Source organism: Capricornis sumatraensis, chromosome 7 (assembly GCF_032405125.1).
Source record: "Capricornis sumatraensis isolate serow.1 chromosome 7, serow.2, whole genome shotgun sequence".
Taxonomy (NCBI): Eukaryota; Metazoa; Chordata; class Mammalia; order Artiodactyla; family Bovidae; genus Capricornis; species Capricornis sumatraensis.
The window spans coordinates 28,188,258-28,332,436 of record NC_091075.1 but is presented as its reverse complement, the minus strand read 5'-3'; the positions used below and the strand labels follow the sequence as shown (position 1 = coordinate 28,332,436).

At 40.2% G+C, this 144,179-nt stretch overlaps 3 protein-coding genes and 1 non-coding gene across 4 annotated transcripts; 2 read left to right on the top strand and 2 right to left on the bottom strand.

Annotated features, from left to right (window-relative positions):
* The first annotated feature begins 7,415 nt into the window (after positions 1-7,415).
* On the top strand, positions 7,416-7,691 carry LOC138081785 (small ribosomal subunit protein eS27-like). The gene has a single exon (XM_068974935.1). It carries the CDS (start codon positions 7,416-7,418, stop codon positions 7,689-7,691), a length of 276 nt encoding a protein of 91 aa, XP_068831036.1.
* A 36,940-nt stretch (positions 7,692-44,631) lies between these two features.
* On the top strand, positions 44,632-99,595 carry METAP1 (methionyl aminopeptidase 1). The gene is made up of 11 exons (XM_068975089.1): positions 44,632-44,745; positions 67,661-67,712; positions 73,622-73,734; positions 74,681-74,741; positions 79,838-79,929; positions 80,659-80,742; positions 83,848-83,986; positions 85,488-85,619; positions 88,455-88,598; positions 93,619-93,684; positions 96,383-99,595. The coding sequence occupies exons 1-11, from the start codon at positions 44,632-44,634 to the stop codon at positions 96,544-96,546; spliced, it is 1,161 nt and encodes a 386-aa protein (XP_068831190.1). The 3' UTR covers positions 96,547-99,595.
* A 7,920-nt stretch (positions 99,596-107,515) lies between these two features.
* LOC138081741 (alcohol dehydrogenase class-3) lies at positions 107,516-123,611 on the bottom strand. The gene is made up of 9 exons (XM_068974823.1): positions 123,532-123,611; positions 120,890-120,991; positions 119,162-119,303; positions 118,562-118,649; positions 111,416-111,635; positions 111,005-111,265; positions 110,121-110,256; positions 108,088-108,226; positions 107,516-107,951 (listed from the first exon to the last, which is right to left on the bottom strand). Exons 1-9 carry the CDS (start codon positions 123,541-123,543, stop codon positions 107,927-107,929), a joined length of 1,125 nt encoding a protein of 374 aa, XP_068830924.1. The 5' UTR covers positions 123,544-123,611; the 3' UTR covers positions 107,516-107,926.
* An 18,820-nt stretch (positions 123,612-142,431) lies between these two features.
* Positions 142,432-142,504, bottom strand: TRNAS-GGA (transfer RNA serine (anticodon GGA)). Its single transcript has one exon. It is a non-coding gene; the product is annotated as a tRNA-Ser (tRNA).
* Positions 142,505-144,179: the final 1,675 nt, after the last annotated feature.

Here is a 144,179-nt window from a genome sequence, read left to right as displayed (position 1 = left end):
AAGGCAAGCCGAGCCTAAAACAGCACTTAATCTCCCTTGTCCCTCACCACACATGTTTCTTTTCCTGAATTTTCTATTCTGGTTAATAGTAAAATCACTTTCCAGTTAGTCTTTTCTATAAATCTTAACATCCCTCCAATGACAGTCTCTCTCCCGTTTTCTACATCTAGAAAGCCATCAGGTATTCCCAATTCCTTTAAAAAAAATTTATTTCTTTATTTATTTTTGGCTACATTGGGTCTTCATTGCTGCTCTGACTTTTTGTCAATTGTGGTGAGCAGGAGCCACTCTCTAGCTGCTGAGTGTGGGATTCTCATTGCAATGGCTTCTCTTGCTGTGGAGCAGACACAGACATACACCCATATACGTGTATATATACAGAGAAGATATACTGTCAGAAGGTATCTGCACTCCTATGTGTGTATATAGTTAGATGCAAGAAATATACATATATGCACACACATAAGGATACACACACACACACACACACAAATAGAGGTGCGGGGGTGCAGATATCTTCCGACAGTATATCCTCCATATATATATATATATATATATATATATATATATATATGTATGTTGTTTTTCAGTCACAAAGTTGTGTCCAACTCTTTTGACCCCATGGACTGAAGTGCACCAGGCTCTTCTGTCCTCTTCTATATATAGTGGAATACTATTTAGTCACAAAAAGAAGAAAAAGAAGGAAATCTTGCCATTTACGACCACATATATGGGTCTATCTCTGTCAGAAGATATATACACAGATAAGGGGGTGCAGATATCTTCCAAAAGACATGGTGATTTCTTTTCCTTTGGACATATATTCAAAACTGGAATTGCTGGACCTATTTTTAATTTTTTGAGGTGACTTCATACTGTTTTCCACAGTGACTGCATCAATCTACATTCCCACCAACAGTGCACAAGCACTGGGGTCACGTAATTTTTGGTCATGGTGGACTGTTCGAGTGTGTTCTAGGACGTTTAGCAGTGTCGTTTGCTTCTACCCTAAAGATGTGAGTAGCACCCTTTCTCCAGGTGCGACTAGAATATCTCCAGATATTGCTGAATGCCCCCTGGAAGGCAAAATTACCCTGGGTTGAGAAACAGGGGTGGTGCGTGTGCGCTCAGTCATGTCCAACTCTGTGTGACCCCATGGACTGTAGCTCGCTAGGCTCCTCTGTCCACAGAACGCTTCAAGCAAGCATACTGGAATGGCTTGCCATTTCTAACTCCTGGGGATCTTCCCAACCCAGAGATCAAACCTTTGTCTCCTGCGTCTCCTGCACTGGCAGGTGGATTCTTCACTGCTGAGCCACCTGGGAAGCCTGAGAACCACTGGTCTAAGCTATTCATTTTCCAGTGTTAGGTTTTAGACTGGGAAGGTTTTCCAAACTTGGTCAATGTAACATTAAGGCTTGTCCACTAGAGGGCTTCTAGGAATATTTCCTCCCTCCTAGGAAAGTGGAGACAGAGAAGGCAATGGCACCCCACTCCAGTACTCTTGCCTGGAAAATCCCATGGACAGAGAAGCCTGGTGGGCTGCAGTCCATGGGGTCGCTAAGAGTCGGACACGACTGAGTGACTTCACTCTCACTTTTCACTTTTCACTTTCATGCATTGGAGAAGGAAATGGCAACCCACTCCAGTGTTCTTGCCTTCAGAATCCCAGGGACGGGGGAGCCTGGTGGGCTGCCGTCTATGGGGTCGCACAGAGTCGGACATTACTGAAGCGATTTAGCAGCAGCAGCAGCAGCAGGAAAGCGGAGAAGGCGATGGCACCCCACTCCAGTACTCTTGCCTGGAAAATCCCATGGACAGAGGAGCCTGGTAGGCTGCAGTCCATGGAGTTGCTAAGAGTTGGACACTACTGAGCGACTTCACTTTCACTTTTCACTTTTATGCGCTGGAGAAGGAAATGGCAACCCACTCCAGTGTTCTTGCCTGGAGAATCCCAGGGACGGGGGAGCCTGGTGGGCTGTCTATGGAGTCGCACAGAGTCGGACATGACTGAAGCGACTCAGCAGCAGCAGGAAAGTGGTGGCTCAGATGGTAAAGGCTCCGCCTGCAATACAGGAGACCTGGGTTTGATCGCTGGGTTGGGAAGATCCCCTGGAGGAGGGCATAGCAACCCACTCCACTGTTCTTGCCTGGAGAATCCCATGGACAAAGGAGCCTGGTGGGCTACAGTTCATGGGGTCGCAAAGAGTTGGACACAACTGAGCGACTAAGCACAATACAGCACAGGAAAGTGAACCCAAAAAAAGACATTCTTGCTGGAAGTTGTGTCTTCATGTAAACACTTAAATGGTTGCAGCCATCTCGTGACCATAAGGGAATGAGTTTTAGGAGGATAAAGCCAATTTGGAGGGAGAAATGTAGGAATGTAGAGAACTGCAAGAAATGTGCACCCTTTAGTATTGAGCGGATGATTTCCCTGCATGCACCTACAGCCATCTTTAAAAAAAAATTATTTTATTTAATTGGAGGATAATTACAATATTGTGATGGTTTTTGCCACACATCAACATGAATCAGCCATGGATATACATGTGTCCCCCTTTCCTGAACCCCTCTTCCACTTCCCTTCCCACCCTATCCCTCCAAGTTGTCCCAGAGTACTGGCTTAGGGTACCCTGCTTCATGCATCAAATTTGCTGTGGTCATCTATTTTACATATGGTAATATACATGTTTCAATGTTATTCTCTCAGATCATCTCACCCTTGCCTTCTCCTAGAGTCCAAAAGTCTGTTCTTTACATCTGTGTATCTTTTGCTGCCCTGCAGGTAGGATTGTCACTACCATGTTTTAGAATCCCATATATATCCATTAATATACAGTATTCGTGTTTCTCTTTCTAACTTACTTCAGTCTGTATAATAGGCTCCAGTTTCACCCACCTCATTAGAATTGACTCAAATGCATCCCTTTTTAGAGCTGAGTAATATTCCATTGTGTATACGTACCATAACTTCCTTACCCATTCATCTGCTGATGGACACCTAGTTTGCTTCCATGTGCTAGCTATTGTAAAATAGTGCTGCAATGAACACTGGGGTACATGTATCTCTTTCAGTTCCACCTACCACAATCTTATCTCTGGGCTGCCAGTTATTTTTAAGTATATTTAGGTATGTGTATATATTTTGAATATATCTAATAAACAGCAGCATATATATAATACACCAATTTACTCTCACTTGGGTTTGTGTATTTTTTCACATACTATTTGTAGGAGATGCCTCCATATAAAAATATACTGTATATAGAACAGTTTCATTCTTTCCATTGACTGAAAATTATTCCATCTTATAGATAAAATAAAACTTACTTAACCAGTATCCCAGAGGCTTTTGCTTGTTTTTTTGAAAAACATTTTTCTAATGTAAAGAATGGTTCAATAAACTTCCTCATACATAAGTCATTTCACATGTAAGTATGCATATGGGATAGATTACAGAAAATTCCAGAAGACAAAACTTGAATTTGCCCCATGGCTGAATGCCTGTAACTATTTACATAGTGTTTACATTGTATTAAATACTTTAAGCGATCTAGAGATGATTTAAAGTATACAAGAGGAGGGCTTCCCTGGTGACTCAGTGGTAGAGAATCCACCTGCTCATGCAGGAGACATGGGTTGCATCCCTGGTTGGGGAAGATCCCACATGCCGCGTAACAACTAAGCCTGTGCCCCACAGCTGCTGAGCCTGCGCTCTAGAGCCTGTGAGTGCCAGATACTGAGCCCATGTGCCGCACCTGCCAAAGCCTGAGTGCCGCAGTCTGTGCACTACAACAGTGAGAAGCCTGCTCGGTGAGACTAGAGGGCAGCCCCCGCTCACGGAAACTAGAGGAAAAGCCTAGCAGCAATGAAGACCTGACACATCAAAATAAAGTTATATAAAAGAGGGTATGCACAGATATAGAATATGCAAAATCTATGCCTTATATATAAAGAACTTGAACATAATTAGATTTTGGTATCTGTGAAGGGTCCTGGAACCAACTCCCTGTGGATATTGAGGGATGGCTACTTTAATTTTTGTGTGTGTGTGTTTTAATTTTTTAATGTGGAAAATCCCAAACATACACAAAAGTAGTAAGAATAATAAATCTCATTTGCCTATAACCCAGCTTCAACTGTTATCAATTTATGGCTTTCAAAATTCTTGGTATGAACCTTTCCCTGGTTTCCACACAAATGAGAATATTGTTCTAGCAAGGGAGAAAACTATTAGGAAAGGGAGGATCCATGGGTCTGTACATATCTTTTTAGATTTTCTGAAAGTCTTAAATCCAAAACTTGTGCTATTCTGATTTAACTGCTTTTTCCTGCAACAATAACAGCCTGGCTGTCACATCTGTCCCATTTTTTTTTTCACTCTAATTACTCTACTTTGGGCCATCATAACTTTTTTCCCCTAAATTATTGCAATGGCAGCCCAATTGGTCTTCCCATATTCAAACATCTATTTTCAGTCCACCCTTCATATTGTTCAAAGATCATTTTTATATCATAAGCCTAATACGACAGTCTGTTTAGAAGCCCAAGAACTGCCCTCATTTGCCTACAGAATAAAATTCAAGCTGTCTTTTTTTCCACAAGAATCTGAAGTGGACCTTTTTAGCCTTACCTAAGAATATGTCAGGCAATACACTATACTACAAAACAATATATACAATATACTATACTATAGAACAATATACTATAGTTCTTCCATCCTAAGATACCACTGATTTTATGACACATCATTGATGTAATACAGCTTTGGGGTACGAGTCTCCAGGTGGCAAGGTGGCCCCTATACATCATGGATAAGATATAATGATTTCACAATTATCACAGATACCATATCAAGACAACAGCAAAAACTGGATGGCATCCACGTTTATTCAACATAGTTTTGAAAGTCCCAGACATATCAATCACAGAAGAAAAAGAACTGAAATGAATCTAAATTGGAAAGGAAAAATTAAAACTGTTGCTGTTTGCATATGAAATGATAGTTCAGTTCAGTCGCTCAGTCGTGTCCGACTCTTTGCGACCCCATGAATTGCAGCACGCCAGGCCTCCCTGTCCATCACCAACTCCCAGAGTTCACTCAGACTCATGTCCATCGAGTTGGTGGTGCCATCAAACCATCTCATCTTCTGTCGTCCCCTTCTCCTCCTGCCCCCAATCCCTCCCAGCATCAGGGTCTTTTCCAATGAGTCAACTCTTCGCATGAGGTGGCCAGAGTATTGGAGTTTCAGCTTCAGCATCAGTCCTTCCAAAGAAATCCCAGGACTGATCTTCTTTAGGATGGACTGGTTGAATCTTCTTGCAGTCCAAGGGACTCTCAAGAGTCTTCTCCAACATCACAGTTCAAAAGCATCAATTCTTCGGCTCTCAGCTTTCTTCACAGTCCAACTCTCACATCCACACATGACCACTGGAAAAACCATAGCCTTGACTAGATAGACCTTTGTTGGCAAAGTAATGTCTCTGCTTTTGAATACGCTATCTAAGTTGGTCATAACTTTCCTTCCAAGGAGTAAGTGTCTTTTAATTTCACGGCAGCAATCACCATCTGCAGTGATTTTGGGGCCCAAAAAAGTAGAATCTGACACTGTTTCCACTGTTTCCCCATCTATTTCTCATGAAGTGATGGGACCAGATGTCATGATCTTCATTTTCTGAACGTTGAGCTTTAAGCCAACTTTTTCACTCTCCTCTTTCACTTTCATCAAGAGGCTTTTTAGTTCCTCTTCACTTTCTGCCATAAGGGTGGTGTCATCTCCATATCTGAGGTTATTGATATTTCTCCCAGCAACCTTGATTCTAGCTTGTGCTTCTTCCAGCCCAGCATTTCTCATTTCTCCCGGCAACCTTGATTCCAGCTTGTGTTTCTTCCAGCCCAGCGTTTCTCATAATGTACTCTGCATATAACTTAAATAAGCAGTTCTAACTGTTGCTTCCTGACCTGCATATAGGTTTCTCAAGAGGCATGATACTACACAATAGAAAATCCTAAAGATGTTATCAGATAACTACTAGAGTTCATCAATGAATTCAGTAAAGTGGTAGGACACAAAATTAATATACAGAAATTTGTTGCATTTCTATATACTAATAACAAACTATCAGAAAAAGAAATTAATGAAATAGTTCCCTTTATCATCACATCAAAAAGAATAAAATACCTAGAAATAAATCTACCTAAGTAGGGAAAAGACCTGTACTCAGAAAAATATAAGATACTGATGAAAGCAACTGAAGACACAAATAGATGGAAAGATCTACACATTTCTCAGTTGGAAGAATCAATAGTGCTAAAATAACCATACTACCCAAGTCAATCTACAGATTCAATTTAATCCCTATCAAAATACCAATGGTATTTTTCACAGAACTAGAAAAAATAATTTTAAAATTTGCATAGAAACACAAAAGACCTCAGATGGCCAAAACAATCTTGAGAAAGAACAGAGCTTGAAGAATCATGCACCTTGATGTCAGACTATACTACAAAGCTATGGTAATCAAAGCAGTATGATAATGGCAGAAAAACAGATCAACAAATCAGTGAAATAGGATAGAAGGCCCAGTATTAAGCTGGATTCTAAATAAGAGCTGTGCCTTCAGTAGAGGAAGCAAGCCATGGAGACATGGCAGGGAGGGGTCAGGGAACAGATATTTCTACTTCAGTCTTCCCTCACTCTCATATTTTCAAATTAGCTGAACCCATCTGGAAGCCAGAGGGAAAGCAAGTCTACCAGTGCAGGTAAACTTCCCCAGGCATAAGGACTCTTCTCAAGAGCACGAATATTTAAAGTGGAGCACAGTGAAGAAGGGACTGAAAAGAGCAAATACAAGTTATCTGATACACCTTCCATCCCATCTACTTTAACTCTTAAATTACAGATTATATCTCCATACATCTGTAGATTTGCATATTTAGCTGTCATCTAATCTTCAAGTCCAGATTAATTTTCTTTTCCATGAAGCCTTCTTTGCTTCTTTAGTCAATTTGTTTTCCTATATGTGCTCATAAAATTCCCTTTAAAAGATTTAATTTTTATACCTTAAGCATGGTCCATATATTTATCTTCTCTGATATAAACATTTTGATGGTAAGGGAAAGTTTTTAATCATTTTGTCTTATGCCTTCCACTGAAAATGCACAAACCCACCCATCACACTGTCTTCTACCTAGAATCAAATATGTCAGAGCTAGAACAAAAAAACTCCTAGAAACAACTCATCCGTCTACTTTATCAGTGAAGAAACTGGATCTCAAATCAGTATTGGAAGGAGCACAATAAAAGCTAGTTGAAGTGAAAGTGAAGATTCAGCCAAAAAAGTCAATGATGCCTTCAAGAGCACTTTCAAAACAAGTGTCTTTCTGGTGGTGATGACCTCCTCATGAGAACATGCCTCTTGCAAAGGATCTTCTTCATCCCTCTCCAGAAGAGAGAAAGAGGAAACACAAGAAGAAGCGCCTGGTGCAGAGCCCCAGTTCCTATTTCATGGATGTAAAATGCCCAGGATGCTATAAAATCACCACTGTCTTTAGCCATGCACAAACAGTAGTTTTGTGTGTTGGCTGCTCTACCATCCTCTGTCAGCCTACAGGAGGAAAAGCAAGGCTTACAGAAGGATGCTCCTTCAGATGGAAGCAGCACCAAAAGTACCCTGTATCAAGATGAATGGGAAACCATCCCAATAAACACATTTTGGATACAAAAACAAACAAACAAAAAAATAAGTGGGGGAAAAAAACTACCTTTTTGTGGAAAATCTATAGTAACTTGTCAGCTGGAAAACAGTTGATGAACTGGGTTTTCCCTCAAGTCTCTCTGCTTTTCTAAGAAGAATGAATTAAGTTCATGCATATAGAGTCTTAGCAGAGAACCAGCCCATGGTAAACAAAGAAAAGTGGGCATTTGCTCTAGGGACATGATGGTGAAGTAACTTTCAAGAAATTTCAAAGTAAGATGTTCCTCTGATATTTTAACATGAAAGTTTTAAACAAATAGGGAAATCCCTTGTGAATTCCAGTGGTAGGACTTGGTACTTTCATTGACGTGGCCCAGATTCAATCCCTAGAAGAGGAACTAAGATCCTGCAAGATGTGCAGCATAACCAAAGCAGGTAAAATTAAAAACAATAAATTGTGGGACATTTCATACAAGGTAACAATATATATCTGCTAAAATGATGGCTAAAATGATGACCACCAGCTCTGGGAGTTGGTGATGGACAGAGAAGCCTGGTGTGCTGCAGTCCATGGGTTCACATAGAGTCAGACATGACTAAGTGACTGAACTGAACTGAAAATGATGACAAACATTTATAGTTATTGATGTGGAAAAATGTCTATAGTATATTGTAGAGTAAAAAAGTAGGTTATAAAAAGGCATGTATAATATACTTTTTTCATTTTAATTGAGGGTGATCTGGAAGGATGTTTACCAAAATGTCAACAATGGCTTTAACTGGTTAGCAGTTCCTCTGGTCAATTTCACATTCTTTAAGCTGTTCTGGAGTATTTAATTGCTTTGTAACCTTGCTTGTATTATTTTTAAAATCAGAAAATAAACGTTATTTTTCATACCAAAAGCAAAAACCAATAATAGGTAAAGTCACCTTAAATAGAGTGGCTTCCAGATCAACCTAAGTGGACAATGTGTGTGTTAGTTACTCAGTTGTGTCCAACTCTTTGCGACCCCACAGACTGTAGGTCACCAGGCTCCTCTGTCCACAGGATGATCCAGGCAGGAATACTGGAGTGGGTTGCCATTCCCTTCTCCAGGGGATCTTCCCAACCTAGGAAATGAACCCAGGTCTCCTGCATTGCAGGCAGATTCTTTACTACTGAGCCACTAGGGAAGTCTTTAACATATCTAAAGAAAGAATGTGTAGGAGAGCAGAAGTCTGGTCAGTTATTGAAGTGCTGAATGAGAAGAATCAGAGAAACAAATTTAGGCAGTACCCATCCAAACTCTGTCCAAGAGAGGGAGAATCATGGCCAGTGGAGAGGCTTTATTGACAAGACCATTCCTGTTGGGTAGATGGGTATCTCAAGAACTCAAATGCAGCCGATGACCTTAAATTATAACAAAAGAGAGAAAAAACAAATACCTATATTAGAAATGAGAAAGGGAATGTAACCAAAAATCTGGAAGAGATTTTTTAAAAATTACATGAACATGTTATATACAACTTACTGCCAAAAAAAAAAATCAAAGAATTTAGCTAAGAAGAGCCATAGCTAAACACAATAGCAACAACAGAACTTGAGAAGATGGGCAAAGTACTGTGTGCATGAGTGCGTGCTCAGTCATGTCTCTTTGCAGCCCATGGACTGCAAACTGCTAGGTTCCTCTATTGATGTGATTTTCCAGGCAAGAATATTGGAGTGGGTTGCCATTTCTTACTCCAGGGGATCTTCCTGACCCATCGACTGAATTCGTGTCTCCTGCATTGACCCAACTATGTGGGTAGTTGCCAGATGAGCAAGTGCCTGATTTTCAGGCATGATGCTCAGGGAGGAGCAGAAAAACATATACATAAGATGAGCTGGAGATGGGACTGTGTTAGTCTGAGTCTTAACTTGCATATCATGGTGAACCCCATCTGTGGAACGAATCAGAGGTGGGTCTCAAGGATGTGACTGATCATAGGTATCTGTAAACACTGGTCATATATGAAATAGGAGAAATCATTCCTTAGGTAAGAAATTCCTCAAAGATTGAGCTGAAATCTTTTAAGGTCACGTTCACATGGTGACCAGACCTGTGGTATGTCTACTGGCAATATTTGTTTTGGTTTTCTTTAGTCCCCTTGTGATTTGGGACCTTTCGCCTCTGCTTCTGATTTGCCGTAAGTAGTATCTCTTGCACCAGGATTTCCCCCTAAACCTCTGAATTCTCTTACTTCATGGGCGCATCTCCTGGGTATCTTCTTCCTCTTTGGCAAGCATGACATTTTATAACCTGCAAAATTATTTTATTTTTTTTGGCCATGCAATGTGGCATGTGGGATCTTAGTTTCCTGACCAGGGATTGAACCTGTGCCCATTACACTGGAAGCATGGAGTCTTAACCACTGGACCATGGTGGAAGTCCCCGCAAAGTTCTTAAGGTTTAGTAGTCACTTTATCTAAAACTAGTTATAGTTTTGAAATTTCAAAATTCTTTAGTTTCTTTTTTACTTAAAATGGAGTATTCACATGTAAGTTGGGAGAATAATGATGGAAATCAATTATGCTTTATCATGTGTCACACATTGTTCCAAGGACTTACACATGAAATTGCATCTAATCCTCATCACATTCTCTGAGATGGGCACTATTATTATTCCCATTTTCAAATGAGGAAACTGAGGCAGAGATGTTAAGTGCATTTCCAGGTTCACCGTGGTAACAGATGCAGAGTCAGAACCAGAATCCAAACTATTTGGCTCTGGTGTGGGTCCTAGTCGCTTTGACATGATGCTGCAAGAAGGCAGCCCAGAATATTTGAGGGAAATAGTCCTTTTTTTATACATGACAGTCATTCATTTGCTTCTTCATTTATCATACTATTTGGAGAACATACTATGGAAAAAAGAAAATGGTCTTCTGGGAATGGTATAGACATTAAAAACCAAACAAATAATCAACCACTGGGACTTACCTGGTGGTTTAGAGGTTAAGACTCCACATTCCTAATGCAGGGGACCCAGGTTTAATTCCTGATCAAGGAACTAGATCCTGCATGCTGCAACTAAAACCCAGCACAGGCAAAAGAAACCCCAAATAAACAAACCCAACAAGTGCTATCAAAATAGAAAAATGTTTAAACTAAGGATGAAATAGTTTAATAAATTATGTTAGTGATTTATTATAATCAGATTTGTAATTAACTTTTGAGTTTATGGTAAATTGTTCTTGAATCTGTAATGAATGCTTTTGACATTTCTCAACAAAACTAGCTCAAAATTACATTTTTTTATTTTATTCTGTTTAATTTACATAAAAATTTGCTCTAAGCAAAGCTAAAACAGGTTAGCAAGATAGATTCAAGTCTTTATTGTCTTTGTTCTTCAGTCCCATGAATTACTGACAGCTTTCTTAATGATTCTGAGATTCTGGATTTCAATGATTTATTATTTATGCAATAATTTCTGCAAAGTTGCTGAAAGCTGGCAAGTCTATAATTAGTTACATATATTAGCCTAAGCAGTTGGCTCTGACATGAAGTGGGTTTGTTTTTCTCATCTCTACAGTATTTTCTGTCACTGTGTTAGCACTTGCTAATGTCTATAGAGCTGCTTTGGTTTTCTTTTAGAGGTGGAAAGAGCATACGTATTTATGCACAATTACTTGAGATTTCATTTTAATCTGGCAGATAGAATTTGGCGAGAAAGTTGTAATTAGGTGAATTTCAGGCAAGAGCAGGAGTGTCTGGCAAACTGGTAAAGTGGGCCCACACGGAACCATTTGGATGAGGACAAAGTTGCCTATTGGGAGAAATCATCTTGAAGAAAGTCAAGTCAGAAACAATGGACTTGAGTTTTAAGAAAATAGTGATCTTGGCAGCCTGGTGGCTATCATTAAGCACATTCTCATTTACAAGTCTCCTGAGTGGGTGTCTGAGACCTGGGAAGAAGAAGGGTGCTAAGTAAAAATTGAAAGTGCTGTTTCACCAAAATCTGTTGAGACCCGGACACTGCTGGTTTGGATTCCCCCAATGAGAAGAGACAGGGGAGGAGCATTTTTCTTTAGTGCCTTTGGGTGGTACTTGGTCAGAGACACTGCCAGGCAGAGCAAGAATGGCCATGCACGCTGGAGCAAAGCAGAAGCTGAGATGCCTGTGGAACCATCGCAGTGTCCGCAGGGAACTTGGTACCTATAGTGCTCATCACGTGATTCAGAGGCATTCCTGAACACCAGCAAAACCCGGCAGGAATTACCATGCCGGCAGAGCAGGGCCAAATCCTGCCAGGGAAACATGTTTTCGGTGGAAGAGCTCCAGGTTCCAGCAAGTGAATGTGGTACCTGGTGGGGTGGGTTTGTGAGCATATGTGAGACACCTAGTGAAGATGCTTAAAACACTTCAAGAAAGTGAGATTTCAAACGGAGACTGAAGTCCTGCATTATGTAGGTGATGACGTCAGTTGATCACTAGTTGATTATTTCTCTTAACATGACTTTATTTGCATCTACAAGCTAGTGGAATCTGGACAAATGAATATATATAAGTCATCTTCCCTGGTGGCTCAGAGGTTAAAGCGTCTGTCTGCAATGCAGGAGACTCGGTTCGATCCCTGGGTTGGGAAGATCCCCTGGAGAAGTGAACGGCTACCCACTCCGGTACTCTGGAGAATTTCATGGACTGTATAGTCCATGGGGTCGCAAAGAGTAGGACACAATTGAGTGACTTTCACTTCCACTAGAAAGTTTAATCCCATTTTGTAGTCACAGGCTACCACGTTGCTTAAGGTGTTACTTCAGATCTGATAACCCAGACTATGGCAAATGTACAAATCTGGACTCTGGTCACTGTATCGAAAAGGTCATGGAACCAAACAATGTCTGAATGGGTCAGGGTGGGGTTTTATCCTCAAAAGTGAAAGGAAAGTGAAGTCTCTCAGTTGTGTCCGACTCTTTGTGACCCCATGGACTGTAGCCTACCAGGCTCCTCTGTCTATGGGATTTTCCTGGCAGGGGTACTGGAGTGGGTTGCCATTTCCTTCTCCAGGGGATCTTCCCAACCCAGGGATTAAACCTGGGTCTCCCACATTGCAGGCAGACACTTTACCATCTGAGCCACCAGGGAAGCCTCAAAGGGGAAGGATATATTTATATTCTGAGAGCAATATTTGTTTTATTTACCCTATCTTTAATTAATGGTAATATTGAACAAGCTAAGCTTTAGGATACCTGTTTGCCCACAGTGCCTTCTAAGACGTTCTTCCCTGTTATCCTCTTCTCGAGTTTTACTTCTGCATGCAATTCTCTTGTATGAAAGGACTCTGACACCATATTCATTGTCACAAATAAAGGCAGTTACCAGATCCAAGAAAAGTCAATAACCCATTTAGTCAAAGACATATGAGTTGAGGCACTTTTTTGGAGTTTCCATGTGGGAGAACTGGTTTCTACATGGGTTCCTCAGGCCACCATGCTGGGCCCCAAGCTCCTCGAGGACAGATGCTCTTTTGTTTGGGACCTTGCCCTATATATCTCTTCATCTGGCTGTTGATTTATATCCTTTAATATCATTTTAAAACAAATCAGTAGTCTAGTGAGAAAAAAATGAACCTATAAGTTGATCTATCAGGAAAACTCAATTGGGAATAATTGCAGTTAATTATTCTGATGAATATTATCTTTCTTTGGGAGGTGTCCAAAAGGTAGCAAAAGCAAAAACTGAAAGACAAAGATTGAAAAAAAGTAACTAGTAAAAGCCTGTAAGTAGGAGAAGTCAAGAATAAGGAGAAGCTAAAATAAACAGATGCCATTATGATGAAAGAAAGATGGTCAGTTTACTGGTGGGACCTAGAGCAGGACAATCAGAAACACAGTAACTGAGTCTCTGCTATGGCTGAGCATACAACAGAGGTCAATGGAAGCTCAGAGTCACTAGAACTGCTGGACATCAGGACAGATCTTCCAGTTCTGAGTCCTGACGAGTATGTCTCCATTGGTAAACCCCAGCTATCCTCCACACTGCTACAATAATTTTTTTAAAAAATCAATATGGATTTGAATAGGTAGGAAAATGTATTTGTTTACAAGGTATACCAAATAAAGTTAATAAAATGAAAATGACAACCTGAAATCAGAAAAAAAGGAAAGGAAAAAAAAAACTTGTAAATATCCTCATTCCAAGGGTCTGTAATTGTACTGAGCATAAAGTTTGAACCTGAGCTTCCAGGTATCTATAGCAAAAAGAAAAAAAAAAGAACAAAAAGTATTTTGGAATGTTTAACTTTTTTTTTTTTTTTTTCAGCTGTGCTGAGTGGCTTGAAGAATCGTAGTTCCCATTTAGTTCCCTAAAGTGGAAGCATGGAGTTAGCACAGAGTCCTAACCACTGGACTGCTAGTGAATTCCCAAAAATATCTAACCTTTTTCTCTTTATTTTCCCCTTTCCTTTTCTCTCATATATGTAGGTGGGAAGGTCTTTGCTTTTTTCATCAAGATGAAGTGTGTGTAGTAAGGATGGGCATGGAAGTCAGCTGGAAAACTTTCTGGTTTGTACTTCAAAAGTTTAAACCTCAGCAGAAGAGAGAAAGTACAGGTAGGGACAAAATGACTTGGAAAAGTTGAAGTAAAAGAGCTTCTCTCTGTTAATAATAATGTTAAAAAGACTCTTTAGGTTCAATGAGGGCCAGAGGTGTGGGTTTGGACATGGGAACCTGGACCATACTTTTGGGTAGTATTGCAAGGTAGGGAGCAAGATAGACCCCAGAAAGGCACAATCACACGGTGCTTGAGACCCCAGGGTGCACGGAGTTCACAGCCTTGGTAAAAATATCCATGCATCGAACCTGATGCAAAAGCAGCTCAGAGCTGCTGGACTTGAGGGGATGCTGTGGACAGAGCATGGTCAGGGCTGTGAAGAGATGACCAACAACCCGTGGGCTGTATTCCACCTGCTGGATGCTGTGGCACTACATAAGATTCCAGAACTGTGAACCATCCTGGGTATGTTGGGGTCAAGCTCCAAGTATGAACAAGGTTAAATTTCAACACACTGGAGGAAGGGTGCTGGTGGTGCTCAGAATCAGGAAGTCCCTTGTTGTAGAATATTTCTTTTACACCTGTATCTGTGAACTGAAATCACAGCCACTATGGGCTGGAAGAAGCACAAGCTGGAATCAAGATTGCCGGGAGACATATCAATAACCTCAGATATGCAGATGACACCACCCTTATGGCAGAAAGTGAAGAGGAGCTAAAAAGCCTCTTGATGAAAGTGAAAGAGGAGAGTGAAAAAGTGGGTTTAAAGCTCAACATTCAGAAAACAAAGATCATGGCATCTGGTCCCATCACTTCATGGGAAATAGCTGGGGACACAGAGGAAACAGTGTCAGACTTTATTTTTTGGGGCTCCAAAATCACTGCAGATGGTGACTGCAGCCATGAAATCAAAAGACGCTTACTCCTTGGAAGGAAAGTTATGATCAACCTAGATAGTATATTCAAAAGCAGAGACATTACTTTGCCAACAAAGGTCCGTCTAGTCAAGGCTATGGTTTTTCCAGTGGTCATGTGTGGATGTGAGAGTTGGACTGTGAAGAAAGCTGAGCGCTGAAGAATTGATGCTTTTGAAGTGTGGTGTTGGAGAAGACTCTTGAGAGTCCCTTGGACTGCAAGGAGATCCAACCAGTCCATTCTGAAGGAGATCAGCCCTGGGATTTCTTTGGAAGGAATGATGCTAAAGCTGAAACTCCAGTACTTTGGCCACCTCATGCGAAGAGCTGACTCATTGGAAAAGACCCTGATGCTGGGAGGGATTGGGGGCAGGAGGAAAAGGGGATGACAGAGGATGAGATGGCTGGATGGCATCACCGACTTGAAGGACGTGAGTTTGAGGGAACTCCAGGAATTGGTGATGGACAGGGAGGCCTGGCGTGCTGCAATTCATGGGGTCACAGAGTCAGAAACGACTGAGCGACTGAACTGAACTGATATTCATATTATCAGAAGAAAGTACCAAGATCACTTATAAGTTTCAAGTTAATCACAGTGGCTATGATGACAGGCTCTTTCAAATCACAAGCCAAAATGACAAGGTAGGAAATCTTAAGTGATGTGGCTTTAAAGTAAGGAAGACAAGTATCTGTTTTACAGTCAGACCCTCCTCCCACTGGAATGAAGCAGGAAGGTCATTTGGGATGTTAGCCATTTGTGTCATTGTGTTCTCATGATGCCATGGGTCCCTATTGCAGTCCTATACCATTCTGGCGACTCAGCTACTTTTTGCAGCCCCCTATTCCTGCTATTCCATTCTCCCCATTGTCTTTCTTAGCTTTTCCCATTCATGGTGTCTGACAACTCTTGGCATTTATTGTCTCATGGCTTCTGATCATTGTCTTTTCTCTGGGTGTTTGTTTGGTTTTGTTCTTTTCATTTTTTGAATTCTACCCTGGTAATAAACTGCTGACTTACCTTGTGTGTTAAACACTCAGCTGTTACATGAGAGAATACTGGTCCATTCATTCAGTCATAGCCACTTTTGTTGGGCAAAGTTCTCCCACTTGGGTCATCTTTACTGCACTGAGGGCTATGGGTTCTTGAAACTTTTACAGCCTACTTCACAAGGAGTGTGGTGGGGACATACTCATGAGAATAATGATAATAGCTAACATTTACTGAGTGTTGACCGTGGGCTAGGCAATATTTCAAATGCTTTACAGTAGTCTGTTCAAACCTCTGAATAAAATTCCTATTTTATAAATGAGAAAGCTGAGGTAGAGGTGAGCAGTATTTCCAAGGTCACACAGCCAATAAACAGCAGAGACAGGGTTCTAGCTGGGCAGTTTGGCTTTTAGTCACTTAATTTTCAGTGCAACTGTATTTAAAGAAACCTATGCTGGAGTTGCTGTACATAGCAGAGGGGGCCAGCTGACCACCAAAGATTCAAGTTCTGTGTTCACAGTGGAGAGCTATTACTGAAAAGCAGCTGTCCAGCCAAGGACTATGTTTTCTAGTCTCTCTGAAACTAAGGACTGGTTCTAGCCAACATGAACAGAAGTGATGTTCTTTCGCATTTGGGTCACAGAAGTAAACATCTGGAGTGCCTTCTGCATGTTCTATTTCCCTTCCAGAAAACCCTGGAACCTACCTATTTAAGATGGTAGTGCTATTAGATGGAAAGAGCCTAGTTCTCTGAGCAACCACTTGGAGAAAAATTGCCTACGAGAGCTACATGATCAGGAATATTGACTAGACTTTATAGAAAGTAGAAATAAACCTTAGAGTGCTGAGATGTGGGGTTTATTTATTACAGCAGTGAGACTGCTCTGATAAATGCATCATGTAAACACCCACTTCTTGAATAAAACTTGCAAATTTATTGATACGTATGTGGTTGAGATGTTCTAACCAAACAAATGTCTTGGAAACTGATATTAAGTGAGATGATGTAAACAATTTTGACAAAGGCTCTGGGAAGAAAGGGCTTCTCTGATAGCTCAGTTGGTAAAGAATCCACCTGCAATGCAGGAGACCCCAGTTCAACTCCTGGGTCGGGATGATTCCCTGGAGAAGGGATAGACTACCTACTCCAGTATTCTTGGGCTTCCCTTGTGGCTCAGCTGGTAAAGGCTCCGCCTGCAATGCAGGAGACCTGGGTTCGATTCCTGGGTTTGGAAATTCCCCTGGAGAAGGGAAAAGCCTACCCACTCCAGTATTCTGGCCTAGAGAATTCCATGGACTGTATAGTCCATGGGGTTGCAAAGAGTCTCAAGGGGAAAGAGGTAGAGATAAATTGGGAGATTGGGATTGATGTATACATACTACTATATATAGAATAGGTAACTAATATGGACCTACTATATAGCACAGGAAATTCTACTCAGTACTCTGTAATGACCTATATGGGAAGAGAATCTTAGAAAGAGTGGATATATGTATAGGTATGACTGATTCATTTGGCTTCACTTACTTCAGTAAGTTCACATGCTGCAACTAAGACCTGGCACAGTCAAATAAATAAATAAATATTTTAAAAACTATACTCCAATAGAGGTTAACTTAAAAAAACCCCCAACAGGAGCACAAGGAACTCTGCTCAATGTTATGTGGCAGCCTTGATGGGAGAGTAGTTTGGGGGAGAATGGATACATGTATATGTATCGCTGAATCCCTTTATTGGCCACTGGAAACTATCAAAACATCATCAATCAGCTATTGTTGTTATTTAGTTGCTTAGTTGTGTCTGACTTTTTTGCAACTCCGTGAACTGTAGCCTGCCCAGCTCCTCTGTCTGTGAGATCTCCCAGGCAAGAATACTGGAGTGGGTTGCCATTTCCTTCTCTAGGGAATCTTCCTGACCCAGGGATTGAGCCCACATCTCTTGCACTAGCAGGTGGATTCTTTACCACTGAGTCACGTGGAAAGCCCTAATCAGCTATACTCCAATATAAAACAAAAAGTTTCTAAAAAATTAATTTAAAAACCCATAACAAGGCCTTCTCTGGTGGCTCAGTGGTGGAGAATCCACCTGCCACCGCGGGAGCTGTGGGTCCTATCCCTGGTCCCGGAGGATCCCACATGCATCAGAGCAAATAAGCCCCTGCACCACGGTTATCGAGCCCGTGCTCTAGAGCCCAGGAAGCGCAACCTGCCGAGCCCATACACTGCAACTACTGAAGCCCGAAGGCCCTAGAGCCCGTGCTCCACAAAAGATGTAACTGCAGCCCAGCTACACAGTAGCCCCCGCTTGCCACAAATGGAGAGCAGCCCATGCATCAGTGAAGACCCGGCATAGCCAAAAATAAACGTCAATAAAATTATAGATATATAAACCAGTAACAGCAGTAACTGACTTCTATTCTGAATGTGTGACAATATGTGCAAATATTGTTGTAAGCTCAGGCATCTTCTCCTGGATCTTCTAGCGTTACCATGCGAATAATCAAGATCCTATATTGGGAAATACTGCGAACTACTTCCACGTTTCCTGGATCTATATTGAGAGATCCAGGATAGCATATTTCCCAATATGATGGAGTGAACTGTGTCCCCCTCAAATTCATTTATTGAAATTTGAACCCCCAGCACCTCAGAATGTGACTGTATTTGGAGACAGGGCCTTTAAAGAGGTAATTAAGATGAAATGGGCTTCCCAGGTAGCGATAGTGGTAAAGAACCTGCCTGCCAGTGCAGGAGCCATAAGAGACCCAGGATCAATCCCTGGGTCTGGAAGATCCCCTGGAGGAGGGCCTGGCAACCCACTCCAGTATCCTTGCCTGGAGAATCCCATGGACAGAGGAGTCTGGTGGGCTGCAGTCCACAGGGTCACAAAGAGTCAGGCATGAATGAAGCAACTTCGCAGGCAATAAAATGAGACCATGCTGGATGGGCCCTAATCCAATATGACATGGTATCTTCATAAGAGATTAGGACACAGACAACGCAGGCCATGGGATGATCATGTGTGGATACAGCAAGAATTTGGACATCTACAAGCCAAGGAGAGTGGATGCAAAAGAAACCAAATACGTCAACAACTTGATCGTGGGCTTCTAGTCTCCAAAACCGTGAGAAAATAAACTGTTGTTTAAGCCACCGAGTTCATGGTATTTTGTTATCTCAGTAAGCAAATAAAGCAAATAAATACATCCCCAAAGGCCCTATGACCTCAGAATCAGCATTCTGCTTCTTCAAATCTCCTAAGTCATGGCAAGTATAATCTTTTACAGTGTGGGCAGGATTCTTTATACATGAGTCAATCTCTAAATTTGTACAACAAATATTATTACTTTACTAATCCCATAGGCAAGAGTTCTATTCTTGCATCCTATGAAACCCTTGTATATTAGAAGCTGATATTTTATTTTCTGAGTCGAGACAAACAATCCAACTCGTCAAATAAGTAGGAATATCCCCACTAAGCTGTTGGTTGCATTTCAATCTTTGAATATAACTAGAAGTGTTAGAAACATTCTTTTGACAATCTCATGAGTTCATCAAAGGCTTTCATTCTAAGTGAAACCGAAGAGAGAGATCTTATGGCAAATAGTTTCTTTCAATACTTGAGACTCTCAGGAATATAACATGATTTTGTAGGTGATCTCTATTTTTAGAAGCCTTAAAAGTGCAGGTTCACTAATATCAGACTTTTCAGAGAACCCTCCAAAAGTACCTTACAGTTCAATTCAGTTCATCTGCTCGGTCATGTTTGACTATTTGTGACCCCATGAACTGCAGCACACCAGGCTTCCCTGTCCATCACCAATGCCCAGAGCTTACTCAAACTCATGTCCATTGAGTCGTGATGCCATCCAACCATCTCATCCTCTGTCAGCCCCTTCTCTTCCTGCCTTCAATCTTTCTTAGCATGAGGGTCTTTTCTAATGAGTCAGTTTTTTGCATCTTATGGTCATGCCTTAATTCAGTTTTTATACATTATAGAATCAAGTACTTATATATCATATCAATGCTTTAAATAAGAAGAGATGACATGAGACATTGAAAACATATCCTCTTCATCTCTGTAAAATATATCAGAATACATAGATAAAACAGTTATGATTACAAAATTACTTGAGATACCTTCGTTCAATTCAGTTCAGTCGCTCAGTCATGTCCGACTCTTTGTGACCCCATGAATTGCAGCACGCCAGGCCTCCCTGTCCATCACCAACTCCCAGAATTCAAGTCCATCGAGTCAGTGATGCCATCCAGCCATCTCATCCTGTCGTCCCCTTCTCCTCCTGCCCCCAATCCCTCCCAGCATCAGAGTCTTTTCCAATGAGTCAACTCTTCGCATGAGGTGGCCAAAGTACTGGAGTTTCAGCTTTAGCGTCATTCCTTCCAAAGAAATCCCAGGGCTGATCTCCTTCAGAATGGACTGGTTGGATCTCCTTGCAGTCCAAGGGACTCTCAAGAGTCTTCTCCAACACCACAGTTCAAAAGCATCAATTCTTCAGTGCTCAGCTTTCTTGACAGTCCAATTCTCACATCCATACATGACTACTGGAAAAACCATAGCCTGACTAGACGGACCTTAGTCAGCAAAGTAATGTCTCTGCTTTTGAATATGCTATCTAGGTTGGTCATAACTTTTCTTGCAAGGAGTAATCGTCTTTTGATTTCATGGCTGCAATCACCATCTGCAGTGATTTTGGAGCCCCAGAAAATAAAGTCTGACACTGTTTCCACTGTTTCCCCATCTATTTCCCATGAAGTGATGGGACCAGATGTCTTGATCTTCCTTTTCTGAATGTTGAGCTTTAAGCCCACATTTTCACTTTCCACTTTCACTTTCATCAAGAGGCTTTTTAGTTCCTTTTTAGTTCACTTTCTGCCATAAGGGTGGTGTCATCTGCATATCTGAGGTTATTGATATGTCTCCCGGCAATCTTGATTCCAGCTTGTGCTTCTTTCAGCCCCGCGTTTCTCATGATGTACTCTGCATAGAAGTTAAATAAGCAGGGTGACAATATACAGCTTTGATGTACCCCTTTTCCTATTTGGAACCAGTCTGTTGTTCCATATCCAGTTCTAACTGCTGCTTCCTGACCTGCATACAAATTTCTCAAGAGGCAGGTCAGGTGGTTTAGTATTCCCATTTCTTTCAGAAATTTCCACAGTTTATCGTGATCCACACAGTCAAAGGCTTTGGCATAGTCAATAAAGCAGAAATAGATGTTTTTCTGGAACTCTCTTGCTTTTTCCATGATCCAGCAGATGTTGGCAATTTGATCTCTGGTTCCTCTGCCTTTTCGAAAACCAGCTTGAACATCTGGAAGTTCACAGTTCACGTATTGCTGAAGCCTGGCTTGGAGAATTTTGAGCATTACTTTACCAGCATGTGAGATGAGTGCAATTGTGTGGTAGTTTGAGCATTCTTTTGCATTGCCTTTCTTTGGGATAGGAATGAAAACTGACCTTTTCCAGTCCTGTGGCCACTGCTGAGTTTTCCAAATTTGCTGGCATATTGAGTGCAGCACTTTCACAGCATCATCTTTCAGGATTTGAAACAGCTCAGCTGGAATTCCATCACCTCCACTAGCTTTGTTCGTAGTGATGCTTTCTAAGGCCCACTTGACTTCACATTCCAGGATGTCTGGCTCAAGGTGAGTGATCACACCATCGTGATTATCTTGGTCTTGAAGATCTTTTTTGTACAGTTCTTCTGTGTATTCTTGCCACCTCTTCTTAATATCTTCTGCTTCTGTTAGGTCCATACCATTTCTGTCCTTTATCAAGCCCATCTTTGCATGAAATGGTCCCTTAGTATCTCTAATTTTCTTGAAGAAATTTCTAGTCTTTCCCATTCTGTTGTTTTCCTCTATTTCTTTGCATTGATTGCTGAAGAAGGCTTTCTTATTTCTTCCTGCTATTCTTTGGAACTCTGCATTCAGATGCTATATCTTTCCTTTTCTCCTTTGCTTTTCGCTTCTCTTCTTTTCACAGCTATTTGTAAGGCCTCCCCAGACAGCCATTTTGCTTTTTTGCATTTCTTTTCCATGGGGATGGTCTTGATCCCTGTCTCCTGTACAATGTCACGAACTTCAGTCCATAGTTCATCGGGCACTCTATCTATCAGATCTAGTCCCTTAAATCTATTTCTGACTTCTACAGTATAATCATAAGGGATTTGATTTAGGTCATACCTGAATGGTCTAGTGGTTTTCCCTACTTTCTTCAATTTAAGTCTGAATTTGGCAATAAGGAGTTCATGATCTGAGCCACAGTCAGCTCCTGGTTTTGTTTTTGTTGACTGTATAGAGCTTCTCCATCTTTGGCTGCAAAGAATATAATCAATCTGATTTCGGTGCTGACCATCTGGTGATGTCCATGTGTAGAGTCTTCTCATGTTGTTGGAAGAGGGTGTTTACTATTAGAGAACTAATATTCTTGCTGTAAAAACTATTATTGAAAAAAAATTTGCCAAAATATACCAAGTATTTGAGAAGACATATGGCTTAACAGTAAGATAAGAAATGAGTGAACTGCATTATTCAGTTGCATTATTCATTTCGATGCTGATGACACTGGGAAAAGCAAAGTAGACAGATTATGCAATCCAGGTTGCATATTGACACTTCTTAAATTATCAGGAGACAAGTATTACAGTATCACACAGTTACACTGATTATTCTCATAAGAGCTGCTGAACTCACAGCTAGATGAAGTAGCTTTCTCACAAAGACATTCTGACCTTGGTAGCCCATCTGACCTCTCCTTTGAGGTTTCTCTGCTAGCCCCTGTAGAATCTCACTTCTTTCACTGCTTTCAGACATGCCCAGAACAGAGCTGAAATGGGAGTCCTGCCATAAATCAAGCTCTATGAATGGATACTATAAATTCCCTAATTTATATGCTACATGGTGTGTGTTCCTTTGAGAGTCATGAAGCTATGCAAACAGGGTAACTTGGAAAGCACTGATAGGAAAGGACCTTTTTGCTAAGAAAGGAAGCAACAGAAATCTGTAAGCTCATATCATGTGAATGAGTTTCCCACTGAGCACTGCAAAATAGCAGATGTAGAGGGCCTCCCAATAAGCTTGGGTGAGCTATCAGAGAAGAAGCTGATATAAATCTGTAAAACAAATAGATGCTTGTCTTTCATTTCCAAACTGGCTTGGTGTAGTAGTTGTCTTTCCAGCCATCTACTGGAAGGCAGAATAAACCATTCTGTGTAATTTGAGCCCAAATGGAAAGACATTAAGAATTATACTTTGCTTCTTTTCTGGGCTTCTCTCTTTGCTAAGAGGGTTGCTGTGAACATAAACAGAATACAAAAGGCTCTTTTCTTGCCTATAAATGTTATGTTCCTTGGTAATGAAGTTTCCATCTTTTAGATCCTGCTAGCCTGTAGATGATGCATTATTTTCATAGTTCAAATGAGAAATTAAGTTCAGAATCTGCAATGCGGCGTTTGTGTTAATGTATATTTCAAATGTTCCACAACTTATGGATAGTTGTCTAATTCTATTTTCTTAAACACTTTTTATTTTGTATTGGGGTATAGCCAGTTGACAATGTGGTAGTTGTCTAATTCTAATTACTCAAAGATTTCGCTTCTTTTAGATTTATCTCAAGCACTCAAAACAGAAAACCAGAATAATGCTTATTTTACACCACATTTCTAAATCCACTTTAAAAAAATCACTTCTGGTTCAACTTGTATAAATCAATCTTAGAACAGTCTTGCAACACATTGTAGAATATGTCAGCAGAGATAAACTCAAGCAACTCTTCAGTATCTCTTGCTGCCTCAAAGGGTTAGCAGATGATGCCATTTGCCATTTTAATTTGTTAAACAGTATTGAGGGAGATCAGATGGTAACGTGGAATACGTATTTCAAATTAAACTCTGTAGTGCTTGGTTGATATTTATCTAAGGCACTGCATTTTAGAGTTGTAGTAGCACAGAAATTGAATCAATTAATTTTGAGGCTGAATTGTAAGTGAAACATGTTTTCTATGAAATGTAGAGAATATGATCTAAGGGTTTGTTAGGTTTGTGAGTCCAGAATTCTTTCTCAAACATTATTTTTAAGAAATGCATGTTGAAAACTCTCCATCTTTATAACTGAACTTAAACCAGGACTTGTAATGAATTAAAAAGAAATATGATATTTTGAACAAATAATGTGGGCTTCATATTATTAATATTATAAATAGCATCATGTGTAAATTTAAGAAATAATATTTCTTCTTTTAAAAATGGTGTTTCCCCTATCTTCACTATTGTAAGAAAGTACACATTCATTAGGCATAATGGAAAACATAGAAAAGTATATATATATTAAAAAAAAAAAAACCCATTTGTCACTGTTCCACCATCCTAAGGTAAGTATTGTTCTTATCCATATTTGGATAAGTTACTTCCATACTGAAACATACTTTTATATGCTTCTGTTTTGAGTTGTGTTTGTTTCCAGAAAATTTTTAAAAATTGTGTCCTTTTCAGTTAACATAATGTAATAGCATTTATCTATGTTAATACATATCTTGACAAACAATTTTTAAGGGCTGTACAATTTTCTATTAGATGTAGGCTCTAAAATTTATTTATCTATTATCAAATCATTAGGTATTTAGGTTAATCTGAACTTTAAGTATGCTACTGTGAATATCCTTCTGAATAGAAACCATTCTTTTTTTTAAAAAAAAATTATTTATTTGGCTGAATTAGGTCTTAGTTGCTGCACATGTGCTCTTTAGTTGCAGCATGTGGGATCTAGTTCCCTGACCAGGGACTGAATCCCAGGCCCCCTGCATTTGGAGTGTGGAGTCTTAGGCACTGGACTACCAGGGAGGTCCCTAGAAAATATTCTAAATTTTGAATCTTAGATTATTTATTTAGGCTTTCTTCTCAGAAGAGAAATCAGATTTAAAGATCTTTTATAAAAAGGCCACCACCATCAGAAATCTATGAGAATGCTGTTTCATGACACTCTTCAGTTCAGTTCAGTTCAGTTGCTCAGTCGTGTCCGACTCTTTGCGACCCCATGAATCGCAGCACACCAGGCCTCCCTGTCCATCACCAACTCCCGGAGTTCACTCAGACTCACGTTTGTCAAGTCACTGATGCCATTCAGCCATGTCATCCTCTGTTGTCCCCTTCTCCTCCTGCCCCCAATCCCTCCCAGCATCAGAGTCTTTTCCAATGAGTCAACTCTTCGCATGAGGTGGCCAAAGTACTGGAGTTTCAGCTTTAGCATCATTCCTTCCAAAGAAATCCCAGGGCTGATCTCCTTCAGAATGGACTGGTTGGATCTCCTTGCAGTCCAAGGGACTCTCAAGGGTCTTCTCCAACACAACAGTTCAAAAGCATCAATTCTTAGGTGCTCAGCTTTCTTCACAGTCCAACTCTCACATCCATACATGACCACAGGAAAAGCCATAGCCTTGACTAGACGGACCTTTGTTGGCAAAGTAATGTTTCTGCTTTTGAATATGCTATCTAGGTTGGTCATACTTTCCTTCCAAGGAGTAAGCGTCTTTTAATTTCATGGCTGCAATCACCATCTGCAGTGATTTTGGAGCCCCCCAAAATAAAGTCTGACACTGTTCCCCTGTTTCCCCATCTATTTCCCATGAAGTGATGGGACCAGATGCCATGATCTTCATTTTCTGAATGTTGAGCTTTAAGCCTCATGACACTCTTACCAACATTGAATAGTACTGTACATATGACTTCCTGTTAAGCATGGCAGAATAATCATTTATTTTTTCTTCTACTCAAGGCTTCCTGAAAGGGGCAGTAAAAGAATAAAATATATATTAAAACCCACAAGGTCAAAGAAAATGGGAATGAAAACATGAGATTTGGACAAGAGGAAGTTGTGAGTCCAGGAGCTGACTGGGAGAATAAAGTGAAAATATGCACACTCATTCCTGGGGGTTGAGGCAGTCAGATAAGCACACCCCCTTGGCAGGAGACAGGAGAACTATTTTCTTGAATGATTTAAGATCAGGGGAAAAACACCACCAAATAATTACATGTGGAGTTCCCAGCATTCAGACAGAAAGCTGGAGAAGAGAATGAATAGAAAATATTTTTTAAAATATTAAAAATTCTTAATGAAAATATTAAGAATCATATGGGACACTGATAAGAAACAATATATATGTAACTGAAATTTACTTTTAACATATGTGAAATGAGAGATATTGACTAAGAATTATCACAATCTGACAAGAGATATCAAGCCATTGAGCTAATGAACTCTAGACTTAGCAGGTTAAATACAAAGATCACCTCTGGGACAAAGAACAACAATGAGACTATCCCCACTAGTTCCAGGGCATTTCCATCAATTAAAAAGAAACCCTCAGTCATTTCCCAGTCTCTCTTTTCCTTGTCCCCAGGAAACTACTAATTTAATTTCTATTTCTATGGTTTTGCCTATTTTGGACATTTCATATAAATGAAATTATGCAATATGTGGCTTATTGTGTTTGACTTCTTTCACTTAGCATAATACTTTTGAGGCTTACCCATGTTGTAACATGTACTTCATTCTTTTTATGGTTGAATACTATTCCATTATACAGATACAATACATTAAAAAATTCATTAAGCAGTAGATGGACATTTGTGTGGTTTTCAACTTTTTGGAAAATAAATGCATGGGTTTATTTCTGGACTCTGAACTCTGTTTCACTTATTTATATGTCTGTCTATAAACCATTACCACACAGTTCTTTATTTTTCTTGAGAACAGTTATCTATCCTTGATATTTGATTCTTACTGGAACCTTCAGGGTTACAAACTCTTGTGTTGTCAGTTGTTTACTGACCTAACCTGAGATTCTATTATAATGCTTATGATATGGTAGGTACTCAATAAATACATGATAAAGTTGAACTTGGACTTAGTCTTCTGTTTGAAATAATTCTAAACATAATTTTAGAAAATCTTTCAGAGGTTTCCTAAATATCCAATTTTATTTCTTTCAGTTATTCTTTGGCTAATTTTATTACTTTTAGTTTTTTACTTTTGTTCTTTTTTATATATAATTTTATTTATTTATTTATGGCTGTGCTGGATCTTTACTGCTGTCTGGGCTTTTCTCTGGTTGCGCTGAGTGGTGGCTTACTCTTCACTGCAGTGCAAGGGCTTCTCATTTCAGCGGCTTCTGCTGTTGCGGAGTACAGGCTCTAGGGCACACAGGCTTCAGTAGTTATGGTGCATGGGCTCAGCAGTTGTGGCCCCTGGGCCATAGCGCTCAGGCTCAGTGGTTGTGGTGGTGGGGTTAATTGCTCTGCAGCATGTGGGATCTTCCCAGACCAGGGATTGAACCTGTATCTTCTGCTTTGACAAGTGGATTCTTTACCACTGAGTCAACAGGGAAGCCCTACATTTGTTCTTAATTCACCATTTTTCAATTTATTTTTTCCAAAATTTCTACCTAATTTTCCCAAGGTTATTTATTCAATCATTCCTCGCCTTTATATTGATTTGTACACAGGGTTGCAAAGAGTTGGACATGACTGAAATGACTTAGCACATATACATTATACATCACATGTGAGTAAATCCTCTTAGATAGGAGGGGCTTCCCTCATAGTTCAGTTGGTAAAGAATCCACCTGCAATGTGGGAGACCCTGGTTAGATTCCTGGGTTGGTAAGATCTCCTGGAGAAGGGATAGGCTATCCACTCCATTATTCTTGGGCTTCCCTTGTGGCTCAACTGGGAAAGAATCCGGCTGCAATGTGGGAGACCTGGGTTTGATCCTGGTGTTGGGAAGATCCCCTGGAGAAGGGAAAGGCTACCCACTCCAGTATTGTGGCCTGGAAAATTCGAGGGACTGTATAGTCCATGGGGTTGCAAAGAGTCAGACACAACTGAGCAACTTTCACTTCACTTTTTCCTGGAGAAAGAAATGGCAACCCACTCCAGGACTCTTGCCTACAGAATCCCATGGACAGAGGAGCCTGGCAGGCTACAGTCAATGGGGTCGCAAGAGTGAGACACAACTTAGTGACTAAACCGTTAACATAGAAGGGAGACAAGGAGAAACTAACTATAAAGGAGATTCAGAATTTGAATTCAGATATTCTTATTTTTTGGACTCTATCATTCTGCTTTCTAGACTACTTTGTCCTATGGGATATATTATACATGGTAAAATTAGACTTCTCTTTTAATTATTACTTCCCTTCCATAATTTTGTGACTATCTTTTACTGTTATTAAAAGTAAATAAAATTAAAAATCATTTCAACAATTAACAAAACAATAATAACATATATCACTGATTTTAACTGTTAATTATAACGAACCTATATGTTAACCTGGGATAAACTGAATCAGAAAAAATGTACACCTGGAACTAGCATGACATTGTAAGAAGTCAATGATACTAGTCTTTATATTTATTTAAGTCTTTCAATAAGGTTTTCTAAATTTCTTCTTCTTGATATTAATACATTTCATGATAAGCTACTTGTTGGTGTTTTTTAAAACTGGTTTTATAAAAGAAATTTGTTATATTTTCTAGTTTGTTATCTCTGCTGCTGCTGCTACTGCTGCTAAATCGCTTCAGTCGTATCCAACTCTGTGCGACCCCATAGACGGCAGCCCACCAAGCTCCCCTTGTTATCTCTAGTAGATGTTATGTATCAAATGAGAAAATTCTTCTCTTAGAAGTATTTACAAGTATTTATCAAATAATATTTACTGTGTCTATTTAAAATATAGCTTTAAGTATGTGTCTTATTTAAAATATTTTAAGAGCCTCTGTATTTATGTACACACTAAGTGTGGGAATTGTTCCCCCTTCAAGATTCCACATATATGTAGGCAAATTAAGACCAACAGAACTTTTGTTATTCATACTAACAATTTATCAAAGCATTTATTAAAATGCATTGAGTGCCTTATAATTTAATACGAAGGAAAAGATGTCGTGGCTTAGAATCTTAAACAGCCTGTTAAAATCTGGTTATTTAAAAATTGAAAAAGAATATTGCATAAAAGCTATCTATGGCAACACAGTAAAGGAAATACTGGCTTCTAGAGAGGTTTTCAGCAAAACATGCTAATTCTATTTCATTTCATGAATAAAATCATTATTGGAGATGTAATTTACAATATCTATTGTCTGATGAACACATACATATTGTACAGAAGGACACAGGGATATGTTTTATGTCATTCATGGCTGAAATGTGTATTTCTGTAATCCTGTTCTATTAGTTTGCTACTCTATGTACACAGGGAGAAGGCGATGGCACCCCACTCCAGTACTCTTGCCTGGAAAATCCCATGGATGGAGGAGCCTGGTAGGCTGTGGTCCATGGGGTCACGAAGAGTTGGACATGACTGAGTGACTTCACGTTCACTTTTCACTTTCATGCACTGGAGAAGGAAACGGCAACCCACTCCAGTGTTCTTGCCTGGAGAATCCCAGGGACAGGGGAGCCTGGTGGGCTGCCGTCCATGGGGGTTGCACAGAGTCGACTGATGGTGACTTAGCAGCAGCAGCAGCTATGTACACAGACACATAAACCTAAACAGAGTGTATACAATGTTAATATTCATTGTAAAAACCACTTTCTAGTAGAATTAAAATATGTACATGTTAAAATTAAAGCATTTTAATTAAGGTCAAGCTAACTCCTCAAACTCGCCACCTCGTGTGAAGAGTTGACTCATTGGAAAAGACTCTGATGCTGGGAGGGATTGGGGGCAGGAGGAGAAGGGGATGACAGAGGATGAGATGGCCGGATGGCATCACTGACTCGATGGGTGTGAGTCTGAGTGAACTCCGGGAGTTGGTGATGGACAGGGAGGCCTGGTGTGCTGCGATTCATGGGGTTGCAAAGAGTTGGACACAACTGAACGACTGAACTGAACTGAACTCCTCAAAACAGGTAAGGCAATTTTTCCAATACCTGTAGGTCAAGCACTGGCCCTGATTACAACTAAAAAAAGAAAAAAGTTTATCATACTATGCATTAGAAAAGTTAACTAGCAAAGCTATAGTAATCAAAACAGTGTGGCACAGGGACAAAAACAGACACACAGAGCAACAGAACAGGACAGAAAGCCCACTTAGAAACCCCATAAACTCACGGATAACCTACAGCAAAGGGGTAAGAATATAAAAAACCCAGCTTCTTCAATATGTGGTGCTGGGAAAACTGGACAGCTACATGGAAAAGAATGAGATTAGAACATTCTCTAACATCATATACAAAAATAAAGTTAAAATGGATTAAAGACCTAAATATAAGATAGGATATTAGAAAACTCCTAGAGAAAAACATAGGCAGAACACTCTTTGACATAAATTGCAGCAATATTTCTTTTGATCTGTCTCCTAGAGTAATGGAAATAAAAGCAAAAAGACACAAATGAGAGCTAATTAAATGTAAAATCTTTTGCACAGCAAAAGAAACCATAAACAAAGCAAAAGACAACTTACATACTGGGAGAAATTATTTGCAAACAATGAAACTGACAAAGGAGTAATTTCCAAAATATACAAACAGCTCATAGAACTCAGTTTCAAAAACAAACAAATAAACAAACAAATAACTCAATCAAAAAATGGGCAGAATACCTAAATAGATATTTTTCCAAAGAGGAAATTCAGATGGCCAACAATCACATGAAAAGATGTTCAACATCTCTAAACATTAGGGAAATGGAAGTCAAAATCACAGTGAGGGGCTTCCCTGGTGGTTAAGTGGTTAAGAATTTGCCTGCCAACGCAGGGAACACTGGTTTGATCCCTAGCCTGGGAAGATTCCATATTCCGCAGAGCAACTAAGCCTGTGCGTCACAACTACTAAGGCTGAGCTCTGGAGCCCATGCTCCCCAACAAGAGAATCCACCACAATAAGAAGCCCATGCATCATAATGAAGAGTAGCCCCCATTCCCACAACTAGAGAAAGCCTGCATGCAGCAATGAAGACCCAGTGCAGTTGAAAATAAATAAATTAAAAAAATTAAAAATACCCCACAATGCAATATCACATCACATCTGTCAGAATGGCCATACATCATCAAAAAATCTACAAATAACATGCTGGAGAGGGTGTGGACCAAAGGGAACCATTCTGTATAATTAATGGGATTGTAAATTGGTACAGCCACTAGGGAGAAAGTATGGAGGTTTCTTTAAAAAACTATAAGCAGATTTACCATATGAACCAGCAGTCCCATTCCTGGCATAGATCAAAAAAGGATGAAAACTCTAATTTGAAAAGATACATGCACCCCAGTGTTCAATAGTGGCACTATTTACAATTGCCAAGACATGGAAGCAACCTACAAACGTCCATCTACAGATGAATGGATAAAGAAGATATCCCCCCCCCACACACACATATAATGGAATACTACGCATCTATAAAAATAATGAAATAATACCATTTGCTGCAACATGCATGGGCCTAGAGATTGTCATACTAAGTGAAGTCAGTCAGAGAAAGACAAACAAATGGTATCACTTGTATGTGGAATCTAAAAAAGTGATACAAATGAACTTATTTACCAAACAGAAACAGACTCACAGACATAGAAACCAAACTTATGGTTATGAAAGTGGTGGGGAGAGAGGTAAACTAGAAGCTTGGGATATACAGTACTACCTGTAAAATAGATTTTAAAAAAGGACCTACTGTATAGCACATGGAACCATATTCAATACCTTGTAATAACATAATGAAAAAGAATATATGTATATTTGAATCACTTTGCTGCGTACCCGGATTAATACAACATTGTAAATTACCTATTGTTGTTTTTGTTGTTTAGTCACTAAGCCATGTCCAACTCTTTTACAACTCCTGAGTAAACTAGCCTCCTCTGTCCATGGGATTTCCCAGGCAAGAACACTGGAGTGGGTTGCCATTTCCTTCTCCAGGGGATCTTCCCGACCCAGGGATCGAACCCTCATCTCCTGCATCAGCAGGTGAATTCTTCACCACTGAGCCACCAGGGAAGCTCCCAAATCAACTATACTTCAAGTTAAAAAAATATGTCATTACTGAGAAGCTGATAAACGAAAGTGCATCCTAGGCTGCGTTCACATGTGTATACTTCCATTTCTTCATGTGTTCATTCTACAGATACTGTGAAAGTCATAGTAATGATTGGTAGGATGCTGATCAAACTCATTTTCTCTTATATTGAGGCTACAGATAAAAACTATGTTTTCTAGGATCCCTTGTATGTGGCTGGGGACTGACTTCTGGACAGTGGAATGCGCTAGAGTGAACTACACCACTCCAGCGGTGACCTGTGAAATCTCATGCATAGGAGAGTTCTCATGAATAGGAGACTAGGCAGACTATTCTCAGGTAAGGATTCCAATGACCCAGGATGTGGTATACGTAAAAGACTGATCTGGTATCTGAGATCAGATTGACTGAGAAAGCAGGGCTTCCCTGACTGATCTATAACTGACTCTGACATACGGAGATATAAAGTCTTGATTTTCTTAAGTCACTAAGTGTTTTGGGATTGTCTATTACAGCAGTTAGCCTTTCCTGACTAACACTAATGCCAGGCCTATACTGTGCCAGCCCCTATTCTGGGTACTAGGGACATAACAGCAAAAAAACAAGAGAGACAAGGTTCCTGCTCTCACAGGATATGTCATATAGAGAAGGGAGGCAGGCATAAGCAGTGATCATTTACGTTCATATGGCACTTCATGGTTTACAAAATGATTTCATAGGTACAAATTCATTTGATTTTCTTAACAACATTCTACAGATGAGGAGAAAAAAGCTGAAAGATCTGAAGTGCGTTGCACAAGACAAAGGGTTTGGAACTAGCCACATGGATCAGTTTTCTGACTCCCAAGCCATTTTTTACTCCATGATGTTTCTCAGCTATAAAAACATGACAGAGCAGGGAAAGCGTTAGTCCTTGTCATAAACTCCTATTACTCAATTTCAATTAAAAGATATATTATGGAGAAGTATAAGAGCCTTTGTGGCAGCACTGCAGGAGAGGTAGTGGAGAGATGTGACTGGGGAGGGGTACACTGAGGACCTCAACTGTATTGGCCAGTATTTCACTTCTTAAGAGGCTTGGTGGTTGCTGTTGTCTAGTTACTAAGTCATGTCTGACTGTTTCGCAATTCCTTCTCAATCTGGCCCTCTACCCTTTGAGGTCGTCTTGTATGGTCCACTGTAGACTACAGGCTCCTTATCCTTGCAGTTTTAGAGGACTGAAGGGAAGGAAGAGAATGAGGTCCTAGATTACTGACTTTGGGGTGGCTCTGGGCTGGCTATGTGTCTTCACCAAAAGTCATAACTCCTGCTATGAGGCCTTCTCCTCCCAGCTCACTCTGGATTTTGGTGTTTGCATTTATTGTGTCGAGTACTGGAAATATCCAGTAAGTCACCATGCATGAATCTGCTGAATCCTGAACATCAGTTTCCATATTGTGGGCCCATGAAGGGGAGCAGACAGAAACAAAAAACTAAATTTTGGTGAATGTTAATAAACTTCTCAGTTTTGGCTACAAATATTTCTTTGGCAGACACAAAACATTCTTTAGCATCCATCAATAAAAATGCTACTCTGGAAAGAGAAAACTAAATTGATCCATTTTCCACTGCATCTGAATACCAAACCTTCTGGCTTTGATTTTCCAGGACAGTTGCAACTTACTGCCCTGTCCTCTTACTCCTTCAGATTGAGAAATGTAAATATTTTCCCATTGTTAACTCTCAGTTATTGTACCATTTCTTTTGGTTTTCCAAGGGCCTCTCCAATCCTTAGTATATAGTCCTTTTTTTTTTTTTTCCACAGTGTGAGACTTGTAGAACTTCCCTGAGCAGGGATAGAACCTGTGCCCCCGGCAGTGGAAGCATGGAGACCTAACCACTGCACCACCAGGAAGTCCCTAGTCCTTTTGTCAAATTCTTTACTTTTCTCAAATCACCCAGCTTGAGAGTATCATCTGCTTCTTTTAGGGTTCTGATAAAACCAGTGTTCTTCCTTCCACCCCTGACTCTCTTTCAATCACCACACACACATACCTTTTTTCTCTTTTGAACATTTGAGATAATTATAATTCATAGTTACATTACATAAAACTTAAGGAGAAAAAATATTGACTGAGCACTTATTACACATCAAGAATTGTGATAAGGTTAAGGGTTGGGAATAGAAAAAAAATAAGATATAAACCCTCCGGTCACAAGGAAGTTACAGACTAGTAGGAGAGACAGGTGAAAGATTAAAGGTAATGGATACAGTGGTTAAGAACATGGGATTTGTAGTCAGACAGACTTGAACACAAGCCCAGGCTCAGCCACCTCCTGTTTATGTCAACTTGGGCAAAAAATGGGATTAGTACTAGGACTTGGGCTTTCAAATCCCAAAGCAGGGCAATGCCAAAGAATGTTCAAATTACTACACAATTGAGCTCATTTCACATTCTAGAAAGGTAATGCTCAAAATCCTTCAAGCTAGGCTTCAACTGTACATGAACTAAGAATTTTCAGATGTATAAACTGGATTTAGAAAAGGCAAAGGAACCAGAGATCAAATTGCCAACATTTATTGGATCATAGAAAAAGCAAGGGAATTCCAGAAAAACATCTATTTCTGCTTCATTGACTAAGCTAAAGCCTTTGCCTGTGTGGATCACAACAAACTGTGGGAAATTCTTAAAGAGATAGGAATACCAGGCCTGCATCCTGAGAAACCTGCATGCAGGTCAAGAAGAAACAGAACCAGACATGGAACAACAGACTGGTTCAAAACTGGGAAAGGAGTATGTTAAGGCTGTATATTGTCACCCTGCTGATTTAACTTATATGTAGAGTACCTCATGCAAAATGCCGAGCTGGATGAAGCACAAGCTAGAATCAAGATTGGTGGGAGAAACATTAATAACTTCAGATATCCAGATGACACCATCCCAGTGGCAGAAAGTAAAGAGGGATTAAAGAGCCTCTTAATGAAGGAGAAGGAGGAGAATGAAACAGCTGGCTTAAAACTCAACATTCCAAAAACTAATATCATGGCATCCGGTCCCATCACTTCATGCCATATAGATGGGGAAAAATGGAAACTGTGACAGACTTTATTTTCTTGGGCTCCAAAATTACTGCAGATGGTGACTGCAGCCATGAAATTAAAAGACACTTGCTCCTTGGAAGAAAAGCTATGACAAACTTAGTGTATTAAAAAGCAGAGACATCATTTTATCGACAAAGGTCTGTATAGTCAAAGTTATGGTTTTTCCAGTAGTCATGTAAGAGTTGGACCATAAAGAAGGCTGAGTGCCAAATAATTGATGCTTTTGAACTGTGGTGCTGGAGAAGACTCTTGAGAGTCCCTTGGACTGCAAGATCAAACCAGTTAATCCTAAAGGAAATCAGCCCTGACTATTTTTGGAAGAACTGATGCTGAAGCTAAAGCTCCAATATTTTGGCCACCTGATGTGGAGAGCCGACTCATTGGAAAAGACCCTGATGCTGAGAAAGATTGAGGGCAAGAGGAGAAGGGGGCGACAGAGAATAAAATGGTTGGATGGCACACCAACACAATGGACATGAGTTTGAGCAAACTCTGGGAGATAGTGAAGGACAGAGAAGCCTGGTGTGCTATAGTCCATGGGGTGGCAGAGTGGGACATGACCGAGCAACTGAACAACAGCTACGACCTACCTCACAGAGTCCTTGTGAGGATTAAAAGTAACTGCATTAGCATCTTACTTATACTTACATACTAGTACGTACTTATACACATGACCATATCTTATCATATGGTAAGTTCTTAATAAACATTACTTAAAATTACTGTTAATTGCAATAGTAACACCTTGCAGCTGGTTTAGAGGCAGCACAGTGGAAGGCACTGACGGAGGAGAGTTGCACGTGTTAGTCGCTCAGCCGTGTCCTACTCTTTGCTACCCCATCGACTCTAGCCTGCCAGGTTCCTCTGTCCATGGGATTCCCCAGGCAAGAATACTAGGGGGGATTGCCATTCCCTCCTCCAGGGGATCTTCCCGACCCAGGAATCAAACGTGAGTCTCCTGTATTACAGGTAGATTCTTTACCATCTGAGTGAGTCACCAGGAAAGCCGATAGAATACTGGAGTGGGTTGCCATGCTCTCCTCGTGGGGATCTTCCGGAGCCAGGGATTGAAACTGTGTCTCTTACATCTACCTACATTGGCAGGCAGGTTCTTTACCACTAGTGCCACCTCGGAAGGCCCAGAGTTGCATGAAGTGAAAGTGAAAGTGTCACTTGCTCAGTCGTGTCCAACTCTTTGCGACTCCATGGACTGCAGCCTGCTAGGCTTCTCAGTCCCTGGGATTCTCCAGGCAAGAATACTGGAACGGGTAGCCAACCCTTTCTCTAGGGGATCTTACCAACCCAGGGATCTAACCTGGGTCTCCTGCATTGCAGGCAGATTCTTTACCGTCTGAGCCACAGGGAAGTCAGAGTCATATGGGTCAACATAAATTTAATGGGTGAAGTGATACCTGAGTTGGATCTTGAAGAAACAGTAATTTCACCAAGGGATCAAATAGGGATCAAATACAACCAATTTCCATGATGGCAAAAACATTTTTTTTTTCTTTTGGTCCAAGATTCAATCCAGTTTCAAGTGTTGTATTTAACTGCTATGTTTCTTCAGATCTGGAATAGTTCCTCAAGTCTTCCCCTATTGGGACACTGGCATTTTGAAGAGTACAGGTTAATTATGTTATAGACTGTCTTCTGTTTGGATTTGTCTGATGTTTCCTCATGATTAGAGTCGATTATGCATTTTTGGCAGGAACACCACAAAAGATATACTGTGTTCTTGGTGTTTCATATTAGGAGATGCACAAAGTTGATTTGTCCTATTACTGGTGATTTTAACTTTGATAACATAGTTAGGAAAGCATCTGCAAGGTTTCTCAGCTGTGAAGTTTCTATTTTGCCTTTTTAAATGGTATATATTTTGTAGGGAGTTACACTGAGGTTATGTAACTATTCTGTTCCTTAACAAATTTTCTCCCAATCAATTTAGCACTTGCCTGAGTAAAGTATTCCTATGCGTGCACCTGTGCTAAGTCGATTTAGTCGTGTCCAACTCTTTGTGATGCTATGGACTGTAGCCCACCAGGCTCCTCTGTCCATAGGATTCTCCAGGCAAGAATACTGGAGTGGGTTGCCGTGCTCTCCTCCAGGGGATCATTCTGACCCAGAGATTGAACCAGTGTCTCCTGCTTGTTGGCAGCCCAAGTAGTACTATGAAAGTGAAAGTCCCTTAGTTGTGTTGGACTCTTTGGATCCCACGGAAGTCCATGGAATTCTCCAGGCCAGAATACTGGAGTGGGGAGCCTCTCCCTTCTCCAAGGGATCTTCCCAACCCAGGAGTCAAATCCAGGTCTCCTTCATTGCAGGCAGATTCTTTACCAGCTGAGCCACAAGGGAAGCTCAAGTATTACTATAATGATCACCAAAAGGTAATTTTCTAACAACTTTATTTCTTCCACATTTATTATCTGACATTCTGTTATAAAGAAGTGCTTACTTTTGTTTCTCATTTGCGTGTTTGTGTGTTTTTATCAGTATGGGTTCATGGATGACCATTTTTTAAAATGGCTTATAACCTGATAGTATCATTATTTATTCTAATGCTCAGATTACCTCCAGTTTGGCCAGTGGGAGCTCCTTCAAACTGGCTCCAATGTCCTTTTTATACTCTCCATCACCTTTGCGCTTTACTTTATGTTTTGGTACAGTGGGACTTTATAGACTTACCTTGTACTTCCCCTGCTCCTGTAATGTGCTAATTCTCCAAGAAGCTCTGATTCCTTTCAGTGGGGAATGGTTTTTAGAACCAAGATCTGGAAATTAGATGTGTTCATTGCTACTAGGTTCTCTTAGTGGGCGAAGTGTTACTCAAACATATACACATACAACTGTATTATCTATCTAAAGTTTGAGTTCACACTGATACTTCTATTTCCAGTATAATCCTACACAATTCTTTCTAGCCTTCAGCCTTCCCATATTTAAAACTTTCTGCTTATACAGTGAAAATTTGGCTTTCAATATCCTTAGCTACTTATTTTCTCATTTTCCTTTTATGTACCAAGCTCCTGATCCTTGATTTTCTCTTTGCTTTGGCCTGGTGTTCCCACAGATCCCCTTAGCTCTGACTGTTTCACTGGCCCCAATTCTGCGAGCTCTGGTTACCTCTTGGATCTTGGCTCCAGCTCCACAGGCCCCATATTAGCAAAGAATGTTAAGCATGGGAAAGGTATGATCAGATTTGTCTCTTAGAACAATCAGTTTGATGGCAGGGATTAGATTCAATGGAATTAGAAGTCGTTAAGAGGTCACTGTAAAGCTTAGGCTTAAAATGGCCTAAACTAAAAATGCAGTCAAAGAATAGAGAGAACACAGAAAACAAATATTTAGAAGATAAAACCTATAGGATTGAGTAATTAATTTGATGCTGGAGCATGGGGAAGAAGAGAGACACTAATTTTGTTTTTGGCTGCGCCACATGGCTTGCAACATCTCAGTTCCCTGGCCAGGGACCGAACTCGGGCCATGGCGTCAGAGTGCTGAATCCTAACCATTGGGCCACCAGGGAAGTCCTGAGAGAGCCTAATTTTTAACTTGGGAGACAACAGTAGGAAGGATGTCACTGAACAAAATAATGAGTTCATGAGGAAAAGCAGATTTAAAGGGGGCGACAAAAGTGCCCAATAGAGTACAATTGTTTCCTTTTGATCATATTGAACATAAACTGTCTGTGGACACTTGAAGCACAGTAGCTAGTTGGAGATAGCTTTGGGCATGTGCTTAAACATTACCTGAAAAATGCTTTTCTGTGTGTAAAAGTTCACAGAAACAAGTGCCTCTAGGGCCAAAGGACTCTGAGAAACACCACATTCTTATCTGAGACTCTGAAGTCCATTCTTTTGGCTATAAGTGGGCTACCTGAACTTTGCCCACAGGAATTAAAACAGAAATTGATGTCCAATAGGGATTTTGAGTTAAAAATATCAGAAGGAAGAAAAGAATAAAGTAGGGACTATGTCTGACATAATTTCATAAAAATCTGTTTTGTTACTTTTTTACAATTAAACAAAAGCATAAAATCGACTGTCTCAAGAACAGCCAGAATGGTGGTCAAGGAAGTTTATGTCACTCAATAGCTTGTCTTGTAGGGGTGAAGGGGATCAAAGAGAAACTTATAGCAGGCGAAATAATATTGATGATAACTATAACTTATCTGTCTCTTAAACACTTTAAAAAGTTGATCCAAATTAATTATGACAACTCTATAAAGTAGGTACTCTAATTTGTATTTTTCTGATATGGAAATACGACTAAGGAAAGGGGTTTGCAGGCAGAGGTTTCAACTCAAGTTGGATTTAGAAAAGGCAGAGGAACCAGTGATCAAACAGCCAATATCTGTTGGATCATTGACAAAGCAAGAGAATTCCAGAAAAAACATCCACTTCTGCTTTGTTGACTACGCCAAAGCCTTTGACTATGTGGATCTCAACAAATTGTGGAAAATTCTTAAAGAGATGGGAATACCAGACCACCTTACCTGCCTCCAGAGAAATCTGTATGTAGGGCAAGAAACAACTGCTAGAGGTAGACATGGAACAACAGACTGGTTCCAAATCAGGAAAGGAGTCCGTCAAGGCTGTACATTGTCACCCTGCTTATTTAACTTATATGCAGAGTACATCATGAGAAATGCTGGGCTGGATGAAGCACAACCTGGAATCAAGATTGCTGGGAGAAATATCAATAACTTCAGGTAAGCTGATGACACCACCTTTATGGCAGAAAGTGAAGAAGAACTAAAGAGCCTCTTGATGAAAGTGAAAGAGGAGAGTTTAAAAGTTGGCTTAAAACTCAACATTTGGAAAACTAAGATCATGGCATCTGGTCCCATCACTTCATGGCAAATGGATGGGGAAACAATGGACACACTGAGAGACTTTATTTTGGGGGCACCAAAATCACTGCAGATGGTGACTGCAGCCATGAAATTAAAAGACACTTGGTCCTTGGATGAAAAGCTATGACCAACCTAGACAGCATATTCAAAAGCAGAGATGTTACTTTGCCGACAATGGCCCATCTATTCAAAGCCATGGTTTTGCCAGTAATCATGTATGGATGTGAGAGTTGGACTATAAAGAACGCTGAGCACCGAAGAATTGATGCTTTTGAACTGTGGTGTTGAAGAAGACTCTTGAGAGTCCCTTGGACTGCAAGGAGATCCAAAAGGAAATCAGTCTTGAATACTCACTGGAAGGACTTCTGCTGAAGCTAAAACTCCAATACTTTGGCCACCTGATGCGAAGAACTAACTCATTTGAAAAGACCGTGATGTTGGGAAAAATTGAAGGTGGGAGGAGAAGGGGACAACAGAGGATAAGATGGTTGGATGGCATCACAGATTCTATGGACATGAGTTTGAGAAAGCTCCGGGAATCAGTGATGGACAGGAAAGCCTGGCATGCTGCACTCCATCGGGTTGCAAAGAGCTGGACATGGCTGAGCGACTGAACAGTGCCTATCTTAATGCAACATCTGTGCTCTTAATTGGCCTACAGTATGGCTTCAGTAAAGATCAAGGAAACAGCAGCCTCCAGAGGAGATGGCCAGCAGGAGTTTCCAGTCTCCCTGTGCCTGAGAAGAACCCTGAGGGTCTTTTTAACTAGGATTTTCAGAAATTCCTGTTCCTCTATCTGATTTGCTCAATCTTGCACACAACCCGTCAGAAGCCAACAAACTGGAATTCCTCCAGAGTAGATGGACAAAGATGACAAGGGATATAAACATACAATAAAATACAAGGGAATACGGTAAGAACTTACAAACCATAAAACACGATAGTACAAATACACAAAGAGTTAGCGTATAGAAAGGGAATGGGACTTCCAGTTTTCTATAAATCTAAGAATAATCCATGGCATAGTGCTATGTGAAAACGCAGAACAAAATATTCCATCAATAACAGCAAATATGTAAACATTTAATACGCATGTGAAAAAGGTATTGAAGGTAACTAGGATAGATGAAACTCCAGTACTCTGGCCACCTCATGAGAAGAGTTGACTCATTGGAAAAGACTTTGATGCTGGGAGGGATTAGGGGCAGGAGAAGAAGGGGACGACCGAGGTTGAGACGGCTGGATGGCATCACTGACTCCATGAACATGAGTCTGAGTGAACTCTGGGAGTTGGTGATGGACAGGGAGGCCTGGCGTACTGCAATTCATGGGGTCACAAAGAGTTGGACACGACTGAGCGACTGAACTGAACTGAGGATAGATGAAACACTGATGAGTTTAGGTGATGGTACCACGGCCAATTTGTGTCTTGACCTTTTTTAGCATTGTTCTTGAAGAAAGAAATTTTAACAAATAAAAGCAAACACATAAAAATAGAAATAAAAAAGGTATAATCAGAGAAAAATGTTCAGACTTACTATATTCTGATAACAAATAGATTTATCTATTTATCCCAATGAAAAACATTAAAAATAGATAATATCTAGCACTAGTAAGGTCTAGGGAAATAAGATCTCTAATATAGTTCTGACCAGAGTGTAAATTTTATACACTCTCTGAGGAAAAACCTAGCAAACTATATAAAAAAGAATAAACAGCAGTGACAATCCTCTGATGCAGCAATCCTACTTTTAAGAATATATCCTAAATAAATAAGGATTTATGTGAAGTTAGAACTAAAAAGATACTCACGGAAGCATTGTTTATAATCTGTAACAATTAACAATAATCTAAATGTCTATTATTAGCGAATTTGGCTCAGTAAATTATATAACAGAATATTATACAGACATCAAAATTACGTGGAAAAAGTACATATACATATTTATAAAATATACATATATATGCATGATGTGAAAGTTGCTCAATCATGTCTGACTCTCTGCAATCCCACAGACTATACAGTCCATGGAATTCTCCAGGCCAGAATACTGGAGTGGGTAGTCTTTCCCTTCTCCAGGGGATCTTCCCAACCCAGGGATCCAACCCAAGTCTCCCACATTGCAGGCTGATTCTTTACCAGCTGAGCCACAAGGGAAGCTCAATATGCATTATATATATGATATATTGTTTACTGCACCACACAGCATATGGGATCTTAGCTCACCAAGTAGAGATCAAACTTGTACCCCCTGCAGTGGAAGTGCAGAGTCCTAACCACTGGACCACAAAGGAATTTCCTGGAAAAAGTATATTTGATGGCAATATAGTTCACAACTTGAACAAAACAGGTAACTAAATACTCTGCATAGTATGATCCAGTTTTTGTTTAAAAATATTCTATATACATGTGCTATAGGTGCATATTGTTTTTACTGTTGTTTAGTCACTAAGTCGTGTCTGCCTCTTTTCAACCCCATGGACTATAGCCCATCACGCTCCTCTGTCCATGGGATTTCCCAGGCAAGAATACTGGAGTGGGTTGCCATTTCCTTCTCCAGTGGATCTTTCCGACCCAGGGATTGAACCCACATCTACTATATTGGCAGGTGGATTCTTTACCTCTGAGCCACCAAGAAAGCCTATATGTGCATATACATGTACATCTATGTATATATATATATATATATTTGGTGCTTGATTTTTTTATGTATATATTTGACAACTTATTATTTGATTTTATTATTTATATGTACTTATATAACAAAACTATTAAAAATAAGTATGTGCTTTTCTCATCTATCAAATTTGGAAAGATTTAGGGCCTTCCATGTGGCCTTTCCCTAAATCCTCTGCTTTAGCTCCTCTCTGAAATACCCAGATAATAGTATTTAATGCACACTGCCTGAATTGTTTTACAGATGTGAAAATGTTCACAGAATGGAAGATGTTACTTGATAACTCTGAGCACAGAGCCCCAGGCCTTCTGTCACCTAGGGCTGCAGTTTACCCGAGATACCTCACTTTCAGTTAATCAGAAAATTGTAAACCAGCTGATTGTACACCTTGCAACTCCCTCCATCCTTCACCAGGCTTTAAAAAATTGTGTTGCCAAAACCCTTCAGGGAGCCAGGGTTGGGGGCGGGGGATGGAGGTGGGGGTGGTTTGGGGGGGTTGCGGTTTAGAGCGAGGAGTCATCCATCTCCTTACACAGTCCTACAATAATCCTTTCTCTGTTCCAAACTCCAAGACTTCCCTGGTGGCTCAGACGGTAAAGCGTCTGTCTACAATGTTTCTTTGCTCTCAACTGTCCAGTTGGGCACATGAACTTGCACTACCAAGTTGATGATCAGTAAATACTAGTCCCTCTCTCCTCTCTCGTGAGAGAACCATACTCAAGTACCATTAGAAAACGGCAGACCTGGAATGTAGCCGAAGAGACTTAGGTTTGCATTAGATGTCCTCTAAGTGAAAGTGAAGTCGCTCAGTCGTGTCCGACTCTTTGCGACCCCATAGACTGTAGCCTACCAGGCTCCGCTGTCCATGGGATTTTCCAGGCAATAGTACTGGAGTGGACTGTCATTTCCTTCTCCAGTGGTTCTTCCCAACCCAGGGCTCGAACCCGGGTCTCCCGCATTGTAGACAGACGCCGCATTGTAGACAGACGCTTTACCGTCTGAGCCACCAGGGAAGTCTTAACGGGTGGCCTCTAAAGCTTCTTTCAATTGTGACATTTCATGATCAACACAATCTTCCCCTATTTACCTCTTAAACAATCAACTGGTATAATACAAAAAAATGTATTGAATATTCAGGAGTTGTGTTACTATCACTAGCCCGTACTTTGCTAATGGAGAGGGAGTGGTGTGAAAAATAAGAGGGCACGAAGGAAAACTGACACAAAACCCAGCACACTTCTTCATTAACAGATTCTGGGCTTCCTTTCTTTGTGAATGAGCGGCGGTCCTTAGGCCTCAAAGCAGACACCATCCGCGAGAAACAGAACTTAAAAATGGAGTTACTTTCCTTTTCCAAGGAGCTGCCGGGTGGACCAACACAGAAGAGTGGAGCGTCCTTTCCAACGGCCTGAGAGTATGGCAGACGTTCAAGACCCTGGGATCCAGTCAGTAGGCGACAACTGGGGATTTCTCGTTAGGCACCGAGAGGGCCTTTCCTAGTCGGCCGAGCATGGCCTCCTCCTCCGGGCGCTGGCTCGCGGCAGGTAGCAGCGCGAACGCACAGAGAGGCCGAGGGCTAGGCCAGGTACCCTTGCGGCTACCACGTGCCCACTGGCGGCCGAGAGGCTGGGGGCCTCGGATGGGGGGCGGGGCGAAGGCCACGGGGCGGGGCCAGCTGCTCGCGCGGGGCGGGGGCGGGGCGCGCAGCGTGTTCTGGTCAGGGCGCTCCTCCTCCTCCTCCCGCGCCCAGGCCCGGCGGTCCGAGCTCCTCCCCCGGCTCGGCCTCTCTCCCCTCCCCGGCCCTCCCTCTGCCCAGCCGTTCCTCCCTCCCTCCTCCCCTTCTTCCTCGGCGAGGCGCTCCTCCAGTAGCCAGGCAGCATGGCGGCGGTGGAGACGCGTGTGTGCGAGACGGACGGTTGCAGCAGCGAGGCCAAGCTCCAGTGCCCCACCTGCATCAAGCTGGGCATCCAGGGCTCGTACTTCTGCTCGCAGGTAGACTCCCGCTTCCCCCTCGGCCCCGCCGCCGCCTCCCTCCCCTCTCCGCTTTGCCCTCGCGGCCGGTCGGGACACGCTCCTCCTCTTCCCCGGGCGGGCTCGCCGGCCGCTCTTCCTCCTCCGCCTAGTCTGCCGCGCCGCCGGCCCCTCTCTCCTCCCGGGGATCTGAGGCCCCTCCGGACCCCGGCCGCTTGGGGCGCCCGCGGGGGTGGGGGCGCGGGCGCGCTGCCTTGTGGGCTGGGGGCGGAAGCGGACTTGCCCCGGGTCTCCCCGACCGCCCCTAGGGCGCCGCGTTTAGGAGCCAGTTCTCAACGCGCATCTTCTGGCCTGGCTGGGGCTGCCAGGTGTGCTGGCTACGCGGGACAGGTGGGATCGCCGGGGAAAGGGCCAGCCCTGGTTGTGCGAGTCGCCACAGCTGCAGCTCCTGGCGGGGCTCTGGTCTTGGTCGGTGGGGGCTATAGTCACTCTGGTCCTACGGGATTGGGGGTCGGAAGAGACCCGCTGGGCTTGGGGAAGGGTTACCTGGGACGGTGGGGACTCTGAGAGGGGCAATGCTAGCTCCAGCCCCACCCACCTCTGTCCCTAGGTTTTACTACCGCACATTGACACTTAAGCAACTTTGGAGTTGCGGATAGAGAGGGAGCTGTGTAATTCATTCTTTTCCTTTGGCACTCAGAATTATTGATTTACAAAACCGTAAGGTAACAGTATGAGTCACCTCAGATTAACTGAACTTCCCACTGAGCGAAAAAGACAGTTCCATTAAGGATTATGCTTTAAGGCCGTATTTGAACAAGTTTTGTGCGGTGGAGCAAAGCCAGCATTGAATGGTGTCCGGACTGAAACGTGTGCTGGTGTTTGTTTACTGAAGAGCCCTAGTGTTCCGGCTGCATTTAGACGCTCAGAGTTTTGGCCTGGCGGCATTTGTACGGCTTTTAGTTATAATCCAGTTTTGTTGAAGAGAGGTACGGGAATACTCAGGTACGAAATTGGTAGTGTCCTGAGGGGAGGAGAGCATGCACAAAGAGTCTAAAGGCACCGACAGGGCCCTGTCCGTGCCATTGACTGAGATCTTGAACTAGTCAAGTTTATCTTTCTGAGCCTCAGTCCCACCACTGTACAGACGGGAAGATGAAGTTTTTACTAATGTGTTTCCCAAGGTTGTTCTGAGACCCAAATTATCCAATGAATGTGAAATCTTAATAAAACAAAGGTAGTATTTTTTAAGGCTGGCAGTAGGGGGTAACACATATATATGTGTATATATACACAAATGAATAGAAGGAAAACATATATGAGCAATAAACACAAATATAACTTTCAGATATAAAATGTGTAAACATAAAGCTGTATGTGAAATGAAGATGTAAATAAAGTCCCGGAGATCCAGCACTTGTAAGATAAGCCATTGTAAAAGATCCTAGCAATGTTGTATAAGTCTTGTTTTCAGATAGGATATGATCCTTGACCTTGTTAGTATCATTTGGAAAAAGTTACACTTGGAGAAGTGTTGCTATTTCTAAAAATAGCACTGGGACTTCTCAACATGCTGAACCTGATCTGAGTCCTTTTGTTTCTTTAAAATAATTTTCAAATTCTGTGATTTGTTGAGGCATGTGTGGGACTTAAAAAAAAAAATCCAGTAGTTTGTTTTTGAAAATCATGTACTCTGAGTAGAATAATGTGGTGTTTTACGTTTTGTTTAAATTTAGTTGTCGTTTTGTAATGTTAAATGAAATAATATGTATAGACACTTGTTGAAGTTCTGAAAAGATGCTGTGAAACTATAGTCATCAAGGATAGGTGATACTCTCTTAGGCATGTATTATTTAGTAGAAAGGACATTGGCTCATTGGGGTTTTTGGGAACATGCCAACACATTTGTGAAAACAGGCAGGGTATATTTAGTACAGTAGGTATTTCATGTTAGATTCTGCAGGTATATTTCTTGTTCCATTGTTATGCCTGTAGTCAAATATATCCTGACTGATGCTTCAAGCTCTCCATTCCTGTTGCTTCTTCCTTTAGTCAGTTTTTAAAATTTCTCACCAGTTTCTCTTAGTTCATTTCTCTACTGTAGTTTCCCACTTTGCAAGTAAACACTCACACACACACTCACACTCACACACAAATCAAAGGAACAAAACCTTTCATGCAAAAGTTATTTTTCCCCTAGCGTAGCGGTCTGACAGGGAGGCCTGGCGTGCAGCGATTCATGGGGTCGCAAAGAATCGGACTAGACCGAGCGACTGAACTGAACTGATAGCGGTCTGACTGTGTTTCTCCCCCACTTATAATGAATAGAATTGCCATTGCTTGTAGGATTCTAGCCCCATAGTCAGGGCATATCTTCTGAGTCCAGCTTCTCTTGCTTTAACCAGAGTCTGTATTTATACTTGTTCCTTTAACACAGAATATCACCTGTCTTCTAAAATCACAGATGTTCTTTCAGTCCCAGCTTGAGACCTTGCTCAATCACTAAGCCAATTTCCACATTTATGATGAAACTGGGGCTTCTCCCTGCCACTTCTCTGATCATCTTCACTAGCAGTGGTCAGTCTTTTCTCTTCTCCTTGCTTTTGTGGTCCCCAGGCTGTTTGTCTGACCAGCTTGTCTTTGGGAATAAACTGTGAACAAAACTACAAGAGAACAGAAATAAGCCTTTTCTGGTTATCCTGTCACACCACCTTATTTCCTTTATAACATTTTATACAGTCTGATCATTTGATTTTTGTTTATCTTTCAGTCAGAAGGTGAGCATCACGAATAAACTCACTGCCCTCTCCTCATTTCTCAACACAATGCTCTGCATATAATAGGTGGTCAATAAATGCTTGAGTCAAAAGGCAGAATAAAGAGGTGCATTCATGCATGTGCAGTTGTGTCCGACTCTGGGACCCCATAGAGGAGCAACCCTCCAGGCTCCTCTGTCCATGGAATTTTCCAGGCAAGAAAACTGGAGTAGGTTGCCATTTCCTCCTCCAGGGGATCTTCCCAACCCAGGGATGGAACCCTCATCTCATGTACTGGCAGGTAGATTCTTTACCACTGAGCCACCGGGGAAGCCAGAATAAAGAGGTAAACTGCCACAACTGAATCGCAGTTCTGTTACTTACTAGCTGTGTGCTTTAGGCAGGCAACCTTTGTTTTTTGTTATAGCCTTTTATTTTTTAACATTAATTATATTATTTTTGTTTGCTGAGTCTTTGTTGCCGCACAACAGCTTTCTGTAGTTAGGGCAAGTGGGCATCTCATTGCAGTGGCTTCTCTAGTTGCAGAGCACTGGGTTTAGGGTTTAGGGCACCCAGGCTTTGGTAGTTGCAGCATGCAGGCTCAGGAGTTGCGGCTCCCGGGCTCTAGAGCACAGACTCAGTAGTTGTGCACTGGGCTTAGCTGCTCTGTGGTTTTTGGAATCTTCCTGGACCAGGGATTGAACCCATTTCTCGTGCATTGGCAGTTGGATTCTCGTCCACTGTACCACCAGGGAGGTCCTGTTTCAGCCTTTTAAAATGGGGCTTTGAATAGTACCAACCTCAGGGTTTGTATGTATTAATAAAACACTAGGCATAGCAGTATATTTAATCAATGTTAGCTCTTTTTATCGTTATACTGTATTTATGCTTAAGAAGATAGAAATGCTTTTACTTAAGATGCTAAATTTTAAGACACATTTTGGTCTATTTCACTTGAAATTGAGCTTTACAGGAGTTTGTGATGTTTCATGGTATTTCTCTGTAGCTCTATCCGTCTTATTCAGTAGTAGTTGACGAGGTTTAATAGTAGCTTGGTAGTTTACTCATAGTCCCAAAGAGTTTGTAAGAGTTTTTTGAGGAAGGAAGCTGTGCTGTACTCATTTTTGTATTTCTCGTAAGTACCTCGTACACAGTAAGCACTCAGTTCATTAAATGAAAGAAAAAAGGTCATTAGGCCTGAGAAGGAAAGGCAAAGAGCAGTCAAGCCCTTAGTGAACACGCCAGGGCAGATGCTATCTTGACTGTAGTTTAAAGGATCTGCAGAGAAGGACCTGAGTGATTCGCAGCCCTTCATAAGGCATAAGCACTTAAAGGGAAGAAGCCTGGGTTTGGAGTCTTACCTGGGTTTTTTGCTACCGTGTCCTTGGGTAGGTTGTGTCCTGTTTTATGAGAGAGGGCTAATAATGCACCCTCCCTAGAGTTGAGGTGACGGTGAGTGAGAGCGTGCAAAGCGCCTCAACACTGTGTTTAGTAAATAGTGTTGTTGCACATGCCCTATGTCTACTACCATTGCAGCTAGCCATAAGGAAGGTTTAAAATGTTTGAGGAGGAGCCTTATTTGTTATGAACATTTTGAACAAATTCTTGGAATAGGTTCTTTCAAAGAAGTAGTGGCCATGTAAAGTGACTGCCTGGGTCTTCAGTAAAAAAATCGTGGGTGAGCATCTCGTATGTTGGAGTCGAAAAGTGAGGAAGGATTTGCACTTCCAGTATGTAGGTCTTTGAAATGTAGCCCTGTCCTCTAAAACACTTTCTCCTTTGATAACAAAGTTCCTGACATTTCTAGGGATTTTCTTAAAATTCCTTACATTACCTCACACTATTTCTAGATATTGCTGTAAGATAGTAATATCTAGTTGTAATTTTTTTTTTTCTTAAAAATAACTTTTATTGTAGAAAAATTAGAAAATACAGGTGAAAGGTTGCTTGGTGATAATTTCTGTAAGTCTTTTGATGGGTAGTCTTACAAACATTTATGTATTCCTACATATACTCATGTGCATATACTTGTATGCATTTTTATCAAAATGGCTAATCATATACATAATCTTAGGGAATTTGCTCTCTTTTATGTCTTAAGTAATACATTTGGAATGTGTGTAATGGCTCTATTTACATTATCCTTTGTAATGGCTGAATAATATTTAATGTGATAGATGTATTGTCCTGTATTTACTCATGTATGGTTGAGTTTACTTTCTTTTTAATTTTTTAGCTGCCGTTTAACTGCTTTTCAGTAAACGTTCTTGTGAAATTTTAAATCATTTTGATTAAATGAGAGTATAGAGTAATGGTGGGGCTGGTATATAAACCAAGGAGTGAACCCACCTTGAGGTGCTGGTAGTTCTCACAGTGTAGTTAATGGATTATTACTAGTTTGAGAACTAGTTTGAGAACCTGGTGGTGGATGGAGATCTCCTTTTACTGACATGCTTGTATTATAAATGCTTATGTAGGAGTTTTGGCATGAATTATATTTTTATTGTAGAACTTGTAAAAAGCAAACATCATTTGGTTGGTAGGTAATCAAAAGTTTAACCAATCTTTAACTCCTAGTTACTGTTTTAGAGATTGAAGGGCTATTGGAAGTAGATATGAGCTTATACTGTTCATATAGTTTGTGACAGAAGTGTTAGTCACTTATTTTTTTCTTCCTTTTTTTTTGGTGAGTCTTTTCCAGGTTTGGCATACTTGCACAATTTTTAGTTTGGTCTTAGTTAATTTGGTGGGGATGACAGACACATAAGCCCGTGGCTAAACACATATGCAGCTCTAGACAGGAGGGAGAAGCAGTAGCGTGGGTGGCTCCTCCTGTATAAATGAGGAGTTGTCTCTGGTATTAATAGGAAATCCATTTAGTAGATGCAACATGGGCAGGAATATGCTATAGAGCAACCGTTGAGATTCTCTCCATGTTAAAGTTCTAATGAAACAAAATATAGATATAGCCATCCTCTCTGCTGGATCCTGAACCTTTCTTGACTCAGTTTTAACATGAAGCATGTGCTTATTCATGCTTTGGCAGCTCAATAATTATAAGTCTTTTTTTTTTTTTTTCTTTTGATTGGCATCAGCCTTGGGTCTTACTTTGAATAAAGAACAGTTTAACACACTCTGTAAGCTAGGTCCGCCTTTCTCAGTGTGTGTATTTAGCTGCAATAGTTGAACGTGGGACAGGGACTTCCGAAACGTCCTCTCAACTATTCATTGCAAATGATTTTTCTTTTTGTGCACTGTTCACAGTAGCTAAGTTGTGGAAACAACATGGATAGATAAATAAAATGTGGCATAAACATATAATGGAATACTAGGCAGTTTTAACAAAGAAGGAAATTTTGCAGTGTGCCACAACATGAATGAATCTGGAGGACTTTGTGCTGAGAGAAATTAGCCAATCTTCAAAAGTGATTCCACTTAACACGAGGTACCTGAAATTGTTAAATTCATAGGCTCAAAGAGTGGAATGGGTGAAGGGGGAAATAGGGAGTTAGTAATCAACAGGCATTTAAGTTCAGTCCTGCAGATGGAGAAGCTCTAGGGATCTGTTTTTTACCATCATACCTATATTGACACTTAAAATTATTAAGAGGATAGGTCTCATGTTAAGGTGTTCTGGCTGTTTTTTTTTCTTTTTTTCCAGTAACCTGTCTGTTTTATAGCCAGGTTCAGTGGTGACTTCTTCCTGATATACCAGAGCTCTGTGGTGTCTGTTGGAAGGCATTCCTAAAATCCCTGTCATGGGGTCTGCTATTGTGGCCATTTTCTAGGCCATAGGCTCAGGCCTCTAAAGAGTGGGTAGGGTATAAGTGAGATTTTGTGACTTTAGCAATTTTCTTATCACAAAGTGGCAGGCAACAGAGATGTCTCCATCTCTGTTGAGACTTGTATTAATTGGTCCTGCCTTGATAAAAGGTGCAAAAGGGCAACCCTTTGCATCAGATTCTGAAGGTTGCCCTGCCTTATCAATCGAGCCACGAGCTCAAATCATTCAGTAAAATAGATAAATTGTAAGTGCCATTAGGTTTTAGATGTGACATAATTTTTTTTTTCCCACCTCTCTGACTGGTCATTTATTTTCTTACTGATTATTTCACTAACTGGTACTAGTGATGGGCTTTAACTATTTGAATACTGATAACCTTGCATAGTTCACTACTAAAATGTAGAGGAAAATATAAATGGAGGTGTTATGTGATTTAGTACTGCTTTTGAATTGAGGTTTTTAAGTACCTTTAAGTCAGGATCTGTACTTTTTTTAGAAAACTCATTTGTTTTTATTAGATGTTGAATAGACTAGAAAACTAACAGTAAGTCAGCCATAGTATCTAAAGAAACATGGTACAGTAAATGCCTCTGTACTTAACCACTTGAATTATTAAAAAGAATATATTAATGAAGCAAGTAAAACCAGAAAGCACTTATGTGTCCCTCACCCTAGAGATACTCCCTGTTCTGAGATGCCTTTATCATTCATTTGCTTTTCCATGTATTTGATTCCTTAGATAATGCCTTGTTTCGTTTTGGTGTTTTTGAAGGTTTTATAAATCACTGCACGTATTCTTCTGCAACTTGCTTTCTTTATATTCTGTTCTTGAGATTCACCCTTGTTGCGTCTCACTCTAGTTCTTCATTTTCATTGCTGTATAGTATTTGTGAATTAATGTATCAGTTTATTCATTCCTTTGTTGATGGGAATTTGGGTTCTAGGTTTTTACTATTATAAACAGTACTGCTCTAGACATTCTTGTACCTGGCTCCTGATGCCTATGTGCAAGAGTTTCTCTTGGATATACCACCAGGAGACAGGTTCTTGGGTCATGGGATATGTATGTGTTCAGCTCTGTTTTGACTGAGCCAGATTTTTTCCCAGTGTGATTGTGTTTTTTCTCCCATCAGGAGAAACTTTATATTGTTCCATATCTTAGCTGGGACTTTACCTTAATAGACATTTTGGTTTTTGGCTGTTGTGTTACTTATGAATAATAATGTTTGTTGGGCTATTTTTGCATGTGCAAACCTGCTAAAATTTACTATTCTCAAGAGGCTTACGGTAACTTGTATGGACAGTTCAGTTCAGTCGCTCAGTTGTGTCTGACTCTTTGCGACCCCATGAATCGCAGCACGCCAGGCCTCCCTGTCCATCGCCAACTCCCGGAGTTCACTTAAACTCATGTCCATCAAGTCGGGGATGCCATCCAGCCATCTCATCCTCTGTCATCTCCATCTCCTGCTTTCAATCTTTCCCAGCATCAGAGTCTTTTCCAATGTGTCAACTCTTCTCATGAGGTGGCCAAAGTATTGGAGTTTCAGCTTTAGCATCATTCCCTCCAAAGAAATCCCAGGCCTGATCTCCTTTACAATGGACTGGTTGGATCTCCTTGCAGTCCAAGGTACTCTCAAGAGTCTTCTCCAACACCACAGTTCAAAAGCGTTAATTCTTTGGCGCTCAGCTTTCTTCATAGTCCAACTCTCACATCCATACATGACCACTGGAAAAACCATAGCCTTGACTAGACGGACCTTTGTTGGCAAAGTAATGTCTCTGCTTTTCAATATACTATCTAGGTTGCTCATAACTTTTCTTCCAAGGAGTAAGCATCTTTTAATTTCATGGCTGCAGTCACCATCTGCAGTGATTTTGGAGCCCCAGAAAATAAAGTCTGACACTATTTCCACTCTTTCCCCATCTATTTGCCATGAAGTGGTGGGACCAGATACCATGATCTTAGTTTTCTGAATGTTGAGCTTTAAACCAACTGTTTCACTCTCCTCTTTCACTTTCATCAAGAGGCTTTTTAGTTCCTCTTCACTTTCTGCTATAAGGGTGGTGTCATTTGCATATCTGAGGTTATTGCTATTTCTCCCAGCAATCTTGATTGCAGCTTGTGTTTCTTCCAGCCCAGCGTTTCTCATGAGGTAGTCTGCATAGAAATTAAATAAGCAGGGTGACAATATACAGCCTTGGCGTACTCCTTTTCCTATTTGGAACCAGTCTGTTGTTCCATGTCCAGTTCTAACTGTTGCTTCCTGACCTGCATACAGGTTTCTCAAGAGGCGGGTCAGGTGATCTGGTATTCCCATCTCTTAGAATTTTCCACAGCTTATTGTGATCCACACAGTCAAAGGCTTTGGCATAGTCAATAAAGCAGAAATAGATGTTCTTTTGGAACTCTCTTGCTTTTTCCATGATCCAGCAGATGTTGGCAATTTGATCTCTTGTTCCTCTGCCTTTTCGAAAACCAGCTTGAACATCTGGAAGTTCACGGTTCATGTATTGCTGAAGCCTGGCTTGGAGAATTTTGAGCATTACTTTACTAGCGTGTGAGATGAGTGCAATTGTGCAGTAGTTTGAGCATTCTTTGGCATTGCCTTTCTTTGGGATGGGAATGAAAACTGACCTTTTCCATTCCTGTGGCCACTGCTGAGTTTTCCAAATTTGCTGACATATTGAGTGCAGCACTTTCACAGCATCATCTTTCAGGATTTGAAACAGCTCAGCTGGAATTCCATCACCTCCACTAGCTTTGTTCGTAGTGATGCTTTCTAAGGCCCACTTGACTTCACATTCCAGGATGTCTGGCTCTAGGTGAGTGAACACACCATCATGATTATCTTGGTCGTGAAGATCTTTTTTGTACAGTTCTTCTGTGTATTCTTGCCACCTCTTCTTAATAATATCTTCTGCTTCTGTTAGGTCCATACCATTTCTGTCCTTTATTGAGCACATCTTTGCATGAAATGTTCCCTTGGTATCTCTTAATTTTCTTGAAGAGATCTGTAGTCCTTCCTATTCTGTTGTTTTCCTCTTAAAAAAAAAAAAGTTAAATGACCTGGAGATGCTAAGTGAAAGTTATAGACAAGGAATTTTTTTCTTTTAATTATTTTATAACTTGATTGAATCTCCTTAGCTTTTTATTGTGATGATTTTCAAACACAGAAAAGTTTAAAGAAAAGTCTTATAACTAATTGCAGTATACCATCACTTACATTGCAGAAGGAAATGGCAATCCACTCCAGTATTCTTGCCTGGAGAATCCCAGGGACAGAGGAGCCTGTTGGGTGCCGTCTATGGGGTCGCACCGAGTCAGACACGACTGACGTGACTTAGCAGCAACTTAGCAGTCACCTACATACTTTGCTCTAATTGCTTTATTTATGAGTTCTTATGTGTATTGCATTTGTATATGTATTAGTTGAAAATTTTTGAGTCACAGACAACGTGACACGTTACCCATTCATTACATGGTTACATGTAATCATCTTCAGCATGTATTTTCTAATGACAGGGATATTCTTTCTTACTTATTAATACAGTATCATGATTACATGTAAGAATATTGCCAAGAATTCCCTAATATCTTCTAATAGCCAATGCTATTTGCATTTATCAATTATCTTCTAAACATCTTCAGTAGTTGTGTTTTTGGTTAATTTTTGGAACCAAGATCCTTTCAAAGCTCACAAGTAGCGTGTGGTTGTTACATTTCTTAGTCTTAGTGTAGAACAGTCCTTTCATCTTTATGTTCATGATGCTGGCTTTTTGAGGAGACTAGTCACTTGCTGAGTGCACACGTTCTCGGTTATCTGATTATTTCCTTGTAGTGTCTTTAAGTTGTTCTTTTATCCCCTGTCTGTTCTGTCAGGATTCACTTGACAGGACTCGTGAGTGATGCTGTGTACTTCATATTGTATCACATCAGGAGGCGCTCCTAAATGTGATCACTTGCTTAGGAGGTGCTGCTTGCTCGCTGTACATTTCTCACTTTGTAATTAACTACCTACTGTACCGCCTTTGAAGAACAGTGCGTTCTGTGTCCTTTTGACCTTCCTCCAGTAGTCTCTGATTGTTCCCTAGCTCTCTGGCCCAAGACAAAGTTTACCTTGTAGCTTCCCTGTCCCAAATCTGGAGTCCAGCCTGTCTCCAAGGAGCCCTTGTTTCTGGTAGGAAGGTCTTTAGAAATCTAGTTCTGCCTGCTCAGTACGCTCCATACTGAGCCACTGGCTGGAGTCCCTGCCTCGAGAAGAAGGGTACTGACATCTTCAAGGAAGTTTGCTGATGGCTCTGGAGGACACAAATGAAACTGCTAATGGGCAGTTTTTCAAAGCAGCATAGTAAAAAGGTGCAAAACAGTATAGTTAAAGCCCTAGAAGGCCTCCTGAAGGAGGGGTTAAGAAATGGATTTGTACACTGAAGAAAATAAATAAAAAGGTAAGTAAAAAGGTGTCTGTTAGTGAGGAGGAGAGAACATTCTCTCCAGGGCAAGGATGTTTATGGAAGTAGGAGCAAGCTGAGGCATGTGTGTTACAGCAAGTAACCACAGCCTTGCAGTGGTGAAGAGTCTGAGTACAGAAATATAAGGAAATAAAATGATTGTTAGCAGGGCCAGAGACTTTGTGTTCCACTGAATCTATTTTTTTTAAATGTAAATACCTCCATTTGTTTTTTTGTTATAAAAAGCAGTGCATGATCTTTGCATAAATTTAAAACAGAAGTGTTTAAAGTGAAAGCTGTGTCATGATCGTATCCTAAGAGTATGTTACAGTTTGGTTTATTATCTTTTCAGACTTTTATATATTTATTACATAGAGGTTAAGAGCATGGAAACTGTCTCAAGAAAGCATGCATTTAAAACCGGGCTTTGCTGTTAATTAGCTGTGTGGGTTTTTTTTAACGTGTTAATTTTTCTGTGCTTGTTTTCTCATCTGTTAAATAGGAAATAATAGAATGTACCCTGCAGAGTTGTGAGGGTTAACGGTTGGTGCATATAGTACTGCCTAAATCAGTGTTTGGCATATGGTCAGCATTCATGTGTTACTTGTTGTTTTTATGTTTTTGAAACAAAACCAGAATCATTGTTCTGTATGACATACAGCTTTGTAACTTAACTTATTTAAACATGAATTTCTTTTTTCTACAGGTAAAGAACACATAAAGACATTACCATCCTAACCATTTTTATGGGTACTTTTCAGTGGTATTTATTATATTTGCATTGCTGTAGAACATATCTCAAGAACTTCTTTAATCTTGCAGAACTGAAACAGCTCATTAAACAGCTCTCTTTTGCTTGCTCCACCCAGCCCTGATAACCACCGTACTGCTTTACTTGTGGAGAACAGCATGAGTATTTTAAAGGAAAAATTTTCCAGGTGATTTGAGGGCCTATTCAGTACTGAAGACCGTACTACCCCATATCAGCTCCTAAAACTTGGTAGATATCTCTTGGTGTTAAAGAAAAAGTGGGATAAAAACTTTACCATTCTAGTTTCAGTAGGTACTCTGCAGCCAGGGCTTTGGTGCAGTGAAATAGGTGGAAAGCAGGGTGGTGAGACGAAGCGCTGTCAGAGGAGTGCTGAGAAAATGCATGTGCCCTGTTAGGCATTGGCTGGGATGGGTGCGGTGGGGACGCTTTATGAAGGCAGCGTTTGTAACACACTGAAGGGATAGGTTAAAGCTTGTGAGGACAAGATGTTAATGTGAGTGTCAGGAACAGATAGACGAGGTCGGGCAAGGGAAAGGACAGTGTGGTATTCTCTGGGGGAACTCTCACCCTAGTTTAGTTAGGTTGTTGGTACATTTTTCAGAGATAAGGAAGGAAAGGTTGCTCAGGTAAGAGTCAGAGGTTGGTTCTTCATGGTGTGGAGAATAACTCACTCAAGGGTTTTGAGTGGTCCTAGTCAGGTAAAGACGGAGAAGGCAGTGGCACCCCACTCCAGTACTCTTGCCTGGAAAATCCCATGGACGGAGGAGCCTGGTGGGCTGCAGTCCATGGGGTCGCTAAGAGTTGGATACAACTGAGCGGCTTCACTTTCACTTTTTACTTTCATGCATTGGAGAAGGAAACAGCAACCCACTCCAGTGTTCTTGCCTGGAGAATCCCAGGGACAGGGGAGCCTGGTGGGCTGCCGTCTGTGGGCTCGCACAGAGTCGGGCACGACCGCAGTGACTTAGCAGCAGCAGTCAGGTAAAGAAATGGGAGAAGAATGAGACTGTGGTCTAAGGAAGGAACACTGTTCAGTCTTCAGGAGTTACTAGGAGGTACAGAATGTACTTGATGCTGTCAGGGGTTTTGAAGACTGTGCCCTTGTTACTTCATGGCCTCAGCAAGTAAGAGGACGGCGGCTGTCTTGAGAGGTATTTATTATGAATACTTTGGTTCCTTCATTGCCTCAAATATTCATATATTTTGAAATACAAGTCTTTAGCTAGGTAAGCTGTTTTGTGAGACAGTTCCTAGTTTATTTAATGAGAATAACCCTATTAGTCCTCTTATTTAAAAGGTGAGATTTGATGTAGGTCTCGCAAACCAAGTACAAAACGCTCTGAAATCCTCTGAGGAAAATACAGGGCTATTTATTTGAATAGCTGCTTTTCAGTGAATGTGATGGATTTCAGCATGTTTATTAATAGTTGATGATCGTGACATTGAAATTTTAATTGGGAGAGAAATTGACATGGTTTGGCATTGATCCAGGGCACTGTAAGCTGCTTTAGAACACCAGGTAGTCTGAAAAAATGTAAAACATGTTGTGCTTTTTTAGGAGTAAGTTGATAATCTTGTTAGGTTTATTTTTTTCTCCCTGAAATAGAATCAAGGAGGGTTATTTCTAAATCTTGGCAGTTTTTCCATAGCTATGACTTTTTAGAGTAGATATGAAAAGAAAATAGTTTACCATGAATACTTTAACCAAAACTTAACTGTTGTTCTTTGCACATCATCTTGGGCTTTTTACTTTCCCCAGTATGAAGTGACAATCAAGGAGAAGCATTTTGAAATATGGTTCCTTTAAAAAACTTACATTGCTTTCAGTTTGTTCACAGTTTACTAGAGAATCAAATTAAGAGAGATCACCATGAAATAGACTGTTAATTGAATTGTAGAGGCAGTAAATGCCAAAGGGTTTAGAGGATGTGTCATTTCTCACTGGGGGACAGGAAGAGTTTTGTAGAAAAAGTTGTATTTAAAATCATTTGTTGTTATCTTCTGAACTTTTGAAGGAAAGTATGGTTTGAATGGAGGGGAGGAGGGCATCTGATTATTGAAGCTTAATTGCTTTGAAAGATATGTATGAAATTGGGCATAGGTCAGAGTGGTACCACCTCCCTGCTCCTGTCCCAGTCAGAGCCCCTCTTTTTCTGTTTAAAGAAAACACTGAAGAGTTCTAGATTTCTTTTTACAGGAGTTCTGTGATCAGTAGGGGTAAAAAGCAAAACTTGGCACTGACTCGGATACACTCCAGATGGCATGCATTTGCAGTTAGAATAAAAAATTCTTTGTTTATTTAAAATTCAAGAAGATTTGATGATTGAATTTTTGGATGTTGTCATGTTGTAAATAACATTACCTTCTGAGTGGAGAAACTTGGAACAGTCAACAAATAATGGTGAATGTGTAGATGTGCCCACTGTAAGAGGTGAGTCACAGAACGACGTTAGGAAGGATGTGAGACGGATGTGAAAAGAAAGAATAACGTGATTGTCTTTGCTGATGCCTGCCTGAGAAGCCTTGTTCACCGTAAGGTGACATCCCCCAGGAAGAGGTTGAAAGAGGCGAGCTGTGTATTTTGGCCACTGGGGGGGGGGGATGCCCAGTTGTGGAGCAAAGCGTAGGCTGTCCAGTTGGTCACACTGTGAGCAGAAAGTATAAACACATTGCCTTAATGCTGTATTAATTGGTTTAAATCTACTTTAAGTGACAAGATGCCTTAACTGAGAAAACAATTTGTCTTTTAGATAGAATCTTCCTGCAGCTGGAAAACGGCATTCATTCAACTTAAAATACTGGCTGTAGAAAAGGAACCTAAATATATGTGCACTGGACATTTTAGAGATTATGCCAGTTACTATGTATTCAATATGGCTTTGATTCTTGAAAACATGCATATGGCTTAGAAACAAATATTCTAATTCCAGGTATCTCTTAACCTAGGGTTAGTTTTTCCATTTTTATTTTTCCAGTCTTACTGAGAAATAATCGACAGAACATTGAGTAAGTTTAAGGTATTGTTGTACAGTCACTACGTCATGTCCGACTCTTTGTGAGCCCATGGACTGTAACCCGCCAGACTCCTCTGTCCATGGGATTCTTACTGTGTGGGTTGCCATATCCTTCTCCAGGGGATCTTCCCAACCCAGAGATTGAACCCAGGTCCTCTGCATTGGCAGGCGGCACTGGGGGAGCCCACTAAGGTATACAGCATCATAATTAGACATTGTATACTTTGTGAAACAGTTACCACAGTAAGTTCAGTTACCATTCATCATCTCACAGTTTCAGTTTTTTTCCCTTGTGATGAGAACTTTTTAAACAACTGTCAAATATACAATATTGTTAACTACACTCATCATGTTGTATGTTATATCCCCAGAATTTGGTTTTCTTTCCACCACTTTAAACTGATTATTTTGGCATTCAGTTCCATATCTCTGAAACACACGGTTATCTTCCTCTGTCTTGATTATTTGGTTTTAGGCCTTGTCACTAGGTTTCCTGCGATGGAAGAAGAGAGTTTGGCAGTTACGCTCCTCACCTGCCATGTGGCTCTCTTCTGACTTGTAAAGTGGTTTTGAGTCATGTGGTCTTCTCCAGGGGGATCTTTCCGACCCAGGGATCAAACCCGGGTCTCCTGCATTCCAGGCAGAGCTTTAACCTCTGAGCCGCCAGGGAAGCTCATATAGTCTACCTGCCACTTCATAGCTGCGTGACCTTGGGCAGGTCATTTAGTGTGGCTCAACTTTTCTCATCAGTAAAATGAGTACTGTGTAAATAGTATCTACTTCATAGGATTAGGACTTAACACATGTAAAGTAGTTGGAATAGTGACTAGCACATAGTAGGCTCTACATAAGTGTTATGAATTATTAATATGGTATAATTACTTTTCCTCCTTGTACAACTCCATTCACTTAGCTTTCTATGTCGTGAGTCCCCCTACATATGAACCTTGGAAAGTTGCAAACTTTCAAAGATGGGAAAGTGTGTTTGCATGTCCAGCTGTGTTTAAATTCATGTGTCTGGTGTACATTGTCATGTGCATCCTCTACAGGAGGCTATGGTTTGGTTTACTTTACTGTAAAGTACTGTTGCCATGCGACATGAGCAGATTACTAATGAAGACCTGATGGAGTCGGAGGCCCAGAGAAAGGACCAGGAGAGACAAGAGGAAGAGGAAACTGCAGAACCAAAGAGATTCACAACGTGGGAAATGGCAAGGGGATTTTCTTTATTTGAGGAGGCGCTGTTAGTTTTTGAGGCATAGGAGCCAAACGAAGAAGGGTACATGAAGGTTGCAGACTGCCGTCCAGTGCTTCGGATTATCTGTGATGATAAACAGAAAGAGCTACTGCCTAGACATCGCCGGATTGTAGTTTTAAGAGAGTAGATAGAACTGAAAACATCAGGGAGCCAGCACCTGTGCCATCCATGTCAAGCATGAGTGAAATTGCAGCTTCCCTCCGTGCTGTGCTGGCGACCCTTCCCCTCTGCCGTCTCTCACCGCCTCTCCCTCCTCCAGTCAGTACCTCTTGTCCGTTTACTCAGTGCCCGCCCCTGTGTGCCAGCTGTTGTACTGTACTACTGTACTTTTCAAGGTACTGTGCTATAAGATTAAAAATGATTTTTTTTTATTTTTTGTGTTTGTTTTTTATGTATTATTTGTGTGAAAAGTATTATAATCCTATTACAGTACGGTACTGCATAGCCGATTGTGTTAGTTGGGTGCTTGGGCTAACTATTGGACTCACAAACATGCTCTTGGAACGGAACTTGTTTGTATATAGGGGACTTGCTGTAATCTGTAGACGTTTTGTAGATAATCTTTATCAAGCTGAGGAAATTCTCTTATAGTTTACTGAGAGTTTTTATTATGAGTGGTGGTTGATTTTTGTTTCCAACTATACTGTGGATTTTTGTTTCATCTTGCACTTATGTTACCTTCTGCTTTATGTATTTTGAAGCTTTGTTGATACATACAATTTAAACTGTTTTATCATCTTAGTTATTCGACCTTTTAAAAAAATCATTATGTAATTTTCCTCTTTATCCTTAGTAATTTTCTTTGTTGTTGTCATACTGGTCCTGAGGCTCTGTTTTTTATTTACTTACCTTTTAAACCTTTTCTGTGTTCACATGGGATCGTTTCTTTGGTCTCTGAAGCTCACTGAGTTTTCCTCTGTCATCTCCGTCATGCTGCTGGGTGCTGCTGCTGTGCTTAGTCCATCAGTCGGGTCTGACTCCTTCTTTGTAACCCCTTGGGCTGAAGCCCGCCAGGCTCCTCTATCCATGGAATTCTTCAGGCAAGAATACTGGAGTGGGTAGCCTTTCCCTCCTCGAGGGTATCTTCCCAACCGAGGGACGGAACCCAGGTCTCCTGCATTGCAGGCAGATTCTTCATCAGCTGAGCCACCAGGAAAGTCCATGCCACTGAATATATCCAGTTAATTTTTTATTTTAGCTATTGTATTTCTTTGGTTTTAAAATTTTCATTTGGTTTTTCTGTATATCTTTGCGAATATTTTCTTTTTTCCCATTGATATGAGTGTTTCTGGTTGATTGTTGGAGCGTTTTAATAATAGCTGCTTTAAATTCTGTCAGTTAATGCCAACATTGGTGTCAGCTTAGCAGTGGTGTCTGTTGACTCACTTCCCTTATAAATTGAGATTGTCTTGGTTCTTTATATGCTGGATAATTTTAGGTTGTATCCTGTGGAAAGTTTTGCATATTATGAAATCTTGAGTCTTGTTTAAATCGTGTGGAGAATGTTGATATTTTAAGTTTTAGCTGGCTACTAACTAATCTGGTTAGATTCAGCCTGCAAGTCCTAACCTGCCTTCTTTGGTTCCCGTGTCAGTTCAGTTTTCAAAGCCTTTGCAGCGCTGTTCACATCTGTCCCTGAGACCTGCATGATGGTCTCTGTTAGTTCTGCTCTCTCACACATCAGTAGTTTGTGTTATGAACAACGTGATGGGGTCACTTTAGGGAGCTCCTTCCTTGGGAATGCTCGTTTTTGGTCCCCTGGCCAGAAAGCTGGGGTTGTAGGGACCTACCTTTGCTGTCTGTCACGACTGTGCCTTTGTCTGGGCCAAATGGCAAGAGGACATAGACAGAAGGAAGTGAAGGGTCTGGCCCCATGCTGTCTGGATGGCAGGACAGACAGAAGGAAGTGAAGGGTCTGGCCCCATGCTGTCTGGGCTGCAGCTTCACTGATGAGAGAAGAGAAGAGACGCCTGCTGCTCAGCACTTTGGCTCCTGCACGCTCCTGTTGTGGGTTGCCCCAGGATCCCTTGGGGTTTGGGGTGTGAGAGGACAGGGACGAGAAGAGAAGGTGGGCTGTACTCCGAGCACGAGGGGTTCCCTTTTCTGCTCCTTGAGCCAGAATTGGAGGGCGTCTGGACCACTCTGTGTGCCCTGGTTGTCGCCTCCGTGATGCTCCTGGTGATTTTGGTGGGGGAGGACGGTAAACTCATCGCCAGCTCAGCGGCTCCTCAGACAGCCGTGCCGCACTTTCTGCCTGGGCTCTGGAGCTCCACGAAGTCCGTGAGTCTGGCTTTTGTCTCCTTTGCAGCGTGGCTCCTGCTGTCTCTGCTCAGTGCTTTTCTGTGGCCATGCGCCTGGCTGGCGGGATCTTAGACCCCTGGCCAGGAATGGAACCTGACCCACGGCCGTGAAAGCACTGAGTCCCAACCACTGGACCACCGCGGAGTTCCCAAGCTCAGTGTTTTTTAAGTTTAAAAAAAAAAAAAACTCAAACCTGCCTTCCTATTTGCTTTTGTGTCTGCACAGCCTATAACTCCGCCGAAGGTTAGTCACAGGCTGTGCTCACACCCCTTGAACTGGCAGGCTGTTTGTTGTTTTGGTGTTCTTTGCTGTTTTGGCCGGAAAGCCTGTTCAAACTTGAGGTTGTTCCCTCTCTTGAATCCCCTTCCATGATGTGCAGGTTCCCTGAACAGTGATGCTGGGCTGTGCCTAGTCGCTCAGTTGTTTCTGACTCTGCGACCCCGTGGACTGTAGCCCACCAGCCTCCTCCTGGGATTCTCCGTGCGGGAAGACTGGAGTGGGTTGCCATGCCCTCCTCCAGGGAATCTTCCCAACCCAGGGTCAAACCCAGGTCTCCCACACTGTGAGCGGATTCTTTACCGACTGAGCCATGAGGGAAGCTGGAACGGTGATGCTCATTAGCTACAAAGCCCACGGTCATCACTAGCTGCCTAATGGCCGTAAGTTTTCATCAGCTAGAATTCAGGGCAGCGTTGATGGACACATTGAAGGTACATAGGTGTACCGTCTTTTCAAATTCCAAACTTAAATTGCTTTTAAAAATAATAAAATGGGTAATAATTAGAATTGAGCATTTGTTATTGACCACACATTTTTACACAGTTTTCCCTACGATATAGTTGAGGAAAGTGGGACTTAGAGATATTAAGATTTTTTACCTCTATGTTGTACAGCTTATAAGTGATCAAGCCAGGGTACAGTTCTGACCTCAAAGTGCGTGATTTTTGCCGTTCCCTGAAACTTAGTTTAGAAAATCATGTGTTTTAAGTTGTTCCTACTTATAAGCCCTTTATGAAGTATGTATTATCCTTAGTAATAAGTAGGCGGTGGCAGTGGATTTTTGTAACATTTTAAATGCTGCTTTTACCTCTCCTCTCTGATGTTCTTTCCCCCTCCCTTTCTTGATTTAAATTGGTATGTAAACTTCTGTGTTCTCTAAATTGAATCAGTTGAGATAGAGATGTTATTTTATTTAAGGAAATATGCGTCAGCTTCTGTGAGGGTAAAAAAAGATGCTGGGTGAGGCAAAAGTATTTTGTTCACATAACCTATTTAGAAAAGCTTTATAAATAGGTTGTATCAGGTTGCCAATTATATAAAGGAAGATCTTATTTTGTAATTTTGATATGCATAAATTTAGTTACCACAGATTAGTTAAAACTAGTCTCCCTACCACACGGGTAATGACATGAAGTAAATGAGACTTTACCGCTAGCTATTCATTCCACCTGACCTGCCTCTTGAGAAATCTGTCTGCAGGTCAGGAAGCAACAGTTAGAACTGGACATGGAACAACAGACTGGTTCCAAATAGGAAAAGGAGTACGTCAAGGCTGTATATTGTCACCCTGCTTATTTAAATTATATGCAGAGTACATCATGAGAAACGCTGGACTGGAAGAAGCACAAGCTGGAATCAAGATTGCCGGGAGAAAGATCAATCACCTCAGATATGCAAATGACACCACCCTTAATGGCAGAAAGTGAAGAGGAGCTAAAAAGCCTCTTGATGAAAGTGAAAGAGGAGAGTGAAAAAGTTGGTTTAAAGCTCAACATTCAGAAAATGAAGATCATGGCATCTGGTCCAATTACTTCATGGGAAATAGATGGGGACACAGTGGAAACAGTGTCAGACTTTGTTTTTGGGGGCTCCAAAATCACTGCAGATGGTGATTGCAGCCATGAAATTAAAAGACGCTTACTCCTTGGAAGAAAAGTGATGACCAACCTAGACAGCATATTCAAAAGCAGAGACATTACTTTGCTGACTAAGGTCCGTCTAGTCAAGGCTATGGTTTTTCCTGTGGTCACGTATGGATGTGAGAGTTGGACTGTGAAGAAGGCTGAGCACCGAAGAATTGATGCTTTTGAACTGTGGTGTTGGAGAAGACTCTTGAGAGTCCCTTGGACTGCAAGGAGATCCAACCTGTCCATTCTGAAGGAGATCAGCCCTATGATTTCTTTGGAAGGACTGATTCTAAAGCTGAAACTCCAGTACTTTGTCCACCTCATGCGAAGCGTTGGCTCATTGGAAAAGACTCTGATGCTGGGAGGGATTGGGGGCAGGAGGAGAAGGGGACGACCTAGGATGAGACGGGTGGATGGCATCACGGACTCAATGGACGTGAATCTGAGTGAACTCCGGGAGTTGGTGATGGACAGGGAGGCCTGGCGTGCTGTGATTCATGGGGTTGCAAAGAGTCGGACACGACTGAGCGACTGAACTGAACTGAACTGATTCATTCCTCAGATGACCTCGGAAATCACAGCCCTGCATCTTGATTAGTGAGTGGCCAGCCCCTCTCCTTTTTTCAAGCCTGTCAGTGATTGGTCCCTGGGTGTCTGTCATGTGGTTCTCTTGTAGACAGCAGAGCCTTGTAGTTGCCTAGCTTTCTTGTTCTCCAGTGATAAACTTACATGACACTTTACAAAATGAATCATTGAAAGAGGGAATTGGCTAAGAAGAAAATGCAACAAAGAAACGCTAGGTGTTAGTGCTGGATGTGAAACCTAAGTGGAATATAAATGGAATTGTAGAAGAAATAGCTGGCTGTGGGGATGTTGACACTGAATGAATGCCCACCAATGAATACCCACCATTCTAGAGACTCTAGACATGCAGTCAGAGGAACTCAGAAACAGGGTGGTTATTATAAATGAGGAAAATGGTTGTGATGAAAAGAATCAATAATGTCTTCGGGGAAGGAACATCAATAAGAACTTTACATTAAAGGAACTCGCAGAGATACTGAAAGTGCAAAGGACAAAATTTGGAAGGTATTGCAAACCTCGAAAGTATACCAAGCATGAAAAAGATGCTCACTCCATCTGCTGAGTTATTCAGTGAGAAGGCACACAGATTCAGATTAGTCCTGATCAGTTTTCTTTTCAACATCTTATTTATTTTTAATTGAAAGATAATGTTTTACAGTATTGTGTTGTTTTCTGCCATACATCTGATAAGTTTTTGAATAAAAAAGTAAAATACTCTAATTATCAACATATCTAATATATTAAATTACAGTATACTAAACAAAATTTTCAGTTACCTGTATATTTATAACCTAGAGTAAGAGAGTTTTTAATATTTTGGCAAAAAGTTTTGAAGGTCATGGAACAATTTAAAATTTTCCTGTTGGTTTTGAAGATTGGTTTTTACATTTACAGATTGTACAATGGTTTTTAATGGTTCTACACTACTGTGCATAGCAAGGATTGCCTGTATTAAAAGCCAGTGTTTTGGAGTTTTTCAGAACCATTCTGTGTACTAACAGGAGTTTTAATTTTGGTTTTGTTGATGGAGATCAGGGATGCATAACCAAGTTGTCATCAGGTTGTTCTTTGTTTAAAACCCTTTAATGGCTTTCGTTATCATTAGAATAGAGCAGACTCTTCAACGTGATGTGATCCCTGCCTCTGTCTTTAGTTCTTGTGTGCTAGCACTGTGTATTTTCCTTTTTAGCCCTTAGGACTTAAGAAAGTGAAGTGAAAGTTGCCCTGTTGTGTCTGACTCTCTGTGACCCCATGGACTGTAGCCCACCAGGCTCCTCTTTCCACGGAAGTGTCTGGTGCCATTTCCTCCTCCAGGAGATCTTCCGGACCCAGGGATTGAAGCTGGGTTGCCTGTGTTGCAGACAGATTCTTTACCATCCGTGCCACCAAGGAAGGCTTCCTTAGGATTAAACGATGTATTTAATTGTGTAATTAGCCATGTAATATTTGTGTCCAGTGGACCTATATTGTTTACTACCGAATGCCCAGCACCTGGGTACATATAAACATATGCATACATGTCCATTAATTCATATCAATATACAGTGCATGTTATACCCGCAGGGCACTCTGTACATTATATGTGCATAGATATATTTTTTCCTGTGGAGAAGAATGGTTACTTTCCCAAGATTCTCAAAGAATTCAGTGGTCTGAAAAAGCAGAATATTGCACTATAGGAACTGATACAGTGAAATGAATATTCAGCCTAGATGGTATCATTAAACATTAAAGATGTTCACTTTCTAGTCTCAAACTGCATTTGAATATTTGGACATCCAAGGTATTATATATAGCCCTGAACAAGCATTTAAAATTACTGCATTGTCTGTAGAACATAAAATTCATTTTAAAGATGGTTATCTGTGTTGGGATATACTAACATAGTGGTGATATATGATGAACTGGGAATCAAACTACTATAAATCATGGAGGAATCTGCAAATTTTTCCTTATTTTTTTTTCCTCCTAGTGTGTGATTGCTCCACTGGTTCAGGATTCTTTTCAAATACTTCAAAATAATTTGATAACATAAAACTGAGATATAACTATGACTAAAATGTTTCCAATTAAGGAAAGTGACACAGATTTTCATGTTTGTTCTTTTTAGGAATGTTTTAAAGGAAGTTGGGCAACTCACAAGTTACTGCATAAGAAAGCAAGTAAGTAAAGTTACGCATCTCTATACTATTTTTCATAGAAGTGACTTCTTGCAGAAGACAAGAATTCTTCCAGCTCTGTAAGTGTGTATTTGAATGTTCTGACAGTATATAATCCCAGAGGCTAGAATTAGGACAATTTTGTGCTTTGCGGTATTCAATCCTGTAAGTAAAATGTGACTGAGTAATACCTTTGTTAATCTTGTATTGCATATGTACCATGAAAACATGAGATGGTTGCTATGATAGTTGGATTGGCTTGAGCAGTACCAGAGAATGTCCTGATTTGGTGTCTGGCGCCATCTCTCTCCTGTGTGTAAAGCATTTGCGTGTTGCAGGCAGGGGCACAGGAGCTCCATTTAATCAGATTGTTTTTGTTTTTGCTTAGTGTCACTCCAGTACTCTTGCCTGGAAAATCCCATGGACAGAGGAGCCTGGTGGGCTGCAGTCCATGGGGTCCCTAGGAGTCGGACACGACTGAGCGACTTCACTTTCACTTTTCACTTTCACGCATTGGAGAAGGAAATGGCAACCCACTCCAGTATTCTTGCCTGGAGAATCCCAGGGACAGAGGAGCCTGGTGGGCTGCTGTCTATGCGGTCACACAGAGTCGGACACGACTGAAGTGACTTAGCAGCAGCAGCAGCAGCAGCAGCAGTGTCAATTTCAATAGCTTTGTCTAACTCAGAATTGTATCACTTTGTTTTTTTGGTGTTTTAATGTTGTTACTTGTAGCCTGATGTTTAATTTTCTTTTTTGAAGTTGCTTTGTGAAACACCACAAATTGAAACTATTGGCTACTTTTTTAGCTATTGCTGTCAGCCACACTGATCTATCACTGATTCAAGTCATCTTTCCTGCCTTGGCGACTCATCCTATAAATTTAAGCCTTTAGGGTGGCTAGCTCAAGACAACTCATCACAATTACTTGAAAATTGACAAGGGCTTTTTGTTCTTATAGCATTGCCATCCTCATGGATGAAGGACTGGCAGACAGTACATGGTTCTTGGTATAAGGTTTCTTTTTCAACTTAACTGATTTTGCAGTATTTTTAGTTCATCTACTTTATATTTTTAAGGAGTTTGCTGATTTAGTAAAGTTTGGTAGATTGTTTTATATTTATATACCTTCAAAATCTCATTGAGATCAATTTAACCACCATTTGAAGGAAAAGGAAATAAAAATTTAAAAAGACATTCTGTGGTTATATAAAGTGAAGTCTGCATTTAGTGGAAGTGCTAAGGCTATTGTGGGAGGAAATATGGTTAAAGATGAGGAAAAGTGATTGTGAGTAAATGAGTTTAAAAAAACATAAATGACAGGATTTGTTACCTCAAAGGATAGAGATAGGTTTAAATATGCCACTTTATTTTATTTACTCATTCTTTAAATACTGTGCATCAGATATGTTAGGTAATTTTAGAGCTCTTTGAGCCAATTACTAACATTTTATTACCCAGGAACTTCTGGAGGAAGGCATGGCAACCTACTCCAGTATTCTTGCCTTAAGAATCCCATGGACAGAGAAGCCTGGCGGGCTGCAGTCCCAGTATTCTTGCCTTAAGAATCCCATGGACAGAGAAGCCTGGCGGGCTGCAGTCCCTGGGGTCACAGAGAGTCGGACTTGAGTGAGCAACTTAGCGTGCACGCAGGCACCCGGGAGCATAAAGCATAGGGAACTGAAGGATCGAGGTGGAAGAGTATGCTACTAAAAGGACTTGAAATGAGTCTCTTCTTCAGGTGTTTGCCAGCTCATTGAAGTGTGCTTGTTTCTTCAATATTGGGTTTCTGAAGATAGAACTATTTTATTATGACTTATGCTACAAGACAGTTAAACAGCTGGTGTTCCCTAAGTGATTTTTATTGTATTGGACTGAAACTACTTGTATTTTATGTATATCTCTGGAGTTTAGTATGATGCCATGTTTCAGATTGTGCCCTCTTGGATCTGATGGGATTAGGTTCACTGGGTGAGCCTAATAGTCTTAATCCTTTTGGGTGGTGTTGGGTAGAGTCAGCCCTCAGCTAGCCAGTCCTGTATTTTTCACACTCTAATAACCATAGTGGGTGACAGTCTAAGAGGAGGGGATGGTGTGGGGAAAGATGATCTCCAGAGGTATGAAGAGTATTGAGAAAGGGAATAGGGGAAAAAAGAAATAAGAGATAGGGTTGGGCTGGGAAGCAACCAGGGTGGCTTAAAAGATAGCTCCTTAGTCCAAGAAATTATAGTGAGATAACGTAGCAAATAGTTATGTGTACTGATCTCTAATTAAAGATGACTGATTGGTATTTATGTTCATGTGGTGTATTGGTTTGTAATTTGCTTTTATATCTTTGACTGGATCTGGCATTAGAGTAATCCTGGACTCATAAAATGGGAAATGTCTCCTCCCCTTCTTTTTTCTGGAAGAGGTTGTGTAGTATTGATATTATTTCTTCTGAAAATGTTTGCTGCTGCTGCTAAGTCGTTTCAGTCGTGTCCGACTCTGTGCTACCCCATAGCCCACCAGGCTCCTCTGCCCGTGGGATTTTCCAGGCAAGAGTACTGGAGTGGGGTGCCGTTGCCTTCTCCAGAAAATGTTTGCTGGAGTTTGCTAATGAATTAGTTTGCACTTGCAGGAGTTTTCTTGGTTGCAGAAGTTAATGAGGCCTTAGGAAAGTTCCAAGTGTGAGTTAAAGAGCAACATTTATTTTTCATGTGTCCTAGGGAAGAAGATCACTTGGCTGTAACATCTTGAAAAGCCTGTAATGCTGATGCTTGGGTGTATTTTTCCTAGCCATACCTCCTGCCAGAGTTTACGTAGTATTAGCATTTGCCTTTGGTCTGATCTGTGTAAGTTGTAGCACTTCACATCTCAATACTGTATTAGTGTACACTTTTACACTTGGCACTGACGCACTCAGTTTCTTTGTCACTGATTTTCCTAAAGTAAAAAGGTGGATGTGTTTGACAAGTGTCTTTTGGATAGCCAAAAATGTGATATAAAAACTCACTTAAAAAAAGAGAATCTCTATGGGAATTCTCTGGCAGTCCAGCTGGACACAGTGCTTTTGCTGCCGTGGCTGGGGTTCAGTCCCTGGCTGGGGAACTAAGATTCCCCACAAGCCACGTGGCGCAGCCGGAACAAACCAACCACCTCTAAATAACACTTTTAATTCTACGCTTCTGCCCTTCCAAGCTAGTGTGCTTGAGTTTTGGATTGTACAGGGAAGAGGTTAGGTAATATTTCAGAACTGGTTGCAGCAAGCTTTGTGAGCACGGATTACTCTAAGCCTTACCTCCAAACTACCGAAATCATGGGTTTGTTGTGAGGGTTAAATGGGCAGTAATTAGTAAGTGCTCAGCAGCCATTTATTGGGAGAACTGAGTCAGGATTGTGGTCAGAAAATTCTGTCCCAGGCAGAGCTTCGATACGTGCAGTTTTCTGTGAAAGCTGACTGGAGGAGGCCACGTGTTTTAGAGAAGAAGAATACGATGTGTAATACTTGAGATCTGACCTTGTACGTATCGGGTACTCTCTGACACCACCTGCAGCTTACCTGGCCCTGTTGCATGGTGATGTTTGAAAGATAACTTACAGGTGTTTTTTTCTGCTGGCCTATGCTTTCACAGTCTTTGTGAAAAGAGCAGTTAGTGTGCAGTTTTGTTACCAACCCTCTGTCGAATTCCTGTTTATTGGATTTCTGTTATGTGTTTAGGACTTAGGGTCTTAGATCAAATTTATCCTTAAATAGTTTAATTTATTTTGGAAGAATGACTTTCCCTAAGTAAATTATACCTAGAGATTAGAAAAGAACTTGCTATATTTCATTCTTGTCTAGCTAGCTTTTGGGTTATAATGCTTGTTTGAGGTCTGCTTTGAATTCTCTTGAAAATTGATTGTGGACAGTTCAGAATCCAGATCAGTAGGAAGCTTTGAAAGGTTTTACATTCTTCCTTTCCCCTGCACTCTCCCTTGGAGTATGTTAAAGCAAAAAGCCTGCATCTTCATTGCTATTCTGTGCTATATTTCTGGTGAAAATTATTCTTGAGTTTCATAATTCAGACAGAAGCACTTGGTGCTATCACAGCCAAAGCAGGTTATCAGGCCTGCATTTAAAACTAGTTTCTATAATGTTTGGGGGCTTCCCTGGTGGCTCAGACAGTAAAGTGTCTGTCTGCAGTGCAGGAGACCCGGGTTCAATCCCTGGGTCAGGAAGATCCTCTGGAGAAGGAAATGGCAACTCACTGCAGTATTCTTGTCTAGAAAATTCCATGGATGGAGGAGTCTGGTGGACTACAGTCCATGGGGTCGCAAAGAGTCAGATGCAACTGAACAACTTCACTTTCACTTCACTATAATGTTTAACCCCAGTGGCAATGAATAGAGTCCATTTTTGTCCTGGAATGAAAAACAGCTTTCCTATTGACATTGGCATTCACAGAGGCTTTCTTGAGCTTCATAGGGGAGAAAAATACCTAAAATTCAGTGGCATAGTAGAGCTTTTCTTTCTCTTTTCTCTTCTTATTCTTTTCTATTATTCTACTTCATATGTACTATTATAAATACATTTTCTTCCAAAATAATGTGAATGGATTGGTTGTATTTTTGCATTCTTGTCAATTGCACGTCAAGGGTCTTTCACTCCTAAGTTGACCACGTGCTTTGTGGAGAGAATACTCTACTAGTAAGCAGCATTTCCACATTTCTCTGCCCATGTGAACCAAACTTCCCCCGTTCCCTCATCTGTAAAATGAGAAAATGAGACTAGATTATCTTTCTCTGTTGTTGTTGATAACTTTAGTCACCAAACTGTACATTATATCCCCAGGACTTATTTATCACATGACTGGATTTTTGTACCTTTTGACCACCTTCACTCATTTCACCATTCCTCTTTGGCTTAAAATGTCTATTCTCCCATTTTGTATTTTAAATAGATCACTTATAGGGAAGTTTTTTTTTTTTTTTCTAAAATTATTTGAAGCCTGACTTTTAAAACCTGTGATAGCATCACAGTAATCAGGAAAAGATCGGTATGCATTGAGAAGTATATAGGCTCACTTGGTGTGGGAGGGATTTGAATTCCTGCTCTTTAAAGTTTCGGGTTAACAGTTCTGTTTTAGTTCGTAGATAGAGCAGTGTGCTCAGATACCATTGAGGGTATGTTCTGTGTGAAAAGATTTTAGGTGCATTTCAGTTAATGCAGCATTATATATTATTAACTAACCTGGTAGTGGGGTCTTTGGTTCTTATGTTTCTAATGAATTTTCAGTAACTTTTGATTGATTATTCCCTCCCCTTATCATTGCCTTTTCCTACTCCCTTCTATTACCTACTTCCTTCTGTTAGCTTCTTCCTGAAAAAAAAAAAAGCAGACGATACTCATAAAGTTTTCAAAGCAACTTAAAATGTTTCCTTGACAGTCTGTCATCAGCTGAGTGAGAAGTTTTTTATTTTTTAAACTTTAAATTTGCTTGGGGATTATTTAGAATCTGTTCTTTCAGTAAAAACATGGAACCCATTGATAATGTCTGCCCTCAGCTGGGAAGTTTTGACTAGGCTCACATTTTATATTTCAAAAAACAGGCTTCCTATAAATTGACATTGTAGAGAGAATGCATTTAGCATTTATTTGAGAAAAGGAGTTTGACCACATGCTGTTCCTATTCAACATTGTATAAAAACTGATGATATGTTTAGTTTGGGGTTTTTCTCCCAAGACACTTAGATCTTTCAGGAGTCAGAGGGTTGTGGATAGAGCAAGAACATAGTATTTTGGGGATTCAGGTTAAGGTGGAAGTTTGCTTGATTTTGTGCCTGGGCTCTTTGGCTTGGCTTTCAAGTATGTGATTGTTAAAAGTATGATGATGCTTAGTAGCTTGAGCGCTCAGGCATTTCTTTCTCTCATTCATCCATCCATCTCCTAGAAGATGAAAAGGCCAAGCGAGAAGTGTCTTCCTGGACTGTAGAAGGTGATATCAACACTGACCCATGGGCAGGTTATCGATATACTGGAAAACTCAGACCCCATTATCCACTGGTGAGTAAATAAGGTAATAAAAATTTAATATTTTTTAAAATCAGTCTTCATAATTTTCAGTTTCCTAAAAATAGTCCTTATAATTTGTATTCCGATTATGAATCATGTGATCAGGATTAAGGTTACAGTCTAGCTTTTTAGCTTTCATGGTATGTTGTTTACAAGTTAGTAGGGATAATTGCCAGTCATGGGTGAAGCAGAAGAAATTTTAGATTAAGGGTCAAGACTTCTTTAATTTTTTTTAAAAAACGAGGTAGAATAGATATTTTTAGGCCAGCATAATGGGAGTATATATTACTACTTTTCTAAAATTTTTTTACTGTGATATAGTTCTACTTTAATTTAGATAAGACTTTTCTGCCCCCCTTGCTCCTTCCTCTGTTTTCGGCAGACTGACTTCAGAGTCTTAACCTCGGAATTGATTTAAGTTGAAATTTGTCATTCTGAAATATTTAAATTCTTCTTACTGTTATCTTTTTATTAAAGAAGTACATCCTTAATTTTTAAAATTTGGAAAAATATAAGAAAGTCTCTTTAATTATAGTTTCCAGAGATAATAACCAGGAACATAATGGTGTACATTTACTTCGAGACAACATTTCATTATTGCTTTGGTTCACCAATTTGTTTGGAACAACACAGGCGCTTCCCTTGTCTGTGTGTAATTGCAGATCTTCAGTGCCCTCTGGCACTCTCTGTCGCTTACATATTCTGGGAAGGGGCATGACAGTAGCACCAGGAAAGTAAAGCTCAATCCTCACGAAATAGATATGTTGTGATATTTAAGATGTCCTGTAAAACTTTTTTTTTTTAATTTAAATGAGATGAATGAATTTTTTATTTGGTATTTATCACCCCGCTTTTATTTGTGTTGTTAGTAGATTTTAATAATGAAAGTTACTTTCACATTTGAATCGGATCCAGCTAACCTCTTTGTTGTTTTCAGATGCCAACAAGGCCAGTGCCAAGTTATATTCAAAGACCAGATTATGCTGATCACCCTTTAGGTAAATTCTGCTGTGCTGTTTGTTCGTATTTTCAGTTTATGAGCTTGATGACTGCTACAAAAAAAAAAAAGAGTCCTTTTTTAGTAGAAAATTTTCATTGCTGCATTTCTAATATTTTTTTTTCAAGATAAACTAGAATATTTGAATTAAAAATTCTTTCCTCACACTAGAAATCTAATCAATTCTAAAGACATTGTTTATATAGCTGTTAAAGGCTACCTCCAACATAATACTGTATTTTGTGTTGTTATATCAAAGTCTAGCTTTTAAAAAAAAAGTTATTTTAACATGTTCTCCTGCATTAATTAAATAATACCTGTTTAGATAAAAGCAGATGGTGGAGGCTCTGAGTGCATGCCTAACTAAAGATTCTGTACTGTAGCAGTAATAGAAATAGCAGTAATGGGATGATAATAATAGTAATAGTGATGCTGATGATTCTATAATTGATACTTATTTTGTCATAACTGTGTGTCAACTTCTTTACGTGTATTACTCCATTTTATACTTTGAGCACTCCTCTGGTGGGTTCTATTGTCTTCTCCATTTTATAGTTAATTATAATGAGACATAGAGAAGATAGGTCATTTGCAGCATCGTGGTGGTTTAGTCGAGAAGTCGTGTCCATCTCTTGCTACCCCATGGACTGTAGCCTACCAGGCTCCTCTGTCCATGGAACTTCCCCAGGTGAGAATACTGGAATGGGTTGCCATTTCCTGCTCCAGGGGATCTTCCCTCCACAGGAATTGAACCTCAGTCTCCTGCATTGTAGGCAGATTCTTAACACTGAGCCACCAGGGGTGCCCAATTTGCAGCATAGGTTCTGTGAAATTACTGAGTTTGCATGTCAAAAATGGTTGCATGTCAGCATTTTCATGTGGTTTAATCTACCAAACTAAGCTACTGTTGCTTTTCTTCTCTAAGACAAAAAGGAACTGTATTAAAATGTAATTAAACTCCATTGTTTCAGATAAATTGAAGGGAAAGAGTCTGAATGATAGAATACTGTTGAGGATGTATAATTTTATTACAGTGTATTTCATATTCTAGAGTATAGTTTTAAATCACATCTTTAAGAAGTATGCAGATAAGGCCTTCTCTGGTGGTCCAGTGGCCAAGACTCTATGCCCCCAGTGTAGAGTGACAGGGTTCAATCCCTGGTCAGGGAACTAGATCCCACATGCTGCAATGAAAGAGCCTGCGTTCCCCGCCACCCCCTACAATACAGCAACAAAAAAGAACATAGATATGGTAAATTCTGGTGGGATAAAATGTTATGAGGGGAAAAGTGAGTACGTTTCCCCAGAAATAATCACTGTTAATGATTTCTTGCAGAACTTTTCATCAGTCTTTGTTGCGCATACACACATTAGCACCCTCCATCCAATTATACAAAAAATGAACACGCATATACAGCTTTTCACCTTGTGTTACTGTATTTTATGTTGTAAATATTCCATATAAGTTCACATAAAACCATTTGTTTTTAATGAGTGAAATATTCCACTGTGTGTACGTGTTATAATTTATTAAACCAGACTCCTATTAATTTATTTCTAGGTTTTTTTTTCCAATTTATTTCTAGATTATTTCCAGGCTTTATTTCTTCCAGTTTGACCACAGGAACTGTTTTTGTACACCCTGTTCTTGTGCATCTTTGTGCACATGTCAAGAGTATTTCTATAAGCAAATAGTCTAAAGCAAAACAGCTACATCACAGGATACATGCATTTAAAAAATTTTGAGAGATAATTACAAATCTCAGTGATTCTTCAGTTAAAAACATGTGAGACTCTATTTTCTTCTGTCTTCCTCAGCTTAGTATGTTATCAAGTTTTATGATCTGTGCTGATCTGAAAGATGAAAGATGATACTTTGCATTTGTTTTAATTTGCATTTTTAAGTTATGAGTAAGGTTGAGCATCTCTTTACTTTTATTATTATTTATTTATTTAATTTATTTATTGGGCTGTGCCAGGTCTTAGTTGCAGCATGTGGGATCTAGTTCCCTGACCAGGAATTGAACCTCGGCCCCCTGTATTGGGAACTCAAAGTCTTAGCCACTGGACCAGCAGGGAAGTCCCCATCTCTTTACTTTTAAAAATCATTTGTATTTTTCCTTTTGAACTGTCTATTCATATCCGTAGCCTTTTTTCCCCCCTCTCAGATTACTTAGTTTTTTCCATACTGACTTATAAACTTTCTTTCTATATTGACGAAAATAATCTCTATATTGAGGAAAATATTGATGTACTATAAAATGTTTTCTCCCAAGCAGATAGTTACATTTTTGTCTTTGTTTATAACATTACATTTATGACAAACTTTCAACATTATTTTGTAGTAAAATCTGTCTGTTTTCTTTTAAGGTATTTATGGCTTTATAACCTAGAAAGACCTTTTTGGTTCAGAGATAATAAAAATATTTTCCTATGATTTCTTCTACTATTTCTGTGATTTTACTCTTTGTGTGTGTGATAAAATTTTGGGCCCATGTGAAACTTATTTATTATTAGGAGTGAAGTAGGGCTGCAACTTAATTTTTTCCCAGAAGAATATCTGGTTGTCACGTCACTGATTGTTTTTAAAAATCAGTCTTTTTCTTACTGATTTAAGATGTAACCTATATCACTGTATTATATTTTCATATATCTTTGGGTCTATTTCTGGATTCTGTTCTGTTTCACTCACTCATTTGTCTAATCATATGCCATCACCAAACTCTTAGTTATTATAACTATAGAGTGTTTTACTTGCTCCAGTGTTCTTGCCTGGAGAATCCTGGGGACGGGGGAGCCTGTGGGCTGCTGTCTATGGGGTCGCACAGAGTTGGACACGACTGAAGTGACTTAGCAGCAGCAGCCGCAGCAGCAGCAGCAGCATAGAGTGTTTTAACATTTGGTAGCCTTGTTGCAGAGAAGGCAATGGCACCCAGCTCCAGTACTCTTGCCTGGAAAATCCCATGGATGGAGGAGCCTGGTAGGCTGCACCATGGGGTCGCTAAGAGTTGGACACGACAGCGACTTCACTTTCACTTTTCACTTTCATGCATTGGAGAAGGAAATGGCAACCCACTCCAGTGTTCTTACCTGGAGAATCCCAGGGACAGGGGAGCCTGGTGGGCTGCCGGCTCTGGGGTCGCACAGAGTCGGACATGACTGAAGTGACTTAGCAGTAGCAGGCCTTGTTGCGCCCATCTTTCCTCTTCTTCAGAATTTTCCTGACTCTTCTTGCATGTTTGTTTTTCCATGTGAAATTTAGGATCAGCTTGTCTGGTTTCTAAAAATGTCCTATTACCATTTTTTATGGGGATAGTATTAAATTTATAGACTAACTTTGGAAGAATAGACACTTTTACAATATTGAGTCTTCCTATCCAAGAACAGGGTATGTTTTTCTATTTTATTTGTCTCCTTTATGTCTTTCAATGGTATTTTTAAATTTTCTTCATTAGGTCTTTTAACATTAAGTTATTCCTGGATATTTTATCTTTTTAAGTTATTCTTGTGAATATAGTATCTTCTGTATTTTTTGATTTGTTGTTTTCATAGCTCAGTTGGTAAAGAATCTGCCTGCAATGCAGGAGACCCTGGTTCAATTCCTGGGTTGGGAAGATCCCCTGGAGAAGGGATCGGCTACCCAGTCCAGTATTCTTGGGCTTCCCTTGTGGCTCAGCTGGTAAAGAATCTGCCTGTGGTGGGGGATACCTGGGTTTGATCCCTGAGTTGGGAAGATCTCCTGGAGAAGGGAACAGCTCCCCACTCCAGTATTCTGGGCTGGAGAATTCCATGGGCTGTATAGTGCATGGGATCGCAAAGAGTTAGACACGACTGAGCAACTTTCACTTCACTTTGTGTATGGCAGAGTTATTGATTTTTATATATTATAATCTGCCAACTTGCTGAATTCTTATTTCTAGTTGTTTTCCAGGTATTCCCTTGTTTTAGGGATATATAATCATATCTGAAATTCGTAAAGATTTTGTCCTTTTCTTTTTAAGTTTATGTGTCTTATTTCTTTCTCTAGTTAAGTATATCTGCAGTATTGTCAGAACAGTGCTAACAATACTAGCGCTGATAGTGGGCATTCCATGATGTTGGTTCTTGGCTTGAGATTTGTATTTATCATGTAAAGGTGGTAGCTGGCTGTGTTATCAGAGCTATCTTTGTAGATGATCATTTATTTTCCATTCTTTAATCTGTGACTCTGACAAGTTATATTGATAGTTAATATTGAATTATACCTGTCTTTCCAATATGAATTTCACTCAGTTCATGGTGTACTGTGTTTTTTGGAGTTTGCTAGATAATATTTTATTTGGGATTTTTATATCAGCATTTAGAAAAAGTAGTTTGGTTATAGTCTTTTTGTCAGATTTTGAAATTATTATTGTACTAGCTTTAATGCTTTTCAGTATATGAATAAATTAAGCTGATTTTATTAGTGAAAATTCTTAGGGCAGTATTTTTCAAACTTTTTTTGATTGTGAACCAGAGTGAGAACTGTATTTTAGAACATAATCTGTATATATGTGTGTGTATAAATTAATAGCCAAACATTTCACAACAGCCTGTATATAGTCTATTTTCTATTCAGTTTATTTACTTAAAAAAAAAAAAGTTAAGTCATAGCCCTCTAATAGCCACTAAATGATCACAAGTTGCAGTTTGAAAAACACTGACTTAGGTTCCAGTTTTAAAAAATAAATGAGTGTAATTAATTCATCAGGTGTTGTATATGCTTGCTACATAGGAGATGATCATGAAAACAGACAGAAATTAATTATATGGTGCTATTCAAATGTAGATCATTTATTGACCTTATTAACACACTGCCTGTCAGATAATAAATAGGCCATCTTGACTGATTTCTAATAAATCTGAAAATTTGTTCTTTAGAATTCTTCCTTCAGTTTGTTTAGCAAATTTCACGTTGAAAGTATTTTTTCAGAAACCCTGACCTGGACCCTCCCGTATTATGAGAAACCATTGTGTGAAATAGACTTGACTATTATTTTATCATTGGGGAGTAATTACGCTTTTATATACTACATCTTTTTGTTCATTTTGGTTTTACTTAGTGATTTTCTTTTCCAGGAATGTCCGAATCTGAGCAAGCTCTTAAAGGTACTTCTCAAATTAAGTTACTCTCATCTGAAGATATAGAAGGGATGCGGCTCGTATGTAGGGTAAGAGTTTTCCGCTCCTCCTAGGATAGGACTTGTTTAAGTAGTTACAACACATGAAGTCAATGATTTGCGCTGGTACAAAGGTGGCAAATGTTACACAGTAAGACTGACTGGCCATTTTATTTATTTTTTTTTGAAAAAAAGTGTTTATTAAGATATAGTTGATTTACAATGTTGTATTAATTTCTGCTGTACATCTAAGTGATTCAGTTATGTATACATTCTTTTTTATATTCTTTTCCATTATGTTGGTTCCAGGATATTGAATATAGTTTCCTGTACTATGCAGTAGGACCCTGTTCTCCATCCATTCTTTTTGTAATAGTTATTTGCTATGGTTCTTTGATGAAAATCATTTATCTATTCTTTTATTTCCCTCCCTTTCCTTCTCCACTGTAGAATTGTGAGAAGCCTCAAACTTCATCACTTGATTATTGTTTAGATTACTTAAGATGTACATTTTCACATAGAAATCAGTCAAGTGTATGAATTAAACTATTTGCTAGCTAGCTCAATTTTATTTATATGTTTACACAGACATACATACACATTTATTAATGAGTATTAAAAATATGTTAGAAATACATGTAAATAGCTATAAAAATTCAGGATTATAATATTCAAGGTGAGATTCATTTTGTCAGTATCCCGAAAATCTAAGTACAGAGGGTACAGTTTCTAATGCTGCTTCATTTCTGCTCTAATGTATGAAGTGTTTCTCTTTTACAGCTTGCTAGAGAAGTATTGGACATTGCCGCTGGGATGATTAAACCAGGTGTAACTACTGAAGAAATAGATCATGCTGTACACTTAGTAAGAATTTTACTTTTATGCTTTGAGAAATTTTTTATACTGTTAGATGTCTTAGACTTATAAATAAAGTAAACCTAAGTTCTGAATATCTATACTTGGCTAAAAACTAATTGAAAGCAAATTTTTCACTTTGTTTCAAATATAAAAAGTATTCAACAGACATTATCCCATCTGTACGTATCCGATATTGGGGTCTGAGGTAAGCCCAAAGTACCTTGTTTCTGAAACCTCATATTTTATAACATTTTAGTTTAGCTTTTACAAGATGATTAATTTTATTACTGCTTTAGGTAAATCATGCTACCGCGTGTGTCAAATATTCTGAAGTCAAAAAGAATATAACTTCTGAAACTAGTGGTAAAAAGTGTTCCCTTTTTTAATCTACTTACAAAAACAAGGCTACAAAGAGACCAGATACATGTTTGTGGTAAATATAGTATCAGTTCAGTTTAGTTGCTCAGTTGTGTCCGACTCTTTGCGACCCCATGAATTGCAGCACGCCAGTTCTCCCTATCCATCACCAACTCCCGGAGTTCACTCAGACTCATGTCTATCGAGTCAGCAATGCCATCCAGCCATCTCATCCTCTGTCGTGCCCTTCTCCTCCTGCCCCCAATCCCTCCCAGCATCAGGGTCTTTTCCAACTCCGCATGAGGTGGCCAAAGTACTGGAGTTTCAGCTTTAGCATCAGTCCTTCCAATGAACACCCAGGACTGATCTCCTTTAGGATGGACTGGTTGGATCTCCTTGCAGTCCAAGGGACTCTCAAGAGTCTTCTTCAACACCATAGTTCAAAAGCATCAATTCTTCGACGCTCAGTTTTCTTCACAGTCCAACTCTCACATGCATACATGACCACTGGAAATATAGTATAGGGATATTAAAAAAATTTTTTTAATATAGTTTTTTTGACTGTGCTGGGTCTTTGGTGCTGAGCACAGGCCGCCTTCAGTTCTGGCGAGCAGGAGGCTACTCTGTGCAGTGCGCGGGCTTCCTGCTGCGGTGCTTCTCCTGTTGTGGGGCTCAGACTCTAGGCATGCAGGCTCAGTAGTTGTGTCACATGGGTTCAGTTGTGTCATGGCATGTGGGATCCTCCCGGACCAGTGATTGAACTCATGTCTCCTGCATTGGCAGGTGGATTCCTAACTGCTAAACCACCAGGGAAGTCCAGGTATACTTTAAAAGAAAGATTGCTTATCCACCAAGGAGAGACCTTAAAAACCCTGTAGTAGATGAGTGCACACATGATATGGTTAGGTTGTTCATGACAGAAGAGCAGGAAGTAGTTACTAAATTACATGGAAGGCTAATTAAACCTGCTGTCATAACCAGACAAATGCAAGTCACAAAACCTTCTAAATTAGGAAGCATTTTAAAGATATTTATATCCATTACCTCTGTGAAGATGGTGAAACTGGTACTCTTTTTCATGGTGATGGTATTTAAATCGGGACTATCCTTTTGGAAAGATATTTGACAATGTGTCTTGAGATATAAAAATGTATGTAACATTTTTTTATTTGAAATTATAAATCCCAATTTGGGGGTATTCAATATATTATAAATTCCATGAACAACATGGGTCTTATATGTGAATTTTTTTTCAGTAAATATATATATGTACTGTAAATATATTTTCTCTTAATGATTTTTAAAATAATATTTTCTCTAGCTTACTTTATTGTAAGAATGCAGTATATAATACATATAACATACAAAGTATGTGTTAATTTCTGTTTTTGGTAAGATCAGCCGTAGTATATTAGTAAAATTTGAGGGGCAGTCAAGTTTTATGTGGATTTTGGACTAGGCAGGGAGGGGATCATTGTGTCCACTCACTGCCCCCACCCCCCCACCCCCCCCCGCCACCATGGCCCAGGGTTGTATATGGTTATGTACCAGTAGTAGTTTGAATGCTTCCTATAGGCCAGGCACTCTTCTGTGGTTCTTTTACCAACTCATCTCATCTCCTAACAACTCTGAGGTAGGCACTACTCTCATCTCTGTTTTATAGATTAGGAAACTGAGGCAGTGAGAGGTTAAGTTGCCCAGGGCTATTCAACTTAAAAGTAATGGAGCTGGCATTTTCAGTCAGTGCAGTCTGCTTCTGTGTGTTCTTAACTACTATGTGTACTGCTGTGAGAACTATAGAAGCAGGTTGCTAAAGGAAAAATGATAGGCATGTAGGTACTGGTTATAATATTTGTAGTTGAGAAAACTAAATTTTCAGTAATAGAATTACCAATAAAATTATAGTACATTTCACAAACTGTATTTTAGGCAGCTGTTTAAAAATTACTAGTCTGAAGACTGCAGCAGTATGGAAAGAGAAATCATGTGTGCTGTGACTACCACTGTATAAAAACATCCGAGTAACGTAAGACTCGTTTATGGAGAACTAGATCATTTTCTTAGTGATTGCTTTGTTGTTCCGCATGAGTGTTCGTATGAATGTTCTACATGAATGTCTCTGGAAATACTTTGAAAGTGAAAGCATTAGTTCCTCTGTCATGTCTGACTCTTTGAGACCCCATGGACTGTAGTACACCAGGAATTCCAGTACACATGGAATTCCCTATCCATGGAATTTTCCAGGCAAGAATCCTGGAGTGGGTTGCCATTCCCCTCTCCATGGGATCTTCCTGAATCAGGAATTGAACACTGGTCTCCCATGTTGCAGGCAGATTGGCAGGTTCTTACTAGTATTCATTTTTTTGGTCATAGGGATAGAGGCATTTATATAAGCAATTAAAATTAACTGTGCACATTAATATTTATTTTAATATATTTTTCATAAGGAGTTGGTAATTCTAAAATCTTCATATAGTGACATTTGTATATGTTTGTAAATATTTTAATGCGTGAATTTGCTTTTCTTTTGCAATTATCAGTAAACTGGTTTGCTGACTGTTAAAAACCCTACTGTTTGATATTAAAGGTAGTATCTTTTTATTTCTAAAATAAAATATTAAATGGGTTTTTCATTAGGAACATCTGTACAACAAGTTTTTCCACATTTTTCAGATTTAGAAATCTGATTAATTGCATGCATACTAGCTTTTTCTTTTGGACATTCCAAATTACTCTGCTTTTAATTTATTATAGGCATGCATTGCAAGAAATTGCTATCCTTCACCCCTGAATTATTATAATTTCCCGAAGTCTTGTTGTACTTCAGTGAATGAAGTGATTTGCCATGGAATTCCAGACAGACGGCCCTTGCAAGAAGGTGATATTGTTAATGGTAAGAAATGTGTGGCTTTTGTTGCTGTGAGCTAAGAAACAAGGTTTTGGGAGTCTGATAGTGACTTGCATCTTCTTCACTTGTCTTTACCTTATTTTTTTTCATATTTAAAACTTAAATTTAAAATCTCTGGAAACCTATTTTGTGGTTTTCTGTTAACTGTTTTCAAGATACTTCTAGTATAATGTGTTTGTTACAGGTTCTTTAATGCAGAACTTTACTATGTGACTGGTAAGTGGAGGATGTCAATGAAATGTGGAACTAATAACTGATTCAAGTGGGATTGTTTTCTTACTCCTTTTAGTCCACTATTACAGATAAAGAGAATATGTAATATGTGAAGAGAATAGTAATATGTGAAGACCTTAAGAAAAAAGCCTCAAAATTCTGCAGAAGTACTGTCCTTGATGTTAAGAAGTTTCGAAAGTGGCTTTAGGGACCACTGTGTTCAGCTGTTTTGGGAAACTGTGAGTGCAGAGAAAGAAGCTGCCAAGTGGGTTCCCTCTGTAATTAAAAAATAAATTGATGAGTTAGGCTCCCCTCGATGATATTTTTAACATTGATGAACTTGGTTTCTTTAATAATCAGATACCTTTAAGAATGTATGTATTAAACAAGGAAGCATGAGCCCAAGTGTTAAAGGCTTTAGAGAGTGGACCAACTGTGATGCTGGCTGTGAATGGTAGTAGAGACTTAACTGACACTGTTTTTATATGAATTGTTTTTGCTGCAGTTGGAGTATCAGTTTATAAAACTCCCTAGATTTTGAGGGGTCTGCCCAATGCTAATTTACATATAAGCTCTATTTTTTTTGCATGCTTATTATATGAGGTTTTTCAGGAATGTGTGTGTTGTGCTAGAGCCAGTACACCTATACTGTGATATTATAACTTGATTGAAGATTTATGGTTTAAAAACACTAATTCAATGTGCTCTTGAGGATACATTTAGCTTAGTGTAGCTTAGTGGTGTAGTAGTAATCTGTATTTTTAAACATGAAGACAAAGAGAAGTATGAATAGTCGCAAATAAGTGAAAGGCAAATGAGTTTTTGAAAAATAATTGTAAAACAGTGTAAGTGTTTCTGTTTATTGGTTGACTAAGATGAGGAAAAACTTGCTAAAGATAATGAGAGAAAGCGGTACTTTCTGTTTGATGTCACAGTGTGGCAGAGTCCTTTGTTTAATGTTATTAACTTGGGTTATTGATCTTGCTGGAATGTATCCTGGGGGATGCATTATTCTTTTGCCATAAACGATCTAATCACTGCTGTAAGAGCATTGAAGCCCACCGTCTGGCTTGTGCTACGTGACCATGGACCTGTCCTCTCCAGTGAGTTTACGTGTGTTATAGACAAGAAATATCTGTTGGGTGTTACTTGTTCATTGGTGTTGCTTAGAAGTTATCTTTTTCATGAACCTGCTTGATTCTGTCATGTCGGCAGAATTTGAATTTTGAGATAAAAACGAATGTGGTCTTTCTGTTTGCATATTCTTTTGCAGTGGACATCACTCTTTATCGGAATGGTTATCATGGGGACCTGAATGAGACATTTTTTGTTGGTGACGTGGATGAGGGAGCTCGGAAACTGGTTCAGACCACGTATGAGTGCCTGATGCAAGCCATTGACGCAGGTGAGGCTCAGGGCTGGGCACCCACTGAAGCTGCTGAGTAGTGTGGGCCTCGAGTGACCTGTCATTACACCGTGCATGCCTTGTCCCTTCCAGCTGTGCTTCTGCCTTACCTGAGTTAGCTTTGGGTTTGGCAGCAGTAGGTTTAAAGATGACTTGAGGATCCCTTGATGAAGATGGACTGGATTATGGCTTATTCCTTTGTCTCTTCTATGATTTATCTTCCTTTTCATTCGCTGATAAATGGGGAAGAATGTGTGGATAGTTCTGGACTGTAATTTTTCTTCTACTTTTTAATTCTTTCATAAGTGTTCTGTTCTCTTATTATAAAAAAACTATAAGACTGCATCAGATTATGAGAGGAAAACATGAGTGATTTTCCTTTATACTTGCCTTTCCTTTTTTTTTTAAATCTCTTTTTTCTAGAGGTGTCCATTTTTAACATTTAGGTTTTTTTTTCTCCATAGTACATTATTACACATAAGTGTATGTATGTGTTTAGTTAGGTTAAATGGAATCATAATATTTGTAGTATTCTGTAATTTAGTACTTTTTCAACTAATAATATCTTGGCGATCTTTCCATATTAGAATATGTACATACCTGCATGCATAGATCTACCCATCTTTTTCATTACTTTATATTTTATTCCACAGTATAAAAATGTCTACAACTATTCCCCTACTGGATTTTGGTGTTTTCCAGATGTCTTGCTATTATCGTGAATAATATCTTTGGTGAGGTGTATTTCTGTGGGGCTTTTCTCAGACTGTGTCTGTCTTTGTTCATACAAACAGTTCATCCATGGTTTTTAAAAATTTATGCAATATCTTGTGAGCAAAGAGAAAGAAAGGCTTGTTGCAAATGTAAACAGACTATTAGAAGGACAGTTTGAGGGCCAACAACTCTTCAGGTGGAACCCACAGGATTGCAGCATTATTGGTCAGTGTGTTGTCTAGCCCTGCCCCACCATTAAATAGATCTGATGTGCCATCTACACTGTATATACATCACTGTATACAGGACAGCGTTCTTAGGCAAATAGAGGAGATGGTGTAATTTTTTACTAATTTAATAAAGTCAGAGGAATGAAAAGTGAAAGCATGTGATTATTTTTATATATCAGTATGTGAGATTTTCCTTTCCTTTTATTTCACTGTAGATTATAGTTGAAAACTTTGATATTCACGGTGGTACTGTGAGATGAGAACTTTAATATTTACTATCTTATTTTGGAAGCTTTAGGTTTAAATAATTTTTAGAGTTTCTGTGTTCAATATTTGTATCCCTTTTACTTCTCTGTGAGTTGATCGAAATAACCAGATAGCTGGAATGTTGTTTTACCAAGTCACAGGAATGAAACTTGCTAAGGAACTAAAATCTTTAGAACAGTAGACAACCAAAAGTAGAAGTTGCCTAATCTCTGCAAAGTGCTGTTAACTCCTATGTATGGATCATTCCTGCCTGTTGTTTTCTGATAATTGGCCCACCCTGGTTCAGAGCTGTGGAGAGTTGGACCAACTGTGAAATTAGCTTTCCAGAATAGGGCTCCTCAGCCTGCACGTTTGTGGCATTTTGAGTGTGATGACACTCTGTCGTGGGGGCCTGTCCTGTGTATCATAGGATGCTTAGTAGCATGCCTGGTCTCTCTTCATTGGAGGCCGGTTGCACCACCTCTCCAGGTTGTGACAGCCAAAAACATGTCTCCAGATTCTATGAAGTGTACCCCTGGGACCAGAATTGCCTCTGGCTTGAGAATTAGGGAGAAGCCTCCATTCTCACACTGCATCATTATTGTTGAACAGGTAATTCCTTTATTGTATGTGCAGCATGGGTTAAAATTTTGCTTTCCTCCCTGCTGACTGGGGCTGGTAAGAAGGCTTGGGTGGGAATGCAAGAAAATCATTATGCAAGTCAGCATGTTCCTCAGAAATTGTTAATCTCCCCCGCCTACCTCCCAATAAAAAAACAACCAAGCTGGTCCATATGGTTAAGAGCAAGTAAATGTTACGAAAATGATTCCTTAAGCCATTTGCTCAGAAATGTGATTGGCTGGAGAGGATATGGTGTGTCTGAACACAGGTTGAAACCTCTTTCTCAGCCATCAGAGAAAGAGACTGTAGGGAGGGGGGACCCCCAGTACTGTGGCTGGACCCCCCACGAATCCAGCAGAACCCAAATCCTGGGGTCTCAGTGCTAGGAGAGCCATAGCAGCAATAAGAACCACTGCTTCTGGTTTTTATTTAAACAATGGTAAAAGTCATAAAAAGTAAACAGGGCAGGAAGTATATAGTGAGAAGTACGTTTCTACATCCTACTCCCAAGATTTTCTTGAGAGACAAATGAACAATTTCAGAACCACTTATATGGGGATAAAGATGCCCAGGGGAAGCAATTCTTTGAACAGTTGACCAGACTGCAACTAAAGACAAGTCAGTTTCCTTTATGAGTGTTCCTTTTTCTCCTGATGCTCTTTATTCTCTTATCTCTCCTGCTCGCTTTAATGGAAAGCCCACTGACCTTAGAGAAGGTGAGGAAGAGAAGTGTGTTTTCCAATCTCTTTGTTTGTTCAGAGAGCAAGTGGTGCCACTCCCAGCCCCTGACTGCTGCACAGACCCTCCTCTTCTGCAGCAAAGGAGGAACCAGGTGCTGCTGGCTTGACTCTCAGTTTCATTGTTTCCCGGCAGTCTAACCTGTCTGAGCTTTGGTTTCCTCATCTTGAAAGTCTTACGTGTAGGCGTGTAAAACCTTCAGAATGGTTCCTGGCATAGATAGTGATTGCTTAGTAATTTACAGTTATTCTTTCTCTTTGCCACAAGTCTTCTCTTTTCCTTTCAGTAAAGCCTGGTGTTCGATACAGAGAATTGGGAAACATTATCCAGAAGCACGCACAAGCAAATGGATTTTCAGTTGTTCGAAGTTACTGTGGGCATGGAATCCACAAGCTTTTTCATACAGCCCCCAATGTACCCCACTATGCCAGTAAGTACTGTCCAAAGAGTTTGTATTGGCTGACTGTTTATTTAGCAGATATTTTTTTCCCAAACATTTAATAGGACCCACTGTTTTGTATCTATTAAAATAATCTATTAGCTGTTATAAATAGCTCCCCAAAATGTGTATACTCTGCACATATCTTGCTCACAATAGTCTAGAGCCTGTGTGTTTGGTCACTGTGAGGCATGGGTGGAACAGTTATTCTTTGATGCAGGCGCTTGTCACTTTCAACACATAGCTTTCAGGGGCACTTTGAGGGTTTCTTCTCTGATCTTAAAGACATTGGGGAGGAGGGGAGAAGCATGGAGGAGTATGCTTGGGAGGTTTTAGTGGGCCAACATGGACTTGGCACAGATCACTCACATTTACTTTTCATTGGCAGGAGTTCAGTCATATGGCTACACTAACTGCAAGGCAGGTAGGGAAATGTGATCTAGCTGAGTACTCTGGAAGAAAAGGAAAACAGTAATTTTGGTGAACAGCCAACACTTCCTGCCATATATATTCTGACTCTAGATTAAACTGATTCCACTAAGTTTGATTTGAGTTCTTAATACATGTCAGATACAGTGTTCTTTGTTGGTATAAATAGAGGAGAATAGACAAAGTATCCTTTCCTCAAATTGAGTGCTGTCTGATAGATTAACAAGGAAGTGTTGGATGATTAGTCTTACAGAACCTTTTCTCTTGAAGAGATAAGACACACGGGAGTAAGTTTGTTATTTAGTGCTGGAAATGAAAGCTATCCACATTAGGTAACATAAGGAATTTAATAAATATAGAGAAGCCACTGCTATGTCGAGACTTTCATGTACCTTCTTGGGCTTAGGTTTGCTCATACATACAGTATCAGGGAATGGTACCTGCTCTAGAACTGTTCCTGCAATTAAGGGAAATCTTGCTTGGAAAGCACTTAAAGTTAACTTTTAGAATGAAGATGATGGTGATGATTTGTGTTATCTTGTTTGGGCATCACGACTCTATGAATAATTTCTTAGCTCTATTTTTAAAAAGCAGAGTCTGTTTTACTTAGGTCCACACAAACTAGTGAATAAATGTCAGGGGTAGGATTGGTACCTGGGTTCTGTCTGCCTTTTTAGAGTCAGTCTTTCGCTTGGTGCCTAGTAAGGATGTAAGCAGTTTGGCGCTGAGTCTTGTGGGAGAAATAAAGAATGAGATTTTGGTTTGCTGGAGAAGATGAGAAAGAGCATTCCATATGGTGCTGGTGCTGCTGCTGCTGCTAAGTTGCTTCAGTTGTGTCCAACTCTGTGCTACCCCATAGACGGCAGCCCACCAGGCTCCTCTGTCCCTGAGATTCTCCAGGCAAGAACACTGGAGTGGGTTGCCGTTTCCTTCTCCAGTGCACAAAAGTGAAAAGTGAAAGTGAAGTCGCTTAGTCGTGTCTGACTCTTAGCGACCCTGTGGACTGCAGCCCACCAGGCTCTTCCATCCATGGGATTTTCCAGGCAAGTGGGGAAATATGAATAGGTGCTTCAGGTTGACAGACTGAACAGAGACAAACTTAGGCTAAGAGTTACATGTGAACTAGAAATGGGCAGTGCCAGATGGAAGATATCTGACTTCATTTTTAAGGAATTGCAGAAGATTTTTTGGCAGGAGAATGGCAAGGTGAAATTGTTATTTTGAGAAGATAAATTTACCAGTGGTGTCTGGGATGTATTGCAGGTGTGAGCCAGCCAGGCTTGTCAGCCTAATGGGCAGTTGTTTCCGTAAATCCAGGTGTGAGGTGGTAAAATCCAAGATAACGATAGTTGCGATGAGAAGGGGAAATGAGTGAGAAACCTCTCAACAGGAGAAGCTAGAGAAGTCACTTAAGCACAGCATTTGACATGAATCAATAAGCATTGATTAGCAGACCACAGGGTCCTTTTTATTTCAGCTGGAATTGTGCGCAAAGTAAAAGCTAGCAATAGATAATAAGCAGCTGACTTTGTTCCTTCCTGCTCAGCCCTGGTCACCTATTGTGCATTCCCTTTAACAGGGTGTCAGTGGCTATTCGGATGACACTGCTGTGTGCCACACGTGTGCATGCGTGTGTTTTGCGTGTGGAAAAAGTGTGGGCAAGGGAGAGAATGAGAAAAGCACCCTTACTTGCAGAGGTCTCACTCAGATTTAGGGATGGATTGTATGAAGAGAGGCTTTACTTACTGATGTTAATTTTTACTGGGATATGGTAGGTTTATAGTGTTGTGCAAGTTGCCGGTGTACAGCAAAGGGACTCAGTTAATGTTGTTTAGTCGCTAAGTCGTGTCTGACTCTCTTGCAAGCCCATGGACTGCAGTCTGCCAGGCTCCTCTGTCCATGAGATTTCCTAGGCAAGAGTACTGGAGTGGGTTGCCATCTCCTTCTCCAGGGGATCTTCCTGACCCAGGGATCAAACTGGCATCTCCTGCTTGGCAGGCAGATTCTTTACCATTGAGCCCCCAAGGAAACAGTAAAGTGAATCGGTTATACATATACATATATCCACTCATTTTTAAGATTCTTTTCCCATGTAGGTCATTACAGAGCGTTGAGTAGAGTTCCCTGTGCTGTGCAGTAGATTCTTACTAGTTGTCTGTTTTATGTGTAGTAGTGGGTATATGTCGTGAAGAGAGATTTTTTGAAGGAAATAAAATTTACGGGAGAAGGAGATACGGGTCAGTGATGATAGTGTCAGCACAGTATGACCCCACTGATATATAAGATATGCCTCTTGAGTTTCATGTTAAGCTGCTTAATTAGAGATAAACAATTCTGAAAAAAGAAACAAGGACCCATGTATACTTCATTTCATCCACTTTGCTGTATTTATGAAAAGTCAAGTGTTAATCGGGTTAAAATAAAATATGTTGTGGTCTCTTTAGGGAAGCATTAAAGGAAGCTACTGGAGTCTTTCTTTGTACAGCAGAGGCTTTTAAATGTAAATGATCCCTTCTTTAACTTGTAACTCTGTATTCCTAAGCAACTGAGTGTGAAACCAGGAAATTGTGTAACTTCCCTCCATGTCCTGTATAAAAGAGGTCTTTGTTAAGATGAGCGCTTATGTGCTTCCTTACCATTATGGTTTGGAAGTAAAGGTGATACTGCCCTACCTTGAGAATATAGATCACCCTCATGCTGTGAGGCAGAGAGCAAGAGCAGTTGCATGACTCAGCAGTATCATCTGCTATGGTGTAGACACTCAGAGGGTGTGTTTTTGTTGAGTGAGCTGTGTTGAGAAACTGAAACCATGAGCCAGAGTGAGCTGGGAATTGTAACTTCTTGAACAGTGAATCAGTGGCAGGAACAGGAGTGGAACTTGGATTCTCTACATCAGCGCTGTCCAGTGAAGTCATATATGAGGCACGTATATAATACTAAGGACTTCTCTGGTAGCTCAGACAGGAAAGAGTCTGCCTACAGTGTGGACGGAGGAGCCTGGTAGCCTGCAGTCCATGGGATCGCAAAGAGTCGGACACAACTGAGTGACTTCATTTTCTTTTTCACTTTCATGTAATACTAAAACTTCTAGTTGTCATATTCAAAAGTAAGAAACAGTTAATCTTACATTTAATTTAATCTATTACGTTAAAATATTAGCATTTCAACGTTTAATCAGTGTAAAACTATCATTGAGATATAGTACATGCTTTTTTTGTCTTTGAAATCGGCATATGTTTTACATGTACATTCTGACTTGCCACTTTCCAAGTGTTTAGCCTCATGCACCCAGGTGCTGCTGTATCTGCCAGTACAGTTCTCGATTCCTTTATCCATTTTTATTTCTGTGATACTGCACTGGGCATATGACCAAGTCTATATATGTAGTAAATTGCATGTCATTTGGAGGGAAAGTTCATGCAATTAGAGATAAAAAGTCAAAATTGTTTTTGCCCCTCAGATTTTTATAATAATTTAGAAACTCCTGATTTGGAATCTGTAGGTTGTTTATTTTGGCAATACCTAAGATAGTGGAAAGCAGCATGATTGCTGTTCAGGAGGAAGGATGTGCAGGAATATAAACATGCGCGTGAAGTTAGAACAAACCTAGGCAGAGCTGTTAAATAGAATCAGCCTGTTGAATAGACCCAGTGGACACATGGGTCACCATCTGGAAGCACAGCAATCTTATCACGGAAGCCTGAAAGCCGATGCTCTCGCCACCTGGTGGTCAGGCCGAGAAAGTGCAGTCACCTGTTTACTGATGCTCTTAGCAGCTCTTGATTTTTATTCTGAAAGTTAACCTGTTCTCCATTTTTGAGATTGTCCTAAAAGACCTATACCTCTTTCAAATTTTTGACCTTTTTGGGGAGATGGCAAATCTGGACACCAACAGTTGAGTTTCTCATGATGATCCTGAAAAATATGTATTGGCAAATTTGGACAAAATAGGAGGGAGAAATGGAAATTTTGTTTCCAGTAAAAAAGGGAATAATCCTGCCAGCATTAAAAAAAAAAGTAGGTTAGTGTGCAGGGGCTTTTTTTTCCCTTCCCAAGATAAGACAGTTTACAAAACTTTCTAAAAATGGTACAGTTGTTTCCGTGGGCTGTTCCCCTACCTCCACCCCGACATCCACACCCACTCCTGTCCCAGCCAGGAGATTCGCAACTTCTGGCATAGACTGAAATATCTTGTTCTCCTTTATACTTGGATAAGTCTGGAACTTTGTTGGTTACATAATTGCTATTCTAACCCTGCTATAACATAAATGGAGGTATTTTTGCTTTCATAGAAGTGCTAACTACATCTGAAATCCAGTCTAGGGCATCTCTGTATTTTCCTAGAGAAAACAAGCAAAATGAAGTATGCCTAGGAGAATATCTGTCCCAGAGTAAGTGGTTTTCAGAGCACCTCTGTTTGCTGAATGATCTACTCTAAGAAAGAGGAGTCAGGAGAGGAGAAATTTATTAATATAAGAATCACTCATGGGAATGTAAGTTGTGTACTTTTTCCAGGGAAGTGTTTAACAATATGCTGTAGGTTATTTGCTGTGTTCTGAGATTTTTTTTTCTTTAATTTCAGAAAATAAAGCAGTTGGAGTGATGAAGGCTGGTCATGTATTTACGATTGAGCCAATGATTTGTGAAGGTGAGGAAAAAGGGATGCAGTAACATTCTGTAATTGAATTTTTATTTACGTTTGGTTACTCATGATCAGATTAGTAGTCTGCTCGATTTTGCTTCATTTCCCCTCCCTGTGCCCTCTAGAACTCGATTCAGTATCATGTAGAGAACTGAAAATTGTAATGGTTGGCAAGAAAGCGGTACTTTCTCCATGGTAATTCGTCTGATGTGAGTAGATGCTGAAGTACTTGAGTCCTGGTCCCTTTTCATAAAACTTCTGTCAAAGGGTGTGTTGTAATAACTAGTTGCCTCCATCAATCAAGGCAGTGTGGAAATTGTTGCGTGTCTTCGTGTGGGTGAGAAAGAGGGGCGAAAAGGAAACTAGAGCCATTTTTTTTGAGGCAGACACAGTCGTTTAATTGTCCACAGCCTATGAGGTGGAGGTGCTGTCCCCATTATCCATGAGAACAAACTGAATTTTGAAGAGGTTAAGTGTTCAATAACTTGCCCAGAGTCACCTAGCTAGTTATGTCGCAGAATTTGTGGGACTCTAAAGTCATGAGCTGTCCTGCCTCTTCAGGGCCTGCACTTTGATCGTCAGGCGCTGTCATCAGACAACTGCCGTGGAGAAGGCCCAGCCCGGACGTGCTTTGCACTGGCAGTTCTCTGTCCCTGCCGTTGTGGGTCGCTGTGACAGGCGCGTGACAGCCGTGATCAGTGTCACGACTCGAGCCCTCACCGAGGCTGTCGGAGCGATAACGGGGCCTCCTTCGCCAGTTCTCTGTTGGATTGGGGGATGCAGAGTGATGCAGAGGTCGTAGGGCGCTTACGCCCCGTCCCCTGTGGTAATGGGGTCCCCTCAGGATCCTTCCAGTCTTTTTCATAACCTGATCTTGAGAGTGATACCCCATCCCTTCTACCAGATTTTCTTCCTTAGAAGTGAGTCACTAAACCCAGTCCACACTGAAGGGAAGCATTGGAGGTTGTTTTAGAGGCTGCCTTCTTAACCTGATCCTTTGTTCCCTTTTCTGTAAGATGGAAGTTACAACCTGTATCTTTTATCTGAATGCCCAGGGCTGTGGTAAGAATTAAGTGAGATGATTCGTATTAACACAAAGTACCTTTAAAGGGCTCTACAAATGTAAGATACTGTTTTTGTCACTCCCCAGAGGAACAATGACCCTGTATAAGCAGTTGAAAGAGAAGTGAGTATGATGGCAGAGAAAGGCAAGGACAAGAGGAAAGTGTATTTTGGTTATGTACCTATTTTCATTAACAGGCACTTGACTTGCCTGGTGGCTCAGAGGGTAAGTCGTCTGCCTACAATTCGGGAGGCCCAGGTTCAGTTCCTGGGTCAGGAAGGTCTCCTGGAGAAGGAAATGGCAACCCACTCCAGTATTCTTGCCTGGAAAACCCCATGGATGGAGGAGGCTGGTAGGCTACAGTCCATGGGGTCGCAAAGAGTCGGACATGACTGAGTGACTTTACTTCTTAACTTCCAAGTGGTGTTGCCTGGAGTAAGCAAATAACATTATGTTGAGCTGGTTCAGATAATCATCAAATTATACCAGATATACTTCAGTGTAACTAAGCTAGGCTAAATCCCAGCTCCATAGTGCGAAAGTGTCTAATTTGAAGAGGAATTTCCTCAGAACAGTAGTCAAATATATTTGACTTGACATTTAGTAAAGAATCTGTGTCTTAAATCCATTTATGAAAAGATCATTCATTACATTGAAAACTATCTATTCACTCATTGTTAGATGGTTGACAAAGCATGAGTTAACTTTCTTTAAGCCGCCTCATATTTTCTTCTTAGACTGGGATTTAATGTTGCAGAAGTAGGTTACCTCACGACTTCATACTCTGGGATTTGTCTGAGGCAGTAAGATCTAATGTTTGGTAAAGAGTATTCAAAATAAAGAATATTACTATTATTTTTTAACGTCTAATTTGGAGTCAGGAACATCTCTGTACGCTTTTTTGGTAGTGTCTGGAGTTGTAGAACCTTGTAATTCCGCTGCTGTCTTCCCTGCCCTATACATCTCACGCCCATTTTCTCTCATTTTCCTTCATTGTCTCCCAGCTTCTTTCACTGTCATTTCCTTTCTAACCCATTCTGCCTCATCGTAATTTTTAAATTCTCTTGCTAAACTCCTGTTTCTTTCCCTTTGCCCTCTTTCTGGTTACAGGGGTGTGGCCTACAAAAATTTCACAGTATAATCTGTTCTCACCATCTATGTGCCTACCATTTAAAAGTTACACAGGAATTAAATGTTATAATAAAAGTATAAAAAGTTACCTTATTTCCTTCACAATATACACTGGCTATGGTTTAGTCAGATGCCAAAGTTATATCAGGAGAGAGCTAAATTCTTTAATGTAGTCCTGGGATGAGTGGTAATCAGTACATTTACAAAAAGGAAGCTCAGTGCCTTTATTTTTGGAAACAGCATCTTCATTCAGTAGTTGAGAAGTATACAAAACGTGAAGTTGTAAAATTTAAACGTTATTATTGCTTCATTGAACTAAAGACCAAAATGAAATTGGAAAGGCTTTAGCTTAAACAGATGACATGTACACAGGAATCTTAATAATGAATTGTAAAATTAGTTTTCTGAGCTACCCAAGGATCGAGGGGCACGGGCAAGTACACTTCCCTAGAGTGTACTTAGAAAACGGACTGAGTGGTAGAATTGAGAGATGCTGTTTGTTTGTTTAAGGCGGATGGCAGGACGAAACCTGGCCGGATGGCTGGACGGCGGTGACGAGAGACGGGAAGCGGTCTGCCCAGTTTGAGCACACTCTGCTGGTCACGGACACTGGCTGTGAGATCCTGACCCGGCGGCTTGATAGCGCGCAGCCTCACTTCATGTCCCAGTTTTAATTTCCCCCAAGACGGCACATCTCAGTTATACTTTGTGGCTGTACTCCGCATTTTATTGAGAGTACAGGATGGAAGAGGAAATTTTTTTATTACTTGTTTTGTTTCGACTATCGATAAGGAAGGACTACAACATCTGACATGTGTCCTCAAGAACTTGTCTTGGGTCTGAAAAGGTCAACAAGAAGAAAGGAAGCATTTCTCAACTCCCCTCTGCCCACCCCCGCCCCCCACACACATCTCTGCACCCCTGTTTTTCTTCCTTGCCCTTTGAGCACTTTTACTTAAACCTGCTTCTAGTTGCTTCTGTCACTGCCACCGCTGGGCCAGCACCGCCAGCTGCTTTCCAGGTGAGTGCTGGAGAAGAGAATCCTTGAGGCCTGTGACATACGTTGCTCCCAATTTTTTTTATTATTATGTATGTGTGGAAGTATACATGTATACATTTTAGATTCCATGTATGTAATTACTGAATACTATGTGACCTGGGGTTTGTACTGATTCTGCCCTGATGGGGTTCTGTGCTGTCATAAACGGACCCATCTTTTGCAGTGATTTAATTCCCAGCTCGAAATTGGCTTCCCTCCTTCCCCTGCTAATGATTTACGCTTATAATTGTGCATAAGAAAGCACTCGGTCAGTGAGACCCTCCAATGTGGGCTCTGTGTGAGTGAATGTATGTGGCAAAATCCACTTTGGACAAACGTTATCAGGTTTTTAAAAGTCGAGTTTATGGCAGAAACAGCAGTGCTCCAAGCGGAAGCTGGCTGTTGTAGAGAATGATGTTTTTGTAATACATGGCTATTTCAGACCTCTCTTTGGTCATAATGGGAGGAAAAATGCTCCCTTCCCCTCTCTGTCCTACTTCAAGGGCATACCTGGGAGAGATACTCAGAGAAGGCTGGAGGTTGCACTGTGGAAGTTGGGGAAGAGACAGTTCTGAAGCCTCTCCAGCAGGGAGCAGAGTCTGGAAGTGCTAACATCTGGTAAAGCTGGTGGTGGGGCAGAAGGACGTCTCTGGAGGTTGGACAGTTCCCTAGGAGTAGGGATGCGCTGTCCTGGGTGTGCTGAAATCACACTTCTCCTTTACACAGTTGGGAACCTCATTAGAAATGACCTCTGCTACCCAGCATCTGTACTCTTTTCAGTAGTTCAGTCCCAAATGGAAGAGTATCCAGTGAAGACAGATCAAAGTCATTGTCATTGGAGAATACTTGATTACCAGGTATCTGGAAACTGTATGCGAAGATAATTGGATTCCACTGACATGTCACACTTGTAAGAGAACATCTTTCCCAGAGTGCCTCAGACCTTTATTGCTTTAAAGGAATCACGATAATGTTATCATTACTTTTTATTATTTTGGTGATTTAGTAATGTGGCTGAATCTGGTATAGACTCTTGGGGGTATGTGTGTGAAGTTTTTTATCAAACTGTAATATTTGTGAATGGAATGCCTCGCAATATAAATGTTAATATAATGTGTAAAGGGAGATTAAAAAGTGTGAATGATTATTCTGCCATGTGGTCCTTAACTTTGCTGCATTTTGTTTGAGATTTTAGAAAGAAGTGATGGGAATGGAGTGGCTGATTTCACCATCTGAAATAAACTCATGACGATTTGAGTAAAAATACTTTTTAATGTTGAATGACTGTGTAAAAATTCCAGTCCTGTGTTTAGTTCAGGAGTACCTGTGTAGTATTTGAGATGTAACCATGTTTCTGAGAGTTGTTTAAGACAAAGATTGCCACACAGGTAGTGCAGCATTTTATGTACTGATCATGGAATTAGCGGTGTGGGCTTATTCAGTGTCTACTTTTAGAAAACAAGCTCAAGGAAAAAAATCTTGGTGGGATGGTTTTTTTGTTGTTGTTAAAACACCACACTGGTGATGATGCTTTTCTCGGTTTGGGAGATATAAAAACAGCATGGGACTCTAGTCTAATTGTATATGTCTAATTACAGATGTTTATTAGATTTAGATGAGAAAACATCTAGGGTAGTTTTATCATTCTGCCAACTTCTCAGAAATGTCAGTGTGTTAACTTTTTATTTTTTGTCTTAACTTTTAAAATATTTTTTTCCCCCTGCCAGTTGTTCAGCCCCCTTTTAATGATAATTTAGAAGGGAAACATGTTTGCATTTTATCTTCAGTTTATGGCTTTTGGTGACAAAGTGTGTAAAGGCGAATTAGAACCCATTCACCAACACTTTTATGTTACTTGTCACCCTCGTGTCTAAATTGATAGGAAGAAGATGTGTAGGAATTTGCCACCTTAGCTTGACTTCTCAGTTTGTCCTGTCATCGCTCTGGCTTTTCACTGAGTCTGATTAAATTCGAGAGACGGATATTCCACTTTGCTGAAGCCCCCGAATTGTGTCTAAGCTATTTCTGCCCCCTTCCCCCACCCCATTTTTTTTTAACTTCCAGCTTTTAATTTTGAAGATTTTTCGAGTTTACAGAAAGTTGATAGTGCAGTGAAATACCCACATACCCTTTCCTGTATTCAGCAGTTGTTACCGTGCCTCATCTCTCGATAAAATAAGCATTTTTCTTTTGCGAGGAATGGCATGGTACTTTATCTGCTACTGTCGCACATCTCTTTTAAAACATAAGGACATTTCCTACACGATCATTGTACAGTTGTCACACCCAAGGAACTGAATATTCAGAGTTGTCTAATGTATAGTACACATTCACACCTGAGTCAGCTTTCTCCAGAGTGTTCTTCTTTTTAAATGCAGAGTCCAAACCCATGGCATTCAGTTGTCATTGGTAGGTTTTTTTTTTTAAAACTGTAGAACAACCCTTTTCCACCATTTTTTGATCTCTTAGGAAACTGACGGTTGAAAAAGTAGGCTCCCCCTCACTCTGCCCACTTCTTTTTGAGTATCAGCATTAGCTTATTGATTGTTTCTAAAAGTGTTGGTCACTCTAAATGTTCCATGTTTGGCCAGTGGAAGCACCTTTAAGCTTATTTATGGGTCATTTTGCTCTATGCCTATCAGTCTTGGGGCATGTTCTTGATTTTCGCCATATGTTCTCAGTTTGTCATATACTTTTTCTGCCCCAGATTGGGAACTGGCTACTTCTCCAAGGAGCCCTGGTTTCTCTTCATGAGGAATGGTATTTGGAAATCAAGATCTGGGTACTGCTGGGGTTTTAATTGCTCCTTGGCCCTTTCAGGGAACAGAGCCAGGAACTGCATTTTTTATAAATTCATGTTGATGTATGGCAAAACCCATCACTATTGTAAAGTAATTATCCTTCTATTAAAAAATTAATTAAAAAATAAATCATGAATTCATTCTGATACTTTGATTTCATATTTAATACTAGCCTTCCTCACCCTTCCCTGTTTCATATTTGTATTTTCCTTCTCCCACGGTGAGAATTTTGGTTCTGAACAACACTAATATTTACTTATTTGCTTGATTCTACATGACATGTAAAATAATTTCAGAATTACAACACCAAAATCACTACCAACAATAAACCTAAGTGCCAAATTTGTGGTTGCTCCTGTTCTTGGAATATATCTCACTAGGAGGGTACTGGTTTAAAAGTTAATTGAAGTAATTTGTTTTGATTCTGCTGTATTCTAAATTTCATAAATCATGTGTGTGCTGCTTGTTGCTAAGTTGTGTCTAACTCTTTTGCAACCCCATGGACTGCAGCTCGCCAGGCTCCTCAGGCTCCTCTGCCCATGGGCTTTCCCAGGCAAGATATTGGAGTGGGTAGCCATTTCCTTCTCCAGGGATCTTCCTGACCCAGGGATCGAACCTGCATCTCCTGCTTGGCAGGCAGATTCTTTACCACTGAGCCCCCTGGGAAGCCCATAAACCCATGAGCCATTTTTTAATAATAAATGCAGTGATCTTGAGGGCTAAAGCATGCTATAGAGATGGTGGAGATATTTTGGTGGCCTCAGAGTTGGAAACACTGAAATTGATTGAGATAGTGTGATACTACGATTTTGTCTACATCTGATGGTGTGTGTTCTCTAGCTACCAGAGGAGCAAATTGTACCACTTGTAATGTGGATGTATAGCCCATTTTCTAATAGACTGGGAAAAAACATGTGGATATGGTTTAAGGATATGGTTTTACAATACAGGCTGCATTATGCTGGTATTCTAGAAGTTATTAACATGTTTTGCTTTATTTAGAAAAATGAACATCTAAAGAAAGGCAGCACAGGCTCCATGCATTGAAATTCTGTGGCCCCACTTAGTCTCAGCTTAGAGGGGTAGGCAGCCTTCTCCTTACATCTTTTTCCTTTTGGTGCCAAGTATTAACAAAAAATGGCTTGCACTTGGTTATCTTACAAAGGAAAGGCAGGAGTAAGGTGGCCTTGGTGCCCTGTTACCTGCTGCTTTTCATTCTGGGGACCTCTGTGAGCAACAGCAGAGCTGTCTGTATATGGTAATTGTTATTATATTAAAATATGTGTCAATATTGCCAAAAAATATGCCAAAAATCAGTTTATGTGGAGCACTCAAGAAGGGCTTCCTGGAAAGATTTTCACTTACCACTTATGTTAAGAGTTCAAAGTAAAGTTTTAAATAATCTCTCATGTGCGTGTCCAGCCTTTTTAGTGTCGCAGAGCTTTTATAATTGTTTCTGACTCCTGGGTGCTTGGCCGTTTTACTAGTACTCCAGCCTCCTCATCCCACTTCCAACAACAAACACATGGCAGTGTTTACTCCCACACACTTGCAGGCACATTTGCATCGTGGTGTCAGAAGATCACAAGATCCACAAGCAGGACACCAGGGCTGAGTTCTCTAATTTTTTAAACTAGTTGCATGGCTTGGACAAATTTCCATCTCTTTAAGGAGGTATCCTATTTGTGCAGTGACACAGAGCTTAGCAACTGTTTTATTCTACATATAATGTGACTAAGTCAAATTCACTTTATTTCAGTACTTGGGTCAGAGGTCAACAGAAAATTTAGACTAGAATTTTTTCAAACTTTACTAGTACATCTGAGCCCTGGGTGGTTCTGAGGAAACAAAATAGACAAGGATAAGAACTGTTAGTATTAAGATGTAGATTTGCAAAAAAAAGCAACAGGTATTTGAAAGCAAATTTCCACTCTTCCATCTAGATCTGAAAATCCCATGGACAGAGGAGCCTGGTAGGCTGCAGTCCATGGGGTCGCTAAGAGTCGGACACGACTGAGCAACTTCACTTTCACTTTCATGCATTGGAGAAGGAAATGGCAACCCACTCCAGTGTTCTTGCCTGGAGAATCCCAGGGACAGCGGAGCCTGGTGGGCTGCCATCTGTGGGGTCGCACAGAGTCAGACACGACTGAAGCGACTTAGCAGCAGCAGCAGAATCAGGGTAGTTCTGTGGTGAACTCCTTTCCTGAAGGGAGCATGTGCCTATTTGCTCATCTCAGTGAATTCTTTTATGATGTCCGGCTTGATAAAAATCTGTGTGCTTTAAAAGCCTATCCCCCCCCCCCCCACCCCACCCCTCACGCCCCGACCCCAAGTAAAAAGCCCATCCCATCTGCTTTGTTCTTAGAAAGTTCCACCAAAAGAAATCTGTATAATAGAGGACTTTGTATGTACTGGTTCACTGTGCCAGTTCACTTCATAAATTGTTTCTTTAAAGATATGATTTTCTTGTTATAGTTCTATGCACTTATTATCTGAGTAACTGTTTAAATATACTTAAATGTTTTCCAAATATGGTTTGTGGTGTATTTTTTCTAAAGGGTATTTGCTGACAAAGAATCTGATCCTGCATGTTAATTGAAACAAAATTGGTTGAGATCATCATTTTTCCTGGGTCACACAGTATCTCTAGGGCCAAAGAATTGTTAGTTACTTGAAGGCTTTGATCAGCCTACTTGGGAGACTGGTAGCCAAGCAGATGTTGTGAAGCATTCTGCACATGTAAAATATTCTCCCTTTTCCCCAGGTCAGCAAAACGTTTGAGAATCACCAGCTACATTTGCTTTGAAATGAGAGAAATGGAAGTAGCATTATGTATGTATAGCCATTTTTAAGTTGTACACACATTAACTGGCTCCACTGTAACAAAGTTTGGATATAATGCAACTTTGTCCCCTCACCTCAAAAACCTCATCATTCCACACATTCTACTTTATATTAGTCCCCTGTGCACGTAATAAAGAACTTGTTCCAAGTCAGACATGCCTATATATTTTATGCCCTATTTTTTACAGTGAACATCACTAGGTGGGTTAAATAGAAAGCAAAATAGCCCAACATGCTGAAAATGGAAAAGCTGGCAAGATTTGAAAAATGCCAAGTATATGAACATTTTCAATGAGAACCAAAAAGCTGTTAAAAGTTGGTAGTATTGTAAAATTTTAGATCCTTAAAAATTTTTTTTCACTAGCTTTCATAAAATATACAGTGGAGAGATTAGCCATTTGTTAAACTTATATACCATTTATCCAATAAAGCAGTTTAAACTTCAAAAAATTCCCAATAATACTTCTAAGGTGGCAGAATTCTAATTTTAAACAGCCAGGACAGATCTGCTTACATGCACATAGTTAATGTTTTTTAGCCCTGTGTTGTCTATGTTCTTCCAAAAACTATTTGGTTCCACAATATACATAACAGCCTAGATGCTATCCAAGAGGATATACTGAAAGGATCTTAACAAGAAATACTTTAAACCTATATATAGTCCCATGATCCAAGAATCTTCGTGGTGATACTGGTTCCTTCAAAGAGGCAACTGTGCTTTCATCCAGGAAATGCTCATACCTGTTAAACTGAATTAGCTGGCTCAAGACTGTACACTTCACTGTGACAGAAATGAAAAGTAAACTTCCTAATTGACCAACATATTGACCTCATATGTTCTTTGTTACTGCAGTTGCTTAAGGCAGTAAAATATACTTTGTTCCTGGAAGGCTGAGCTAAACCAAACCAGATTAAAGTACATTTCTTATAGCTGGGGTGGAAGCTAGTTTTAATTTCTTCTTCTTCCAGTTTACACAGGACAATAGGTTGGAGCCCTCTGGGCCCCTACTGAGTCTCTAGCCCTCTAGATAAAATGAGAGAAGCTAGATTATACTGCCTTGTCCTTCAAATGCACCGAAGATCCAAAAATAAGTCCTGACCATAACTGCCATTTTCTATTTTCATTATGGGAGCAATTAAGCCACATCAAGAAAAAGCACATGCTTTCAATTCAACCAAAGATATATATATCAGTGTCCTGATACAAAAACAGTCTTAAGATACAATGTGGAAAAAGTAAAAATGCACAGAAGAGTATTAATTAGTATTCATTTGTATAAATTAAGATATGTATACATGTTATTTCATTCATAGAAACTTCTGGAAAGATACATAAACTTACCAGCAGTCACCAGTTTTGGGAGGGGAGAGGGAAGTTTAACTTTTCTTTCCCATGTACTTTTCTCTACTATTTGAATGTTCTAACTCTTGCATGTATTGCTCTTATGTATTTATTTTTGTGTTAATGGATTACCGGGATTTAAGACTGCACCATTTTTGCTTGCTGCTTTATTCTGCTCAAGGTAAAGAAGCCTAAATGCTACTTAACAATAGCACCAGGAGAACGCTGATAAGCTTGACCATACTAAAATAAAAATTTTAAAATAATAAAATATATTTAAAATATAAAACTTACAAAGGATTGGCATCTAGAATAAAGAAGTCTTGAAAAATTAATCAGAAAAGAAGAATTGATCCAATAGAAAAATGGGCAAAGGATGTAAAGAGATACCTTACAAAAAAGGAAATAGACGAGCTGTCACCTGAGATGGCCCACACCCTGTCTGTGGATGTGCTACTCTCTAGATAAACCCATTTCTTATCTATCACTTTGTCTCTCAGTGTGTTCTTTCTGCAAAAAGACATCAAGAACCTGAACTTCACCTGAAACTCTCACAACATTGTTAACCGGCTATACCACAATACAAAATTTAGAAAAATGTTTAATCAATTGAAAAAAGAACCTGAGCTACATTAAGTCCTGAGACTGGGTGGGTGTGTGATCTCACCTAAATGACTGTGGAGTCAAGTCCCAGTCAGAACGATTGCAGATATTTTGTACAGCACAGGGAAATATAGCTATTGTCTTGTAATAACTTTAGTGGAATATAATCTAAGTTAGTCAGAGAAAGACAGAGATCTTCTCATGCTTGATGTCTTTACTTCCTTCCAACCCCCTCCTCTCCTGGATTTTCCTCTGTGTGCCTTCTACAGAAACGGATCCATCCTCTATCTGGGTTTCTTCAGTCTGGCACCTCCACTCTGTATTCCCAAGCCCGGCAGGTAAGGAACAGAGAATCTTCAGGTTAGAGGGGAGGGGAGAAGAATGCTGTCAATACACTTAGATTTCTTTTTTCACTTTGACCACATAATCTTGTCTTTTCTGAGAGTAGATGAATAAAGGTACTGAAACCATTTACCTCAGATTGGGACTTGAACCCATGTGCTGGGACTTGAACCCAACCAAAACCCTGCTTGGGACTTGAACCCCACCAAAACCTTATGTGGGACTTGAACCTACATGGCTGGAACTGAAACCCAGTAAAAACCCATGGTACCTGGTTTCAGGACCTAATGAAGCTCAGAAGAAAAAAAAAATACAAATGACCAAAAGACTTCAGTAATTAAGGGAAATGCAAATTGATTTCATACCCATGTGATTTGTAAAAATTGACAACCACTTTAAAGAGCACAATTGCACTCATCTCACACGCTAGTAAAGTAATGCTCAAAATTCTCCCAAGCCAGACTTCAGCAATACGTGAACCGTGAACTTTCACATGTTCAAGCTGATTTTAGAAAAGGCAGAGGAACCAGAGATCAAATTGCCAACATCTGCTGGATCAGGGAAAAAGCGAGAGAGTTCCAGAAAAACATCTATTTCTGCTTTATTGACTATGCCAAAGCCTTTGACTGTGTGGATCGCAATAAACTGTGGAAAATTCTGAAAGAGATGGAAATACCAGACCACCTGACCTGCCTCTTGAGAAACCTGTATGCAGGTCAGGAAGCAACAGTTAGAACTGGACATGGAACAACAGACTGGTTCCAAATAGGAAAAGGAGTACGTCAAGGCTGTATATTGTCACCCTGCTTATTTAACTTTTATGCAGAGTACATCATGAGAAATGCTGGACTGGAAGAAGCACAAGCTGGAATCAAGATTGCCGGGAGAAGTAACAATCACCTCAGATATGCTGATAACACCACCCTTATGGCAGAAAGTGAAGAGGAACTAAAAAGCCTCTTGATGAAAGTGAAAGAGGAGAGTGAAAAAGTTGGCTTAGAGTTCAACATTCAGAAAACGAAGATCATGGCATCTGGGCCCATCACTTCATGGGAAATGGATGGGGAAACAGTGTCAGACTTTATTTTTTTGGGCTCCTAAATCACTGTAGATGACTGCAGCCATGAAATTAAAAGATGCTTACTCCTTGGAAGAAAAGTTATGACCAACCTAGATAGCATATTCAAAACAGAGACATTACTTTGCCAACAAAGGTCCGTCTAGTCAAGGCTATGGTTTTTCCAGTGGTCATGTATGGATGTGAGAATTGGACTGTGAAGAAAGCTGAGCACCAAAGAATTGATGCTTTTGAACTGTGGTGTTGGAGAAGACTCTTGAGAGTCCATTGGACTGCAAGGAGATCCAACCAGTCCATTCTAAAGGAGATCAGTCCTGGGTATTCATTGGAAGGACTGATGCTAAAGCTTTGTACTTTGGCCACCTCATGCGAAGAGTTGACTCATTGGAAAAGAGTCTGATGCTGGCAGGGATTGGGGGCAGGAGAAGGGGACGACAGAGGATGAGATGGCTGAATGGCATCACCAACTCAACGGACATGAATTTGAGTGAACTCCCAGAATTGGTGATGGACAGGGATGCCTGGCGTGCTGCAATTCATGGGGTTGCAAAGAGTCGGAGACGACTGAGCTGAACTGAACTTGAGCAATTTGACAATTTCTAGTAAGGTTTAAAATGTTATCCTGTGATACACATCCTACGTGATTGACATTGAGCACGATGTACAAGGATATTCCACCAGTGTTGTTAGCAATACAGAAACAATTTGGGAAACAACTATATGCCACAGTTGGAGACAGATAAATGATGAATAGGTGATGATAGGTGACTATTACTGCATAGTAGTCAATGAGTGGAAGCATCATATACAACAGGAATTACTCACACAGTAATGAGTGAAAAAGCTGCAGAGTAAGATAGCATCCAGTTTAGCACATGTATGACAACACTGAAGACTGGCCGGTTTACAGATATGTATAGTAAAAGTATGGTGACCTGGGTGAGAGTGATAAACACGATTCTGGATGCTGACTATACCACAGCAGAGGAAAGGCAATGTGGTCTGGAAGAGTAAAATGTTAAGATTTGACAAAATAAGTGCTTCAGTTTGGATATTCAGTTAAGTAAATATTTTCCATATACTTGAAATAAGTTCACAGAGTGATCAACAACACAAAACTACCTACTTAACAGGTAGTTTCAGTAATGAATTCTAGTGCTCTATATGGGCCAGATGCCATACCAGGAACTGGGAATCTTTAAGTTTGAACAATGCACGGTACCTGCCCTCAAGAAGATAATCTTCAATGTCCCTGGTGGTCTAGTGGTTTAGAATCCACCTGCCAATGCAGGGGACATGGGTTCTACCCCTGGTCCGGGAAGATTCCACATGCCTTGTGGCAACTAAGGCCGCACACTCTATAGAGCCTGCGTGTGGCAACTCCTGAGCCCAAGCACCCTAGAGCCTGTGCTCTGCAACAAGAGAAGCAGCCACAGTGAGAAGCCCACGCACCGCAGAGAGCGCTGGCGCAGTAACGAAGACCCAGTGCAGCCAAAAAAAAAAAAAAGATAGTTTCACCGAAGCAGATTTCGGTTGGAGAGAAATCTGTTCTTTAATAATGGGTCTGAGATCCTTAAAAGTTACAAGAATGTTACCAATGACAGGGAAGACAACGGCATACACTCACCACTGCCGTGCCTTCTCCGTCTTTCCTTTAAAGAATGAAGATAATAGGCAGAGAAATCATGAGAATGAATTCAGCGTAAAACAGCTGACAACTCCCACACATATACAGGCATTCCTTTTATTATGTTAGGAATATTCTTTAATGAGCTAGCAATTATTTATGTGAAGAAGAGACCAGAAAACAGATTTATGACAGTATTAGCCTTATCCTTGATTAGACATGTAGGAATTTACATACAAAACATTATTGCTTAGAGTAGGTTAGTGAAGATCTAACAAGCTGTGAACTTGAAAGAGCTCCTTTCTGCTTTTGTGGCTGCTCCAATCAGACCCCAAGACTTAGTTACAAGGATGGAAGAATTCTCCTCTTTTGAACTTAAAACTTTACAACAGTTCGGATGCTGTAAGAGAAGAAAACAATAAACAAAAGTTCAGAGTCATTTAACACCACTAAAACTTGTTTTTTTAATACTTCTTCCTCTGTAAGCCCTAAATCATTACCACAGTCTATACTACACAGCTAAAGAGAAAGCTTACCTCTTTCCGGCATGCATCAGATCAAAGGCTTCATTAATTTGGTCAAAAGGCAGACTGTGAGTCACAAACTCATCCACTTTTATCTTTTTGGACATATATTCAGACACCAACTTTGGGACACTTTCTACACTCTTCCATCCTAAAGGAAATCATACATTTATTCATTATTTTTCCCAACAAATCTCTATAGTATGCTTATTAGTAGGTGACAAAGACATCTAGGAGAATTAATTTTTTCATAATGAGGAATGAAAAACTTCAGAATCTAGAGCGGAGCAAGAATTTAACACACATCTTTAGTTAAGAAAAAAGCAGATGCCTTTTGAGCACTTTTCTTTTTTCTGTGTTAAGATTTACTAAAATCTCATTAAACCTTAATGGAGATTTTAAAACTATACAGGACAGAACTCTAGAAGTCTCAGAACAAGATTATTTAAGTCCAAAACAGCAAAATTTCTATAAATATGAAATTCAAGGAAGAACAAAATTGATGTGATACATGACTTTATTTCTATGCTTTTAATTTCAACAATAAAGATGACATCTCAGAATAAAAAACTGAACTGAAAAGCAAAGTAGAAGACCTTTACTTATATGTTGAGATTTTAAACAAAGTCAGATCCTTCAGTGTTTCACTTGACAGTATATGCACAAATAAGCCTTCCCCCTTTTTAAACTAGGGTTTCTTTGGACTGTATCTCAAGCTTCTTTTGTGTGTGTGCTAAGTCGCTTCAGTTGTGTCCAACTCTGCAAACCCATGGACTGCCGCCCACCAACCTCCTCTCTTCATGGGGTTCTCTAGGCAAGAATACTGGAGTGGGTTTCCATTTCCTTCTCCAGGGGATCTTTCTGACCCTTTTCCAAATCGCCCTCCTTACATCCTCAACAGATTACCTTTTTATTCCAAACCGGTGCCTTTTTTTCTTTCCCCTCATCTCCGGGTAACAGACAACTACAGCTACTGCTATTCCCTACACCAAAACTTCCATTTACATTGTGAGTCATGGGTTAGCAACACCCATGGGGCCCCAAGGCTCCGGCTTATTTCCCAAGGCTTCAGTTAGAAGTGACTTCCAACCCCCCGGCTCCATCTCCCAGACATTTTTAGAACATTCTCAAATATAGCTCTGGAACCTCAGCTGATGCCCCTGAGCTGCATGTATGGCTCTGCAAGTCTGTTCTAATACACTCAAGTGGGGCATACTAGTGTCTAGGGCTTTGAAAAGAGGGTTTAGTCAGCTTGACATTTTCCTGGACAAATTGTGTAGTATAAAGAGGAAAACTTAGGCCAAACCCCTCATTTTTCATACTTTCCCAATTTTCTGGCCTTGAGAAAAAAATGTGGCATGATATGAGGCAGGGAATGAGACACTTTGTTAGATGCAGGTCATTTCATTTGCAACTCATGCTATGTAATACTTTTTCCTTAGGAGACAAATATATTTTTTTTTAATCTATTAAAAACTTAAGATTTCCTTCATTCACAATAGTTGGGACATATAAACACGTTTTGATGTCTTTTCTCTTCCCTAGGTGAGCAACCCTAAGAAAGAGAAACTGTTTCTTAGCATTCTCCTGGTAGTTGGCAACCCCAGGTAACCACATACTTTTAGGATCACTCAAGGGAAAAATGATCAGTCTGGCAGCTTTTCCATTTTGTTATAAGGCTCTGTCTAACTTAAAGTTTTATTCAGACTGGTTACTTCTGAAATCAGTACTGTTTAGAGAGAAGCATGATGACATCCAGGGATCACTGCACTCTCTGGGAAAATTTGTAAAAAAAAAAATGCCAATAACCTATATAAGTCTACCAGATGACACAAGGTGGCTGGCCTGGTTTATCCTGTATCCAGCTTCTGACCTAGTCCCAGCTATTTCATTAATGGAATATTAGTATTTTTTTTCAATGTATAAAAAGTAGCCTTGTGTTTCAGAAGCTGAGCACCTCCCCAGTCCCCAGGGTTAGTACTCATTGGGATTACAATTCTGCTAAAGGAAATAATAGAAGAAAATGTCCTCATCCATCAAATTACCTCCAAAGGCAGTGCCTTTCCACGTGCGGCCCGTGACTAGCTGGAATGGACGAGTGGCGATTTCTTCACCAGAGGCAGCTACGCCCACTACCACGCTGGTGCCCCAGCCTTTGTGGCAGGCCTCCAGCGCTGCTCTCTGCAGGCGAACCACAGAAGTCAGTGCATTTTGCTAAGAAGATCTACTGCCCCAGCAACTGCCGGGGGACAGGGTAGTGGTACAGAGAGCTTTTTTAGAAAATGGCAACAAAATGATCCAAGTATTTATTAAGTTGTTTAATTTTGTTGAACAATTTTAACAGGTACTTTGAAAAGAATTTGCTAACTTGGCTAAATATTAACACAAATTGAAAGAATTTAAAGCTGTTATTTGTTGTCTACTGTAAAAAGTAAGTCTTAGCACAAAATTCTAAAGACCTTAATAAAAGCAGCAGCAGAGAAGTAACAGTAATACTTCTGCTGAGTGTCTACTCTGTCAAGTACATACCTACAATACCTATACCTGATTACTATCTGTGTTTTACACTTGGGGAAACAGATTTAGAGAAGTTAAGTAGTTGCTCAAGGTTACTGAGTTACTAAGGGGATATGTATCTAATTCCAAAGCCCATGTTCTCTATAACTGCATCGTTTTGCCTTTTCATTTAATGAAATGCACTTTCCAAGATTTAGCATAGACTGAAAGGCAAAGAAACATTTTCTTTCATCTTTCCCTTGTATAGTTCAATAGTTATTTTTCCCTTCTTTCAGCAACCATTCTTATCCGAGAATGTAAGACTTCTCCTTTGCAAAACAAAACAATTTTTTTATCTTAATAAAGGAAATTACATTTTAAAATGCAGTTACACATACACACAAGCACATGGAATGAAACCAGGCATACTCACCATGATTTTCACATTACCAATACACTCAAAGGAATAGTCGACACCCCCATCAGTCATCTCAATGAGCACTTCCTGGATTGGTTTACTGAAGTCCTGGGGGTTAATACACTCAGAGGCCCCAAACTCCTTGGCTCTTGCGAATTTATCCTTATTGATGTCCACACCAATGATCCGGGTTGCACCAGCCACCTTACAGCCCATGATAACTGCCAGTCCAACTCCTCCCAGGCCAAAGACAGCACAAGTAGAGCCAGGCTCCACCTAACATTAAAGACAGCCTATAAGGTACTCATTCCGTAAGAGTCAGCGAAATCATTAGGTTTCTTACAGGTTGGGCCAAGTTCACTATTTCAGCAAAGGTTTGCTGTATGAAGTCAGAAGGTGGAAGCTAAAACCCAGGCTAACACTTACCTTGGCAGCATTCAAAGCAGCACCATAGCCAGTTGAAATGCCACAACCCAGAAGGCAAACTTTATCCAAAGGTGCTAAAGGATCAATTTTAGCAACAGAAATGTCAGCCACAACCGTGTATTCAGAAAATGTGCTGGTTCCCATGTAATGTAAAATTGTCTTTCCTTTACAAGTAAATCTGCTAGTGCCATCTGGCATTAATCCTTTTCCTTGAGTGACTCTAAAGAAAAAGAAATCAATTTTTAAAAATGATGACCAGTAAATAGTTAGAAGACTGTGCTAAGACCAAAACTCTAATTTCTAAAGTATTCATTAATCAATTTAGCACCTTTCACCAATGCCTGATTAGGAAAACTTTTAAAAGAATTATAATCTTACGAATCTTTTCCAACATTCAATATCCTTCTAGATTACCTGTCAAGGGTACTGAAATAATTTTAACAGGTACAACTTATGGATCACATGAAATGATTTTAAAATCCCCTCATGTGACCCTATATGTGAGACAGCAAAAGACACACAGATGTAAAAAACAGTGTTTTGGACCGTGAGAGAAGGTGAGGGTGGGATGATTTGAGACGGTAGCATTGAAATGTGTATATTATCATATGTGAAGGGGATCGCCAGTCCAGATTCCATGCATGAGACACCGTGCTAAGAGCTGGTGTACTGGGATGACCCTGGGGGATGGGATGGGGAGGGAGGTGGGAGAGAGGTTCTGAATGGGGAACGCATGTGTGCCCATGGCTGATTCACACTGATGTATGGCAAAAACCACTGTAATACTGTAGAGTAATTAGCCTCCAATTAAATTAATTTTTAAAAAAATTTTTTATTTTTTTACTTTACAATACTGTATTGGTTTTGCCATACATTGACATGAATCCACCACAGGTGTACATGAGTTAAATAATTTTTTAAAAAAGAAAAAAAGTACCATCATGAAACTGAGCAAATATAACTTCAAAAAGCATTAAGCCAAAATAGCATCCACACAGCAGAGATTACAGGCAACTAAATAGATGGGGAAACAGTAGAAACAGTGGCTGACTTTATTTTTCTGGGCTCCAAAATCACTGCAGATGGTGATTGCAACCATGAAATTAAAAGATGCTTACTCCTTGGAAGGAAAGTTATGACCAACCAGGACAGCATATTAAAAAGCAGAGATATTACTTTGCCAACAAAGGTCCGTCTAGTCAAGGCTATGGTTTTTCCAGTGGTGATGTATGGATGTGCAAGTTGGACTATAAGGAAAGCTGAGCACAGAAGAATTGATGCTTTTGAACTGTGGTCTTGGAGAAGACTCTTGAAGGTCCCTTGGACTGCAAGGAGATCCAACCAGTCCATCCTAAAGGAAATCAGTCCTGGGTGTTCACTGGAAGGACTGATGTTGAAGCTGAAACTCCAATACTTTGGCCATCTGATGCGAAGAGCTGACTCACTGGAAAAGACCCTGGTGATGGGAAAGATTGCGGGCAGGAGGAGAAGGGGACAACAGAGGATGAGATGGTTGGATGGCATCACTGACACAATGGACACGGGTTTGGGTGGACTCAGGGAGTTGGTGATGGACAGGGAGGCCTGGTGTGCTGCGGTTCATGGGGTGGCAAAGAATCAGACACGACTGAGTGACTGAACTGAACTGATCCAGATCAGCAGATAAAAGATGTCCAAACTGGTTAATTCAGGTTTCTTAGGAGGCCTATTTCAAAAGTGTAATAGTCCCTATGGATTCAAGTTATCTTCTCTCTTGCAATGGTTTCAAAATTATTTTTGATATTCTAAATGGTTGTTGTAACATCTTGCTTAGGAATATGGGCCCTAAAAACAGACCCAGTCAATCAGTTCAGTCACTCAGTCATGTCCAAGTCTCTGAGACCCCATGGACTGCAACATGCCAGGCCTCCCTGGCCATAGACAACTCCCGGAGATTACTTAAACTCATGTCCATTGAGTCGGTGATGCCATCCAACCATCTCATCCTCTGTTGTCCCCTTCTCCTTCTGCTTTCAATCTTTCCCAGCATCAGGGTCTTTTCAAATGAGTCTGTTCTTCGCATCAGGGGGCCAAAATATTGGAGTTTCACCTTCAGCATCAGTCCTTCCAATGAATATTCAGGACTGATCTCCTTTAGGATGGACTGCTTGGATCTTTTTGCAGTACAAGGGACTCTCAAGAGTCTTCTCCAACAACACAGATCAAAAGCATCAATTCTTTTAGTGCTCACCTTTTTTTATAGCCCAACTCTCACATCCATACATTATTACTGGAAAAACCATAGCCTTGACTAGATGGACCTTCTTTAGCAAGTAATGTCTCAGCTTCTTAATATGTTGTCTAGGTTGGTCATAACTTTCCTTCCAAGAAACAAGTGTCTTTTAATTTCATGGCTACAGTCACCATCTGCAGTGATTTTGGAGGCCCCCAAAATAGTCTCTCACTGTTTCTCCATCTTGCCATGAAGTGATGGGACCAGATGCCATGATCTTCATTTTCTGAATGTTGAGCTTTAAGCCAACTTTTCATTCTCCACCTTCACTTTCATCAAGAGGCTTTTTCGTTCCTCTTCACTTTCTGCCATAAGGGTGGTGTCATCTGCATATCTGAGGTAATTGATATTTCTCCTGGCAATCTTGATTGCAGCTTGTGCTTCTTCCAGTCCAGCGTTTCTCATGATGTACTCTGCATAGAAGTTAAATACGCAGGGTGACAGTATACAGCCTTGACATGCTCCTTTTCCTATTTGGAACCAGTCTGTTGTTCCATATCCAGTTCTAACTGTTGCTTCCTGACCTGCATATAAGTTTCTCAAGAGGCAGGTCAGGCGGTCTGGTATTCCCATCTCTTGAAGAACTTTCCACAGTTTATTGTGATCCACACAGTCAAAGGATTTGGCATAGTCAATAAAGCAGAAATAGATGTTTTTCTGGAACTCTCGCTTTTTCCCTGATCCAGCGGATGTTGGCAATTTGATCTCTGGTTATTCTGCCTTTTCTAAAACCAGCTTGAACATCTGGAAGTTCACAGTTCACGTATTGCTGAAGCCTGGCTTGGAGAATTTTGAGCATTACTTTACTAGCATGTGAGATGAGCGCAATTGTGTGGTAGTTTGAGCATTCTTTGGCATTGCCTTTCTTTGGGATGGGAATGAAAACTGACCTTTCCCAGTCCTGTGGCCACTGTTGAGTTTTCTAAATTTGGGAGCATATTGAGTGCAGCACTTTCACAGCATCATCTTTCAGGATTTGAAATAGCTCAACTGAATTCCATCACCTTCACTAGCTTTGTTCGTAGTGATGCTTTCTAAGGCCCACTTGACTTCACATTCCAGGATGTCTGGCTCTAGGTGAGGGATCACACCATCGTGATTATCTTGGTCATGAAGATCTTTTTTGTACAGTTCTTCTGTACAGGTATTCCTGCTACCTCTTCTTAATATCTTCTGCTTCTGTTAGGTCCATACCCTTTCTGTCCTTTATCGAGCCCCTCTTTGCATGAAATGTTCCCTTGGTATCTCTAATTTTCTTGAAGAGATCTGTAGTCTTTCCCATTCTGTTCTTTTCCTCTCTTTCTTTGCATTGATCACTGAGGAAGGCTTTCTTATCTCTTCTTGGTATTCTTTGGAATTCTGCATTCAAATGGGTATATCTTTCCTTTTCTCCTTTGCTTTTTGCTTCTCTTCTTTTCACAGCTATTTGTAAGGCCTCCTCGGACAGCCATTTTGCTTTCTTGCATTTCTTTTCCATGGGGATGGTCTTGATCCCTGTCTCCTGTACAATGTCATGAACCTCTGTCCACAGTTCATCAGGCACCCTATCTATCAGATCTAGGCCCTTAAATCTATTTCTCACTTCCACTGTATAATCATAAGGGATTTGATTTAGGTCATACCTTATGGTCTAGTGGTTTTCCCTACTTTCTTCAATTTAAGTCTGAATTTGGCAATAAGGAGTTCATGATCTGAGCCACAGTCAGCTCCTGGTCTTGCTTTTGTTGACTATATAGAGCTTTTCCATCTTTGGCTGCAAAGAATATAATCAATCTGATTCTGGTGTTGACCATCTGGTGATGTGTATGTGTAGAGGCGGGTCATGGTGGAGAGGTCTGACAGAATGTGGTCCACTAGAGAAGGGAATGGCAAACCACTTCAGTATTCTTGCCTTGAGAACCCCATGAACAGTATGAAAAGGCAAAATGATAGGATACTGAAAGAGGAACTCCCCAGGTCAGTAGGTGCCCAATATGCTACTGGAGATCAGTGAAGAAATAACTCCAGAAAGAAGGCAGAGATGGACCAAAGCAAAAACAATACCCAGTTGTGGATGTGACTGGTGATAGAAGCAAGGTCTGATGCTGCAAAGAGCAACATTGCATAGGAACTTGGAATGTTAGGTCCATGAATCAAGGCAAATTAGAAGTGGTCAAACAAGAGATGGCAAGAGTGAACGTCGACAATCTAGGAATCAGCGAACTAAAATGCACTGGAATGGGTGAATTTAACTCAGATGACCATCATATTTACTACTGCGGGCAGGAATTCCTAAGAAGAAATGGAGTAGCCGTCATGGTCAACAAGAGAGTCTGAAATGCAGTACTTGGATGCTATCTCAAAAATGACAGAATGATCTCTGTTCGTTTCCAAGGCAAATCATTCAGTATCACAGTAATCCAAGTCTATGCCCCAACCAGTAACACTGAAGAAGCTGAAGTTGAATGGTTCGATGAAGACCTACAAGACCTTTTAGAACTAACACTCAAAAAAGATGTCCTTTTCATTATAGGGGATTGGAATGCAAAAGTAGGAAGTCAAGAAACACCTGAGTAACAGGCAAATTTGGCCTTGGAATACAGAATGAGGCAGGGAAAGGCTAAGAGTTTTGCCAAGAAAATGCACTGGTCATAACAAACACACTCGCTTCTCTTTTATTCATAGCTATTTGTAAGGCCTCGTCAGACAACATTTTGCCTTTTTGCATTTCTTTTCCTTGGGCATGGTCTTGATCCCTGTCTCCTGTACAGTGTCACGAACCTCCGTCTATAGTTCTTCAGACACCCAACAGATCTAATCCCTTGAATCTATTTCTCACTTCCCCTGTACAATCCTAAGGGATTTGATTTAGGTCATATCTGAATGGTCTAGTGGTTTTCCGTACTTTCTTCAATTTAAGCCTGAATTTGGCAATAAGGAGTTCATGGTCTGTGCCACAGTCAACTCCTGGTCTTGTTTTTGCTGACTGTTTCATTCTGTACTCCAAGGCCAAATCTGCCTGTTAATCCAGGTATTTCTTGACTCCCTACTTTTGCATTCCAGTCCCCTATAATGAAAAGGACATCTTTTGTTGGTGTTAGTTTGAGAGGGTCACACACACTTGTGTTCAAATCTAATGTGGCCCTTGTCAAGTGAATTAACTTCTGTGCCTTCATTCTATCATTAGAAAATCACAGAAACCATCTTTCTTAGAGATTGCTAAAAAATCAAATCAGAGGTTATGTAAATTAGCATTGTACCTGGCACAGAGTGCTTAATAAATAGGTTACTTTTAATAAAAATAAACACTAGAACTTGATGTACAGTCTTGGATAAACCTTTGGAATATATATGAATAAATAAAATATATACAGATGAAGAAAAAGTCAACTGCCTGTGGATTCAAGAACATTTCCTTTGAGAGAAACGTAAATATGACCAGAAACAAACAGGTGACAAAGCTCTACCCCAATAACATTTATATCTTTATGAGAGCAAGTTAAATGTGCTTAGCTCTCAATGTCAGAAACTGCTCTGCTCTCAGAAGAGGCTCATGAACAAAAGGTGGTAAGGGATATATTTTAAGCTTTGAAAGAACTTGTCCTTCTAAAAGCTTACAGACAGCCACAAAGAAGCCTACAACCATTATTCTACTTGGTATGTCACAAGTCTTTCAGATAGTGTTTGGAATTCCCTTTCAAAATGACTATAGTTTCATTTTTTTGGTTCTAGTTTTGTAACTGTGTTTTATGTGATAAAATAAATGCAATTTTGTCTTCCAAAAAAAGAAACTAATTTTGTCAATGGCTTTAGAAAACAATGCAAAAACAAACAGATCTCCCAAATATTACTGGGTGGGAGTATATCCCATGACTCAGCAACTTCAATCCTAGGGAAATACCCAAGAGAAAGTTGCATAAATGTCCATCAAGATATCCATCAAGAGTCACACACAGATACTCCGAGTGGGACTAACCATAGCAGGGTCAAAGTGGGGAGCAATGTAAATATCCATGAACAGGAGAAAGGGTAAACAGAGATATTTGGAATGAAACAAAAGAGAATCAGAGGCATATAGCAGCATGGCCACCTCAACAGACATTATGAATGAAAGAAACCAGGCAAAAGAGCACATTCTGCATAATTCTGTTTATATGAAGTTTTACAGTGAAAAATAACAGTAGTGGTTACCTTTGAGGGAGGTAGGTGTTTACCTGTAAGGCACATGAAGAACTCTGTGGGCAGCTAGAAGGGTTTCCTATCTTGATCTGAGTGAAGGTTATAACTATTAGGTGTCTTTAGGCATAAAAATCTATTGAGCTGTACACTTAGTATTTGTGCACTTTAATTACTTCATTATATGTATGTTCTACTTCAGTGACAAAAGAGGCAAAAGGGGGAAAATAGACACAAGATCTTAAATGCCTCAAAGAAGTTCTTTAGGTGTGTAACCTTGCTACAATAAAATAACCACCTTTTCTTTGTCAAAGGGTTATGTTATCTCTTGGAGTCTTACCAAAACCTTATGAGCTAAGTTTTATTACTTCAGTGTCATGGACAATAAAATGGCTCATAAAAATTCCTTCATTCAATTTCATAACCATGTCCCTCCTTACTACCTGTTTTGGCAAATTTAGCCTAGTATTATGGAAAGAGAATGGGTTCAGAAAACTGCATTCTCTCTCCCAACAGCTGATGATGCTGAGCACACCACTTAATTTCCAAGTCTAAATTTTCTCATCTATGAAAATACAGTGATACCAGTAATAATGACAGGTTGCCATAAAGACAGAATGAAACAATGCACCTAGAATGCTCTGTATAAGTTGCCATGTAATTACTTATCATGATTAATATTACCTCTTGTTTTAAGAATAAAATAAAAAGATACTAACCTTATCTTCTGGCAAAGGTTTGTTTTAGGATTCAGACAAAATTTGCATTCTCCACACTGGGGGATGTAAAGTGGGATGACAGTATCACCTAGAAAACAAACGCAAGGACACTATCCTGAATTGGTAGCACCTGATTCTAAACAAATACTTCAGCCCCTACAAATTCCCATTCTTGTCAACTCACACAGCTTTGCAGGTTAACAACTTTAAGGCCTAGAACTTTACATACATAACACCAGACACTGCCTGACTATGCAAAAAAAGAAACAAAAAACAAGCTTCAAATTTTTTATCTAAATGAAACTTTCAAAACAAGTGGAGAACAAGGAAGTCATGTGCTTCAATATACTGATTTGATGCATCTTCAAAAATTCTTGCTTAATTGGGCAAAAACCATGTCATATAAGTAGCAGTCTCATAATCAGAAAGGAAGAAGCTCTCAAATATCTGTGTTTTCCAGATGAGGAATAAAATCAATCTTGACAACTTACTTAGGCCGTAACTTATTCACAAATAAACAATGTATAGTTTATCAGAAATATAATTTTGTATAAAAATAAGCCAAAATTGTAAAATAAGTGGTTCTAATACCCTCCTTACCTGCCTTCAGCTTAGTAACTCCTTCACCAACACTCTCCACAATTCCAGCGCCTTCATGTCCCAAGATCACTGGATAATTCCCTTCAGGATCAGCCCCACTCAGTGTATAGGCGTCAGTGTGGCAAACTGCAGTGGCAATAATCTAACAGGATGTTAAATAGCGTCTGAGTGTATGCACATGCAATTCAGAGTGACACATAGGGCAAAGCAGAGACATTTTTACTTAACATTTTACTTACTTAATATTAATATTTTACTTAATATTTTACTGATTAGAACATACACTTCTTTCATATTTTAACCTCTCTAAAATCAGCACGTGCTCATCACCGATGGCATCTTAACAATTGGAATTGGCAGCATTTTCTTAGTGGTACATAAAAGTAATGGTACATTTATAGGCAATGAAACATAGTGTATCTATTCTTCTTTTCAATACGTTAGCAGGAGAAGGTAAACCAAGGCATGTTATGGGCACGGTGCTTTATGCGGCTGTGGAGAGGAACACCACCTGTGTGCAAAAGCAGGTACAGCCCATCTCACTGCTGGCCTTCTCCTGACTGTTGGGGAATGAGATTTCTAAAAAGACATATGCCAGCTTGCTTGGTCTGTGGCAAAACTCAAGAGCTTTTATTGGAACCAACTCCCTCTTCAGCAGCCACACAGAATTTCTGCTTAAATAAGCCCTTTATCCCAATTTTTCTGGCTTTCAAGTATCTCTTTTCTTTTCAAACTGCCAAAAGCACAGAAAGGAAAAGTCTTGGGGGTGTCCCTTTTTCTGCTTCTCACATTTAAACCTGATTACAATGTAACATTCTTAGCTGTTTGTTAGCAGTTTCCCGGGGAAGACTGGTAGCCCTGTACAGCTCATATTAGCACATCCAAGATCAACTTTTTCTTTAGCAGCAAAATCACAATCAGTTTGATTTCTGTACAGATTCCTGAGCCTGGGTTAAAAGAATCTGAAAAAAGTTATCTGGCCCTGGCTTCTCGACTTGTTAAATGTGATCCCCGGAAGCATGAGAACTGGAGGTGGGATGGGGGAAGTATACTCCAATTCACAGCAAAAAATGGTTATTTTTTCTAGAAGGTTCATTTTATTCAATGGTCATTAGTTTAAAGCACTGATTTTACATCACAAGTACAGAGTAGAATGCCAGAGTATCCAGCTGGCTGTCTTGTGCAATATGCCTCTCTCCAGGGGTAACTTCACTTTCTCTGCCACAGTAGAGATTAAGAGGTGCTGGAATAATGAATCCCCTGAACCTTGGACTTGTCTGCAAAGGTCAGTACATTTTAAAGCTCTCTAAGCAAGCCTGCTTCACTTGCTTGTTGATCCCGTCAGTTAGAAACCTGTTCCCAAATCTTATTTGAAGTTTCTTCCAATAATCCAAAGAATCTTAAGAATACATCTTAAGTTACAGGATCAGCAGAAAGGGGAACATCCTATAAAGTCACCCTAAACCCAGGCTACAGAAGATCAATTGCACTCGTCCACTGATCCTTGGAGAAGGCTGCTCAGTGCAACACCAAAGCTGAAAAGAGGAGAGGAGCACTGCACAACTGGGAGGGATGGGCTGAGAGCTGGGATTCCAAGGCTGGATGACTCTCAGTCCCTTCTCCTTGACCCTGCCCTTGGGGATTTCTCCTCTGTAGACCTCAGAGGGCTCATCTATCTAGAGACCTAACTGTAGGCCTTCTTTTCCAGTGCCTTAGATGTTTCATTACCTTAATTCGAACTTCATGAGCCTTTGGGGGTGCCACCTCTACCTCCTCTATAGAAAGAGGCTTCCCAGCCTCCCAGGCAACTGCAGCCTTGCACTTGATAACCTGCAGTGGGGGAAAACAGAGCACGATGCTTATCCTCCTGAACTAATCACAACTACTTAGTTAATTTAGATGATGATGAATGCTAATCTTAGAGAGTATATCACCAATTCACAATGACACAACTCCAAGTGATATTGAGAATCTCCTGGCATGTGTTTATACTTTATATAAGTAGTACTCATTAAAAAATTTTCATTGAGATGATCACATGTTGAAGTTTCATTCAGGAATTCCCTGGCAGTCTGTGGTTAAGACTCAGCACTTTCACTGCTGGGGCTTGGGTCCCTGTTGGGGAAGCAAGGGAGGGGAAAACTCAGATCCCTGCAAGCTGCATGACCCAAAAAAAAGTTTCATTCATCAAATATTTAATGACCCTCTACAACGCATAAGCAGGAGAAGGTTAAGAATACAGGTTCCAAGAGAATCTGATTCAGTAGTCTGGTATAGGGCCCAAGGGCTCTGAATGCTTAAGATGTGCCCTATGAAATTTTTTTGCTCAGGCTGGTATAAGTAACACTGGTTTACTGTAAAACTGCAGCAGGAAGTGGTATAAGGAAGAGAATCAGAATGGGGAATCTAAAAAAAAAAAACCTATCCCTTTCAATTGTGCTATGCAATACAGTAGCCACCTGCCACATGTAGCTTTTGAGCACTTGAAAAATGGCCAGTTTGAACTGATAAGCTATACCTGTAAAATAATCCCAGGTTTTGAAGACTCACTATTTAAAAAATGCTGATTATATGTTGAGATGGTATTTTGAATATATTGGGTTAAATTTTAATCCAACTTAATACCATTTTAATGTAGCTAATAGAAAAATTAAAATTATATACGACTCATACTATATTTCTATAGTATACTGCACTTTAGAGACTCCAGTTGGTATACTTCTCCTTTACTAGAGAATCAAGTGTAATGAGGAAGGTTTTGATTAGTTCACAGAATGATTATGAAACATGTTTATGGAATAAAGGTCATGCTGAGTTTATAGTAGACTTGAAAGCCAATAATTACAAAATGTGTGATTTAAAGGGAGAGGCACAAAGTGCTACAGAATGCAAAATGTGGAGAGAGTGTAACAGTGTAACTATGGTTGGTGGGTTTGGGGAAGTGTCACTTTTAACTGAGATGAAAGATGAGCAACAGTTACAGAAAGATAAAATATCTACATATAGAACGATTGTGAGCTGTGGATATGAAAATGAAGGCCCTAATACAGTCCTTAACAAAGTGCAGCTTTGCAGAAATAAGTCAGTAGCCATTAGTAGCAAGAGAACAAAGAGTGGAGGAAAAGAAGAGCTGACCTATGCAGAGGGATGAGTGGCTTGCATAAACTTATGAGGCTGGAAATAATCACTTTTAAAATTAAAATGTAGATATTAAATGCTGATAAAAAATTGATACACTGCATTAGAAACTTTTTTCACCTCAGTGTACCATAAATCCCAAACTCCAAAGGTAAAATTCAAAATACTAACAATGAAATCACATATTCTAGAGATCTAAAGCAACAAGAATAAATAATTCATTCACAATCTAAGCTTTAAATCCCTCCTCCCCCCTTTTAAAGCATATCTGAAAGTTTAACGTCTTCCTTTCAATAACGATTCTAAACAAAACAAAGCCTCACTCTAAATCCGCAGGCAACGGGCCCTGCTTCAACATCTGAACTATCACAGGAAAAACAGCTGCCAACTTGTTAAATCTTAAAGGTCGTTTAGACTTTATCATTTCTATTCAAGTTCAAATCTTTCAAGAAAATTTCTAAACTTTGTAAAGCATTAAAACAAACAGCGACGTTAGGTTAATCCTGTTACTCGCGCATTTCTGCCTTTACTGGCTAATGTGTATTTCAGGAATTTTTAATAGTTTGTTGCACAGGGTGCAACCCCGGCTCACTATCCTTAGTGTGACCACTAATCGCGACTAACCTGTAACTCTCAAGTTTTTTTTAATCTAAAATGGGGTACTATCTTGCATAGGTGTTACAAAAGGATTAAAGTAGGGTGCGTATAAAGCTCTGGTGCCCAGGAGCTCCAAAACTTTATGGAGCCTTCCAAAAGTACAGTCCTTGGAGGCAGAAAAATAGCTCAATTATGAACTACTATGGTGAAACACAACCTAGGGGTTAGGAGCACGGGCTCTAGCTGCAGCTTTGCTACCTGAAAGTATGATCCACAGCAAGTGATGTAACTTTATGTACGCAAAGCGTGGGGACTCTTAAACCACCTCCAAAATACCAGGATACCGATCCCACCCCGCCCCCACTGTCCGGTTCTCCCCACCCCCATCCCGCTTCGGCTGCCCCCGAAGCAGCAGAACCCGGCCACGAAAAGAGCCGAATCAAAGCTTCCTCCCTTCCTCCCTGCTGAGCTGCTAGCTCCCCATGGCTGCGTTTCAGCTCCACCAGCCAGAGTCAGGCTCCGGGCCAAGCCCCACGCGCCCCCCACTCCTCTCAAGCCAGCGGCCAGGTTCAGCTCCATGCTTTCCCTCCCTCTCTCCCTTTCTTGGACTCAGCCCGTGTAACAGCTGATTATACCTGGTTCGCCATTTCCTCAGACCGCAGTGAGCGTGAAGCAGATAACTGAGAACAGCCGTGCAGGGTCGGGGATGTGGGCGGGGCATGCGTCCGCCAGCGCCGGGGCGAGCGTGGAGGCGGGGGTTGCGGGGGCTGGAACGTGGCGGGTGGGGCTTGAGGCCTGGCACGGCCGGAGCTCTAGTTGATACCAGGTGGTCTCGCGAGAAGTTGGAGTTTCCAGTAGGCTGGAAAGCAGCGGCGGCGGCCGCTCAGTGAGCAACGTAACAGTCTGTAAAGTATCTGTCAGATGAGGGTTTCCCTGTGTAACTGTAGCCCAGGCAGCGTAGATAAAGCTTATAAAGGAGATATGTGGAGGGCGAGGAACCAGGAATTTCACTGGAAGTACGTGAGAAGCCGTAAGGGGACTGCCCCTTCTACGCGCCTTGTGGGCATGTCTTGAGGGCTCAAGATGAGTGAGATACCGCTCTGCAGAAGAGTCTCCATCAGCTGAGCTTTGAGAAGGAGGATAAAGGGCACCCCCAAAACGGGGGCTTATTGGGAAAAGTCCCAGTATCAACTTAAAAAAAAAAAAAGCACAAAGGAAGACCTTACTGCCAGTGAAGCAATGTAGTGCTGTTTGAAAGTGAACTTGGATTGGTTGTAATAAATATATATTGCAAATTCTAGGGCAAACACTATAATTTTTTTTAAAGTACAATTGATATACTAAAAAAGAAGGGAAAATGGAATCAAGTATTGGGTTGACACCAAAAAGGAAGAAAAGACAAAAATGGTAACAAAGAAGGGCAACCAATGTTAATGAAAAACAGTAACAAATACAATAGATAGTAATCTGACTGTATCAATAATCATTTAAAATGTCAATGGTCTAAATGCACCAACTAAAAGAAATTGTCAGTATGAATCAAGTATCAAATATATGTTTTATTTTTAAAAATCTGCTTTAGTTTTTTAAATTAAAAAAATTTCTTTAGGCTGTGCTGCACAAAGTGTGGGATCTTAGTTCCCTGAACAAGAATTGAACCTAGGCCCTCAGCAGTGAAAACATGGAGTCTTAACCATTGGACTGCCAGAGAATTCCCGAAAAAACCCACTTTAAATAGAGAGGTACATATAAATTAAAAGTAAAAGAATGGAGAAAGATAAGCTAATACTACTTGAAATAAAGTTAGGATAGCTTTATTAATTTCAGATGGCAGATTCAAAGCAGTAAGTATGAGGTATAAAGAGAGATATTGCATGATCAAGAGGTCAGTTATTCAAGAAGGCATAACCATCCTTAATGTGTATGTGTCGACAACAGAGCTTCATAGTACATGAGGCAAAAACTGATAGAACTTTAAGGAGAAATACATAAATCCACTAGTAAGTTGGAGGCTTCAACACCCCTCTATGGATAGACACAGAAATGGGTAGACCCAGCATGCAGAAAATCAGTAGGGACATGGTTGAACGCAACAACACCATCAATCACCTGGACATAATTGACATCAGTGAACATTCACTGAGATAAACTACCTTCTGGGCCATAAAACACATCTTAATAAGTTTAAAAGAATAAAAATCTTGCAAAGTATATTCTTTGACCGCAATGGAAGCAAAGATAGCTAGAAAATCTACAAATACATGAGATTAAACCATACACTTCTAAATAATACATGGGTCAAAGAAGAACTCTTAAGAGGAATTAAAAAATATTTTAAACTTAATGAAAATGAAAACAACTTAAAATCTGTGGAATGTAATGAAAGCAGTGCTTATGGGAAAATTTATGACATTGAATGCAGGTACTGGAAAACAAAAAATCTAAAATTAATCATTTAACCTATCTTAGGAAAGTAAAAAGATCACTTTAAATTCAAAGTAAGCAGAAGAAAACAAATAGTAAAATTTAGAGTAGAGGGGAGTTCCCCGGCAATCCGGTGGTTACAGCTCAGTACTTTTCACTGACATGATTCCAGGTTCAATCCCTGGTTAGAGAACTAAGATCTTGCAAGCTGCATGGCACAGTCAAAACATTAAATTTATAAAAAGAATGAAAGGGAGGCACACAAATTACCAATTTCAGAAACAAAAAAGGGACATCATGATAAATCTCTATGGACATCCAAAAGATAATAAATAATACTGTGAATAACTCTATGCCCACAAATTTTATAACCTAGATTAAATGGGCAATTCCTTGAAAGGCAATCTGTCCAAAACTCACACAAGAAGAAATAGAACATTTGGATAGCCCTAGATCTTAAAGAAATCAAATCAATAATTAATAACCTTCCCAAACAGCACCAGGCTCAGAGGGGTTCACTGGTGAATTCTACCAACTATTTAACAAAGAAAGTATACCAATTGTCTATAGTCTTTTTCCAGAGAGAGACACACACAGAGGAAGATAGATACTTACTAATTCATTCTGTGAAGCCGACATTACTTTAATACCCAAACCAGACATAGCCATTACAAGAAAACTAGAGACCAATATCTCTCATGAACCTACATGTAAAACTCCTTAGCAAAATATTATCATATTGAATCCAGTAATTAATAAAAAACTTAAATGGCACAACCAAGTGGGATTTATCTCAGGTATGCAGCTTTGTTAAACATTTGAAAATCAACTAATGTAATTCATTTCATTAACAGTTCAGTTCAATCACTCAGTCGTGTCTGACTCTTTGCATCCCCATGAATCGCAGCACGCCAGGCCTCCCTGTCCATCACCAGCTCCCAGAGTTCACCCAAACTCATGTCCATTGAGTCGGTAATGCCATCCAACCATCTCATCCTCTGTCATCCCCTTCTCCTGCCCTCAATCTTTCCCAGCATCAGGGTCTTTTCAAATGAGTCAGCTCTTTGCATCAGGTGGCCAAAGTATTGGAGTTTTAGCTTCAACATCAGACCTTCCAGTGTACACCCAGGACTGATTTCCTTTAGGATGGAATGGCTGGATCTCCTTGCAGTCCAGGGGACTCTCAAGAGTCTTCTCCAGCACCACAGTTCAAAAGCATCAATTCTTCAGCACTCAGCTGTCTTTATAGTCCAACTCTCACATTCATACATGCCTACTGGAAAAACTGTAGCCTTGACTAGATGGACCTTTGTTGATAAAGTCATGTCAACAAAGTAATGTCTCCGCTTTTTAATATGCTGTCTAGGTTGGTCATAACTTTCCTTCCAAGGAATAAGTGTCTTTTAATTTCATGGCTGCAGTCACCATCTGCAGTGATTTTGGAGCCCCCAAAAATAAAGTCAGCCACTGTTTCCACTGTTTCCCCCTCTGTTTGCCATGAAATGATGGGACCGTGATCTTAGTTTTCTGAATGTTGAGCTTTAAGCCAACTTTTTCACTCTCCTCTTTCACTTTCATCAAGAGGCTTTTTTGTTCCTCTTCACTTTCTGCCATAAGGGTGGTGTCATCTGCATATCTGAGGTTATTGATATTTCTCCCGGCAATCTTGATTGCAGCTTGTACTTCTTCCAGCCCAGCATTCTCACGATGCACTCTGCATATAAGTTAAATGAGCAGGGTGACAATACACAGCCTTAATGTACTCCTTTTCCTATTTGGAACCAGTCTGTTGTTCCATGCCCCAGCTCTAACTGTTGCTACCTGACCTGCATATAGGTTTCTCAAGAGGCAGGTCAGGTGGTCTGGGATTCCCATCTCTTTCAGAATTTTAGTTTATTGTGATCCACAGTCATTAAGAGGCTAAAGAAGAAAACCCCTGTGATCATATTAATAGATGCAGAAAAAGCATTTGACAAAATCCAACAGCCATTCATGATGACAACTCTAGGAGTAGAGGGGAACATTCTCAACTTGATAAAGAATATCTACCACAAATCTACAGATAACAGCATACTTAATGATGAGAAAGTAGAAGCTTTCCTACTAAAATCAGGCACCAGGCAAGGATATCCTCTCTGACCACTCCTCAATATTACACTGGAAATCCTAGTTAATGCAGCAAGACAAGACAATAAAAGATATAGTGATAGGCAAGGAAGAAATAAAGTTGTCTTTGTTCACAGATGATATGACTGTATAGAAAATCTGTTGTTTTTCATTCACTAAGTTGTATCTGACTCTTTGTGACCTAATTTGTAAGAATTCTCAAAAAACTCGTGGAACTAATTAATGACTATAGCAATGTTGAAAGATATAGGTGGTATGCAAGAGTCCATTGCCTTCCTATCAACCAGACTTTCCTATATACCGGACTTTCCTATATACCAGTAACGAACAAGTGGAATTGGAAATTGAAAACAATACAATTTACATTAGTATGGGGAAAATGAAATACTTGGGTTTAAGTTTAGTAAGGTATGTATAAGATCTGTGAAGAAAAGCTGCAAAAATCTGAAGAAAGAAGCAAGAATGAAATAAATGGAGAGATATTCCATGATCAGAGATAGGAAGACTTGATACTGTCAAGATGCCATTTCTCCCTCTCTTGATTTATAGATTCAACACAATTCCAATAAAAATCTCAGCAAGTTATTATTTTTTTAATTAATTTTAATTGGAAGCTAATTATTTTACAATATTGTGGTGTTTTTTGCCATACATTGACATGAATCAGCCATGGGTATATATGTGTCCCCCTGTCCCCAGCCCCCCTCCACTTCCCTCCCCATCCCATCCCTCTGGATTGTCCCAGTGCAACAGCTTTGAGTGCCCTGTTTCATGCATCGAACTTGGACTGGTCATCTCTTTCCAATATGATAATATACATGTTTCAGTGCTATTCTCTCAAATCACTTCACCCTCGCCTTCTCCCTCAGAGTCCAAAAGTTTGTTCCTTACATCTGTGTCTCTTTTCCTGTCTTGCATATAGGGTCATTGTTACCATCTTTCTAAATTCCATGTATGTACGTTAATATATTGTTTTGGTGTTTTTCTTTCTGACTTCGCTCTGTGTAATAGGCTCCAGTTTCATCCATCTCATTAGAACTGACTCAAATGCATTCTTTTTTATAGCTGAATAATATTTCATTGTATATATGTACCACAACTTTCTTATCCATTTGTCTGCTGATGGACATCTAGGTTGCTTCCATGTTGTAGCTATTGTAAACAGTGCTGCAATGAACATTTAAGTACACCTATCCCTCTTAGTCTGGTTCCCTCAGTGTGTATGCCCAGCATTGGGATAGCTGGGTCTTATGGCAGTTCTATTTCCAGTTTTTTAAGGAATCTCCACACTGTTTTCCATAGTGGCTGTACTAGTTTGCATTCCCAACAAAAGTATAAGAGGGTTCCCTTTGCTCCACACCCTCTCCAGCTTTTATTGTTTGTAGACTTTTTGATGGCAGCCAGTCTGAACCGGCATACCTCATTGTGGTTTTGATTTGCATTTCTCTGATATTGTGATGCTGAGCATCTTTTCATGTGTTTGTATGTCTTCTTTGGAGAACTGTCTGTTTAGTTCTTTGGCCCATTTTTTGACTGGATCATTTATTTTTCTGGTATTGAGCTGCATGAGCTGCTTGTATATTTTGGAGATTAATTCTTCGTCAGTTGTTTCATTTGCTATTATTTTCTCCCATTCTAAAGGCTTATAGTTTGCTTATAGTTTCCATCATTGTGCCAAATCTTTTACATTTAATTAGGTCCCATTTGTTTATTTTTGCTTTTATTTCCATTACTCTAGGAGGTGGGTCATAGAGGACCTTGCTGTGAGTTATATAAGAGAGTATTTTGCCTATGTTTTCCTCTAGGAATTGTATAGCTTCTGGTCTTACATTTAGAAATTTAATCCATTTTGAGTTTTTTTTTTGTGTGTGTGTATGGTGTTAGAAAGTGTCAGCAGTTATTTTTGTACTGTTGACAAACTGACTCTAAAGTTTATATGAAGAGGCAAAAGACCCAGAATAGTCAACTCAATATTGAAGGAAAAGAGGAAAGTTGGAGAACTGACACTACCCAACCTCAAGACCTACTATAAAGCGATAATAAGACAGTGTGGTTATTGGGAAAAGCATAGGCAAATAGATCAGTGAAACAGGATAGAGAGCCCAGACACAGACCCACATAAATACAGTCAATGATCTTTGACAACATATCTAAGAAAATGCAATGGAGAAAATGTAGTCTTTTTGGTAAAAAAAAAAAAAAAAAAGGTAACTGGAACAACTGGCCATTCACATGCCAGAAAAAAAAAAAAAAAGAAACTAGACGCAAACTTCACAAAAATTAAAACCCGTAATGGATCATAGACCTGAATGTAAAATGCAAAACTATAAAAGCCCTAGAAGATAGCATAGGAGAAAATCTAGATGATCTTGGCTATTGTGATGACTTTTAAAATACCAAAGGCATGATCCATAAAAAGAACAATTAATAAGCTGGACATCACTAATATAAAAAAATTCTGCTCTCTGAAGTACACTGTCAAGAGAATAGGACAAGCTACAGACAGAGATAATATTGGCAAGGCATATCTGATACAGGACCATTTCCCAAAATATACAAAGAACTCTTAATAAGAAAACTAAAAACTCAAATGGGCAAAGATGTGAACAAATTCTTCCTTAAACTCACACCATGTTGCAACTAAGCATATAAAAAGGTATTCAACATCATATGTTATTTGGGAATTGCAAATTAAAAGAATAAGATACTACTACTCACTTATTAGAATGGCCAAAATCCAAAATCACCGAATGCAACAGGAATTCTCATTCATTGTTGGTAGGAATGTGTAAGGGTACAGCCACTTTGGAAGACAGTTTGTTGATTTCCTATAAAACTAAACATTTTCTTACTATACTATCCAGCAATCCTGTTCCTTGATATTTACCCAGAGGTTGAAAACTAATGCCCACAAAGATTTATAGCAGCTTTACTCATAGTTGCCAAAACTTGGAAGCAACCAAGATGTTCTTCAGCAAGTGAATGGATAAGTTGTGGCTCATCTAGACAATGCAGTATTCAGTTCAGTTCAGTCGCTCAGTCATGTCCAACTCTTTGCAACCCCATGGACTGCAGCACGCCAGGCCTCCCTGTCCATCACCAATTCCCAGAGTTTACTCAAACTCATGTCCATTGACTTAGTGATGCCATCCAACCATCCCATCCTCTGTTGTCCCCTTCTCCTCCTGCCTTCAATCATTCCCAGCATCAGGATCTTTTCCAATGAGTCAGTTCTTCACATCAGGTGGCCAAAGTATTGGAGTTTCAGCTTCAGCATCAGCCCTTCCAATGAATATTCAGGAATGATTTCCTTTAGGATGGACTGGTTGGATCTCCTTGGAGTCCAAAGGACTCTCAAGAGTCTTCTCCAACACAACAGTTAAAAAGCATCAATTCTTTGGCACTCACCTTTCTTCATAGTCCAACTCCCACATCCATACATGACTACTGGGAAAACCCTAGCCTTGACTAGTGGACCTTTGTCACAAAGTAATGTCTCTGCTTTGCTGTCTATGCTGTCTAGGTTGGTCATAACTTTTCTTCCAAGGAGTAAGCATCTTTTAATTTCATGGCTGCAGTCACCATCTGCAGTGATTTTGGAGCCCCCCAAAATAAAGTCTGTGACGGTATCCACTGTTTCCCTATCTATTTCCCAAGAAGTGATGGGACCAGATGCCATGATCTTAGTTTTCTGATTGTTGAGCTTTAAGCCAACTTTTTCACTCTCCTCTTTAACTTTCATCAAGAGGCTTTTTCGTTCCTCTTCACTTTCTGCCATAAGGGTGGTGTCATCTGCATATCTGAGGTTATTGATATTTCTCCTGGCAATCTTGATTCCACCTTGTGCTTCTTCCAGCCCAGTGTTTCTCATGATGCACTCTGCATATAAGTTAAGTAAGCAGGGTGACAATATACAGCCTTGATGTACTCCTTTCCCTATTTGGAACCAGTCTGTTGTTCCATGTCCAGTTCTAACTGTTGCTTCCTGACCTGCATACAGATTTCTCAAGAGGCAGGTCAGGTGGTCTGGTATTCCGATCTCTTGAAGAATTTTCCATGGTTTATTGGGATCCACACAGTCAAAGGCTTTGGCATAGTCAATAAAGCAGAAATAGATGTTTTTCTGGAACTCTCTTGCTTTTTCGAGGATCCAGCAGATGTTGGCAATTTGATCTCTGGTTCCTCTGCCTTTTCTAAATCCAGGTTGAACATTTGGAAGTTCATGGTTCTCATATTGTTGAAGCCTGGCTTGGAGAATTTTGAGCATTACTTTACTAGCATGTGAGATGAGTGCAATTGTGTGGTAGTTTGAGTATTCTTTGGCATTGCCTTTCTTTGGGATGGGAATGAAAACTGACCTTTTCCAGTCCTGTGGCCACTGCTGAGTTTTCCAAATTTGCTGGCATATTGAGTGCAGCACTTTCACAGCATCATCTTTCAGGATTTGAAACAGCTCAGCTGGAATTCCATCACCTCCACTAGCTTTGTTCGTAGTGATGCTTCCTAAGGCCCACTTGACTTCACATTCCAGGCTGTCTAGCTCTAGGTGAGTGATCACACCATCATGATTATCTGGGTCATGAAGATCTTTTTTGTACAGTTCTCCTGTGTATTCTTGCTACCTCCTCTTAATATCTTCTAATTCGGTATGGACCTAATCTTATGTTAGGTCCATACAATTTCTGCCCTTTATTGAGCCCATCTTTGCATGAAATGTTCCCTTGGTATCTCTAATTTTCTTGAAGAGATCTCTAGTCTTCCCATTCTATTGTTTTCCTCTAATTCTTTGTACTTATCACTGAGGAAGGCTTTCTTATCTTTCCTTGCTGTTCTTTGGAACTCTGCATTCAAATGGGTATATCTTTCCTTTTCTCCTTTGCTTTTTGCTTCTCTTTTTTTCACAGCTATTTCTAAGGCCTCATCAGACAGCCATTTTGCTTTTTCGCATTCTTTTTCTTAGGGATGGTTTTGATCCTTGTCTCCTGTACAATGTCATGAACCTCCATTCATAGTTCCTCAGGCACTCTATCAGATCTAGTCCTTGAAATCTATTTCTCACTTCCACTGTATAATTTTAAGGGATTTGATTTAGGTCATACATGAGTGGTCTAGTGGTTTTCCCTACTTTTTTCAATTTAAGCCTGAAGTTGGCAATAAGGAGTTCATTATCTGAGCCACAGTCAGCTCCTAGTCTTGTTTTTGCTGACTGTATAGAACTTCTCCACCTTTGGCTGCAAAGAATATAACCTATCTGATCTCAATGTTGACCATCTGGTGATGTCCTTGTGTTGAGTCTTCTCTTGTGTTGTTGGAAGAGGGTGTTTGCTATGACCAGTGCATTCTCTTGAAAAAACTCTGTTAGCCTTTGACCTGCTTCATTTTGTACTTCAAGGCCAAATTTGCCTGTTACTCCAGGTGTTCCTTGACTTTCTACTTTTGCATTCCAGTCCCCTATAATGAAAAGGACATCTTTTTTGGGTGTTAGTTCTAGAAGGTCTTATAGGTCTTCATAGAACCATTCAATTTTAGCTTCCTCAGCGTTACTGGTGGGCCATAGAGTTGGATTACTGTGATACTGAATGGTTTGCCTTGGAAACGAACAGAGATTATTCTGTCATTTTTGAGATGGCATCCAAGTACTGCATTTTGGACTCTTTTGTTGACCATGATGGCTACTCCATTTCTTCTAAGGTATTCTTGTCCACAGTAGTAGATATGATAGTCATCTGAGTTAAATTCACCCATTCCAGTCCATTTTAGTTCGCTGATTCCTAAAATCTTGATGTTCATTCTTGGCATCTCCTATTTAACCACTTCCAATTTACCTTGATTCATGGACTTAACATTCCAGGTTCGTATGCAATATTCTTTAAAGCATCGGACTTTGCTTTCATCACCCATTGCATCCACAATTGGGTGTTGTTTTTGCTTTGGCTCCATCTCTTCCTTCTTTCTGGAGTTATTTCTTCACTGATCTCCACTAGCATATTGGGCACCTACTGACCTGGGGAGTTCATCTTTCAATGTCCTATATTTTTGCCTTTTCATACTGTTCATGGGGTTCTCAAGATAAGAATACTGAGGTGGTTTGCCGCTCCCTTCTCCAGTGGACTGCATTTTGTCAGAACTCTCCACCATGACGTGTCCATCTTGGGTGGACCTACAAGGCATGGCTCATAGTTTCATTGAGTTAGACAAGGCTGTGGTCCATGTGGTTAGATTGGTTAGTTTTCTGTGATTGTGGTTTTTAATCTGTCTGCCCTCTAGAGAAGGATAAGAGGCTTATGGAAGTTTCCTGATTGGAGAGATCGACTGAGGGGGAACCTGGGTCTTGTTCTGATGGGCGGGGCCAAGCTCAGTAAATCTTTAATCCAATTTTCTGTTGATGGGTGGAGTTGTGTTCCCTCCCTGTTATTTGTAAGTAAGTTAGTGGCTCAGTAGTGCCCGACTCTTTGTGACCCCATGGAGTGCAGCCCACCAGGCTCCTCTGTCCGTGAGATTTTCCAGGCAAGGATACTGGAGTGGGTTGCCATTTCCTTCTCCAGGGGATCTTCCCAACTCAGGGATTGAACCCGAGTCTCCTGCACTGCAGGAAGATTCTTCACCAACTGAGCTACAAGGGAAGCCAACTATGGCTGAGGTAATGAAGATAATGGTGACCTCCTTCAAAAGGTCCCATGCATGTATACTATACTATACTATACTATACTATACTATACTATACTATACTATACTATACTCTGTGCCCCCAACCCTGCAGCAGGCCACCACTGACCCACGCCTCTGCTGGAGACACCTGGACACTCACAGGCAAGTCTGGGTCAGTCTCTTCTGGGGTCACTGCTCCTTTATCCTGGGTCCTGGTGCATACAAGGTTCTGTTTGTGCCCTCCTGTGCTCTCTGCAGGACTATTTCCCAGTCCTGTGTAAGTTCTGATAGCTCTATAGTGGGGTTAATTACGACCTCCTCCAAGAGGGCTTATGCCATACCCAAGACTGTGTCCAGAGCCCCTGTTCCTGTGGCAGTCCACTGCTGACCCGTACTTCCACAGGAGACACTCAAACACAGTTCTGTCTCAGTCTCTGTGGGGTCCCTGGGTCCTGCTGTGCACAAGGTTTGCTTGAGCCCTCTGAGCGTCTCTGGCAGGAATGGGGTTTGATTTTAAATGTGAGTTCGCCCCTCCTACTGTCTTGGTGGGGCTTCTCTTTAACCCTTGTACGTGGGGTATCACCTCATGGCCACTCCAGCACACGCAGCCACCGCTCACTCCAGACAATGCAGTATTATTGAGCCTTAATAAAGAATGAGCTATTAAACCCTGAAAAGTCATGGAAGAATCTTACATGTGTATTATTAAGTGAAAGAAGACAATTTGAAAAGCCTACATGGTTACCTACTGTATATAATATTCTGGTTAGTGGGGAGAGAGGGAGGAACAGAGAGTTTTTGAGGCAGTGAAACTATTCTGTATGATACTACACAGTGGGTATGTATCATACTTTTGTCAGAACCCATAGAGTGTGCACCACCAGAGTGAACCTTAGCATGGAAGTATAGACTTTGGGTGATAATGATATGTCAGTGTAGTTCATGTGGCAAAATACCAGTATGGTGGGGAATATTGATAGTGGGAGAAGTTGTGTGTGTGGTAGGGAGCAAGAGGTATGTGGGAATGCTGTACTTTCTGCTCAGTTTTGCTGTGAACCCAAAACTGTTCTAAAAAAAAAAGTGTATGAAAAAATAATAAGTCATAAGTAGATGTGTAAGTCACATCTACTTTCTATGAGAAGGAAAAATTGATACAAGGTGAAATCAGAGGTCCTCAGTCTCATTAGAGAATTTGCTGCTGCTGCTACTGCTAAGTCGCTTCAGTCGTGTCTGATTCTGTGCGACCCCATAGAGGGCAGCCCACCAGGCTCCCCTGTCCCTGGGATTCTCCAGGTAAGAACACTGGAGTGGGGTTGCCATTTCCTTCTCCAATGCATTAAAGTGAAAAGTGAAAGTGAAGTCACTCAGTCGTGCCCGACTCTTAGCGACCCCATGGACTGCAGCCTACCAGGCTTCTTCGTCCGTGGGATTTTCCAGGCAAGGGTACTGGAGTGGGTTGCCATTGCCTTCTCCAGAGAATTTGCTCAGTTCAGTCAGTTCAGTCGCTCAGTCGTGTCCAACTCTTTGTGACCCTGTTCATCACCATCTCCCGGAGTTCACTCAGACTCGTGTCCATTGAGTCCGTGATGCCATCCAGCCATCTCATCCTCGGTCGTCCCTTTCTCCTACTGCGCCCAATGCTTCCCAGCATCAGAGTCTTTTCCAGTGAGTCAACTCTTCGCATGAGGTGGCCAAAGTACTGGAGTTTCACTTTCAGCATCCTTCCCTCCAAAGAAATCCCAGGGTTGGTCTCCTTGCAGTCCAAGGGACTCTCGAGTCTTCTCCAACACTACAGTTCAAAAGCATCAATTCTTCAGCGCTCAGCCTTCTTCACAGTCCAACTCTCACATCCATACATGACCACAGGAAAAACCATAGCCTTGACTAGACGGACCTTAGTTGGCAAAGTAATGTCTCTGCTTTTGAATATGCTATCTAGGTTGGTCATCACTTTTCTTCCAAGGAGTCTTTTAATTTCATGGCTGCAGTCACCATCTGCGGTGATTTTGGAGGACTAAATTAGAAATAGCCTGACCAGGTAGGAGATAACAGGTGATATTTTCCAAATACAGATAACAAAATGGGTGTAGCAGAAAAATATAGAAGTATTTGGGAACATCACCCTCCTGGTGGCATATGGAAGCACGCTTTTTGTTAAATTCTTGACCTACTATGCTCTCCAGTTCATTTAGTAGAAGAGAGGAAACAGTGAGTGACAGTGCTAACTTGTACTTAATTCTGACTCTTAAGAAAATAATGCAGCATATTTTAAAAGGAAGAGCTTATTAGATGAAAATGACCTGTCATTCTAGACTGTGACATGCAAGTAAGTGTTCACTAGACATAGTCAAACAGAATTCAAAAAGTTGAAGCATATTTCATAGAGCTTATAAGAAAAAAAAGTACTGAATGCATTGAAGGAACAGTTCATGAAGCCATAAATGTCTGCTACATCTTGAGGGGAACTTTTTTGTTTTTCCAGCTTCAGTTGCCGTTGCTTGGGTACATATTCCATCACAGGTGTAGAGACAGCCCTTACTATAGCCCCTATGAATTGGAACAGGAAACTACCTGAACTGAAGGAAGCCACAGATGGGTTAAACATGAGGGAGACAGACATGGTTGGTAGTAAGTCTTTTAAATACTGCGGTCCAAAAGCTACCTACTAAACCCTTTCTATTGGGAAAACATACATACGCATAGCATACAGAGAAGGTAGGCATCTATTAATAGTTTGCAAATCTGAAAATTGTGCAGTTTTTCCTATTGCTTTTCAAGAAAAACACGTATAACAGAACTGGGAGGTCAGACACTTAGGGTGGCTCTGTGATCCCAAAGAAGTACATTTTCTTTGTATTTTTTGTAAGTTATATATTGTAAGTTATCGATTGTTGTAAGAAGCATGAGCGTATATTTTTCCTGACTAGAGCTATAGAGACTATGGAAAACTTGACAGGCTGAAGAAGTACAGGCATACCTCATTTTATTGTGCTTCACTTTATTGCACTATACAGATATGGCATTTTAAAAAATTGAAGGTTTATGGCAATCTTGTGTTGTCAGATGATAATTATCACTTTTAAATGACAAAGTTAGCTATGTACATTTTTTAGCCATAATCCTATTGCAAACTTAATAGGCTGCAGTATGGTGTAAACATAACTTTTACATGCACTGGGAAACAAAAAGTTCATGTGACTGACTTTATTACTATATTCACTTTATACTGGTGGTCTGGAACCAAACCTGCAATATCTCTGAGCTATGCTTGTGCAAGGGATAGTTTCATGATTAAATATAACATTAAATTAAAATGAGATTTCTTTAGAATGTCTCAGTTTTGGCTAAGAACTTCCAAGGTTAGGCAATATAGGTGTAAAATTACTCCCATATTTAAAGGCAGGGTGCTGGAGTAGCTTTGTACAACATGCTAAGAGACAGAACATTTCTTTCATCAGCGTTAGCTCGTTTATTGTCTCTCAGCCATATAAGGGAGAGCAAAGAATTCATGGGGAAGGGCAAAACTGGTTTGAAAGGAGAATTTCTTTGGAGTTGTCAGTGTGCTGTATATGCCTTTCCTACTTCCTGGTAAGAATGATGGAAACACGTAGCCCTCATCTGAAGTCAACAGAAGAACAACAGTCAAAAAGCTTTAAATATTTTCTCTGGAACTTGGAAGACTCAAGGTCTGTTATCTGAAATAAATTTTTTAAAAAATTGTGGCTTAGAGGCTGGCTAGAACAGCCAGTCTCGTTGGCAGAATGAAATAGAGCAGTTTAATGGCGAGAGGGATGCTAATGTGTTTCCATGGACCAAAGGTGGAAACTGCAAAGGGATACAGTTATTAATCCCTTGAAGTTTGTTGATCCTTTGAAGAGTTTGGTAAAACTCTTAACCAAAGAGATCCATCTGGAGAAGTAAGATGACCCTGGTGGAAGCCAAGGGCTGTCTTAATTGGTCAGTTGTAGAAAGAATCATTCCTTTAAAGGAACTGCAGATAGGATATCCCTATTAGGTCAGAGGATTCTTTGTGAAATCTATAGAAATTCCCCACTCAAGAAGGAACTCAGATTCTAAAGGATGCTATACCCAAAGGACACCAGTGTTAGACATCAGTTGCAACAGTTCTGGTTGTATAAAACGTAGTCTTTTCTTCCAAATGTCTCCTCTTTTCTAGGCTGGACAGTTGAAGGAACTTGAAACAGTAGCTAGTATGCAATGAGAAGAGATGGAAGATGGAAGGGAGAAGAAGGAAGCCCCTCATTCCTTCCCTACTGCAGATCTAAATTCCTCTGGTAATAATGGCAGTCAAGCCGTGGTGATGGCCTCTGTCTAGGGTTGGGTTTGATGGTTTAGCCTGTAGCATCCTGAACCTGAGACAAGGAAAATGGTGACCAGATCAGTTCTGCTGCATGGATTTGGACATAATTTCAAACCATAAATCTCTGAAAGTGTTTTCTAGTTTTCTTGATATTATTAGTTCTTGATATTAATAGTTTTCTGACCTAATATCCTTTTTTTTTAAGTCAAAGTATTTTTTATTTTTACTAAAAGAAAGTTTAAAAGAAATAAGGCAAACCACAACTGAAAGACTTTTTATTCTTTTCTCCATTTTCTTTTTTTATGTTTATTTGTTATTTTATTTTATTTTTTAAAGTTTATTTATTTTAATTGGAGGTTAATTACTTTACAATATTGTATTGGTTTTGCCACACATCAGCATGAATCTGCCACAGGTATACACGTGTTCCCCATCATGAACCCCCCTCCCTCCTCCCTCCCCGTACCATCCCTCTGGGTCGTCCCAGTGCACCAGCCCCAAGCATCCAGTATCATGGATCAAACCTGGACTAGTGATTCATTTCATATATGATATTATACATGTTTCAATGCCATTCTCCCAAATCATCCCACCTTCTCCCTCTCCCACAGAGTCCAAAAGAATGTTCTATACATCTGTGTCTCTTTTGCTGTCTTGCATACAGGGTGATATCCTTTTAATAAATTCTTTATCATTATAAATTAATCAGAATTGATTTCTATGACTTGCAATGAAATCAGTCAATTTGTATCAGGAGTCTGCAAGAAAAGAGACCATCAGGGAAGTGGGTCAATCTGGGGATGAAAAATCTGACCTAATGGGGCTGAAAGCAAATGAAAACCCAGTTGATTCTAAGGAGTAGATTAAGTATGCAAGGGTGCAACAGTTAATAAAAAAATTAACTCTGATTTCTTGGGAGGAAGTATTGAAGGCAAAGCCTTGGGGATCACAAGATTTTTGCCATAGAAGAGTATTAAAATAGGTGATCATTCAAAGCCTGTGGGTGTAGATGATTTCTTCTGAAAGTTCTGGGCATTTTAATGAAACAGAATGGTAAATTCTGCTACTTAGTGATGTTGAGTATCTAGTTCAACTTCTCTGACATTCTCCTCTTTCTCATCATGGTTGTGAGAGGGCTACTGCAGCTCCAGCCTGTTGTGCCCTAACATAGTATCCAAAGGTAGGAAAGAAAGAAGTACAGTTGATTTGCAATGCTGTGTTAGTTTCTGGTATATAGCAAAGTGATTCGATTACTATCTATATATATGTGTATATACATACATATATATGTGTACATACATACATATATATATATATATATATATAGTTGCTGTTTTTTAATTGCTCAGTAGTATCCAACTCTTTGTGACCCCATGGACTGCAGCACACCAGGCTTCCTTGTCCTTCACCATCTCCTGGAGCTTGCTCAAACTCATGTCCATTGAGTCAGTGATGCCATCCATCCATCTCATCCTCTGTTGTCCCCTTCTCTCCTGCCCTCAATCTTTTCCACCATCAGGGTCTTTTCCAGTGAGTCAGCTCTTCACAATAGGTGGCCAAAGTATTGGAGCTTAAGCTTCAGCATCAGTCCTTCCAATGAATATTCAGGACTGATTTCCTTTAGGATGGACTGGTTTGATCTCCTTGCAGCCCAAGAGACTCTCAAGAATCTTCTCCAAAACGACGGTTCAAAAGCATCAGTTCTTCAGTGCTCAGCCTTCTTTATTGTCCAGCTCTCACATCCATACATGACTACTGGAAAAACTTATAGCTTTAACTATACAGATCTTTGTCAGCAAAGTAACGTCTACTTTTTAATACTCTATCTAGTTTTGTCATAGCTTTTCTTCCAAGGAGCAAGCGTCTTTTAATTTCATGGCTGCAGCCACCATCTGCATTGAGTTTGGGGCCCAAGAAAAAAAATCTGTCACTGTTTCCATTGTTTCCCTTTCTATTTTCCATAAAGTGATGGCACTGGATGCCATGATCTTCCTTTTTTGAATGTTGAGTTTTAAGCCAGCTTTTTCATTCTCCTCTTTCACCTTCATCAAGAGGCTCTTCAGTTCCTCTTTGGTTTTCTGCCATTAAATTGGTGTCTTCTGCATATCTGAGGTTATTGATATTTCTCCTTGCAGTCTTGATTCCAACTTGTGCTTCATTCAGCCCAGTGTTTCTCATGATGTACTCTGCATAAAAGTTAAATAAGCAGGGTGACAATATACAGTCTTAATATACTCCTTCCCCAATTTGGAACCAGTCCATTGTTCCATGTCCAATTCTAACTATTGCTTCTTGACCTGCATACAGGTTTCTCAGGAAGCAGGTAAGGGAATCTGGTATTCCCATCTCTTTAAGAATTTTCCACAGTTTGTTGTGATCCACACAGTCAAAGGCTTTAGCATAGTCAGTGAAACAGAAGTAGGTGTTTTTCTCTTGCTTTTTCTATGATCCAGTAGATTCTCTTGCTTTTTCTATGATCCAACAGAAGTTGGCAATTTGGTCTTTGGTTCCTCTGTCTTTCTAAATCCATCTTGAACATCAGTGAGTTCTCTGTTCATGTACTGTTGAAGCCTAGCTTGGAGAATTTTGAGCATTACTTTGCTAACATGTGAAATAAGTGCAATTTTGCAGTAGTTGGGACATTCTTTGGCGTTGCCTTTCTTTGGGGTGTGTGTGTGTGTGTGTGTGTGTGTGTGTGTGTGTGTGTGCGCACGCTTATGTGCACACACTAAGTCACCTCAGTCTTGTCCAACTCTTTGCAACCCTATGGACCGTAGCCATCCAGTCTCCTCTGTCCATGGGGATTCTCCAGGCAGGAATACAAGAGTGGATTGCCATGCCTTCCTCCAGGAGATCTTCCCAACCCAGGAACTGAGCCCACATCTCCTACATTTGCAGGCAGGTTCTTTACCACTAGCACCACCTTGGAAGCCCCATATATTTTATATACCAATATACCAATATATTTGTACCAATATATACATATTCTTTTTCATTTTCTATTATGGTTTGTTTCAGGATATTGAATATAACTCTCTGTGCTATACAGTACGACCTTATTATCTATTTTATTTATTTATACAAAATTTTCTTTTATATTGGACTATGGTTGATTAACATTGTTGTGTTAGTTTCAGGTATATAGCAAAGTGATTCAGTTATGCAAGTATCTATTTCAAACTCTTTTCCAATTTTGGTTATTATAGAACATTGAGCAGAGTTCCCTATGCTATACAGTAGGACCTTGTTATTTATCTTTGTTATATATAGTAGTGTGTATCTGCTAGTTCCAAACTCCTACTTTATCTCTCCTACCCTCTTTCCCCTTTGGTAGCCATAAGTTTGTTTTCTATGTCTGAATGTATGTTTCATAAATAAGTGCATTTGTGCCATATTTCAGATTACATATATAAGTGATATCAGATGGTATGTCTTTTTCTGACTTACTTCATTTAGTATGATAATTTCTAGTTGCATTCATGTTGCTGCAGAGACATACTTTCATTTATTTATGTATTTTTTGGCTGACTAATATTCCATTGTGTATGTATACTGCATTTAGGTTGTTTTTCTGTCTTGTCTATTATGAATATTGCTGCTGTTAACCTAAGGGTGCATGTATTGTTTTGAATTAATAGTTTTGTCAGGATATATGCCCAGGAGTGGGATTGCTAGATCATATGGTAATTCTGCTTTTCCTCTTCATGGATCACTGCCTTGTCATGGCAAAGGGGCTTGCATAACTCAGTGAAACTATGAGCCATGCTGTGCAGGGCCACCCAAGACAGATGGGTCATAGTGAGGAGTTCTGACAAAACGTGGTCCACTGGAGAAGGAAATGGCAACCCACTCCAGTATTCTTGCCTAGAGAACCCCATAGTGAAAGTGAAAGTGAAAGTGAAGTTGCTCAGTCGAGTCCGACTCTTTGCGACCCCATGGACTGTAGCCCACCAGGCTCCTCCATCCATGGGATTCTCTAGGCAAGAGTACTGGGTTGCCATTTCCTCCAGGGGATCTTCCTGACCCAGGGATCGAACCCGGGTCTCCTGCATTCCAGGCAGATGCTTTAACCTCTGAGCCACCAGGGAAGCCCCAGAGAACCCCATGGACAGTATGAAAAAACAAAAAATATGATCCTGGAAGATGAGCCTCTCAGGTCAGAAGGCGTTTGGTATGCTACTGGGGAAGAGTGGAGGGCAGTTACTAGTAGCTTTGGAAAGAAAGAAATGATTGGGCCAAAGCGGAAACAGAACTCAGTTTTTATGTGTCTGGTGGTGAAAGTAAAGTCCAATGCTGTAAAGAACATTGCACAGGAACTGGGAATATTAGGTCCACGAATCAAGGCAAATTGGAAGTGGTCAAGCAGGAGATGGCAAGATTGAACATCAACATCTTAGGAATCAGTGAACTAAAATTGACAAGAATGGGTGAGTTTAATTTGGATGACAATTATATCTACTCCTGTGGGCAAGGATCCCTTAGAAGAAATGGGGTATCCCTCATAATCAACAAAAGAGTCTGAAATGCAGTATTTGGGTGCAGTGTCAACAATGACAGAATGATGTTTGTTCATTTCCAGGGCAAACCATTTGAAACCACAGTACAATTTTTAGTTTTCTGAGGAACTCCCATACTGTTTTCCCCAGTGGCTGCACCAGCTTAGATTCCCACCAACAGTATAGGAGAGTTCTTTTTCTCCACACACACACTCCCTAGCATTTGTTATTTGTAGACTTAAAAAAATAATTAATTTATTTTAATTGGAGGCTGATTACAGTATTGTAGTGGTTTTTGCCATACATTAACACGCATCAGCCATGGGTGCACATGTGTCCCCCATCCTGAACCCCACTTCCCCCTCCCTCCTAATCCCATCCCTCTGGGTTGTCCCAGTGCACCGGCTTTGAGTGCCCTGTTTCATGCATCAAACTTGGACTGGTCATCTATTTCACATATGGTAATGTACATGTTTTAACGCTATTCTCTCAAATCATCCCACTCTTACCTTCTCCCTCAGAGTCCAAAAGCCTGTTCTTTATATCTGTGTCTCTTTTGCTGTCTAGCATATAGGGTCATCATTACCATCTTTCTAAATTCCATACATGTGCATTAATATACTGTACTGTTTTTTAATGATTTGATAGATAGAATGCCTGATGAACTATGGAATGAGGTTTGTGACATTGTACAGGAGACAGGGATCAAGACCATCCCCATGGAAAAGAAATTCAAAAAAGCAAAATGGCTGTCTGGGGAGGCCTTACAAAAAGCTGTGAAAAGAAGAGAGGTGAAAAGCAAAGGAGAAAAGGAAAGATATAAGCATCTGAATGCAGAGTTCCAAAGAATAGCAAGAAGAGATAAGAAAGCCTTCTTCAGTGATCAATGCAAAGAAATAGAGGAAAACAACAGAATGGGAAAGACTAGAGATCTCTTCAAGAAAATTAGAGATACCAAGGGAATATTTCATGCAAAGATGGGCTCGATAAAGGACAGAAATTGTATGGACCTAACAGAAGCAGAAGATATTAAGAAGAGGTGGCAAGAATACACAGAAGAACTGTACAAAAAAGATCTTCATGACCCAGATAATCACGATGGTGTGATCACTCATCTAGAGTCAGACATCCTGAAATGTGAAGTCAAATGGGCCTTAGGAAGCATCACTACGAACAAAGCTAGTGGAGGTGATGGAATTCCAGTTGAGCTGTTTCAAATCCTGAAAGATGATGCTGTGAAAGTGCTGCACTCAATATGTCAGCAAAT

Excerpts from the sequence above, each read along its gene's own strand:
- LOC138081741 (XM_068974823.1), bottom strand. Across the intron at positions 111,266-111,415 it reads CTGCTTTGAATGCTGCCAAG|GTGGAGCCTGGCTCTACTTG; the intron begins GTAAGTGTTAGC and ends CTTTAATGTTAG. Across the intron at positions 110,257-111,004 it reads TTGGTAATGTGAAAATCATG|AGAGCAGCGCTGGAGGCCTG; the intron begins GTGAGTATGCCT and ends GTTCGCCTGCAG.
- LOC138081785 (XM_068974935.1), top strand. The coding sequence starts at position 7,416 with ATGCCTCTTGCAAAGGATCTTCTTCATCCCTCTCCAGAAGAGAGAAAG.
- METAP1 (XM_068975089.1), top strand. The coding sequence starts at position 44,632 with ATGGCGGCGGTGGAGACGCGTGTGTGCGAGACGGACGGTTGCAGCAGC. Across the intron at positions 44,746-67,660 it reads GCTCGTACTTCTGCTCGCAG|GAATGTTTTAAAGGAAGTTG; the intron begins GTAGACTCCCGC and ends TGTTCTTTTTAG. Across the intron at positions 93,685-96,382 it reads TGAGCCAATGATTTGTGAAG|GCGGATGGCAGGACGAAACC; the intron begins GTGAGGAAAAAG and ends TGTTTGTTTAAG.